Source organism: Strix uralensis, chromosome 3 (genome assembly GCF_047716275.1).
Source record: "Strix uralensis isolate ZFMK-TIS-50842 chromosome 3, bStrUra1, whole genome shotgun sequence".
Taxonomy (NCBI): domain Eukaryota; kingdom Metazoa; phylum Chordata; class Aves; order Strigiformes; family Strigidae; genus Strix; species Strix uralensis.
The window spans coordinates 70,976,592-71,089,364 of NC_133974.1; the positions used below are offsets into that span (position 1 = coordinate 70,976,592).

General features: G+C 41.2%; 1 protein-coding gene across 2 annotated transcripts; it reads left to right on the plus strand.

Annotated features, from left to right (window-relative positions):
* The first annotated feature begins 22,767 nt into the window (after positions 1-22,767).
* Positions 22,768-85,300, plus strand: CNKSR3 (CNKSR family member 3). 2 transcript variants are annotated; one of them, XM_074862801.1, is made up of 13 exons: positions 22,768-22,897; positions 55,278-55,441; positions 63,048-63,250; positions 66,127-66,214; positions 68,934-68,975; positions 70,861-70,980; positions 72,751-72,810; positions 75,607-75,675; positions 76,417-76,650; positions 78,317-78,441; positions 80,895-81,103; positions 81,571-81,660; positions 83,180-85,300. In XM_074862801.1, the coding sequence occupies exons 1-13, from the start codon at positions 22,846-22,848 to the stop codon at positions 83,476-83,478; spliced, it is 1,755 nt and encodes a 584-aa protein (XP_074718902.1). In that variant the 5' UTR covers positions 22,768-22,845; the 3' UTR covers positions 83,479-85,300. The 2 variants fall into 2 exon arrangements, with proteins under 2 accessions (XP_074718902.1, XP_074718903.1); XM_074862802.1 differs by having other exon boundaries at positions 76,417-76,563.
* Positions 85,301-112,773: the final 27,473 nt, after the last annotated feature.

The window sequence follows — 112,773 nt, forward strand, 5'->3', positions numbered from 1 at the left end:
ATATGGCATTATAATAAAGGGGACAAATACCCATGAATAGTGATGAAGGAGATTAGCTTCTAAGAAGATCTCCATTATGGTAAAAGGGTGTTAAACTCACAGCCTATGGACGTCTGCATGGAGTTCACAGAGCCCATTAATCCAGTTTGACAATATAAATTGGAAAGTATCAAACCCCTGCTCAGGAAAAGGTTCCCTTCAAGGGTAGTATGAAGGCTTTAAGTTTAAGTCAGTGGGATTTAAGCACATGTTTGTTTCCTGAAGTAGGACTTCACTAAGTTTCATTCTTTCTGGCTCAGCTGCAGCATTGCTGTCTATTCTTCAGAAAGAAAATGCAACCAGAAAGTGAGTTTTCACTTAGATTAGCTCTTGCACCCAGAGCCACTGGGTTTCCAAGCAGACTGCAATTGCATTTGGAAATGGCCAAAAGTAGGGGGGAAAGGTCCTGTTTCCAGGGTGACTGCTGGAATAAATGCTGAGTGGGGTCACCAATGGATGAAGAGGACTTGCTGTCATCCTGTGATGTTTTGACAAACACATATTTCAACATAAGAGCAGAGATACTGTATAGTAAAGAATAGAAGAATAATTAATATGTTCCTATAATAAAGACTGGACTAGTGGTAGGCAGGGCACGATATGCAAAGGAAAGTCTCATTCAGTGTCAGTAAAGATCATACAGTTGGGCCTTAAAAGCAGTACCTGAAAGACAGGAAATGCCATCTGTATTACACACTCTGTGTGTGTTATTTATCCTGTTGTGACATTGCCTGAAATTGCTCCAGTGCTTGCAAGCTTATGACACTCCAGGAGACCAGGGTGCATACAGAAGCACTTTTGGGATCCAGCATTGCCCAGAATGTGATGTGACACTTGTCTGGGATACGAAAGGCTGCAACTGATGTTCATTAAAATGCCATCAATGCTTTTATCAGGGCCACAAATAAGTAGTTAGCCACTTCTATGTACATTTTTAGGACAACTCTTTCTTGTGTAAAGTTGATTACTAGAAAAACTTGCAAGGGACAAGCTTCAACCCAGCCTTGAAAGGGCAGACTTATGTGAGCACTACTGTCTATGTGACAGCCTGGGTTTGAATCGCAGAAACTCTACGTAGCTTTTTTTCTGAGTGTTGCAGATGCTCTGATCATAATCCCTGTAATACTTCAGCCCATAAACGCTCAGTACAGTACATAACCAACACTGTCTGGTACAGCTGAACTTTGTGTTTGCCTCATGGTAGTCAATATTCATTCCATTTTAAGGGCCAAGCTTTCTGGTTGAGTTATACCTCTCATTACAAACTCTGCTCAGGTGAATACCTTGATGCACCATGTCATACAGTCAGGTGATGGCTGTTTTGCATCACTGGAGATGATGTAAAACCACAATGCCCAGCCCAGACCTAAGACAGCAAGGTGTTTGGTCTAGAGCTCCTATGAGGCAATTGGCCATAGGAAGGAAAAACAATTTATCTAACTGACTTAAAATGAAACATCTCAAGTCAATTCAGTAACTCAAAATACTGTTTTTCCCAGAAAATGAAATTTAAATATCATTGTCCTCTGGAAAGCAACAGATTTATGGGAACTGTACTTTCTGTTGGAAAGGCATCACAGTGAGAGATCCTTGATCACCTCTAATAATTTAAGCACTGTAGCTTTATGGGGTATTATTATTGACTCTGGCAAATAAACAAATGTGTCCTTTGCTCCTTTTTTTTACCTGCAGTGCCCTCCTCTCTCTTTCTCTGCTTCCACTTCATTGGCCCTAAAATGCTGGCTAGACAAACAGATCATCTAACCTCACCCATCTAGTCATTTCTCAGCTAATTACTCTGTGCTCCCAACCCCCAAGCAATTTTCATGTAAACATGTTTCAGGAAATATCTTTCATTGTGGATAATTCCCTTGCCACCCTCAAGTTCAGGCAGGTGTTTTGTTTGGTTTTGTACAGGTTCTTATTCTCTGTCATTAGTCTTTGTAAGTCATAATTTTTGTTTTAACTGCTTTGATCTATTCACTAACTTCAAACTAGCCCAAGTAAAAGTTGACTCCTGTATGTTTTCATTCATTGATTTTCATGTTATATTAATGTTCCTAAATACAGCTTAACTTCATTCAGCTTTTCATCTGTGCTCAAATAAATGAGATTTCTGCCACAAATCAGACCCACAGACCTTTATTTCCCACAAGAAGAAATACACATCATCGTATGGCAAGAGCTGTCAGGTAAAACCCCAGCCTACATCTCAGTGGGGAAGCATGTACTGCGTGGTGATACACAGGAGATCTCCTGTGGCTCTGCAGGATGCTCAGCTGTGGCACGTCATGCTGCGGAGGTCCAGGTTTTCAGAACACCAAAGATGTCCAGAGCAACAGCTCCACTCCAAATGCCAACCTTCAGCTTGAACAAGGTGAAGCAAATTTATGCCCTGAAATCTTCTTTCGTACCTCCAGCTTTTACCTTTTCCATCTCTTATCTCCAGCTCTGACTAAGATTGGCTTACCTTTAAATAGGTGATGTTGCTTGATGATTATACTGATGTATGTAATTATCATTCAGTATTCTCCAGCAGATGAAGGTTTTTTTCTCCTCTTTTCTCATAAGTAGTTCAAAAAATTGCACAATCCTAGAGGAGAGGCAGGGCTTCTTGGTATACACATCTTATGAAAAAGAGCAGGTGAATATGCTGCCTAAAAATGTGAGTTTTCAGAGATCAAATCACATGACAAAATAGACTACAAGGCAGTAGTTGTTGAGGTAGCAAGTGAACATCAAGTCTCTCTCTTGACATGCTGAAAGCTCAGATAACATGTCAGACCACTTCTAAATTAATTGGAATTTTGTGTTTGATTTACCAAAGTCCCTTTAAAAACAAAACAAAAAAACCTTTGTTTCTTTAAAACAAAAAAATCTTTAAAACTGCTGAAGAGAAGGTGTCAAGCTAAAATATTGCCAAGTTTTATTCTATTTAGTGAAGAACATAAAGAAAGGATGCAAAATCACTGAGGGAAATAATAGTATCTATCCAAAGCTTTTCATCTCTACACCTGGTATGGTCAGGTATAAACAAACCTGTATCAATGTCATTATGCTCTTCCTGAAATGAGCTGGGTGTTTTTTTTCTGTTTGTAAAAGAGAAACAATGAAGAATGCTTAGCATAAGAATTCTCCATCATAACTGACATTAGTAACATCTTTGTTGGTCCCCAGAGGGAAATCCATTGAATCTTTTGTAGAAATCCTATTGGCTTCAGCTGGGAGAGCAGCAGAGACACTACAAGTTTCCAAGACCCAGCTGTCAAATACAGCGTGTAGAAAGCTATGATTTAGAATTTCCTCTCTAGGGTTTCCCGGTAGAGAGTCTAAATGCGGAGTGTGGCTTAGGGAACCCAGAGTCTCCCCAGGGAGATAAAACAAACACACCCAAGAGTCAGAAAAGAATCTGTTCTCATAATATTTCCAGCTTGCTTTCAAACCAGCTGGGATTTCCACACTGTGAAACTTGGATCCATATGGGAGCGACTGTATACTACTCTGACCCTAATTTTGCTTTCAAATTTAGAGTTTTGCCCATGTCAGGGAATAATGATAAATGAGATCAGAATGGACCTGGAGGAATAAACATATTTGTGCAACACATTTGGTTTCACAGTTAGGCATTCTTGCTGCTAAACTCAGTAATCAAGTCATTCATGGCTTCCACGGGAAATTTTGGCTGTTAGTGCAAAGATAAATAAATGCAAATATTTATTCCTTCCCAGAAACAGAAGTTATGTGGGTATGATTTGACTTGACAGTAAAAACAGTGCTGACCTGGCTGTACCACCAGGGTCTAATGGGCTAAAGTTTTAATTCACTAAGCTACCACATCAGATTGCCTTTCCCTTTCTGGCTGTTTTGAAGAGAGAGCTCATCTCCTAATTCCTTATGCCAACCTGGTCAATGTGCCCTTCGTATGAACATAGCAAACCCCAGGGTAGATCAGTACATATTTTGTTGTCGTTGTCATTTGGATGAGGGAAAGGCTGTGGATGTTGTCTACCTTGACTTCAGTAAGGCCTTTGACACCGTTTCCCACAGCATTCTCCTGGTGAAACTGACTGCTCATGGCTTGGATGGGCACAGGCTTTGCTGGGTAAAAAACTGGCTGGATGGCCGGGCCCAAAGAGTTGTGGTGAACAGAGTTAAATCCGGTTGGCGGCCGGTCACGAGTGGTGTCCCCCAGGGCTTGATTCTGGGGCCACTCCTGTTTAACATCTTTATTGATGATCTAGACAAGGGGATCGAGTGCACCCTCAGTAAGTTTGCAGACGACACCAAGTTGGGTGGGAGTGTTGATCTGCTCGAGGGTAGGGAGGCTCTGCAGAGAGATCTGGACAGGCTGGAGCGATGGGCTAAGGCCAACTGTAGGAGTTTCAATAAGGCCAAATGCTGGGTGCTGCACTTGGGCCACAACAACCCCCAGCAGCGCTACAGGCTTGGGGAGGAGTGGCTGGAGAGCTGCCAGTCAGAGAGGGACCTGGGGGTGTTGATTGACAGCTGGCTGAACATGAGCCAGCAGTGTGCCCAGGTGGCCAAGAAGGCCAATGGCATCCTGGCTTGTATCAGAAATAGCGTGCCCAGCAGGGACAGGGAAGTGATCTTACCCCTGTACTCGGCACTGGTGAAGCCGCACCTCAATTCCTGTGTTCAGTTTTGGGCCCCTCACTACAAAAAGGACATTGAATTACTCGAGCGTGTCCAGAGAAGGGCAACGAAGCTGGTGAAGGGTCTGGAGCACATGTCGTACGAGGAGCGGCTGAGGGAACTGGGGTTGTTTAGTCTGAAGAAGAGGAGGCTGAGGGGAGACCTCATCGCCCTCTACAGCTACCTGAAAGGAGGTTGCAGAGAGCTGGGGATGTGTCTCTTTAACCAAGTAACAAGCGATAGGACAAGAGGTAATGGCCTCAAGTTGTGACAGGGAAGGTTTAGAAACTGGATATTAGGAAGCATTTCTTTACAGAACGGGTTGTTAGGCGTTGGAATGGGCTGTCCAGGGAGGTGGTGGAGTCCCCATCCCTGGAGGTGTTTAAGAGTTGGGTTGACATAGCGCTGAGGGATATGGTGTAGTTGAGAACAGTCAGTGTTAGGTTAATGGTTGGACTGGATGATCTTCAAGGTCTTTTCCAACCTAGATGATTCTGTGATTCTGTGATTCTGTCTTCAGGTTAGTTCAAAGATGCATTTACCTTGTCTTCTATTCCTGTGTCTTGATGCTTTATACAGTATATTGGGGTATGTTCTGACTTTCTTGCTATAGGGTGCAGGCGAGTCTTTTCCGGGTAAGCATAATAACTGCCTTTTCAAGGCATAACAGAATGTATTGCCAACACTGTTTGTTAGTACAGGAGTAGTAGAGATAACATTACTATAGCTATGATGATTGCAGATATGAGAGGGTACTTTCCTCAGCACTTGGAAGCTTTCCTGTGTCTTCTACCTACATCACATAAATGAATAACTTCCTGCAATGCTTGCTTCTGTTTGTTAGTAACTTTAGAGACAGGTCCACATAAATTCGTCCATAGCTAGGATTTTAGTTTACTCACTTCCCTAGGCTTCTGAAACTAATTAGGACTTAACTAATAATTAAATAAAGGATCCCTTTACTTTCCTCTCAACTTGCAGATCTGGAAGTAGAGTGGAAACAGACCTGGCTCAGTGTAATCTGTAATGTTACTTACCTCAATTGTCTTTTTTTCTGCCCTTGAAATCTAGTTCCCTAGGGTTTACAAATCTGGGGTAAATTGGCTGATGATATTTTTCAATTATTTGTTGATGGAAAAGGGTGCAAACTGATCCATGTAATCAAAGAAGTTTTAAAATAAGTCTCCTATGATATGCAAAGCCCTGCTTTGTCTTCACAAAATTAGCTTGTTCTTGTAAATAGGCAGTGCTTAACAGAACACATAGAAATTTTTTTTTGAAGTGTGTTTTATTAGTACTATAGTGTAGTGTTGTAAGGTCATAGTAGCAGGCAGTTTGAATTTACTCCAGATGTTGCTTAAAAAAAAAAACAAACTGGCTTTTGGCAGGTGTTTGAAAATAGAATATAGACCAATACAACTAAGAACTTTTCACAATGCAACTCTATGTTATGAACTTCTTGTCAAGGTGCAATGGCTCATGGAAGTTATTTGGTGCAGTAGAGGAAAATTTGTGCCCCTGTTGAGGGCAGTTTCTATAAATGATCTCAAGTGTAATACCAGCCACTAGAAAATGCCACATGGGAGACAGATGATGGTAATTAGGAAACGCTCTGATCAGACACGGTACTTTGTTACAGAAGGAAATAAGTCACATGTCATACAGAGACATAAGAAACTGGTCTTCACAGCTCCTACTGCCAACTAGTCTCTTTGATTTAAATGAACTGTGTTGCATACATCACTGTTGAAATATTATTTTGATAAAAACAGAACAAAAGTAGAAGGTTTAGACTGAAGTTTAAAACCAGACAGTTGTACAGGATGCTAGAACTCCAAAACACTATTTATTCTCTATTCCATCAATTTTTTTTAATTGTATGAAAACCATGGGGCACATTGTGCTGGGCACTTCTGGGTTTGACACTATCACTGGTTTCCAAGCTTCCTATCTTCACTTAAGGCTCTGACAGAAACCTTGCACTGAATCCATCTGTTTCCTCCCTGTGTTCCCCCACAAGCTGTCCACTGCACCTTTCTACTGGAGCTTATCTTCTCTGCTGCTGAGTTGCCATGCAGCCTGAGTGATTGTGCCTGGGCTGTTCCAGTGCACACAAACAAAAAAGGTTTGAGCTTGGGCTGAGTAAATCATCTTACCTATACTGATCAGTGGATGGTAGCCACTCCTGTGAAATAAAGATGATTTCTCTTTTTCAGTCTCTTGCAGTGATGGCTGTGTTTGGATAAGGCAAGCTGGAACCTGAAGCTTTTTTGTTTGCTGACTGAATGGACACAGAAGTCAGATGCAGTGCAAGCTTCACCAAGCTCCCTAGCAAACAAAGTTAGACCATGATTCAGAAATGTGCTTAGGTACGTTCTCTGCTTTGAGCACCTGAGTAGTGCTCAGATGCTCAAAATGAACTTGTATGCTTAAGCCAGGCAAGATCTTAAGTGTGCTACTGAATCAGTAGCATGCATGGTGCTGCAGCCAGAAGATGTGAGCTCTGGGCCTTTTTTTGCTATTGATTTTTGAATTACTGTGTGCAAAGAAGTCAATGTTTATCACTTTCTCTGCTCTCTGAGATTCACTTAGCTATTTGTGAACTTTCTTGAGCTCCTTGGATGAAAGTCTATACAAGGACAAGTCAAAATACAGTATCATGATGTAATTCAGTGGAAGGAAAATATTCCTTCTGCTTAGCTTTGCCTGATAAGGTCAACATTATATTTTTTCCTTTCCTTCTGAAACCAGACTTTCATTAATGTCAGTGAGACCTCAGAGTGCATTTTGCAATAATGTTTTTGAAATATCTTTTAGTAACAAAAATAAAGTTGCTGTTCCGCTAAAAGGATTGGTTTCAGCAGATGCTCCTCACGTTTGTTACATCATGATAAAACAGATGAACAAGAATCCTCTTTCTTCTCCATTAATATACATGTGATACAGATATTAATCTCCACTTGTTGCATGAGAATTTGGCTGCTCAGTTTCCTTCACTAGCATGAGGAATTCCATCTATTTATTTGGCAGCACAGATTCTGATCTATGACAACACTGCTGAAGCATTTTGGGAGAAAAAAATGGATAAAAGCCATTATCTTTCTATCTAAACTTGGACCACATTCTGTCTCACATCAAATGACAGAGTTAATTATATTTCACAGGATTGCTAAGCCCAATATGACAAAATGACCTTTGAGAAAGAACTGAATATGGACAAATGGTCAAAGATCATGACAAATATCTAATTTGTATTATCTGCTTTATCAAAAAGCAAATTCTCCTTTTGATTCTTCTCCTTTCTTTTTCTGTAGAATGATTTTTTCCACACATTTCCAGAAATATGGCATGTAATCCAAATGGCTCTCTTGCTCACTTCTTCTATACATGAGTCTTAAATACATGAGTGGGGTCTTTCTGGGGACTAACTTTTACATTATCTCATTCCTTGGGATTTGGGGAACAAAGGCTGGCTATTGGGAGACACGGAAGTTTAAGCTGCCAAAAATTAGGCATTGCAGGCTAACTGCCTGTGTACGCTGTTATGTATTATTGCTTTCCTCCACAGTATCTCTGGTTTTATTTATGCTCTTTGCTTTCTACTCTTTGATGCGTTGGGCCTGCCAGCTCTTTTCCCTAGAGTTTCTCCATTCCTCTATCACACTGGCCCTGACAGCCAGAATACCCTCCTGCAATGAGTGCTGCTCCCTCAGGCCTTCAGTTCCTTCTCTAAAACAGACAAATGTTGCAAGGCCAGTACCAGCTCTAGTGTACTGCTAACTAAAACTAGACAATCCTGCCTTCTTCTTTGGATGCCTCCGCCCTCAGGAAAATGTGATTTCTCCACCGCAATGCTAGGCAGGTGCTTGCAGTTTGGTGGTTATCTCAGTCTGGTTAGAAGAAGAGCTCCTTGAGGCCCAGGTTAACCTTAGGCTATTGTATCTTTCAGCCCAAGTACACCACTGGCACATAGCTCCAAGTAATAAAAGTAACACCAGCCCACAAAAATCAGGAACTGTTATGCTGTTAAAATCTTTCCAAGCTGCAGGTTTCAAAAGTAAAGTAAAGGAATTATGAGTCATATTGAAGGAAAAGAATAAGCCAAGTTTAAAGGGTTATTAACATGTATGGAGAAAATATTTAAAAAATTGAAATAAGTTCATCCAGCTCCTCAAAGCTGAGTACAGATTGAATGTATATTGCTGCCCTGATTTACTCCTTGGAATACTTTGGCTGCCTCAAGTTCTTTCTTTTCCCTTCCCACAAGTGGGTAAATAGCCAGATATTTGGACAAAAAAACCCCAGACTCCTGGATAAGCTGAACATATCAGGACTGCACAAGAACTGTCTGGTTAGAGATGCTGTCACTTATATAAACCTCCCAAAAAAGATCTGCCAAGTCACTGCTGAAGCCACCAAGAAGACTGAGCTAATTATTGCCACCTTCCGTGTTAAGCAAACTCTGTAGCAGTTAAAACCACAAAAGCAATACACCACTTGCAAAATGAAACCAAAATCTCAATAAATTTGGACGCTTTTAATATCAGCTATTGGCCAGTTATCAGAAGACTAAGAGTTAAGTGGGGAAGATAAATATGTGGGAAATCCATAAAGAAAATTAAACAATGATAACTAAAGAAGAATGTTTTCCAAAAGATTCAGAGTCTCCATTTAGTTCAAATCATAAACTCTTAATAACTTGGTTATTTATCTATAACGACCTTTTGAAGTGCAGAATGCTGAATCTAATTTTATTTGTATTGAAGTCAGTGAGTGATCATTCACTGATTTCCTGTACAAGACATTCTTCTGTGTCAACAGAGACTACTATGAAATATCCTTACTTCAGCATTTGAAAAATGGAGGTGTACACAATGTCACAAATTGTGACAGCAAATGTCACAGTACTTACAACTTTGACTAAGTTTCAGAATACTTTGGCAAAGAAGAACATGGGATATCTGACATTAGCACCAAATGTGGCTTAGTTCACTTAAAAAGATCCAAGTAAGAGCACTGCTCTTTACAAACGGCAGTTGCTTAGTATTTTAACAAGGTTCTGTATACCCAGGAGATTCTTGACAGGGGTCTGTATAACCTTAAGAGTCTACACAGAAGTATCATGCATGTGATATCTCAAAACTGTCCGTATAAGCACAAGAACACTGCACATTTTAAGAGACTGTGAGAGAATTGAGTGTAGTGATATGTATCCAGGGGAAGATTCATCTGAGGCCTGATCTTATTTCTATTGGTTTGAACAGTTAAATATGTCAACAAGAAGTCATTCAAAGGTTCCAGATATCCTAAAGACCTCATTCCTTCACTCATAACCAAATCTTCTGAAGCATGATTTTAAAAGGTAAAAAGGTAAAGAACTCATGATGGCAAAAAAAAAAAAAAAATTTTATCATTATGCTGCCATAAAAAAATGGGTAAATGAAATGCAAAATCTCACAAGCTCCATGAATGCATTTCTGTACGTTTTTTTTAGAGACATCTGTGAAAAATAGCCCCAAACTGCAGCCATTGGAGACTTTGGTTTACTTCGCAGAGGAAGACAGTATTACTTAAACACGGAACTTTTGTTTTGTTTTGTTGGCTTTTTTGTTTGTTTGTTTTTGTTTTTGTTGTTGCTGTTGTTCCTTTGCACTTTTTGTTCCTGAAGCTACAATGTTTGGAAGAGCTACCTGTTGTAAATGGCATTCATGAAAAAAACACATGGAAGCAGAAAGAGCTGAGAATGCACCACCTGTTTTTGTTTCTGACATATTTTGTGTAGAAAAATAAATACTAAAAGTAAAACACCCACATGAGCCTTACCAATTTTGTAAACATTCTCAAATGCAGTGCTAAGAATTGTTTACCCAAAATGTGCCAGCTGCCTAATGGTTAAAGACTTTACCTTTCTTCACATTGAAGCAGCAGGGAAGGAGACACATCGAGGAGGAGCTTGCAATTAGGAGCAACATAATTGATCATCCAGAGACCATCTGGAAAATTTGCCTGCTGATGGACAAACTGCTGATGAAGGTTTCAAGATGTTTAACACTTAACACCCAACACTACACTACACTCACAGAATTTATGGACTTAGGGCAAACTATCTGGCACCAGTACTTTCTGGTTGGCCTTCTGCATTTCTTAAAACCATGAACCTACATCTTCAGAATTGTTTTTTCACTTCAGTTAGCTAAATGCATTGATCATCTATATTTTGCATTAGAGAGGTTTTCCTTAAGAAGCTAACAAAGTATCTCTTACTTATATTGACTATTTTTTGTTGCTGCTTATGGGGTTAAATCCTCTTAAATCACATATTAATGATACTACTGAAGTTTGTGCTTCCTGACTTACAATGGTATAGTCAACTAGAGAAGCTCATCTTTGGAATTTTAATAAAAGCAGCTATTTGATGACTTATCAGGAAGTGGGAATATTTTTTCACATATATGATTTTTTCCCTTAAATGAGTCATCTCAGCTTAGCCCACAGCATTAATGTTTGATTCCACAAAGTACGTAAACACAAGTATAACTTTAAACATATGACTAGTGGTACTGTTTCAAAAATAGCCCCATTGGTCATGCCCCTAAATTTACAATGCTGAAGGACCTTGTTGAATCAGCAGCTTCAGCAAAACTGGCAAACTTTCATTGCTCTGGATCACATTTAGTTGCTTTTTTTTTTTTAAAGTATTTTTTTTTTAAAGCATCTCCAAAACAAGAAAACCAGTGGGGAAAATCCAACTGACAGTAAGCAGAGGATTTAGTGATAACAGCCAAATATACGACACTGTGAAACTGTGCCTATTAGTAGATAATTACACACAAAGATGGAAAAAGACTCAAGCTTCACCAGGCAATTTCTAGTCCATTTCTAAACCTAATTTGTTCAAACATATACCAGCAGCCTTAACTACAGATTGTTACCAAACGTGTAGTAGTGCAATAAAATCCCAGCAATTGATCACAATAGAGCTAGAATTTTGTCAAAAGATAGTAAAATATTGCTATATAAAATAATTTTCCAGTACGGTAACACTGAATGAAAAGGGAGTCAGTCGTGAAGCCTTTGGGATATATATTTTATTTTTCCATTGAATTTGGCCCCTTTCAGAACATAAACAAAGAGTGCACAGTGCTGCCTGGCTCTTCCCTACTTTTTCAGGAGAAAAGATTTCTGGTGATCACTCATGTGCAGTATATGTGTTCATCTTTTTCATTAAGAAGAGGTTTGTGTTTTGACACAAACACTGCAGAAAACATTGTCAGGAATCCAGAGGAGGCAGGCTTCGTATACACATGCTGTGGGCTGTAAATGAAGAATCTCGTTCATGTTAGTGTCGATTAGGCCTTTATAGGGAAAATCCTGACCACGCTAAGAGTCAGTGAGTGGAGAAGCTGCTCCCGGCCTCCAGAGCCAGAATTCACGACAGAAATCTGCTGGGAGTCCTGCATGGAAGCATGTCCTTTCCACTTACAGTGTTAAAATCTTGTAGCATCTTTTTCGCTCATGGTTAAAATTACCTCCAATTTGGTCCCATGGGGTCTGAAGGTGTTCACCTTTGAGATATCTGCCCACTTTTTCCATCTGCCCACTTTTTCCATCTGCAGCTATGGCAGGCAAAATAAACAACATGAGAGCTTAGAAGAACCCATTTCTCTTCCTTCTCAAACAAATTTGAGCACAACCTCCTTAGTCCTCCCTTGAAATCATCAGAAAATGTCCCAAAACAAGCTGTAAATTAAAGAGAAGTATTTCAAGATCGCTGGAAGAACTTAAGTGATCAAATCTTACTAATGGTTGACAGGAACTTTGCATATAATTCAGTGGAGGAGGGATTCATCCCACCCCCTTCCCAACCGAACACATTTGCCGTCTAGTGATCTCTCCCTGTGACTACTGAAAGGGAAGGGAGTCACTAAGCAAGGCTGACTGCAGGTGTGATCAGTCTTTCTCTTGGACTTTGTTTGAATACCGACAGTCATGCTCACACAGGACTTGGTATTAAAATGAGCATCTCTCAGTGTCTGGGCCAATAAGTTGCAAATACAGCTCTGTCTGTGTGGGAGGGACAGATAATTGAGGGCCGAATGAGGATTCTGAACTCAAGCCGGATCCTTGCGGTGCTGTTTCTCTTTCAAGGAGCATGTGAGACATGCCAGCCTTCCAACGAAACACTAAATATTTAAAAACAACAACCTCACTCATCTGGTGGCTGGGTTTGAAAGAACAAACATCAGTCCATTGTCTGGCTTCTGCTGTCATCCTGTACACACAGAAAGCCAAAGACTCCAAATAATTTTGTGGCCTCAGGCATCAACAATAAACAATGTATATTTGATGTGTTGGTCTAATTTCTATCCAGTGAATCTGCTGTTTTAAAACTGTTTCCATGCCTTTTTTTTTTTTTTTTTTTTGTTATGTTCAAGTCTTTATATGCCCTGCAATCTTTTTTTGTACCTTTCTCGAGTCTTCCAGTTTCATGTTTAGGATGCTACTACTGAGGAAGAGGTGACCAAAGTGCTCTTTTACACTAAAAGACCACCGTAGACATGTTTCTTGCAGAAACTTGCAATTCCAGTCTGGTGAACTCCTTGCCTGTTGCTACATTTTCTAATTAAATTATCAAATTTTGGGGAAGAAGTCCCGAAAGCAGGGGAAAGGAAACATAATTATCCTTCAGTGAGACAAAGAATACTTACTGCATGTGGTTTCCAAAGTTTTTGTGCCAGACTTCTGCTATGAAAATTATTGTCCAGAAGGGAGGCTGTAAACCTATTGTTGAAGATCAGTATGTTTCAAGGACTATTGTACTTCAGATAATTGCTTTAACCTTTCTCATATGATTTATAAGGTCTTCCAACACTTGTGGTACCAACATTTGTTTGTGACTTTTATTGCTCTCAGAGCAGTCACTGATTCAAATGACAGACCTACTCTTTGGTCTCTGCAAAGCTGTATTTTCAAAGGATTAAATGGCCTCTTTTCCCTCTCCATTCCTCCGAGCTTCTCTCCCCCAGGCTTCACTTTGCATCCCAGGCTCAACACAACCAAAGAGTCAACTCTTTGCAGAAGCAAGTGTAATATACAGTTTAAGGAAGCGTTATACATAATGTAGTAGTTTATTACAGGAAAAAGCTTGTGATGAACGTACAGGAAATATTTCAATGCTGCTCCTCGAAAGAATGACAGGTATAAACTTCTCAGCAATGATAATAAAAAAGCTGTAATGTACAAAGCAACTGTTGAGTGTGATTTACCATTTAATTTTCAAGCAGTGTTTTATAACAGCGGTACTTTGTCAGTAGCAACAGCACTTGCCGCAAGGGCAAGCGCCACAGAGCCAAGGCATTTGCTTTCTCCTCAGATTATACAGGCAACACGTGAGGAGAGCTGGCCACATAAAGGGTATAAAGCCATGAAATCTAAAAAGCTTTGAAAGAAGTAGCTAAGCCAGTCCACTAAGAAATACTGCTAGGGCTAGACTGGGGAGGTGTAATGTATAGCTAGAAATGGCCCCAGGAAGCAAACCAAAATCCTGTGGGGCAGAGGTGGGGGGGGTGCTGAGCTGAGATGCCCCACAGCCTGGGTGAGGCTGCGTCTCGCCCAGCTGTGGATGGAGCCCCAGCGTTTTCACCCAACTGGTTTGATCAGACCTACTCTGAACATGCCTATTAATTCAGGATCCCCACGTGCCATGGGGGTTAGCACCTGAACCCAGAAAAGGCCTCGATAAAAGATAGTCATTGCTCTGTAGAGCTTGGCCAAGCCTGGACCGAGGGCTTGGACAGATGTGTGCCAAGACAGCTGCAGCAGTAGTTAAATGATTGTGTTTCAAGATATTATTGCTCTCCTTCTTACTCCTGCTCTGCTCTTTCCAGCAGACCCTTTGCCACAGATCCTCCCTCTACAGGGGAGTATGTGAAATTATTTTTGGAAGCTTCTCAGGTGCTCCAACGGACAGTTGGAGGTGAGGCTGTTAACAGCTGCAGGAGGGTTGTTTGGACTTTGAACCCAAAGGTACCCTTAAATCCCCGTAGTATGAATTTTTTTAAGCACGATCTTCCCACTGAATTTAACAGAATTACTCTCATGCCTAAATTTAAAGCACTTCAGGATCAAGAGTCTTTCTCAGTCTTGCATGAGCTGGCTGTGACCAAGCAAGGCTTTGAAACTCTTTCTTTTGAAATTGAGTTGGGCTGTCTTAACCACAAGACCACAGGTATTTTGTGAGACTGCTCATTAATGTTTGCAGCATGTTTTAAGATCTGAAGATTTGAGGATGCTATAGAAGATATACAACAGTAGCTTGCTTTCCAGCTTTCTAGAGAAACTGTTGCTAAAGTTAATGGGGTCTTTGATTCCTGATTAGGTTGATTTTCTTGCCTGCAGTAACCAGTTGTGATACTGCTGCCAATTCTACTTAAAACATTTAAATACATGACAACTAGTGCAATAAAAAAAAAAATCAAACCTTCTGCTCAGATTTTAGGTATTACTTTTAAAGCTAAGCAAATATTCAAACAATTTATTTCCTATTACTCTTTTCCCCTTCCAAAAAATAACTTCTATTTGCAAGTAAAGCTCTAACAGCTAGAGTTAACGCACTTTTCTTTCATTTCAGAGTCTGCATATGAATTCAGGCTATTAAGAAAAACATCTGAATTAAAATACTTGCATACCTAACATCCTTTAAATAGAAGAAGCAAGAGGAATGCTGCAAAAGAGAGCAAGAAATTCTGTCTTCTTTTTAAGGCCATATAGCTTTTCAAAAAGCCTGTTCCTAGCTCACAGTTCCACTGCTGCATGCGCACATTCAGCCAGTCTGGCTTTAAATCACTTTGGCTGTTGTTTCCTGATGTCTGAAGACTTAAGAGAGGGAGGAGGAGTGGAGTGATTTAGGCAGAACACAGGCTTCTTGAATCAGAGTCTTTAAATACAATATACAAAGGACTATCAGCATGCTCCATGCAGGAATAGCTCTGGTTTTCCATCAGTAATCTCTTAGAACTTGAAACCTGAGCAAGTTTCCAGACGAACATGGGACAGGGTGTGCTGGTGCCATCTCTGATATACAAGAGACGGTCTTCCCTGCTTTGGCACGTATGTCCCCCTTCAGTAGGAGGAGGATGTTTCCGTCATCTGTGTGTGGTTTCAGGGGTGGTGGGGACATCCTGTCTGCTCCGGCGACCCTTCTCCTGCCGTCGCAATCTTGCTCCCCACACTTCCTGAGCCCGGAGCAGCGTGGTGCTTGAAGGGAGCTGAACAGTACTTCTGCCTCCTCCTCTGCTCTTGCACAGGGGGCTCAGCCGTGCTGTGTCTGCTTCACATGCCAGTGGTTCAGCACTGTGCCACTTCTCACCCTCTCTGCCCTCCAGGCGTCAGGCAGAATTGGGTCCCAGTGTACCTCTGTGTGCCTTGGGTAAATGACTACTGGACAAACGTCCACAGCAGGTGGGGCAGACGCTGCTCCAGCTAATTTTGCAAAGTGCTTTCCCTGCTCTACCAGCATATGCTTTTCCTTGCCAGTTTTAAACTCCCAGCAGTTGTTTTCCATTTGGGAACATAATTCTTCTGTATCTGATCAAACTGACTGACAGGATGCATACAAGACAAATCTTTCTTATTGAGTGCCATCTGGGCAAGGAAATGAGGACCAGGTAAAATCATCTCCCTATTTCTGTGTACAAAAAATGCTGCCATTTGACTTTAAGTTTCTCTTTAAACATTGATATCGGTGAGTTTTGTAATTTTACACAAATCACTTCTGTGCTCTACTTTCCTGGGAGTCAGGCGGTTTCATAGCCAGGTAAAGGGACCTGAGGTAGGCCAAAATAAATTTATAATCCAATTTCTATTAACTATAAAATATATATAATAAATTTATATTTTTCAAAACAGGTTTGTGATCTTCTTCTAAAACTTGCTACCTCAGCAAAAAGTGCAGTGGAGGAAATGATGTCTGTGCAGTGATTTGAGACTCACTGAATAAAATCACCTAGTGGACTGAAAATGTCAATATATGGCAATTCAGGTCCTATTTCCGCACTCTTGAAGGGAAAAAAAAAAAACCTGAATAAAATTTAGAGGATTTTGCTTTGAGTAAAAACTTCAGGGGAAGACCTTTCTTCTTACTGCTTAGCCCAGTTTAGCACGGTGTCATCAGTGTGCATATATACACACATATATTTATATGTAGACATATATATACACCTGTATAGACATAAATATACACCTGTAGCAGCAGGCAGTGGCAACTTTCACCTAACTAGGAACTTTGTGTAGGTTGTTTTAAAGCTGAATGGAGGAAAACAGGGACAATCCAAGTACAGGATCAAATACAGCTCTATCCTTAGGAAATAAGTAGTGCAGGAACCTTATCATGGGAAAAAACCCAGTTAATCTATAAGAAGTCTGATAGAGTCAGATATATGTAGGTCTTCCTAACAACTTTGTTTACTCATAAACTAGCCATAACCATAGCCCTCTTTATTAAATATGTGTTATACTATGGCCAATTGTAAATACACAAAGTTAAATGAATTTAGCAAAACCATTAAAACCACTTTGCATCCATCTCTTATCTATTTATTTCTTACCCCTTTGTACCTAGAAACATTTCAGGTCTTAGAAATCTTTCTATTAACTGGAGTTAGCAACTTATTTTTATTTCTAAAGATATTTCAGGTATTTAGATATGAAGAAAAATAGGGTATTTCTCATCAATGTGAGATTATTAACCTTTGAGTGGTGACGAGATGGAAATACAGAGATTAAATTATTTGATCCAGGCCACCAAGGGAACTGGAGTGAATACTGGGGCCAGAATTCATACCTTTCTGATGTTTTGTTTTCTTGGCAATCTGTATTTCATTTAAGGCAAGACTTTTTATATACTCGGTCTGATCTGAAATGATTATTTTTGTTTTACTGAGGGAAAATTTAATTGATTTATCAAAACAATTCTGAATTTATGAGAGTATTGCATCAAATGACAGTACACCTCGATCAGTCTGTTCTCTCTAGGGCACAGGGAAGGCATGGCCAGGACACTGTTTTTTCAAAGTTCCTGCTGAAGCCAGGAAGACCCCCCCAGGCTATCCTCCTTACCCCATCCAGCTCAAAAAGATTCTCTTTGAATGCATTGTATTCAAAAAAGGACTAGGCAGACCTATTTTTCTCAACAGGCTACACCAAGATCTCCCACACTGTCATGTACAGAAGAGATCCATCACTAACAATTCCAGTATCAAGGTGAGAAGTAGGATGTTGATTCTTGTGCAACAACAGTTTCCCATTAGTGTGAATTTTTTTAATTACATGCTTATAGAACCAAACCCAGTTCTGAACCTGACTCACTCTGACTCAGTTAATTTACCTGTTGCAATTTCCAAATGAACTTTAAATACTCACTGACCTTACCAGGAAGCTCTCAATTGTAGTTAGGTAGAGTAAAATTCTCTTGCTATTGTGCAAAAAGTCTGCTGACTTCTGTGGACTGTGTGCATGATAAAGGTAATGCTTGGAAAATCATATGTAAATTGTAGTTTTTTTGTAGTGACAGTAGTAGTGATGGACACTGAAGTGTTATGAGTGACAAAGGTCAGGGAATGACTATTCCCTAATGATCATCTGTGGATTGTCAGTAGAGGCAAACAGTGGATTTTCTACCCCTATACTGGCTTTTGTTCCTGATATTTTAAGTTTTCAATTTTCACAGCTTTCAATTGTGAATATCAAATAAATAAATCTATAAGCCTTTCATGAATGATGCACTGAAATACAGTAAAACTTTCTTAGACAACGTTTTGCCAAACAGGATAAACATCCCTTCCACTCAAAGATACAGACTGCAATATGCTGACCCCTCTAAAAAATTTGAATCAACAAGAAAAATAACTTTTTGTGGCCCTGAACAGAAAACACACTTTTTAAATTTGGTATGTGACCTTTGGCTAAATACTTGTTTATTCATCCCTCTAGAGATGAGTACAGCAGTTACCTCTCTTAGAGAAAGGGGCTTAAGACTCAAACCTGTTTCCCCGCAGGCAGGGAGCCCTGCAGCTGTGCAGAGCTGCTGCTGCCTGTGCAAATCTGCACTGTGCCCAGGGACCTGCTGCGTAGCTCTGGTAGCTGGTAGTAAATCTGGGAACAGGCAGACTGCGATGCAGCTGTCAGGGGACACAAACAGCCACATGATGTAAAGTGATAATCTGGTCCAAACTCACTAAACTCTAAACTGTTCAAAGAATTTTGGTGTGTTCTCTCTGTACGAGCAGGTTTTTGGTTGCTAGATCAACCCTTGTCTGTCCCCCTGATGTCAGCTTGAAATCTGAATATAATCCTTACTGTTCACTTCGGCTACTTTGTCAGAATGTGATCATCTGCCTACCACACATGACTCAGATCCAGGCTGGTGACCTGAGAGCACACAGATTTGGTATTGAAAACTATGGCCTAAGAGTCAGGGTCAACCAGATTGTGTTTAGATAAAATGGTAAATCCAGTGTTAAGCCAGACTAGAGCCAATATGGCTGCTGAAATGATGTTAAGTCTTTCTAGTGATTCAAATATACATTTTTTAAAAAAAACCCAATGATTTATTCCAGCAGACTTTCTGTTATAAAGAATCACCTGACCTCCTTCTGCTGACCAGCTGCCAGGATAGAATCCTGAAGGTGACAAACACTCTATAGCTTTCTCTGCCAATTTGACAGGGGTGCAGCTGTGGGTTTATGACTATTTTGTAAGTCTTTGCTGTGGAGTGATAGGAGAGTGCACGGTGCTGCGTCCATGACTGTAGAACCATGATCCTGGTCCACATTGAGCTGTGTGTTGCTCGACTGCCTATGCAAACCAACATGATGTCCCTTTGAAAACCTGGTCTGCAAGGGGAAATAAAAAGAAAGAACAAACAAAGCAAGCAGGGAATCAGCAAACAATTGGTCTGAATCTCCTTCTCAGATCAAATCACTTTTATCACTGGGAAATTATAACAAATGAAAAAATGTGCACTTCTGGAGAGCTGGTAGTTTGGTCCTTGCCACAGCAATGAACTTTGTGCAAGGCTGCAAGACGGGAAAGGGAACTGACATCTTTCCTAATACTCCATACTGGCACAAAACTCATAAACTAACCCACAGAGGATTGGAAGACATGCAAAGGGGCAGTGTTATTTTTTAATTTGGCATTACTGGAAATCAGGCAGAATTGTTGTAAGCTTTTTTAAAATTTCTTTCGGCAATGAGTATTTTTTGAACACAAATACCTTACTCTACAATCAGAACTTCTAATTGCATCATGCCAATTGACTGCTAGTTAATCTCATCTCAAATAAAGACAAGATTGACATGATGCAATCATAAGAAAAATCAACTCAAAAGAACAGTTGTAATCTGAGTTTGGGAAAAGTAGCACAGGTAAGCAACATGGGTATGAATCCCTCTGAGAAACTGGAGACGTGCTGCCTTCCCCTGTCAGCCCCATTTCATTTGTCCAGAGCAGGCTGTAAAGCAGCTGGTGTTGAGGGCCATAATGTAATAAAAGAACAGACAGTCACTGCAATACCGTCCTGCTTAAAAAAAAAAAAAAAAAAAAAAAGATTTGTCATTTTGCAAATTACAAAAAACACCGTCAATGAATAGTGGATTTATCAGATTGGCAATCAGCTAGCAAGTGACCAGATCTGCATGCCTTGCTCACAAAATACAGCGCTCATCCAAACCAGACACAGCCCAAGATGTGTGACAGAGAAGGATGACAGCAGATGAATGCTCCAAACACCAACAGTGAGAGACATTTTCTTTCCTGCCTGCAACCTTGGGAAGCATCTGTGTAGTTAAGACAGAAGCACTGTTACATTAACCCTTGTGAAACCATTAGCAGGGCACATAGTAAGGTCCATCTGTTTACTCAGGCCTCTGCTGTTTTCTTGTTCTTTAAGCATCAGTGACGCATGATTCAATGGGGAATCAGGACACTTTTGGTTGTTGCACCAATATTAAAGCCGTGCTGAACTGTATTTTAACCTTTTAAATAGGCAGAGAGGTTAACTGACAGGGTTAATATTTCACAAACTACAAAGCAAATAAATAAATTAGTTAGAATGAGTTGACCTCATAATCAAGAACTAAAAATACACCTTCAACCACCATGTATCAAAAAGAATGAACAAATAACTAATTTTTAGGTACACATGCAAAAAGACCATTTTTTAAACTAATTCCCAAAACTAGAACTTGTGAAGTGTTGCTTCTTGTCTCTGTGGCAGGGGTGTGCAGCACTGCGTGCAAGAAGGCAGCTGTTTGTGCCTTGGTGGGAAAGCTGGGCATTGCACAGCTGGGTGCTGCACAGCCACGCACAGAACTGACAGCCCCTGTCCCAAGGAGCCTTCGTTTCAAGTCCATGACTAGGGATAACAGATGGATAGAGATGGGAGCTGATGAAAACAGCGGGATACCAGACAGTTTGAAATCCCAGCTGCTTACCCACTCTCTAATATTGCCAAGTTAAAATTTCACGGTCTTATTGTCATGGCAGAGTTCACTCTGCTCTTCCTCACTGAGGAAGAGGAGCAGCAAGACCTTCGTGCATGTTACAAAAGGGCTTTGGGCTGGAATTTGCTGCTGAACCAGCAAATGTGATACACACAATAAAAATACCTGATTTCTCCACGTCTCCTTGCTGCTTCATTAATGGAAAAGTGGTTGTAGGCTAAGTCATGTGTTCGGTAGTAAGGAACGGTGGGGGTCTGTATGCTGGGCACACAGTTTTGGAGGTCAGCACTTAAACATCTGAGTAGAGGCTGACACTCACTAGGGGCTTACATGGGCTTCAGGAGGTGGCCAGGACACAAGTGACACATTTCCTCCTAGAAAAGTGAGCCTGAGGTACAGCACATAGCTTAATGTAGCTCCCAAATGATGGTGGCAAAACAGAAGTAATCTATTATGGTGAAATGGCCTCCACACCCAAGGACTCTTTTAAATTCAGGATTCAGAAACAAAAAACCCAAATGCCAATACTGGGACAAGCGCAGCTGAAGGCGGTCTGTAGCTGCTGCTAAGATTGCCACGGGGCCGTGACTCACACAGAGTTGCCACTGAAGTGGGGTGAAAAGCCCGGCCACCGCTCCACCCTGTGGGCAAGTTGCCACTCCCGGGGCAGGATGCCAGTCGGCTCCCGAATTGCCACCTTTCTGCCTGCCAGGCCTCCCCCGTGCAACCTGCGGCCAGGGGAAATGTCCCGTACGTCCACCGCTCCCCCCCTTTCCTCACTGTGGCATCACTAGACACAGCCACCGCAGCGGTGGGCCTTCCTTCCCTTGCGTACATGGAAATCCTGAGCCTCCAAAATATGCTCATTTAAAAAGAAAAAATTGCATTAATCACCGAGTACAAATTAAGCAATGCTAATATGACAGGAGTGCATGTGAGCGGTCGCGATTGCTGTTTCTAGTAATAATTATTGTTTCTGTTCACTAGCTCTCTGCCTGGATTCTCTAAATTTTCCAGGCTGGTCTTCACACCTAGGAGAGCTAAAACTGCACCTTGGCTTTAAAGAAGTGTGAGATTTGTGTCACCACATGTTCCCAAGAGCGGTGCCTTTCAGACATGACACACTTGAGGAGTCTGGTGGCATGGTCTCAGCCACCACGCTGCTTCAGAGTGTCCTTTCTGCACAGATTTATACCCAACAAAGTCAAAGCTGGATGTGACTTACGGACAGTAATGAAATTAAAATGTTAGGCGAAGTGTCTGGTTAATTCATGTTTTTGGGACTTTACAGGCTACCAGTGTCGGGCAGGGGGAGCAGGCAGAGTCTGAACGGTGACAGGCGTTTAAAAGCATTGTCCCCACATGCCCACGCCTCCCCTTTCCCCTTCCCGGGAGAAACCGAAGGGAACCACCAAGTTTCTCCTCAGCACTTTTCGTTACGGCCGTAACGGCGCCGCCCGGCCCGGCCCGGCCCAGGCCAGCACCTGAGGGCGGAGCGGCAGCGGGGCGGGCCAGGCCGCGGCCGGCGGGAGGAGCCAGGCCGCGGGGAGGGGGCGGCCCGGAGCGGCGCTGCCGGGATGGGAGTTTGAGAGGAGACGAGTCCGCGTCCGGAGGAGCCCGGTTGCGGTCTCCTGGGGGGCTTGAGCCCGCCATGGAGCCGGTGACCAGGTGGAGCCCGAAGCAAGTGGTGGATTGGACCAAGGGTAAGAAGGCGCCGGGCCCGGCCGGGTTTGCGCCGCGGGAACTTCCCGGTGCCGGGTTTACAGGGGGGGGGAACGACACCCGCCCACCGCCCCTGCGGCTTCTCTTTCCCCGGAGCCGGGCTCTTTCGGCGGGGCGGCCGCGTGGCCGGCGTGGCGAGCGGGGCCTTGGCCAGCCCCGGCGCCGTGGCCGCCCCGCCGGTTGAGCTCCGGGACTGCCCCGACGCGCTGTTGGGAGTTGGCGGTTTACCGCTCCCTCCCGACTTGTCTCCTTACCTGTTAGTGCACTTGTGCGTACTTGGCGTTGTGGGGTTTAGGGTTTTTTGGTTGGGTTTTTTTTTGGACGTGGGGAAGGGAGGAGGTGAGCTCTGCACCGGGCTGTGTGAGGGTGGCTGGCTCGGGGTACGTGTATCTGCAGTGGGGACTCCCCGGGGCACGGTCCCCTTCTGTGGTCGTGCTGGCCAGTCTGCTTGCACAGAGATAGTAATTGTTCTCATTCGGGCAGGTAGTTAATCCATGTAAATTAATTTCCAGCTTCTCAAGCAAAACCCACACACTAGTCGCAAAAACGTCAGTTTTGTAAGTTAAGCAAAAACTTAATAAACTAGCTCAAGTAAGCAAGAACTCTTAATCCTGTTTAATGGTGATGGGGATTAAAACGCTGGGCTCCCGCTCAGAGAGTTGAATAGCGGCCCTTCGTCCGTCTGTCCAGCCATCCATAGAATCGTAGAATAACCATTGGGTTGGAAGGGACCTTAAAGATCATCCCTCCCTGCCTCCCACCCCTCATCTCTCGTGTGTGTGCTTGTTTCTCTCCCTTATAAAAACTTCCTGCTCTGCTTCGAGGGTCGTTCACGACGTTGGCAGAGCTGTGGGAAATCTCAGCGGGATTGATGGATGAAGGAGGCCTTTGGGAAGCCTGTCCCTGCATCCAGCTCCGGGAAGCACTTTGGTGGGAGGGAGAAGGTGGGGAAAAAGTGGGTGCTGGGTCGTGGGCTGTGCCCGTGAGGTGCCCCCTTCCCGCCGTGGGGGACCTTTGCAGTGCTGGGTGTCTTTGGGTTTTTCTTTGGAGGCAGATTAAAGCTCAGTTTTGTCAACTCTGGTTGGACCCTGTGCCTGCTTTGTGAATACCGACTGGGATATTGCTCTCACAGTTCCCACTCTACGGGGAATAAATCAAAAGGGAAAAAAGCTATGAGTTAGGTGAGGGATTTATGACTCATGAAATGTACTTCTCTTTTCTTGTAGGACTGTGTTTTAGTGTGATTGTCTTTTGTTACATGAAGTATTTTCACAGGCTTTGCTGGAGTTGAAGTTGATGTGAAGTTAGGAATGTTTTCAGAGGTGAAAGTTTCCCTGGATTAGAAGGGGCATTTACTTACAGCAGCCATTACTCCTCTGTCTCAGGACCATAATGCTGATTAGACTGCGTGCCTGTGGTCAGCGCTTGGCAGGAGTTCGGCTCAAGACTGAGGCAAATTTGGAAAGCAGGCTGATGTTTTCATAGAGTGGGAGATGGATACTGCCGGCCCTCCTGAGCGTGAACATGTGCATGAGGGGGCCGGTGCCAGTGAGGGATGGTCCAAGCAGCCTTTGTGAGAAGAGGATTCCATACAAACGTGCTGTGAAGTTATGCGTTAACATATAAATAACTTCCACTGAAAGATGTCTTTTTTTTTTTTTTCCCCCCCCTGATTGGTATTGGTTTAAACAGCAGTGCATTGTTCCAATTGCAATAGGCTTTTTGCTTTGGCATGTGGAATATTTATGTAATGCTTTTCCCTCATCGTGTTTTTTCTCTTGGGCACTGAAAGTTTGTTACCTTGCCAGATTAAAGAGTAAACCTGCTAATCTTTTAAAAGGCTTTATTATACTTAAGCATGCTTGGCTTGCTTTCTTGCATAATTTATTTTACTCGCAGGTTCCTTGAACAGGTAACTCTTTAGCTGGACTCTCAATTAGTGTTATGCAGAGTAATTTGAGGGCTGGCTATAATTGGGAGGTGGATCTTCTGACTAATGCAAACACGTGTCCTTTGAAATGCAAAGGAATAAATTAAAGACTGCTGGTGACTTTTGTTTCTGCTGTTGTTTTTCAGTTTCTAGGTAAGCTTTTGACCTCTTTAGTGCACAGCGTCATTTTATGTCACTCCCTGCATGACAAGACTGTAATAAAGAAATGAGATGTGAAAAATTTTTCTTTATGGTTACGCTTTCATCTCTGCACGTTAAAATAGACATGGTAATAGCTAGCTAACTGCCTTGTTAGCACAATGTTTCATAGCTTATTTTTAATCTGAAATGGTTATGTACTGTGTAGTTCACAGCCACTGGATTTTATGTTTGACCGAAGACCAATATTCTGTATTTTACCTTATGGAATATTATATTTAATTCTCAACATTAGTTTTATAAAACAAGTGATTGGAGGGGAGTTTATGTCATTTCTTCTCTTACACATGCCATCCAGGAAGGGTGATACGTGATTGTCGCTGAACTGGTCAAGCTCTGGGAGAAAGTATTTGGCTGGTGATATCTGCTGCCTGTAGTTAGTGCTGTGGTGCCATAGAGATGTATTCTAGAAGAATGACATAAATAACTGTGGTGGGAGATGCCAACTCTCAGTGGGGAGATTGGTTTTGCAGATAATGATGCATGCTTATCATACAACAATAAAAACATCTTGGAAAAATGTAGAGAGAAGCAGAAATAAGTGGTCTGATTTAATCCATTTTAATGTTCAGTGTAAAACCGAGAATATTTCTCCAGGAACCTCTTTTTTTTTTTTTCTTCCAAATGTTTTTACAATCAAACACCCATAAATTGATTTTTTTTTTTTTTTAAATAACTTTTCCAAACCAAAAGAAGCATGGAAATTGCCCCCTGTTCCATGAAACAAACCTTAAAAAGCAAAGTCCAACAGTAAGCTGTATGACCACTGCTGGACAGTTAGCTTATTTGCTCTTGGTGAATTTGCCTTTGTTTTTTTAAAGTGGCTTTTGAACTAACTTTTTTTTTTAGCAAGGTAACTTTTTTCCTGAAGAATTTTGTTCTATGATTTTTATTTTTTTTTTTTTTCCACTCCTGGGTAAATACTATAAACAGTATGTATCTAGAATTTAAAATAGAACCTATTAAGAATTAGTAAGCCAAACATGATTTTTGTAGTCAGGTTTTAAATAAAGTGCTCTGTTCGTTGTTACCAACAACAGCTGATACAAAATGCAGTTGCTTGTCTTCTCTTGCTAATTCAGACTAGAATGCCACTATTTTTTGCAAACAAGGGTGTTTTTTCTGGCAGAGTGTGCTGTACTGTCGGTAGCAGGCTGTGTAGCTAATAAGAGTTGGTCTAGTTAAACCAAAGCTGCTGAGGAAGAGTTGCACTCTTACTTGCTAGCAGTTTTCTGGGTACACAAAGCATTTCTCTAGCTTTGACCAAGGATGTGATAACTTTTTAGTTAGGGCATTAATGTTTGAAAACTCTCTGATATTTTTATAAGCACCTCCTTGCTTTCTGTCTGGAAGGAAGTGATGGTGTAGTTACAGGTTTCTCTTACAGCATGACACAAATTCAAATAGGATTTAGGGGCCACTGCCATGAAAAGCTACTACGTTGGCTAGGGTGCTATGTTGATTTGACATCTGGCTGAGTGGATGTGGAGTTTATGCTCTTTGAGTGGTATACCTGTACTGTTTTCCTGGCTATACTGGGAAGACTACTTTGTTGTTTTTTGTGAGTTGATTCTTGTTGGGGTATAAACTAACATCTGGATGGTGTTGTGGTTGACCTGCGGTCTTGCTCCTGTGAAGGCTAAGATGCTTACGGGCTCAAAGTCCTCACCTGTATCTAACAGCAGTCCCTCATGTGACTGAATTCCCCCAGAGCTCCTCAAGAGGGATTCCTGGAGTTAGGTTATTGTAGGACAGGTTGTGGAAGTTGTAGCACATCTGCAGTACACTGCTGGTGTGATTGTGGGCTTGTAGTTTTCTGGGATATCCTGAGTGCAGAAGCCAGCAAGAACCTGTTTAGTTCCATAGGATTGTGCACATGGAGAAATATCCAGCATAAAAGTGACTTAATTTTGCTGACATAGCAACAGTTTGAAGGAAACGGAATCATCTGATGATGTGGAGAAGCTTTCTCTGGTCTCAGAAGCCCCTGGCCACTGAAGACCCTGTAGCTAAGGTCATTCATTAAAAGATGCGAGGGGGAGGACGGCTGTATATGGAATAGAGGTTCCTATGTGAGTAATGACACTGTCTTTTTAGAAAACATCTATGTGCCTCCTCTTTGTTTGCTGTAGCCTGATCTGTCTCTTCCCCCTGCCCTCAGGCCTCACATACTTAACGTGAGTTGTGACTTCAAGCCAAATTTTACACGGTAGGTAAAGACAGTTTGATGTGCTTGTGGTTAGAAGCCTTCGTTGTTGTGAGGCTCCATTACAATTTGGCCTTTGTCGTTGTAGGTGTAGACTCAGCTAGCTGGGGATCACATGTCTGCTTTGCTCTCTTTATTGCGCTCCAGGTTTGGTTATTCCCTTCCTCAGTAGTTCAGCGGTATCACTTATTCCTGTGCCTCTTATATCATGAAATACTCTGATTTCCATTCCTGGTAAAGCTTTTGGGCAACTATATTTATAGGTATGCCTGGGAGAAGAGGGAGAAATATACTAATTTATTAATAGTTAGCAATTAATTGTGAGGGCCTGGTGTTCTTTTTTTGGAGCTATCTTGCTTACCCAGGGCGATTTCAACAAGGTCACTTATGTTAACTGTGTGTGCTGGGAGCTGTAAACCATAGCTGGATTTTAGAAACAATTACGGGTGATGCATAGCACTGGAGTTATTTTTTTAGCCTTTCTTTTCTTTTTAGGTACTCTCAAGTGAATGCTGTTGTGTTCAAATTATTTGGGAAAATCTAACACGAAGAAACCCCTGGTTATTTTTTGAGACAGAGTATTTTGCTCTCAGTGGAGAAGAGAGCTGCCCACAACTGGGGCTGCAGAAGAATCTCTTTCCTCTGTTTACTTAGTTACTTTAAAAATACTTGTATTGAGTATTTGTTAAACAGATCAGAAAATGACATTGAATAACCACTCTTTGCATATTTCATCTGAAATTCTGAGTAGAGCTGGCCCATAATGTTTTACAAGCAAAAGATAAATATACTAAATAAATCTATTTGTATGTATTTGTGGGTTGAAACAAAGTAAAAAGTTGCATAATGAGTTAGTACTGCTGCAGTCTTAAAATTATTCATTCGTTGTTGCTAAGATCAGTCAATGTGTATGAAAAAAATAAACCAAAGTTGGCCTCTGTTCATGTGTTTAGATCCCGTTTTCCTGTGTTTTGCTGTGTTGCACTTTCTTGAGCTGCTTGTGGGTTCTGTGACTTTTATTTTTTTACTCCCCCTCCCCCCCATCTTTTCACCTTCACAGTCAGCTCTGTTTATTTGCCATTAAGTTGCTGTTCAAACTATTTTAACCAAACATCAGAAAGTCTAGAAGTTGAATGCTGTCAGTGTAATGTCTGGAAAAGCAACACTTTAAATGCTAAAATCACAATGGGCATTAGCGGAAAGTTGATTGTAACCTTTGTAGAGGCATGTAGTGAAACTGACAATGAATTTTAGGTCTACAAGGTGTATTTAGGTAGTACCTGAACATAGGTAGTAGCGTTAAGAGCGAAGATGCTTACTTAGTATTAACCAACTAGAGATGTAAGGTGGTATTAAGATAAATTTCTTCTAACTGCTCAGTAGAAGGTGCAGAGATTGGCCGGGGTCAGCTGCTTTTTTCCTTCTTTAAAGCTTTTCCTTGAGTGGCAGGAAGTAATTTGTATCTGTTGTTGGAGACTTCTGCAGGAAAAGCCTCATTTTGATGAGGCTGTGTGTCAGATTTTCGTTAACTCCTGTTATGTGTTCGTTCCTTGCACTTCTGCCTGGGACCCCAAGTTTTCAGCATGTAAATCCTCTTGGCCAAGGCTCATGCCTTTGTTTGTACACTGTCTAGCACTGCAAGAGCTAAGGGAAGACAAAATACAGGGCACTGGATAAAATGTGTGTTGAAATTTGTCATGATGTTTTACTTTAAGTAAAAGACCATGACAGAAGGCTGTTATCCAACACATGCTACTAGATGAATTGCAGTTATGAGTGATGCATGCGTACAGCCTGTCAGCAAGTATTCAAAAGTATGTGGGGTTTTTTGGGTGGTGTTTGTTCTTTCCTTTTGATTTCTTAAACGTAAACTTCTGGCTTGCCTTGTTTAAGTCATGGTCTAACAGATGAGCTCCTTCCAGGCACGTCATACAGACAATGACTAGTGACAGTTAGGGATTGCAGAAGAGGTGATGAGACTGCTCAGTTTTCAGTTTGCTGCCTTGTTTTAGGACAAGATTTTTACTTACAGGGAAGCTTCACAAAGAAGGTATGTTAATGAATAAGTCCAAACAGTGCCTCTGTGGATTAAATGGAAAAAGTTGATTACCATTGCATTTTTTCCATAAAAGTGATGATATTGGTCTTAATTTGTATCTCACATTTTCTTAACAATGTGGCACAGTCAGGTCTCACTTCCCAAGAGGGATGGTGTTTCTGCAGTGTCTCCTTGCTCAGTCCTGCACATACCTCAGTTATGTAAGTCCTGTCAAAAGGAGGAGGTAGTGATGTTTTCATTGGGGAGAGGAAAGGAAGAGTGGACAGGAGTTCATGGAGCTGGGGCCTGTATAGCAACTTCTCATGTATTTGTGGTAGTTCTTCAGGACCCAGCTTCTTGTGTTCATGGGAGTGCTCACAGATTTTAGTGTGTTTGTCCACAGGGCTGCAGTAAGAGATAGGAAATTCAAATAAAAATGTTTGACTGTGTATCTCCATCTGATGTTAGGTGGGGTATACAGTCTTTTTGTCGTTTGGGCTCTCGTTACTAGAGTGTGATGACTTTGGAGTCTGAGGCTATCATTCAGGTCCTGGAGCTGTGCTTCCTTTGCACGAGGAAATTGCCTGTGGATTTCCATATGCCTGCCCCATCTTTTCAGAGCACAAGCAGTAATGTTTCACAGCTTGGGGGATCTGTGGGATGTACACTGAGTCAGCCTGATCGGTTTCACTGGCTTTAAACATTCATTACCTATTAAAATAGATATTTATGCTATTATGAAATTTAGATAATTTTCATCAAACATTACACATGCTGGACAAAACCAAACATCTGTGTTTGATTTGGTGGGATCAAATCACTGACCTCTGTAACTTTGGTCTACTGACATGCATTCAGTATCTGGCTAAATTATGTTATAATATTGCATCAGTGCTGAGTTCATGTAGTTTCTTGTATGTGCTTCTCTGATACCCTTTCACATGAAGACAGTTCTTTGCCACTGTAATGACAGAATCTCTTTAGTTTTTTTGACTGTTTCTTATACTAGTAGTTAGGTGTAGGTAAGCAAAGTGCCTGGTGTGCTGTTGCAATCAAAGCTCTGTGGCATAAATGTGATCTTATCTTGCTCCTTGATCAAAGGAGAGAGCTCCATTTAAAACTTAATTGGTGCTCATCAAGGGCTAAGGCTTCTGCTAAAGCAAGTGTTGGTACACGCTTCTAGGCTAATGATCCTGATGTCTCTTGTGTGTGCAAAATGAATGTTGCTTAGGTTGCCATCCTTTTATCATTAATAATATCTTTCCTTATCTCAGAGTCTTGTATTACTGGAATGAAGTTTGCTGGGTGAATGCTTTATGAAAAGCTCTGCAATATGCCCATTTTGTCATTAAATAAAAGATACCTTGTCTGATACAGGTGCTTTCCTAGCCAGAACAGGAGGGAAGTGCTCAAGGTATTGCCTCCTTTGGATATACTACTACTCTAGTGGGCCAGTGAGACAGCCTGGTTAAGGGCTTCTGTTGGACTTTCTAGCTTTGTAGCTTGTAAAAGACCCTTATCTAATAAGAGGCTTTCTGCCTTCTCTTGTGATGTTACTGCTATTGCCAGTTCCAGAGATGCTTTGTTCTGAGCTGCAGGTCTTGGCAGTACTTCCTTCCTTCTCCTGAACTAGCATTGTGAAAGAGCTGTGTCCTTGCTGTGATGGCCAAAAGGCAACCTTTTGGTGACAGGTGGACATGTAAATAGAAGAATGAAAACCTACCAGTCTTTTTCATCAGGACAGCAATATCATAACTTCAGTGCCTTGAAAATTTAATTTTGAGTTGGCTGCTATCCCACTGCCGCAGGAGTCAGAAAGCTGTACCTGAGCAGGTATCTTGGCACCCTATCGCTGAGAAGACATGTGCTTGGCTATGGGGATTGGGAGGGAGAAGGGAACAATAGGGGATGAAGGCTCCCCTGCCCCCCCCCCCCCCCCCCCCTCCATGTAGGACTTCCCCCGAGGAAGGAGGGCTATCAGAACAAGTTCAGACATGCCTGAAGAATGTGGACTGAAAAACATCTGCAGGGACCAGGGGATGGAGCTGTGCCCAAAGAGTATTGTAGAGGAAAAATGGGAACCTAGTGAAATGCAGATGCCTACTCTGACATGAGTGTGTTATTTATTTTTTTTTTTTCCCCCTTTCTTTCCTCCCCTGAATACTTCTAGTGGTGATGTGTATTCACTGCTTCACTTGCCCATCCTTCGCAAGGTGCAGGATTCTTGCTGTTTGTATTCTGTTAGCTTCACCAAACAGAATTTTAAAAGGATTATGGCAAAACATAAAACTTAATAATTGTTGGCATTCCTAGTGCAAGCTGTAATGGAAACTTTGGAAGAAAGAGGAATGCAAAGATAAATATGCTATAAATTCTGTGTGCTTATATTTTTTTATCTTTAAAATTTGTAGTGTTCCGTGTAGTATTTGGATTTAGGCTGTACTCACCAGAGGATGTAATATTATACCTCTTGTGAAATATAATCCCTGTATAAACATAAAAGCATTGTAGTTATTTCCTTGTATTTAAAAACAGTCCTTTATCTTTTCTGTAACTATACATTCTTCACACTATTTCAGACAGTAACACCAGATAAATAAATCCATATGTGATCGAAACAAGAACTTGGAAATCAAACCTGCCAATAAAATTTTTATTTCTTGCTGGTTTTGGTTGTATCTCACAGTAACACACGTTAGATATCACTGCATTATAAAAAAAGTTAAGAACACCGTTTGGCCTCAGTTATTATTAGGATTTAATGATAATCTTGGAGGAACATGTAATATTGGCCTTTGAGAATAAGATGCGTTGCTGATTCCGGAGGGTAGGTGTGGGTTTAATGCAGCAGTGCCAAAGCTGGAGCATTAAAATGGACTGAGGTGGATGCTGTCCTTCCATAGCAGGTACTCGCTGGCAGTGGGGGCTCTCAGTAGTGGGGGATCTAGTTTTATGGTTGCTTTTATGATAGTTTCATGCTGCTTAAATGTTTTACAGCTTAGTACTTTATTAGAGTATGTGTACCAGACTGATGCTGACTGGTAGGATTTGGCTAGTTGTGGTACTTCTATTCAGACTTCAAAAGTTCGGAAGAAGATGACTGGAGGGGGCTGATGAAGTGTTCTTGGTACCTTATGCAATTCTTATCTTCATTTAACCTTAATGCATCATTATCACAGTGTTCCTGGTGTTTTGCAGTCTCTATTTTATTCTTTCAGCACCTTCCTCAGTATGAATTTACTGTTATTTTAATTTTAAAGATAGGGAGTTAATGTTGTGAGGAATTTGGGGTGTGACTACGTTACACAGTGCAGGTCTGACTAATCTGAATTAGGCATCTATGTATCTATGTAGTAGAAACAGCATTATCATGATTGTCTTAACTGTTTTCATCCCCTAATGCAGTTACATTGCTTATAAGCTCCTGAAATGTCTGTTTGAGCTACTTCAAATGTCCATTTAGGGTTGTGGAGCATATGGTGAAAGAAAGTGATTTGCCTCTGGTCATACAGTGGGTGGCATTCAAATCAGGGTTAAGACATGATTAATTTAGATGTCTATACTCCTGTTATAGTCACTGGAGCCTAGAGAGTAGCTCAGCAGATCTTGTGCTTGGTGTCTGTTTCAGAGTGAGCTGAATCATGCTCTGGGCTCCATCTAGTACTGAGTAGGTCTTCATTGAGTATCCTGGGAGTTCAAGCATGTCAGTCTCCAACAGGGTCCATCCTATGATGTCCACGGCAGAGGGAGGAAACTTGCAGGTCCCGGCTCAACATTGTAGATACCGGCCTTTCTTCATCGGTGACCTGAGAACTGCCAGGGTGCAGCAGATCCCAACCACAAATGAGAGGGCATGCTCATTTAGAAATGATGTGTATGCTTAAGAAAAGAGATCATTTAGGGTTGTTGGAATACTGCTAGTCACTAGACATCTGATGTACAAAAAAGTTGTTGAATGTAATCAGTGTGATTTGTATGTGGGAGAGCTGTAATTGTGCTATTCAGCACCTGATGAAAAACTTGGTATATTTTAACACAGAGTTCTTGAAGTGTTGCATGTGAGAGTAATAACAGGTGCAAGTAGGATAATAACTGACCTCTTCCTTCTGCTTTGTCTAGCTCCAGTGCAGTGTCTTTAATTGGTGGATTACCTTATAAAGCTACGGGGAAAGATGAGCAGCACCACATGTTACTTCACAAGAAGGCAGCATCTAACAGTTGTAATTGAATCAGGGGTAGCTGATACTTTTTAGATCTTTGTGGTATAATTAGAAACACTTGGAGGAGCCTTCTGGGGCTGCTCTGTATTCTTTCACAGCAGAAACCCTCCTATTTCATGGTGCTAGCTATGATGGGAAACCAGTTGGAAATTGATGTTTTCCATTGATGTTGCTGGAACCAAACCTTTGGTGAAGTAGCTAGTCTTGAGTATTTTGGGAAGCTGTTGAGTAATTTTTTTTCTTCTTAGACCACATCACAATGCCTGGGTTTCAAGCTAGTGGGCATCTTTGGTGTATAAAATTGTCTCTTGAAACAAGGCAATTGACAACTGTACACTGGGATGTGGCCCATAGTACCACTAGCAACACTGTATGTCAGCTTTTCATGTAGTAAGATTAGTACTGGCTTCTCAGAGCAGTGTATTTGGGGAGGAATTCCAGCTCCCAGCAGAGTCAGTCCCATGCTAGGCATGCCTGGAGACTTTTGTTGAGCTGTCATTCACAGAAGTAGTCATTTCCCAGATTGTCAGCTTGTATATATGCTTACAGGTTCTGCTCAAATTAACATGGCTTGGTTGCTGTGGAATACTGAATTGACTGTGTGGTTTCTAACCCATGTATAATTGAGCATAATGCATGTAATTTTATTGTCCGGTATCATCCTCAATTTTTCATGGGTTAAGAGTGTGTTGAAATGATAGTTGGAAACTTAGTTAATTATCTCTTGTGGCTTTACTGAAATATATTTTGCTCTTTAATATTTCCTTCTGTCATTGGGTGTTCTCAAAATTCTGTTAACTTTCGGAAACTAGTTTTCTATTAAGATTTAAACTATTTTCATTCTGCCTGCAGCATCCCCCTAGCAGCCTTTGTTAGCCATATGTATGAGGGCCCTCCCCAGAGATGCTTCTGGCACATAGGAATTATGCGCTCTCTGGAAGCTGCACCAATAAAGCTTTATTCTGTAATGGATCTTTGAAAAAATAAAAAACCCAAACCAAACAAAACCAAATTTAGCTGAAATGCTGTGAGTAAGAAGCAAGTAGCCATCAGTTGAATTGCCTGACTTCTGATGGTGCTTTGCTGTGCCTTAAAAGTATCAGGAAGTTTGGAGCTTCAGCAGTGAGTCAGAAATACCTTGTCACTACCCTGCTAAGAGGGTGAATATGCTCATGCTCTTGCCTCTTCATAATCACAAAGAATACTGTATGAGAATGTCAGATAGAGTGGCTGAGATGGATACAGGCTCTTTCCTGCCCTCTTCTGCTCTACTTTATATTTAGTAAGGAGGTAGGGCTCCTAGTCAGGTTGGTGGTATTTTGGACTTGTGTATGATTCAGACAAGATCCCTCAGCTTGCCACCACTGATCTTAGATGCCTTTGGTTTTCTTACAGTTGGGGTGGTTGGACTTGAACTCTGAGGTCTCTGCTATTTTAGGAAGTAGCATCATCACTGCACACCTAGCTAGGGCTGTAAGACAACGTGGAGTAATGAAAAAGTCAGCTAATTGTTTGAAGCAATGGTTTTAGATGTTTAAAGCAATTATGAAAATATGGGGAAGCTGAGAGATTTGGTGATTGACTGCTCAGCTGATAAACATTGGTTTCTGACACAGTCCTTTCAAAGGAAGCTGAGATGCCTCAGCAATATGCTTTAAAATGCCTATTGTATTGAGTGCCTCCAGGCAGGTTTCTCCTGTCACTGGGACAATATCATCAGTGTGTTTTGCTCCTGCAAAGTTTCTGGGATTTTTTTTTTGTCTAGCTAGATGTGCTGACTGTCTTTTCTTCCCCTCTCTCTACTGTCACTTTTATTGCTTCAAATGACACTGTCCTGCTTGACATCCCTGCCCCTAAGTTGGAGAGATATGGATTTGATGAATGGACCACTTGGTGGATAAGGAATTGGCTGGATGGTCGCACTCCTTTAAAGAGTTGTGGTCAATGGCTCAATGTCCAAGTGGAGAGCAGGGATGAGTGGTGTCGTTCAGGGGTCGGTGTTGGGACCAGTGTTATCTGAAAAGCGGATTCATGCCCGGCGTGCAATAAACCAATCTTAGCACGCTCAGGAGAGATATTGTATTTATTCAGGCCTGGGTGCTCCGTCGACTTTTTCCACAAATCAAGCACCAGTGCTATTCAACATCTTTGTGATATGGACAGTGGGACTGAGTGCACCCTCAGCAGGTTTGCTGATGACGAAGCTGTGTGGTGCAGTTGACACGCTGGAGGGAAGGGATGTGCCATCCAGAGGGACCTGGACAGGCTTGAGAGGTGGGACTGTGCAAACCTCAGGAAGTTCAACAAGGCCAAGTGTAAGGTCCTGCATGTGGGTCGAGGCAATCCCATGCACAAATACAAGCTGGGTGATGAGTGGATTGAGAGCAGCCCTGCAGAGAAGAACTTGGGGGTACTAGTGGATGACAAACTGAGCCAGCAATGTACTCTTGCGGTTCAGGATGCCAACTGTATCCTGGGCTGCATCAAGAGAAGTGTGGCCAGCAGGTCGAGGCAGGTGATTCTCCCCCTCTACTCCACTCTCGTGAGACCCCACTTGGAGTACTGTGTCCAGCTCTGGCGACCCCAACATAAGAAGGTCACGGACCTGCTCGAGCAGGTCCAGAGGAGGCCACGAAGATGATCAGGGGCCTGAAGCACCTCACTTATGAGGACAGGCTGAGTTGGGGTTGTTCAGCCTGAAGAAGAGAAGGCTCTGGGGAGACCTTATAGCAGCCTTCCAGTACTTAAAGTGGGCCTACAGGAAAGATGGGGAGGGACTCTTTATCAGGAAGGGTAGTGTTAGGATGAGGAGTAATGGTTTTAAACTGAAAAAGAGTAGATTTAGATTAGACATGAGGAAGAAATTCTTTCCCGTGAGGGTGGTGAGGCACTGGAACAGATTGCCCAGAGAAGCTGTGGCTGCCCCCTCCCTGGAAGTGTTCAAGGCCAGGTTGGACGGGGCTTTGAGCAACCTGGTCTAGTGGAAGGTGTCCCTGCCCATGGCAGGGGGGTTGGAACTAGATGATCTTTAAGGTCCCTTCCAACCTAAACCATTCTATGATTCTATGAAATGTATGCTGGCTGCTTTTGCTCTCAGATCTTTGTGGCTAGGCCTTCTCCTAGTGTTGTTCTGCACATCTTCCCTCACTCATTGTTGGGAACTCAATGGCTACTTTACCTGAACACCTTTAAGCTTTCTGATCCTTTTCACATTGCTATGAAGCCCTCTTCAGAGCTGTCAGCTGTGATGGCATCAACCTTCCCAGCCCTTTGTAGGTGAAGGGTGATAACAAGCTAAGTGTAATGGTTGGCTGTCCAGCTGGGTGTAGTGTCATTCCTCCTCTTATGTCCCTCTCTCTGTTTCAAGCTCCCTTTGGACATGGGTTAGGATTTTTGTTTTTTGGTCTTGAGGCTCCTTGTGTGTCCTGGCTCATGGAATGAACTCCAATGCGCTATATAAAATAAAGCAACCAGTTACTTTTAAGAAGCTAGAATTCCTGATGTAAAAATGTTGTGGGGATTTTTAATATGAAGTAATGTGTACATCCAAGTAATGACAGCATCTCCTAGGAGAATCCATCAGTGACTTCTGGGGATCTGTCCATGATGGAAAGAGGTATGCACTATCAGCATTTTTTTGTTAATGTCATTCAGCTTGCAATGAGGTATTAATGTGATTAGCAGGTGCTGATGGCTGGTGATTCTCATGTGCCTGTACTTATGCCTCCCTGGTGACTGTGAGATTGTAAGGTGCCAGTCATAAATGTTTTGTAACAGTGTAGGAGGTTGTCATCTAAAAGGCTGGCTATCTGGCAACTACATCAGCTGTTGCCTTACAGCAAACTGCTCCCTGACTAGCTCATGGGTGTAACAGTAATCACAGTGTTTGCAAGGGTGCATACACAAAGGAGAGGCAGATGTGAGTAATGGACCTTGCTGCAATCAGCCAAAGCAGTTCCACATGGTGGTGCGAGAAGGCAGCCAAACCAAATTAAAGGGATCACCCTGTTTCTTCTTGGGAGCCAAGAGTCAGGCAGTTTTGCAATGTTCCCTCTTGTTTCCACTGTGGGAACGGGCATCAGAGTGTTAATTACCAGAGTTCAAGAAAAGGAGCTCTTGTGACTAATGAGCTACTCCTTCAACCACAAAACCCTTGAAACTTTTAAAAGGCAAGCTCTTAATTGCGTGTTTGAGATGAAGGCCCTAGAGCAGGGGGGTTCTTAGGCCATATTAACCGTGTAAAGTTATCAGGCACACAGGCTTCATGTGCTAGAGACACAAACAGGTAATCTAGAGCATACCGTTACTGCTTTTAGAAAATGAAATGACTTTGTGCTTAACCTGTTGAAGCATAGTATTTATTTTTAGGGCTACCAAAGGCCTTTTTTACTTGATAAGGAATATAAAAATTGCTCTTAATGCAAAGATGTTGACCTATTTTCCTCATACCTATTAAAGTTGACAAGCTGTGGAGGCAGCCACCTTAGGAAGTATGCCTCAAAGGGGACAGTGCTTTTGTGTTGCCTGTAGTCACTGTGTAATTACTGCGATTAATATTAATATTGCATGTGATTGAATTCTGTTCTCATACTTGCCTCCATTTTATTCCTTTGGAAGAGTATTTATCCATGCTGTTGTGAAGATGTTAGCAACAGTAAACCAGATTGACAAAGGCTTGGTGATGGGATGTATGGGCTGATGGAAGTCCAGCTCTGGATAAAGTGAGCTGAAGTTTTGATTTTTATCTTTGAGTGGAATGGGTTTGTTGTTTTTTCTTAAGTTGGGTTGTTGCTTTGCCAGGGAGTTTTGCTATGCAGTTGCCTCTAAAGGCTTCCCTTGCTGGAAGTTTCGGCATGGAGATGGAGAGTGTGTGGCTGGGTGGGGGTTTGGCCTGGCCCCTCTGTCCCAAAGCTCCCCAGGCCTGGCCAGTTCCCCCTCTAGGAAGAGGGTGTGAGCTGCTGCTGTCAGCTCTGGTGTGCAGGTAAATGCATGCTTTTGGTTTCTGTGGCCCTCATTCCAGCATCTTTCAGCAGGATTAGTGTGTGTGTGTGTGTGTGTGTGAGGGGGAAACACCAGTTGAAGTCTGCAAATCAAGAGGTTGATGATAGTTTTAAATCTATTAGAATTGAAAACGCTGGGGGTAAAAGAAATGTTAGTCTTATTTCATGTGAGTGGGATGGGATGTCTAGAGAGAGTCACTTCGGCATAAGAAGACTTCTGTGTTACCCTGATTATTATATGCCAATAACGCTTTTCTGTGGATTGCTCGCTTTTGAGATACTGCTACTTCTGTCAGTTTAAAATAAATGCTAAGACAGGAAAATAATGCAAAAAAAATTTGTGTGCTTACTGTAGTTGAAGCAGTGTAACTGTTTAAAGGTTAGTTAAATTGTCTCTTGGTTGAATTTCTCAAATGGAAATTTTCAATAGTAATTTCTCATAATCTTTCTTCTTGTGGCTGTATGTCCCTTTATTCCCAGTATTTTCCTGTTATTTGGTCTTCTTTCCCAGGTGGTATTTTGTCACTTTGGTTTTACTTGGGTAGGAGCAGCCTCACTGTCTCTTGTCTGTTTTATAACAATTTTCAGAGGATTTTGGACTTCCTTCCTCAGTAAAGAAGATGCTTATAGAAGTGACCAAGAGCAGCAAATGTTTTGATGAATTGCATTAGTCCTTGGGTGGGGAGCCCTCATTCTTTTCCAGCTAATGATAAGCAGAAGACAGGAGTGCCTGGTAGCCTTTGCGGTGACAGTTTGGAAATAAGTTGGTACTTCACAGCTTTCTGCTTATGACTCTCCATTACTTGTGCAGAGAGCACTGCTGGAAGTTTTGGTAGAGAGAGCGCATGGGGATGGTGCCATGCTCTTGAGTAGCAATCTTGGTTTGGGGATGTGAAGCCAAGACTGCATGAGGAGAGGTATCTGTGTGAGACACTGTTTCTTTGCTGTTATTTTTGGTAACTTCTAAAAATCACTAATGCCTTTAATTTAGAACTGAAACCCTCCTTTGCCTTCCCCTCCCCACCCCTTACCTTCCCCCACCCCTTACCTTCCCCCACTGTTCCCTACCCTCTGTAAGACCTAATGATTAACTTGGGTGTACATAAGGTCACTACAGTGCCTGTAAGTGAAGAACAAAGATGAACATCGATCAAACAGGCTTCCATAAATCACTGTCTTAAGTCCATCACCACATAGTTAACAAATAGAAGTACTCTTCAGGATTGAAGAGGATCAATCTGATTGCATGTTCTGTCTCCCCTTATGAAGTAGCACACCGAGGCATTACTTCTGAATTTATGTTTCAAAATACATCCTTGAGCACAGTGAGCAACTTCTCATGATTTGGAAGTTTGAAGATTTGATCACTAGCTGGAGATCGCTACACAGTACTAACTATGCGGCAGATCAACTTGCGGAAGTCCAAGCTGTGGAAATAAGCTCCAGCTTGAAGAGGTTGTTTGATCTCCTTAGGTGGTTTGGAAATAAGGCTCTGTTGTACTTAAGATAAAGTATGCATCCAGGAGGGAGGCTGCTCAGGCAGCTTTAAGTTGTTCAAAGCAAATAACTGTATTTGAATAAAACTTATGATATTTCTGGATCAAATATAATATCTTTTTCTTAGTGGACAAACTGCCTCTTCTAAGTTTCCATGACTTTGTTTCATATATTCTTTATACCCATCAGATGGCACTTTTATGAAAATGATGCAACTCTTAAAGATGGGGAGGGGAGGGGGGGAGAGAAAAAAAAATTGTAATTTTTTTAAAACGAATTTTGTAACCTTTTACATGTTTTGAATTAATGTCTCTAGTAAGTCCATTAGGTGATTAAGGTGATTATAACTCCTTTGAAAGATCAGGAGAAGAGGAGGGCATATCATATTTCAGTTTTGCTCTGGAAGGTTATGTTGAAGGCAAGATAAGTTTTTGTTAGAATAAAGTGGCTAGGCTTCTTCCAAATCTGTATTTCAAGGACCAGAAAAGTTTTGAGAATTTTACAGTGCTCGTGAAATATAACTTAGTTCTTCTTTCTACCCCATTCTTCTCTTCAAGTGTAATTTTAGCCATGGAGCTACATAAGGCACTCAGTTTCACATGAAACCTTGCATTTACTGCTTCTCATTATTTCTACTCTTTGTACTGATTTGCAAAAAACACTGAAGTTTGTAACAGCTGGTAGTGGACAGCATAAAACCTCTGAGCACCAACAGGATACTTGATTTTTTTTTTTTTTTTTAAACTTAAAGATATTTGAAAGGTAAATAGGGGAGCAGTAAGTAGAAAAAAAAATAAGAAATGAATGTCTAGGTCACCCTAGAAATAGAAATTGGGGAGGGGAGCATACCGGATTAAAAAAAAAACAGGTTCAAAAATGTTTGCACCCACTGTTTTTAGGACAGTATTTGCATCCATTTGTTTCTAGCCTGTTTTTCGTCCGTTTTGTAGACTTCTGGGTTGAGTTCATGCTTTGTGATTATCTGCTGTGTTAAGAATAAGTGCAGTCATCCATCTCCTGCTCTTGCAGTTTCTCTTGCATGTCTTTGTAACCCAGGCTAGGGACATTACACTGAAGAGTTTTATCTGTATGATTTTATTGTTAATAGGTATCTCCTGTTGTTAGTGTCCAGCTGAATAGTCATATTCTTGTGATTGTGTACTTGTGGTAGTTAAAGCAGGGTCTACATTCAGGAAACTGTAATATGCTCTGAATCATCAACATAAGTGTACAAGAAGTATCTGTGGGGTTTGTTTATGTATTTATAAAAAGAGCAACCAAGGAGAGTGAGGAAGAACAACTGGATTTGCTGGGAAGCAGGAACACAAACCTGTCGTAGTGGTGCAAAAGTTAATAGGTGACATTTCGATCACTGCTTTTAATACAGCAGCAGAACTGTAGGTTATTTTTGGTGCTTAAAGTAATGTTACAGGTTCAGGATTAGGGCCTCATTGTAAAAGATTGCATGCAATCTGCCACATACACACACGTACACACGTAGTGCGCTCCCCAAGGACTAAATTGTGTCAGACACTAAGAATGCAAACCATTTATGGGATTTTCATCCTTTCGTGCATCTGTTTTGCAAATACAGAACTCAGAGCCTTAAGGTGAGATTGTCCACTTAATGCTCTCTTAGAAGTAAGGCTGTTAAATGGTTAGTTTATCACTTTCACAAATGTTAACTATTTAGTCTTATTTAAAATCCAATTTAGAGAATCCTCCCCCTTGGTTACTGTACAGCTGTAGACATGGCTGATGTGAAGCTTGATATAACTGAAATTCTGGAGTAGGAGTATTTGGGATGAGGGAGAATATTATGGTACTTACAAGGTGGATCAGCCACTGGGTTAACAGACATTTTCTCCATGGGTGACTTGTTAGTTTTTTGGAGGTATCTGCCTGGTTTTGCCTCTTGTAATTGTTGCTTTCTCTACCAGTTTCTGTCCATTCAGCTGTTGAATTTGTGCTTAACTGAGATGAGCATGGGAATGGTGTTTATTTTTTTAATTGATTATTGATTAATTTGTTTTGTATGAAAGCCAACCCTAATGGAAAAAGTTAACATAAAAAAAAAGATATTTTGCTAAAACAAGCTTTGAAAGTAACATTGTTCTTTTTAAAAGAAAAAGAACGGGTAGCGGCATAGAAAAAACTCAGTATGAGGAAAAATTGACTACACATAAGAAATCAGTGGTGCCATGCAGACAAAGAGAATTGTTAAATGCATGAGAATAATGAACGGAAGAAGCATTGCTTTGAAGTGTCAGTAGGCAAAAGATAATATAGGTGGAAATACAGGTAGCTGTATTTTACTGAGGTTAACTCTCTGTGAAGCAAAAATATTTCCTCCTTCAGACAGCTTTGAATTTTTGACACCTTGAAGTTTCATCTTGTGATGGTGCTGATGTAAACTGCATGTTACTGTGAATGCATTAACATTACAATTGAAATTACAAGACTTTGAGGGGAATGGCACATGGGAATGATCCCATGTCTGGTGCTGTTGTGAAAATTGTTTTTAAATTTGCTTGTGAATTACTTTAAAATCTAGTAATATAGAAAAGTACAGTGATAGGGATCTGCCCCTTGGTAAGCTTAACGTCTGCTTCTTGGAAAACTGTAGCAAGGAGATGTGAGGGGTGAGGTGAAACCTGCTAAAGGACATACCCCTCAGTAAGAAGTGAAATGTTGCTTCACTTTAAGCAATATTATACGAAGTGACTGATGGTAGTAACACCTGGGTGCCAGAAGACCAGTCTGACCAGCAACCTGGGACACTGGTATGACATAGCATGCACAGTTTTGAACTCTTAGGGAGTAAATGCACTTGGTGTGTCTTGAATATTTTGTATCTGGGGATATGGCGAGAGCAGTGTCATGCAGGAGGGACTTTATTGTTGTTACCTCAAGTACTGGCAGTGCAGAGACCTTCTCTGTACATATCCCATCTTCTTCCCTGCGCCCACCCCCACTGAGCAAACACATAAGTCAAATAGGATTGTCAGCTATACCTTGTAGGACCATGTATTAATGTGCTAGCTGTGCAGCCCTCCATCCCACACTGCACTGTGTTCCTCACTGTCCTCTATGTCTTGTGGCATTCAATGCCTCTTGTCCAACATCCCATCAGTGATTAAAGTGCCTTCTTATATTCATTAAGTCTATGGTGCCAAATACAGTTCTGCGATATCTTTCTGGTTCCTCCTATATGGAACCTACATAGTATGTTTCCCAAGACCTGTGCTTTGCGTGGTGTCATTTGTTTTCAGGCTGTGCATTAATGTCTCAGGGATTGTGTGTGTTGGTCCAGAACATAGAGCTTGTCTAGCCCACTATTTGCAGCGTTTCTCTGGTGGACTGCTGTGCCTCCTAGAAGATGCTCAGACACAGCCAGAACACCCGATGGGGGCCCCTCATCACCTCTAGTTTGGCTCTCTGTCACCACTTTTGCTATGGATAAGATCTGGAATGTTTTCTGGTGAGGTGGTGGTAGTATGGTGCAGGTGAGAAAGAAGGGGATCAGGGATGTTGAAGAGAGGAGTGGGATGGATGATGAGAAGGACACTAGAGATGCGGTCTTCAGCCATACAACATGACTTACAGACTGTGTCCTAATTCTGTAATTTCCACAGCCAGAGTTTTTGCCTCTGGGGACTGAAATGATTCCATATTCCTGCTATGGATTAAGCTACAATATGTATTTCACTAGAACAATAAAATGAAATTAAATTGTTTCCCTTTAAAAAAAAAAAAAAAAATCTGGTTCCCGTTATCTTGTGGATGACTCCATAGCTAGCATTGAGACTATTTTAGGTTCAGTGCTACTATATTTTTGTAAATGAAATGATAAAGTGTTTTAAAGGCTTGTTTTGAGTAAAAGTTCTCCTGCAAAAAGTGCATGTTAGAACAGTGGTATAAAAAAGAAACCACCCAACAAATTCAGCATGGTTATGTGAGTTAGGAAATTCTGGGAAATGTATTTCTCTGCGGTTGCGTTGGTTTAGTGAAAACATCTGTATCTGATAGTAGCAGAAACAAGATTTCTTTCGGCTTCTCTTTGGAGCTGTTAAAGGGTGTGAGGAAATACACCTCTCTGTAAGTGGGGTCCGCAGCTGGTCCAGTGAGGAGCAGCGTGGGGGGGCTCATGAGGTATAAGTCAGGGCTCTGACAGATGGGCATAGCTGTGCCACCTCTGCTGTTTGTCCCCCATCCCTCTGCAACTTTCTGCCCTTGTCCTCTGCAGATGGTTTTTTACTTCCACAATAAAGATGGCAGACCAGGTTGTGTCCTCCTACATCTTTTCCTAATTTACAGCCCACTGTACTAACTGAAGCTGCTGCTGATGTTGATCTTATAAAGGGCCTATTGCAGTGGTTGAGGCCTGGGACAAATACGTTTCTGGTGGTGCAGGGGAGCTTTACCTCAGTTTTGGATAAAAGTGAGTCAGCAGTAACGAACTGTGTGTCTGTTTGTGCCATCTGGTATTCAGTGAAGTGAATGTTCTGAGGTCATGTTGTCCTCCTGCATGCGGCCTCCTTACTGAGAGAGTGAGTCAGGGTGTTGGACCAGCCTGAAGATGAAATGGCAATTGGTCTCCTACCTCTGTCCTTGTTGCCACCTAGCTGCAGAAGACACAAATCCTGTGGTATGCCCATGGGTGGTTCGTTTCTGAGGTAGTCATCCTATCTGCTCTGCACGGGAGAGGACATGTGGTGAAGTGGATTGATTCCCTACAAAGACTAGCACTGTATGGAGGGAGATTCTTCTCAAATGCAGCTTTTAGTGGCCAGATACCAATCTGCTTTCATTCCTGCCAAAACCCTACTGTGCCTAAGCAAAACTGTTATTTGTATCAGTGGAATGAACAATTAACTTTTCAGTGAGAGAGAAAAACAGACCTACCTTGACTACAGAAGTTGCAAATTCCTGTTTAAGTATAATTTAAAACGTATTGGCCAGCATGTCTTAAAGTGTACTTAGTATGAAGAAAAAGCCTTAGTGGGGTAAGAAAGAAGAATATTGGAATCATCTGGTTTTCTCCACTTATGATTTTACCACTTTTGTTTCCTGCTGGAGAAAGACTTAGTAGTCCTTTGAGCCCATGTGCATTGGGAAACAACTTCTGAGCATCCAAGAGGAGTGAGATTTTAAGCGCAGGGTAGAAGAGAGTCCCTGCATTTAAACTTTGGTGAAAGTTTCATTGTCGAAGTTTTGACACAGTACATGAGGATGATGCTTTATGTCGCTAATAGCCTGTAGGACATGTTAATTTATCCTGATGTATGTGGAACAGTTCTCCACTCATTGCTTGAGTGGAATTAATGAAGCCACTCTACGCTGGTGTAATAAGGTAACTAACTTCTGTTGATGCTCAGTTTAAGCAACACCTTTTGATTAGTCATGGACATTGGTTGCAAGCAACAAAAAAAGCCACAAAATAATTCTCTAGGGTGTAGGAAGGATCTGGCAGTGTTTTTAGACCTTTTAAATCCTGTTGCATCTCTCTCTCACCATAGCCATTTAGTTGTTTTTCTTGCCTTCCCTAATGCATGCATGTAACTTTAAAGTCACATTGAGTGATTATTCTTTTACCGTGCTAAAAGCTTCATATTTGCTGACACTGTCAGTCATGTCTTCACCAGCAAAGTGATTTTATTAGGTTGTGACAAATACTAGGGTATGTTCACTGGATGCGATGGCTGTCAAGAGTTTGAATGAGTGCGTTCAAGAACAATCTTTTTTAGTAACAATTTAACGTGAATTTTTCTGCCATTGCAGTAGCCTACTACAGTATGCAGTGCCAAGCTCTGTGGGTTTAAAATATTTTTTCTGTGGAGATAAGTTGATTGCTAGATATAATGGTAAAAACTTAGGGTGAAAAAGAATAACAAGATTTGGGTCATACTTGCTGGAAGTGTTGCTGTGTCAGTGGAGAGCCATTCTAAACCCATTTAATTACAGCTGTTTTAAATGCAAGCAACAGACAAACAGGCACACCTTTGCACGTCTTAGTATATTGGGTAAAGAGATATTTTCTTGTTTCAGTTTGGAGTTTGTAGTAGTTCTTAGGTGCTACTTGAGCAATAAATAGAAAAATAAAAGTGCCTGCTGAAAGTGTGGCAATCATTACAGCTACAATATACTTCCATTTTATTTGGTTCACGTTGCCTTGCTCATGCTGCAGTATACCTAGGGCATGAATGAGAGTTGCATTTTGCCACAAGTAGGATATTGTTTTTACTGTGAAGTCGGGGAGGATGTTGTCAGCAGTGTCCCTGAAGACATCTTGTGGTATTGGCTAGGAAGCTATTTGGGCTTGTCTGCCCAGGGCAGGTGTGTTGTCTGTTTTAATGTGTTTTACATGCATTTGCTGAATGTTGGCTTTCTTCACATGTTCTGTTGAAGATTAGAGTGCCAGGTCTATCTGTAGAGAACATATGGATACGCTCTGCTTCCATCTCATTTATTTAGTTTGCCAAACAAAATCTGTTAAAGCATGGAAAGATTGCTTTTGCCAAGCATAGCTGGTCAGTGGGTGATGCAATTGATTCTCAAGAGAAAACCAAAGCATGAGTGTTGTATTGTGTTAAGCTACGTCATCACATGGAACTTAATCCTTGATGCAGATGGAGAATGTACACCGAAGTCGGCAGGAAAAAATGATGTGCATCAGTTTTCTTTTTTTCATCCTTCATCTTTCTCTGGCCAGCAGTACTGTTCTGGTGGTGGCAGGGATTAGCAAAGAGTTACAGCTGAAATACTGCCAGCAAGATATCATGCTGCCAGGTGTTTGAGGTCTTGAATATGAGCCCTTGTTTGTGGTTTCTATTCTTCCTTGTGGGAAACCCATTTTTTCCAAGATGAGTATTTGGGGTGGCAATGTGGAGTCTGGCTGACTGGGGCTGAGTGGTAAGTGCTGAACAAGGGCATCTCATCTCTTCCCTTTTCCTTCCAGGTGAGTTAAAATTTCAGCCACACAAGCCAGATACTACTTAATGGCCTAACACTCAGAGGTGGAGTCAATTGTGTGTTCTCAGGGAAGTGGGTGACGTTAGTGAGAGTCATGGCAGCAAAGCCCCGCTAGGTTATGGTCTAGTACGTGCCATGGGCCCACAGCTATGCACAGATGTCCAGTCCAGCTCTGCTGGTGAAAAACCTGACTACATGGGTATTCTGACCCATGTGCCTTCAAATCGGTGGGAATGTAATACAATAGATTTTTTTGTTTTGTTTTTGTTTCCTGCTGTACTCTGCTTTTTCATGTCTAGAGGGAATTCCCTGTCAAATTGGAAAAGGCTTTAATTTATGTCTCTCTGTGGTTGTGGCATAGTGATGTATTTTTTCAGTGTAGTTAAGTATGATTGGCCTATGTTTTCATGCTTGTATCTCTTTTGTAAAGAGATTTTTCTGGTTAAACCTGTATGTCATTATGCTGTGTCCTTTATTTTATTTTTCTTTTTTTTAGAAATGTCGAATGCCAGCACAATTTATTTTTCAATTTCTATAGCATTACATTTTAATTTTGCTTTCAATTGGAAGCCTTAAAGCTATGTCATAATAAGAAACCCCCTATGGTAAATAGTAGAAATAGATTTCTCTTCCCCCACCCCAATTTTTTCATGAGTTCTCTGAAAAAGAGCTATTAAAAAGAAAGAAAACTCAACTTTGAGTTTTAGCTGAAATACTTTTGGAGCTAAATACCATTAACTTTTCATTTATTATGGAATTGTTTTTATCTCAGTCTACTGTATGCTACCATTCACTCAGATATATGTTTGCAGTTCTGATGCAAGTTCACTCATTGTCAACTGAAGTTACAATTTCTAAATTAATTCCCTCTTGCAATTTCCCACTCCCTGTTAATATCTCAAGCTGGATTACAACCCACAAGAGCAGCTGTGTGATTCACTGTGATCTATTTCCTAGTATTACTAGGGTCTATTTTTGCTTTGGTTTTTTTTTTTGGTTGGTTGTTTTTTTTTTTAACCACTCTGTAAAAGCTTAGGGTATATCTTTGGCTTAAATTGATGTCACAATTCAATATTGTTTATCCTTTTCCTCTATCCCCCTTCCTCCTTCTATTCCTCTATATAGAGTTTTTGCATTTTGAAGAAAAACCTTGTGTCACTATTACAGTAAATACTAACACCAATAGTAGCTTTCATTAGCGAAGAGATAACAGTTTTCTTAAGTCTTAGGATAAAAGTAATTAGAAAAAAGCTGCCATCTATATTTTGGTGCTGTGTGTGGCACAGCTGTGAAAATCCTGTGTCCTGTGCTCAGTGTCTGATCCTGAATGTTTGCCACAAAGGGATATGTTAAGGAGGATCACAGGAAAGATGACATATTGTGTGTTTCCTTCTGTAGGCTTCCTGAAGCCTTCAACAATTTGTTTGAGTATTTCAGAGTCAGACATGACTTCTGTGGCACTTTCTTTCATGAACCTGTTCACCTTCCCCTGAACCCATATGGATGTTGAACATTCATTGCATACTGCTGTGTGAAGAATCACTCTTTTATTGCTTGTTTGGACCTGTTACATGCTAGCTTCATTGGCACTCCCTAGTTCCTGTGTTGGAAAAGAAGATGCGTAATCAGTGCTCTTCCTGTTTTTCTGTGCCACTTCTGCTTTACAGGGCTTTATCGTGTCCTTCTCCTCCCTACAATCTCTTTCTCTCTAAAGACTCCACTCTTACTCCATGTCTTCTTAGTTTCCTGAAAATATTTTGTGAGGGAATCTGGGTTTTTCTGGCTTCTGTAGAGAGGTGTCTTGCTTTGCAAACCTGCTGGAGTTCTTGTAAGGGTTCAGAAAAAGTGTGGACAAAAGCTATTGACAAAATATTTCTCATTATTTGACTCTCTGTGACAAAAGAGTCAAAAGAGACTCTTCCTTAACATACTTCATGATATACCCTGTGAAGTCGTGAAGCTTATAGTTGTCTTCAAATTTACAGTCTGGCGCATGATAATGGGTACTGCTGGAATGGTCTCAATCAGCGGCTTTGTAGGAAGGACTGCTAAAAAGTGTAGCACAGCAGAGGGCCTGTCAATCTGAGATTGCATCTGTATGGAGTGACTAAAGGTTAAGCACAGTTTCCATAGCTCTTCTGGTCAGGGTGGTTTACAACTCAATTTTACCCACCAGTTATTACAAGGCAGAGCTTTCAGTTTTTCATTCAAAAGAAGCTAAAAGGTTTATAGATGGATTTGAATGGAATGAGTGGATTTATTTTGAGGTAGTGTGAATGCATGTGTATGTAGTCTGTTTTTCCAGGCTAAATATGTTAGTTGGAAATACTAAAATAGGAGCATGTTGCAAAAGGCTTTCTGTGCAACTGTCAGTCAGAGGGGGACTGTAAAGCACTCATTATCAAAGTTGAAGGTTTTGCCCTTTCCTTCTGTCCTGCTGTGACCTTCATGAGAGAGCTGTCCTTTGCATCCCTGCTGGCAGACAGAGGCCAGCAATTTGTCTGGTTCCACCCCTGCATGAAGGTGGGGACAGACAAGAAACATCTGTACCATTCTGGCTGTTCTAGGCAATGCCTGTCCTCAGGAAAGCTAGACCTAATGCCTGGTGAGGCCACAGACTGTGCCTGCCTTGGTTAGGATGCAGATGATTAACAGAAATGTGGAAGAGTTGCTTAAAATTGACTACACAAGGAGAACTTCTTGTATAAACAAGCTGGTTTATGCAGGAGACAGTTTGTGATGCTAACTATAAGCAGCTCCTGCTGTTCAGTTCTATTTGGTGGGGGTTGTTTGTTTCAGAAGTAATTGATACTTCAGAAGGTGACAGTGTTATGAGTGATTGTGAAACTACTTAAATAAAAAATGGAACAAGGAAGTTTTTTTTACCTTTGTACACTGGACAGTAATTCAAAGATCTCTTGAAGGCTTTTATTTTTTCTTGGCAAACTAAGGCCTTTGAGATCTTTTCTGGCCCCTATAAGTGGCTCACACCAACTGATAAAACTAAGCTTGTGCTTTGAAAACTTATGCAAAGGCAAACAATCATGATAGCTAAGAAACCATCAGGCATGTGGGCCCTAGAAAGTCAGTTCTACCTAGGCTCAAATTATTACTGAATTAAGTTTCCACTGACTGCTCTAGATTTATTTTTTTATCCTTTTAAAGGACCTTGAACTTCTCCATTAAAGTAATCCCTGGCTCTGTCTGTAATACTGCAGAACGGCAACTGTGGTGTTACACTTGAACCCTCCCACTATATTCTATATTAAAGAAAACTGTGCATTTGTTTTCCTTCTCCTAGAACTTTTGAGTTTGTTCCTTTTCACCCTGTACCTGTCCTACTGTACTGCTTCAGCTTTTCACAGCTGTCTTGCAGACCATTTTTACTTGCTTTCATTTGCCTTTTCAGGTGCTGGTTCACCCACTTAGGAAATAACTCTCTTTTTCTAATGTTTGTTTGCTGCCTTGATTCCCTCCTGGCTTTTCTTTTATTAATTTCTTTCAGTCCTGGAAATAGATGGAGGAAATGGAGGCAGTTTTCACAATAACAGTTATAAAATGATGTGGAATATAAATGATAGTATAATGGCACATGGGGTATGTCAACAATTCTCCTAGAATTGATGATCTTTCAAAGCTTGGGAGGATGGACTGAAGTTGGTGTGTGCAGGGAATCTTTGGAAACTAAAAGTGGCAACTGAATAGATCCTGAAGGGGGAGACCAAAATAAGAGTGACTTTCTTAGGTGGGAAGGTCATATTCTTAGAACATTTGAATGTGTGTTTCTTAAGGTAATGAGACAAAAAAGATATTGGCGGTCCTGCCTAGCCAGCTATCCAAGGTCTAGGGGAGCCCCTCGATGGGGTGAGGGTTGTAGTTGAACTTGGTGCTACCCTGAGACACCAGACACTGTCAGTTTGTTAGTCACCCAGTAGAGAAGAGACGAGTACATGTTCATAATAACAAGGCTGTATTTCCTTGAGACAGTGAGCAATGATCCCCATGGCAGTGCTGTGTGAAGGAGAAGGTCTTGTACTTATGTGTTCTTCCTCTGTTCAAGTGTCTTGTGCTCCTCCCGCTTCCTCGTGGCAGCTTTATCATTTTATGAGCTATCCTGAGAATCTGTGCAAGTTCCTGAACTAATGGAAAATGATCCCCGTCACTTTCCAGTTCCCTATCCCTGTTCCTTCCTCAGTTGCTTGCCCTGTCTATCTTACCTGTCCCTTGTGGTCTCAGAAGAGAAGAGAGGGAGAAAGAGTGGGATGGTGCAAGGAAAGAAGAGGTGGTGAGTCAGCTGGTTTTGAACCCGTGGCCGTAATACATTAGTTAACTGTTTTTATTGCTTTATGGTAGGTAAATTATTTGGTAATGTCCAGCACAGAAGTTGAGCAGAAAACCATGAAACTACTTAACGACTCTACTTATAAAACACACATCTCTACGAGCTTGGGAGTCAGATATGTCATTACTGAATGGCTGACATCTATCAACAGTAGAAGTGTTAATTTTCTCTGAATAGTAAACTGATAGTTATCCAAGTCTTCCCCTTAACCCCCTCAAAGTTGTTTTTTTCCCCCCTCAATTCTTATTCAAAATAACGTTCTTAATCTTGGAAACAGACTCAGATTGAAATCAGTGCAAATCTGTAAGTGTAAGCCCTGTCCTAATGTTTTTGCATGAATGCAAGGTATCAAATGTCTTCTGGGGTGCTTTTTGTGGTGGTGGTAGGTTATTTTAGACAGAAAAGTCTAGACAGTTCTTAGGATCTATTGCACATCTCTACACCTGCCAAAATTTGGGAGGGAGTTTTGTTCAAGTTACACTGCAGTTCCTCAGAAGGGTTTTCACAATACAAATAATACTGACTAGACTAGTCTCCCCCCCCCCCCCCCCCCCCCCCAAATCACTGCTAGTATTGTTGTAAAACTTGGGTAACATTGTGCGATTTCTGTTTCTATTTCCATCTTCCCTTATTCTCGAACAATTATGTAAGTAGGAAGGATGTTATGTTTTGTGCATGGTTTTGTTGTATGTGCAAGGAATACTGTAAAGATTTCTCACATGCAATTGAGACATGCTATTTAAACAACTTTGAGCATAAAATGAATATATTCAGAAGGGTTCTTCAGTGAGTAAAGGAGATATCTATATTTATCTTTTCCAATGTCAGTCTTCATTGTATTTTTCAGAAATAAAGAAAACTATTTTCTTGCTTGAACCTGCTAATATTGCACTGTTGAAAATGACCTGGCATGTAAGAAAGGGTCTTTCTGAGTAATATAGACTGCTTTTTATAGTTTTTAATTAACCTCTCAAAAATATCCAGACTTTGATAATGGGTGATATCAAGTCTATGTGAGGCTCTGAAGTTCACGGGAAAATACACAGAAAGAGCTGAGATATTTAGAAGAATGAAAAAATGAGTAGTAGATTACCAGTGGCATTTGAATGCTGACTTTTTAAACTTCAATTGTTACTTAGTTTATCTTATTGAACTGATTTATGAGTCCTTTTTTCCTCCCTTTACCTTTCCCTCTCAGAAATAGGAATATTTTTGGTTTGCATATGATGTTTAAACATTTAATACAATGGAAAATTTAAACCACATTTATAGCCTATTGTTTAATCTCAATTAAAATGTTTAAGATTTTTTCATTTGTTTCTTATTAAAAATAATAATACTAATGTTAATAATCTAATTGTAAACCATTAGTAAATGCTTGCTGTGAGTGTGTGGGTCTGTCTTGCTTTGAATAGTTTTAGTCACTTAAATACATTTCTAGCTGAGTGACTGTGCCTCTGTGTTGACTGTTTTGAATCAATATTTGTGAGATTTTGTAATACTTTATAAAATTTAGTCTATGGTGTGATTGTAGAAGTATTGTTTTTAAGGACTTTTGTTAAAAGAATACTTTAGAGGTAGCTGTTCAAGTTGTAGAAGACCTTCAAGAACAGGCAAGCATGAATTAAAACAAAGCACAGACAAGCTGAAAGCCGTAGTTGTATTTCTTGGGGGTGATATATACATTTGTGAGTCTCATATTTTAGCATAGAATGAGAATCTAGACAGTTTAGCCAATACATAGAAAGGATAGTAGGGGAAAAGCAACACTGCATCCAAAAAACTTATAAAAACTTCATTGCATGCTGAGTAAAGTGTTTTATTTTAGGTGTTTGTGTAATTTGTAATGGAAACTATGGGCTTACAATGGCAAATGATGGGAAACAGTGGTCTGCAAGACAGCATTAAAAATTGGGAATGCCAAATATGTGCAGTGTATGTCAGCGTTGGTTGAGAATTTGTTTTGAAAAAATAAATTGTTAAACAATGAAGGCCAGATCTTTTTATTATTTTTCCTGGGAAAAGAGTTTGTATAGCCTAAGGGAGAATTTGGTGCCTGTGGGAAAGAGAACACTGGGCTCAATTTTCAAAATTTATGCAGCCCTGCCAAGACAGATGGGAAGAAACAAGAGTGCACCCCAAACAACTGTAGCCCTGGGAGACTCTGCTCATCTTGCATGTGGGTTTTCCCATTCGTAATTGTGCTTAAAAAGCAAGCTGCACACTAGTAGCTCTGCACGTGGAGGAGTCAAGCTTGTTCAGCCAGATTTTGATGTACTGCAATAATTAAGGTTGCCCGAGTCATGTAAAGGGGTGACTGTTAAGTGCCAGAGTGTCTGTCCTTATTAATTTCAGAGTGAGCATTATAAAGGCAAGTGATGTGTGTTAAGTAAGCCTGTGCATTTGAGAGTCCATAATCTACAGATCTGCTGTGACTAGACACTGCAAGGCATCAGTGATTGCTTGTGGTGCTGTTATGACATGAACGTGTTTCATGCGACTTCTAGAAACCCCCCTTGTGATTTGTCTTGAATGTTTTCTTTGCAGTAGAGTGTGCTGGGAGTGCTTGTTTTCCAGTCTGCTACTGCAGCTCCATGAGTGGAACTGAGTGCTGGTCTTCTGGCTCTCATTTCCTTGTAGTTCAGGATGCTGTTCGTGTTTCTCATCTGCAGCATTCAACATCCTGTCCATCTCAATGGCTTCCTTTTGAGCCAGCATAGTGGATAAACATCCTTTATACAGTTTAAGGTACAATTTTTTTAAAACTGAGTGGTCAAACAATGTAGCTATTGTGGATGCTACAAAGTACATGTTGAATGTGTATTCTGTATTTTTGCTAGTGTCAACTATTTTCAGTGAATGTGGCATATTTCTACAAAACTGTTCTAATTGGATCTGTTCCTTTTGCTCTAGCGAATATGTTGAAGTGGAACAGGGCATCAGGAGCACTGCATCATCTTTAAAATAATACATCCATCCAAATTTTTTCCCCAGATTGTGACTGCTCACGGGATCTTTAAGAACAGAGCAAGTGAGCAGAATACACAAGGAAACAGGATTAACACATGAAGTTTAGTTAAGTAATGCAAAATGAAAACCAGAAATCCTTTCCGTAATCCCAGGGGAAAAGATACTGTAGAGAACAGGATCATAGAATCACAATTTAAAATGAGGATTTTGGGACAAAATACTCTAAACTGTTTTAAAAATACTTCATAGATGCAAAAGTGAATTAGATTTCTTATTGGTGTGTGCCATTAATCCTTAGCAAGGGAGAGGAATGGCTGATTCTGGAAGCTGCCGGGTCTCATAAATCAAGGGAATAATGAGACTTGAGCCAAACATCATTTTGATTGCTTTGCCTTTGATTGTTCCACTTTCCTCTCATCATTCATTCAGCCTTTTATATATAAGTGGATAGGGAACTGGGGGGTTTTGTGCTTTTGTTTGTTTGCTTGTTTAACTAGGCTTTGGGCAAGATCTTTGTTCTTGCCTTGTCTTGTTGTGTTTATTTTTTTTGGTCAGTTGTTATTTTTTGTTGTTGCTTTGGTTGTCGTTCAGGGTTTTGTGTTACACTGAGAGCTGACTCTGTGCATGCTCCCTGATAGCTTTGCCTGTGCAGACACCAAAGGGACATTCTTACCTGCTGCACTTGTTCCACAAGGAGCAGGTGGGTCGTGCATTGACTTAGGTGACCCAAAGACCAACATAACCTGCATGCTCTGTTTCTACTCCCCTGTGGTACAACTTAAGTCACACTGCAAGTATCTTTCATAATTTGGCATCGCATATTGTATGAACTGGCAATTTGCAGGGTTTGGTTTTGTTGTGTGGGGTTGTTTTTTTCTGTGTTTTGTTTTGTTTTTAATTGGGGGAAGGGGAAGAAAAGACAGAAATTTTTAATTGCACCCCCTTCTCTTTCTTTTGCATTTGGTAGGCCTGGACGATTGCCTGCAGCAGTATGTCCATAAATTTGAACGGGAGAAGATAAATGGTGAACAGCTGTTACAGATTTCTCACCAGGACCTTGAAGACTTGGGTATCTCACGGATCGGACACCAGGAACTGGTTCTAGAGGCTGTGGATCTCCTGTGTGCACTGGTTAGTTAAGTAGTAAACAGACACACAAAGAATTTCCTAAAGTGCTCTTTTGAGTGAATAACTAAGGCGAGTCTGAATACCTGTGTCTCTTGCTTTCTGTTACACATCATGGTAAAAGAAAACAGTAGGTATTTGTTTAAGTCTCGCAAACTTTGTATTTATAGCTCTTTAACTTTTTCCTAAGAGTCAATGCTAATTCATTTGGTGGAATTTCTTAAGAAAGAAGTTTTCTGAGTATCATTGGTAGATCTTGTGGCTCCTGTTAGTGAACAGAATGATTAAAATTGCTGTTGAGTAGAGTGAATTTGCCATAGAAGATGTAAGATATACTGTTGAAATGACAGCTGCAATGGTCTGTCACATCAGTTGAAATGGGTTTAGGGCAATTCTCTAGTCTACATACAAAGTGAATAATATTTTTGAAATGAGGGATGTTTTGTTAACTCGAGTTCAACTCTCATTGGATTCGGAACTCAAGCTGTTCCTCTGTCTTACTACTGATATATAACTGCACAGATACTTTTAAAACAAACACACTCTGAAAAGAATAAATGTATTTCAGATTGTTTTGCTAGTGCAGGCTTTATTTAAAAGCTGTAGTTTGGACACAGTCTTGAAGATGTGTTTGATGTAACGCAGTGAATGAGTGCCAGAGGTATATATGATTACATCAGGGAGAAGAGTGGGAAAGGCTGCTCCATAATTCCTTGGCCAGCACTGGCCTGCCTTCCCTTCATATGCAAGACTTGCAGCACTGAGCATACTGTTCTTAAAATGGAGAGTCTTTATTGCCTGTGTGATGTATGCGTTATTTACTGCAGAGAGGTCTTGCAGGGATCATTCATACTCCACAACCAGAACAAATTGGATAGTCTGTACCAAAAGAAGTGTATTTAATGAAATCACTTCATACAATGTGAAATGTTTCCCAAAGAGTTGCTCTTATATTTGGAAAATGTTTTATTTCCTCTTCTGTATTTGATCTATCAAAATTTTTTAACTTTTAACTTGAAAATCTAATAGAAGAATGTAGTTAGCCTGGAATACAGTTCATGTTGTGGGAAGGGATCATCTGTTGGGCAAGTGAAGGGGTCTGGTAAGTTAGTAAATGTACTGTATACACTCCTGACTGAAGTAATGGATGTGGCAGCCCCTAAAGGCACTTCTTTTCTTCTTACTTTTTAAAATATTAGAACAAAATGAACAAAGCTGGATGACCGCCAGAACCTAAAGCTGTGTTTTATCTCCTACAATTTCCTTCTAATTTCCTTTGTAGACAAAAGTTTTGACCTCAGACTCGTTTCTGGAAATCCTTTGTGAAATGCAGCTCAAGTTAATGCATTAGACAGAGTTCACATATTGCAGCTGAAATGTCCTTGATCCCTTTTAAAAGGTGGAGGAAGAATTCCTGTGTTTTAGGTATGCCCTTTGTCACCTTGATGCTCCTTCCCTTGAGTTTTTGGGATAGTCGTATAAAATCACTGGTTTTGTTCCTGAGGGCATGGCATGTTTTAAGTTCTAGTGACAGCCAATTTTTTTACTTTGTGTGTCTCTTTTGTGAGAGAGAATAAAGGTTTCCCTATTCCACCTGTATTAGTTCTTTGAAAGTGGGTCTGTGTATTGATATCATTTAGTGGATGTTTTTTGCATGTAGGTATGGTGACTTTTCCCTAACTTTTGGGGCCTTGAATTAAAAAGCAAAGGAACTATTTTTGGGATTTCTGGGGGATTTTTTTTCTCTTTACCCCTCCCCACTATGCTTTCAACTCACACTGTGGAAATGTGGTATTGGCTGGGCCAGCCTGAGGTCAGGCTTTGAAAGTTGGCCATGTTGGCAGGGGGAAGGGCTTAGAGGGGGTTTTGGTCCCAGTCTTGGAATTCTCATGAAGAATTTCCCTTCTTATCCCTTGGCAGAACATCTTTCTCCTGCAGTAACTCTTTTCAAACATTGACCATACAGACCTTTTTTCCAGCCTCAGTAGATCAATGGTAAAAATACAGTGTGAAGGTAGTCCTTTCCTTGAGAAAGGACACCAAATACCCTTTTTTAATTAAGATTTTATAGGGATAGAGCCCTCTTTGGCAGCTACACTGCCAAGCTGAAAATATGACTGCAAGTTATGGCGTTTGTTGCTGCAGTAAGCGAACTCTAGAACCGTTATAGCTGCAAGAGAAATAAATGCATCTTTCTCTGCTGCTTTGGTGATGAGGCAGTGTTACCTCATCTCCTCATAGCAGTGGCCACGTCTGTGACAATGCTGTAGCTGAAGAGGCAGCAGGAGAGAGGGTGAACAGGGATAACAAGTGAAGGTTTCCCATGAGCACACTTCTGTTGCTCTCGAGCTGGTCTAATAGAATTTTCTGAACAGATGTTGAAGACTTATTTAAGGAATTTAGAGGACTTATCAAAGTAACTGAATTCCCCAGAAGGGAAAAAACATCACCTTGAGTGCCTCTATCTTTTTGTTAAGGATAGTATTTGCTTGGGGGAGAAAAGGGATGGGAAGAAGACATTTCTTAGTTGACTGAGGTATTTGGGGGGGAGGGGGATGATGATGACACACACGAACATACATAAATATGCTTTTAAACTCATGGAAAACCACAAAAACAGGGGCAGGGATCCAGAAAACAAGCTTTCTCAGCCAAATAATTGGGACAAAAAGCATCTAGCATGGTGGTGAAGACTGAATACTTACACATCGTTCCCTGATGAGTAGACTTGCCTGTTTGGGCTTAAATATAAAACAGTGCAAACATTAACAGGAAACTGTATGCAAATATTTTCACTTTTATTGTGTCCTTTGGATTAGATTTCTGAATCTTTACTTACACAAGTGTGATGGGAGAGTTTGGAAGCAAAAAAGCAGCTGATTTTTCTTGAGGTTAGAATGAAGAGATACTAGTTCTAAGCAATCTAAAAAAACAAACCCAAACCACAAAACAAAAAGAATGTAGTTTTTAGTGTTGTGCGTTTGATAATTTCAATGGTAGTAATGTTCTGCCAGCGTTTTGCAGGGCGACAAAATATAACATCATAACATAAAATAGAAGATGCATGCATGAAGACTTACCATTTCTGGCTGATCTTTGTCAAAAGCACCACTTCTATGCACCACTTCCTAAGATTTCAGCTTTCTAGAGGCCTCAACTTAAATCTAGTGCTGTTTACTAGGAAATTTGGGACTCCAAAGGATTCTTTAGGATGCATTTTTGTTAAAAGGTAGAGAGCAAGAATGGGTGACTGTGACAGTACCTTGTGTTAACTCTATATAGGCATGCAGTGAGTTGGATCAGCTTTTGAGCAGGTGTTCAGTCTGTTTTTTATTAATTTTTTTTTCCCAGAGCTGGTTTTCAGTTGGATTAGCCAGCAGATCCAGATCATCACACTGCAGGACATGGACATGGTTCTGAAGGGGAAGGCAATGCTGCCCCTGGACAGCAGCAGAGCTCTTGATCAGCCCAAGTCAGCTCTGACAGAACTGCTGTGCTCTTTTGACTTCAGTTAGTCAAGCCTTTTTTATTTATTTATTTTTTTTATGTTGACTGCCTGATCATGAGCAATTATTTGGCCAGTGTACTTTTTCTTGTTAAATGTAAGGGAGTTTGAAAAGAGCCCGCTCTTGTACGCATGTGTTCTCTTGTGCACGTGTGCATGTTGTCTCTTGCTCCAGCCCTCCACGTGGCTCCCCAGGTTAATGAGTAATAACCTGGGAGTGTTTGACTTAGGGTGGTCTTGACCTCTGGCTTCAGCCTGTGTTTTGATGAAAGCAACTTTGATGTGTTTCAAATTGGAAGTAATAAGAAAATATAATGTGTTCTTTGGTTCATGAGCAACATCTGCAACCTTTTGGTTGCTTAAATAATAATCTGTTAAATATTGTAGTCTCAATCCTGTAGAAATATTTCAAAAAAGCCGGCTACGTTTTGCAGTTTAACTGTGTGTCGCTGTGAAGGCTGTTTGGTGTGCTGCCATGCTATCAGCATTCCTATCTGTCCTGAATTGGGGCTACAGCTCCATGACAAGTTAGATTAATCCAAGTCAGCTGCTGCCTCCACCCCCTCATGTCCTCGGATTAGTGATTTTTTTTTTTGTGCTTGCACTCACCTGACCCTGAGGTGAGCTACTTCAGGGAGCTAAAGGAGCTGAGAGCATGCTACAGTAAAAAAGGGAAGAGATTTTTTTGAACTGTGTAGTTCCCCAAACCAGCCATCCCAACAGACTGGACGCTGCAAGTGAAGGAGCAGAAAAATAGCAGAAATAGGTGGTTATGTGTGAGGTGGTCAAGATAGAGTCAGTTTGGATAGAAACATTGCTGTATCTGGTGAAGGGACATAATGTGTATTAGAGCAAACAGATGAGGAGACTGGCTTGCCCCTGGAGCAGAAGTGTTTGGGTTGTGACAACCCTTTGTTCTGGGGAGGTTCATCCCTTGGGTCTGATTCGTAGCTGGAGAATTTGGTTGCCTGTGTTGAAGAGCTGCATGTTCCCTGTTGTGCTGGATAAGCATAGTGCTTAGCCAGAACTTTTCCTAGAGCACAAACTGCTGGTTTAGATAACTCAGGTGCACTCCATAGAGTCTGTGGGGGAGGTTGTAGGAAAGCTTAGTGTAGTGACTGGAGAACTCGGCTGTGATGTGCTCTTGACAGGCTGTTGGGGAGACTAGTTGCAGTCATAAACTGGAGCCCCTGTGTCTCCAGAGGCAACACCTGTGTTGCTGAAGTCCACCTCAAAACTGAGAACTACTTGAGAGAATTATTTAAAAACTAGCTGAACTGGAAAAGTCACACCAGATAGACTCACTGTATAAATAAGGTGAAAGAGGTGTGATAAGGAGTATGTGAATGTTTTGGGGCCAAAGCCAAAATCTGACCTGGTATATCAATGGGTGTCTTCTTGAATGCTGGGGTCATCTCTAATCACAGACACCCATGGGTGGTGGGCACAGTTTCTATACCTGAATGACAGAAATAAAGACCTGGAGATACTTAAATATATCAAGACTCTCTCAAGTTCTGACCAGAGTGATTAGGTGGTTATACCACTGTACAGGAAAAAAAAAAAAAAAAAAAAATTGTATTTTTCCATCGCTTTATGGAAGGAGGTGGGGGTCAGCATCCTCTAATTCCCCTGTTAAAGGGGGAGATTTCTGGCACATGGATACTTTCAAATTCTTGTGTTCACAAGAATTTACCCCACATCTAGATCTGTTGGTGACAAAGTATTCCTCCAAAAATAGACTAATATGCAGTGTCTTATGAGGAGAAGAAAACTAACTGCAAGAAATGCATCTGCATGATGCTCTTGGTTTGTGGGTTTTTTTGTGTTAAAAGGTGATAAGTTCACACATGACAGTGTGCAAGTACTTTAACATTGTTTAGTAATCCAAATCTTTTCCTCTCTGTGATCGTGGAAAATTTAAGGATATCCTTTGCTGTTGCAACAGTGGCATTTTTTTTTTTAATTGGATATATCCTTTTAACCTCTACTTTTGGCTGCACTTTCATGGTACTTCCTTGCCAAGAGCCAGCGGGGAGGGGGGAGGCACTTGTGTGATTTACACCCACTGGGATCTTACCCATAGGAGGTGGTCGGTATTTTAAAGGTAGCTGAGTGGCTGAAACCTCTCCATACACTGGTGGGTTTCTCTGGGGCATAGGTTCTGTTTCATCTTTTGTAAATGACTTTATCTAAGATTTTCCAGCCTGTTTTATGGACGCTTGACTGTGGAGGGAATGGAGCCACAAGCCAGCCAGCGGTGTGCCTTGGCAGCAAAGAAGTCATCAGTATCCTGGGCTGCATTAATGGGAGCATGGCCAGAAGAGGGAGGGAAGTGATTGTCACCTTTTACTTGGCACTCATTAATCTACATATGTCCCCCTCCCCCAAGTACAGGAAAGATGTGGACAAACCAGAGCAAGCTCAGTGGAGGGCTACCAGGTTGGTCAGGGCTGGAGTACTCACCTGTGAGGAGAGACTGGGACTTCTTCAGCCTGGGGAAGAGATGGCTTCAGGGAGGCTTAACAACAGATCCCCAGCACCTACTGTGGGGTGGGAACATGGTTGACAGGATGACAGAGCTGGGCTGTTCACGGTGGTGTATGGCAGGAGAATGAGAGACTTGGGTAGAAGTTGAAACAGGATGTTCAGGCTGGGCATAAGGAAACACTTTCTCACCCTGAGCACAGTCAGTCAGTGGATCAAGTTGCCCAGAAAGGTTGTGCAGTCTCTGCCCTTTTCAAGACCTGACTGGATAAAGCCCTGAACAATCTGGCCTGAGCTCATAGCTGAGCCTGCTGTGAACAGGAGGTTGGACTGAGACCTCCTGACCTCTTCTCCAGCCTGGGTGATGCCGTGATCCTGAGCGGAGGCGTGGGGAATCCCCAGAAACTTGGAACTGAATGGAATTAAGTTTTGCTTTAGTTACTCTAGTTTTTTGAGGGGGAAAGGAGAAAGAGTAGATAGTATAGCTGACTAAACTATGGAACTTTGAGGTTGATAGGAAGAATCTGCAGCAGCAAAAGAATAAAGAAAGGCAGGCTTTTTTGTATCGGGGGTGCGAATGCATGGGTTTGATTTTGTGTGGGTTTTTTTGGTTGTTTTTGTTGTTGTTGGGTTTTTTTAAAGAAAAGTAGGAATTTTCACTCTAAAAGAGCTAAGCATTGCCTGGAACTTAACTTCCAGAAGATGTCCACAGGGGTTTTGCAAGATGGGATAACTCAAAAGCAAAGATACTCAGCAACATGTTACTACATAATTCACATATTTGCACACTGACATCAAGAAGATGATGATCTTGATTACAAAATTGAGTTACCTTCAGAACATATATAGCATTTCTGATATGTTTGGAATGAGATGGTCAATATGTTGCTTAAAACAATTGGGTTTCAATCTTACAAAGTGTGGTTTGGTTGTATTTGAATTTATAAAGTTGAAGTTACAGGCACGACTTAGAGATTTTTTTAGATTTCAAAAATTTTTATAAAGATGCTGTTGAATGAAAAACATGACATCTAAGAATGGTTTTAATTACTATGTGTAGTGTTAATGCAGTCCTCAAACTTGCAAATAATTGCACTGCTGTAACCAAGGAGCACAGTAACTGAAAACTTGTGATCCAAATATTTATTCCATCTTTTGAGTGTGAAATTACATTTGCTTCCTGTGGATGTTTTTATCTCTTGCCAGATTAAACTTATCTTTAATTGTGAATGGAATGTTACTTTGGTGTTTATGTACCATAGTATAGAAAACATTTTAAGAAAAAACATCATTTGCTTTCCTTTAACAAAAAGAAAAACAACACAGTCCTGTTAGTCTAGCTATATTTTAATGGTGAATGACATCTGATAGGACGTTGGGACTTGATTCTGATTGAAATGTGTCCTCAAATCTCGTTAATGTCTAACTGAGGGGGTTTGGCACACACAAATGTATTCTTTAGTGGCTGTAGTGTAGAACAAATCTTAGAAGTCATTTTTGCCAAAAACCAGAATAAAATTGGGCAAATCCTCAGACCTTTCATCCCACATGAGTTTGTAACTTGTGGTATAATAGGAGGACTCAATAGGGAGATTTATCAAGCTTAATAATTCTTTGCAGAACTATGGCCTTGAAACAGACAATATGAAGAACCTGGTTCTCAAGCTGCGAGCATCATCCAACAATCTGCAAAATTACATCAGCAGCCGTAGAAAAAGTTCAAATTATGATGGAAACACTTCTTACAAGCCCCCCAATGAATTCCTTACTTCTGTGGTAGAGCTTATTGGTGCTGCTAAAGCCTTGCTTGCATGGTTGGACAGGTAAGAATAAAATCTTTATATTTTACTTCACTGCTATAATGAATTGCTTCTCCTTGTAGGGCAATTTCTGAAGGCTTGGGTGTCGTCTTGATCTTGCTCACCCCGTTTTTGGTGTTGCCAAAAGGCCTCTAGTGGACAAATTTAATCTAGGGTATATACTCTTGTGCTTCCACTCTTCACAGAATCACAGAATCATCTAGGTTGGAAAAGACCTTGAAGATCATCCAGTCCAACCATTAACCTAACACTGCTAGTTCCCAGCTACACCATATCCCTCAGCGCTATGTCAACCCAACTCTTAAACACCTCCAGGAATGGGGACTCCACCACCTCCCTGGGCAGCCCATTCCAACGCCTAACTACCCGTTTTGTAAAGAAATACTTCCCAATATCCAGACTAAACCTTCCCTGTCACAACTTGAGGCCATTACCTCTTGTCCTATCGCTTGTTATTTGGTTAAAGAGACTCATCCCCAGCTCTCTGCAACCTCCTTTCAGGTAGTTGTAGAGGGCAATGAGGTCTCCTCTCAGCCTCCTCTTCTCCAGACTAAACAACCCCAGTTCCCTCAGCCGCTCCTTGTACGACATGTGCTCCAGACCCTTCACCAGCTTCGTTGCCCTTCTTTGGACACGCTTGAGTAATTCAATGGCCTTTTTGTGGTGAGGGGCCCAAAACTGAACACAGGAATCGAGGTGCGGCCTCACCAGTGCCGAGTACAGGGGCAAGATCACTTCCCTGTCCCTGCTGACCACGCTATTTCTGATACAAGCCAGGATACTATTGGCCTTCTTGGCCACCTGGGCACACTGCTGGCTCATGTTCAGCCGGCTGTCAATCAAGACCCCCAGGTCCCTCTCTGACTGGCAGCTCTCCAGCCACTCCTCCCCAAGCCTGTAGCGCTGCTGGGGGTTGTTGTGGCCCAAATGCAGCACCCGGCATTTGGCCTTATTGAAACTCCTACAGTTGGCCTTAGCCCATCGCTCCAGCCTGTCCAGATCTCTCTGCAGAGCCTCCCTACCCTCGAGCAGATCAACACTCCCACCCAACTTGGTGTCATCTGCAAACTTACTGAGGGTGCACTCGATCCCCTCATCTAGATCATCAGTAAAGATGTTAAACAGGAGTGGCCCCAGAATCGAGCCCTGGGGGACACCACTCGTGACCGGCCATCAACCGGATTTAACTCCATTCACCACAAGTCTTTGGGCCCGGCCATCCAGCCAGTTTTTTACCCAGCAAAGCGTGCGATCATCCAAGCCTCGAGCAGTCAGTTTCACCAGGAGAATGCTGTGGGAAATGGTGTCAAAGGCCTTGCTAAAGTCAAGGTAAACAACATCCACAGCCTTTCTCTCATCCAATAAGCAGGTTGCCCTGTCATATAAGGAGATCAGGTTTGTCAAGCAGGACCTGCCTTTCATAAACCCATGCTGACTGGGCCTGATCATCTGGTTGTCCCGCATGTGTTGTATGATGGTACTCAGTATGAGCTGCTCCATCAACTTCCCAGGCACCGAAGTCAAGCTGACAGGCCTGTAATTTCCCGGATCATCCTTCTGACTCTTCTTATAGACGGGTGTCACATTGGCCAATTTCCAATATGTCGGGACCTCCCTGGTCAGCCAGGACTTCTGGTAAATGATAGAAAGCAGCTTGCTGAAACTCTTGTTAAAACCAGTGAAATAATTAACATTGCATCCAAACTGGTATTTACAAGAGTAGGAGTCTTCCAGTTCAGGTCAGTTTCTCATACATGTGACTTTCTCCTCTCCCCTTCCCACCTTCTAAAATACTTGTCATTGGCAGGTTGATTTCTAAAAGAATTTTTAATGTTCTGTGGAAATTGTGGCCTTAGCTCTGCAATTTGAAAACTGAGCAGTGGGAGAGACTCTTCCCTCTACCTGTTTTTGGTTGTGTGGGGTTTTTTTGTTTTTTTTTTTTTTCCCCTTGAATTCTTTTTTCCCTGGCTAGAGCCAGAGTTGTTTTGTGACAGCTGCAGCGGAAGCAAACAGGCAACAGAGCCAGTCAGGTGTTGGCAGGGATGCTGTTCGTGATAGCAGGTGAACATAAACTCTCAAGCCCCTTGCCAGCTTTCCTCAGAAGGAAGTTTAGGAGGAAAGCTGCACGGAGACCGGCAAGAAGGAGCACTTTTATCCTTCAGTATCCCTGCGCTCCAGCAAGGAGTTGGTTATGTGTCCAGGCAGTGATGTTAACAGCTTGTGCCTCTTACCTGGTCCTCTCCTTTCACCCTGTTGCTGACAGCTTGCCCTGAATTTCTTCTGTAACTCACTGTCAGCCAGATGGCTGGCTTACCTGTTTCCAAACCTGCTGGGGTTAATTCTCAACCCCGCTTCTAGCTCTTTCAGTTGTCTGGAGAGCCTGAGGTATGACTGTACAGGGTCTAAAGCTGCCTTATCTATAATGATCCTTCTCTAAGACTGAGCCTCACTGCACCTCTGTGTGTAAAATGTGAAAATCCATTTTTGTTCTTTTAGAGAAATTTCTTCTCTCTCCAGTCTGAGTTTAGTAATCAAGGACCTGGAAGTTAGGAATATACTCACTGGCAAACCTGAGGGTGTGATTTTTACAACTCAGTCAGTGTGATCTGACTTGAGCCTGCAGCTGAGAGAACTGTAGTTTGGAAAACTGACTGTTTCTTCTGGTTTTGCTCTCTGAAGTTGCTTTCCACATTCACAAATTTTGGTGCAAGGATGGAGCAGGACTATGCAGTCAGGAATACTTACATTGTAAAACTGTATCCTCATGGTTGTGTGGATGTCAGTTACAGCTCTTGCTTTCACATGCTATTCTTTGCTGATAAGGTAGGATGGGAGAAGACTGGCCCCTCTGATCTAAGGGGAATTTTCTCTTGTTGCAGGACCCCATTTACAGGTATCGCTGATTTTTCATCAATGAAGAACAGAATCATTCAGCTCTGCTTGGATCTCACTACTACTGTTCAGAAGGTCAGCTGATTTTTTTTTTTCTCTTTGCTTTCCAAAAGGGAAGGAAGGGGGGGTGTTTGAGGAAGTAATGTGCTCGCTGTGTGCAGAGTGCTAATTGGAAGGCAGGTCTGGAAATGAGAGCTTACTTGAAACTTTAAAGGTCCATGAAGGTCAGTTTCAGTTGTCCATTTTTCTGAGGTGTTTTCTGTGGGGTTTTTTTTGGTTTGTTCCCCCCCCCCCCCCCCCCGCGCCCCCGCACTTCCAATTTTGCAGTTGTTATCTGCATCTTAAGTGACTGGTTTAAAGGCTACTCATATTTTCTTTAGCTTTAATGGAAAGAGGGATAGTTTTTGAAATAGTTGGTCCACATTTGAAGATTTTCAAGTTTCAAACAACATGCTGAAAAGCAGTTATTCTAAACAGAATGACTCCACTGGTTGTTACACCCATGCTTGCAGACTCCTTAGGTCTTGTACCATACAGAGTGTTTTAGCTATCAGATGGGAAATGCTGCATGTAATGGAAGGAGCTGCCACCTTTATGATACAAATCCTGCTAGCCAGGCTTCTTCTGCCAGTAGTGTGAGACCACGATGTTTTGTTTCAAAACTTTCAGCTGTGTGATGAGTGCTCTTATTGTTAATAACTAAAAGGAAATGTGGCAACCATGGCAGTCTTGGCAAATGATGTCATTTTGCTCTCTGAATAATACTGCCTGTCTCTGAAACTGTTCTGACAGTATGCCACTGTTTTGACTCTGAAACACCGTGTGCACGCTTCAGTTCCTGCCAGACTTGCTCGTAGTTGTTAATTTGTGGCCGTATATTGTTTGAACTCTGAAGCACCATGTCCTGTGACGTGGGTGATTCTCTCCCTGTTCTGAGTGTATGATGTCAAAGGACAGAAACATCCTGTGAGTTGTTAAGCTATGATGACATCCAATTATATCACTTGGATCATTGTGAAAGGATCGTGGCTGGATATTGTAAGTTCCAAGGTGCACAAGTTTGGCTTGTTGCTGAATGCCCTTCTTGTTTGGGCGCTGTGTGTGCAATTGCAGAAAGTCAGTGATTTACAGCTACAGATTTGCAGATTGCAAGTAGAACAGAACCCAAGTAAGCATTTCTAGCAGCAGATGGTGTTCACCTAAGAGTGCTATAGGAACTGAGATATGAGATTGCTGAACTGTATTAATAAAACTACTAAAAACAGTGTCTAATCTGTCAGCTAAATATGCCTCTGATGGCAGGGGAATGGAAGTTGGCGAATACAACCCTAGCCTTTTAAAAAACATCAGCATATTTCTCTGCCAAATTGATAGGAGCTATAGTAAAGAATGGGATTGGTGCATATGAGAAGAAGCATTAATGGGGGAAGGATCAACCTGTTTTGTACTGGGGCATTGCAGATAGGTTAGAATGATCTGAAGGAGTCCGCTGATGTGGAAAAGAGAGATACAATTCAAAAATCTTTAGGTGAGTTTTTAGACTTCTTATTGGGGGAGTGTAGGAATAAATGGTCAGTTCTCACAGTGGAGAAGAGACCAGTGTGGTTCTTATGGAACCAGTGCTGCTCTGCATAATCATAAATGATGTGTGAAAGTGGGTGAATAATAAAGCAAGCGAGAGATGCAGTCACTATTGATTCATGCAGATATATTTAGCAGAGAAAAATTACACTGATGCACAACAACAGAGTCTAAACTTTGTAGTGTCTTTTTACACTCTGTCAAAAGCTTCAAGTGTGGCCTGAGTACTTGGTGGTCATTACAGCAGTGAACAGGGTGTTAAGACTTACTATGAAAACATAAAACAGAACATAGCTGAGCTGTTTTTATACATCCATTGTGTGTCCATATCTGGAGGACTATGTTTTTTTGGATTTCTGTATTTAAAAGCACAGAATAGAGGTAGGAAGGAACAGAAGAAGTGCTGAGGATGATCAGAAGTACAGAACAGCTTCAATTCACAGCTCCTGGATGCATCTCTTGGGCCTTATGTGGTAGTTACGGAGGTTGAGGTGTCAGGGGCAAATATCTTGGTATTTAAGCTTGTTTAAGTGCTTGGGGTTTGGGGTTTTTCTCCTTATAGATATTGTAAATCTTGTTTCACTATTTACTTGCTGTTTTAACTTTTTAACCTGACAATCTAATACCATTCTCCAGTTCAGCTCTTCTTGCAGAAAACAATGGTGACTTCTGTTGTTTGTCACATGAACTTGTTTTAGTTCAAAGACTTTTGTACCTGGGCTGTGTAAATAATGCTTTGTGTGCAGTCCTCTGCCCCTCAGGAATGTCATTGATAGCATATTTAAAAAAAACCCCAACAACTCACTTTTCATTCTATCTTTAACAATATGTTTTAGATCCATTTTGATGCCTGGGACAGAGGAGCACTTGAGTCAGGGTTTATCAGTTTAGGGCAGACTCATGTGCCTGGCCTTCTGAGAGTCTAGTTCTATTGTGCAGGGTTCTGCTTTTCTGGACAAGTCTGCTGCTATAACTGAATCCCATGTTCTCGTAGTTTTCAAGGTTTATTAGTGCTTTCTACCAGGGCCAGAAAATAGTTGTTTAACAGTACATTTGAACCCTACTGGTTGAAAATAATCTGATTAATCCCTGCAAGCATGAATAACTCTATTTCAGTTCGAGGTTAAAGTGACAGCTTTGCAGAGTTTTCAGAGATTATGTGTTTATATGTTTATTGGTTAATGTAGGGCTTTTGTTCTTGTTTTGTTTTTAGGATTCCACTGTGGCTGATATGGAAGATAAAGTTCAGACAGTAGTAAGTACAACTTTTTGTTGAAACTCAGATGCATGCATTCACATTTATTTCAGTGGCTTCTATGCTGACTGTACTGACAACAGCTTTCCAATCCCACACATACAAGCATATCATGCAAGTAAATATTGTTGTGAGCCATTTTGTGAATATTCTTTACTGTAGAGGAAATCAGTGAAATCTGAACAGATGGGTAGTGTGTGTGATAGCACAGAGTCAAGTATTCCTTAAAGTTTCATTGCACAACTATTTTTTTCAAGAGAATTTAGAGCTCAGATTTTCAAGGGAAAGGTAGTGCTGTGGAATGATCGTAGGCTAAATAAAACAGTTATGCCTGTGAAGTGCAGTGAGTGCCTCAATAAGCAGACACTATGCCTTATTAAGCTTCTTCATGTAAAAGAACTGCCCTGCCACAGAGCTGAAGTTCTGTCTCGGTACTTGAGCTTGAGTTTTCAGGGTTGTTCGAAGCAGCCTTGTGACCAAATGAGGAGCGTAATGGAATGCTTTTTATATTTTGTAACAGTTAATCATCCCTTCCTGCTTTTGACATGAACCAGGCTGTGCTCTTTGATAAGGCCTTCCGCTAGCTCATAGATGCTTAGGCATTTAGTAGCACAATAACTAAAAATAATTTTGTCCATAAATAATGAGACCACGTAAAAGGGAGTTTTTTGCATCTTTCTTTTTCCATTTGTGCACACCCACTCTGGAAGTAGGTATTGTTGTTTGGGGTTCCCTTGTTTGAGCAGTTCCTCACATTCACACTTAAGCATTGTTTTGATTTATTGTATTGCTGCTCTATAAATCTGATGTAAAACAAAACAAAAAACGTTGGAACTATTGTTTCCAGGGACCATTGTAATCCAAACCAATGTCTTCCTATGACACAGCTCCCTCCATCCTATAATTACATATGTCTGCTTTGACTGAAGGAATCAAACCCCTTGTGAAAGGTGGCTTACCTTGCTGGCTCCCAAATTGTGTATAACTAACTACTGTACTGTGTACTAATCCTCACTACCCTCTCCTTTAAGCTTTTGTAACCTATTTTGAGTTTCAGCATTGCTTCAGTTAATGTCAAGACCCAAAACACACTGTGGGGCATTAATGAAATTTGAGTGTAGGGAGGCCACAGATATTTGGATTATGATTTTTTTTTTTTCCCCAATTAATTAGCCATTCTGCTAGTTAAAAGTTTTACAAGACAAAGCCGTTCTGCCTCTGACTTTACTGACACACACTCAAGGTCAGAATTCGCCTTTAGTTATAATGTTGGCTTAGGATCAGTTATGTTTTGGTCAAAAGGAAATATGAACCTTGCCTGCGTAAGCGTTCCAGAAGAGTTCAGTTCAGAGGCACGGTGGAGAGAAGTAATGCTGAAAGGCTTAAGTGCTGGATGTCCTAACTTATACTGTAAAGCTTTGTGCAGATAAGTCAGTGACCAGCACCGCACTTCTGACACATGGCCAATTTTATTCTCATAGCAGAAATAAAGAACAATATGAAAACCTGTCAGTTGTTCCCACAAGGAATCATCAAAATGTTTCAGTATTGTAATGGATCATATTTTGGTTAAAGCAAACAAACCCCACACCCAATTTTTTGCTCTATTTTGTGTGTTTATTTTTTTAAACAGAGGATGTTTTGGCATCTGTTAGCGATGATGAGGTGTCACTAATAGAAACAGGTTGTTTGTACTAGGTTACAGTAAGAAGATAAACACTCTGTAGAATAGATCTATACAAATGAATCTTCTATTTTGGTGATTCTTAACTAAGCTTTATTAGTGAACCCAGTTTTGAAACTCGTTTCCTTTCCGTTTTTGGAAACTGAAAGAGGAAGAAGTCAGGAGAGAAACTTTGTAACTGTTTGTATGTTCTTACTGTAGGCCAAGACTTTAAATGGCATTTGCGATAAAGCCATCCGATCAACTACAGATCCATTGATGAGCCAGTGTGCGTGTCTGGAGGAGGTTCATTTAACCAACATTAAACCTGGAGAAGGCCTGGTAAGAACCGATTCTGGAGTGTCCTGATATCCCCGGTGTTTAATAGGTAGTCTTGCGAGCCACTACATGTGTGTGTATAGCAAGATATTTCAAAACCAGTAACAATCTGTGGGGAACAGAAAGAAGCATGGGGAGGAACTCTGAAGGTTAATTGTCAGGCAGTGTGCTGGAATGGCTGCCAAAGGCAGCACGTTAATAGGTTTGATCCCAAATATAATTTTTTGATGTTAAATTTTTTCAGATTTGTGTCTTAACCAGGATATTGGGGAATTTACACGTGCTTGCAAAATCAGTTGTTTTATTTTTGCAGGTTACTTTAACAAGCTGTTTTTCTAAGGGGGGCCTGGGGGAGGGAGAAGGTGATGAGAAATGATGATTGTGTTTTGAAAGACACGTTTTTATGTGTGTTTATAGCAAGATTGAGAAGAATATGAGGATTTTTGAGGTTTGCTGTTAGAAGGAATATGAGAAATCCTTTTAAATGTTCAGTGGCCATGTAATGTTACTGAATCTAGTTTGTTCAGTGGATGGTGCTTAGCTGAGTGCTGGTTATGAGAAACTGAGTTTGACATCTTGGTGGATTTTCTAGCTGGGGAACAGGCATGTTAGAATGTGTTGGAGGGAATTTAACTTCTTAAGTGCATTTGTATTCTCCTGCCTCCCGCCTCCTGGCCCCGAAGGCAGAAGAGATGAACGCTTTCAGAGGAAGTTTTACAGTCTTACTGTGCTATATAGTTTTACGTAGGTCACTGGATTTGACTGAATCAGTCATGCATTCTTGAAATTATGGGGACCTCTTTGTTAATGCACAAGCTACAGTGAAGCAAAGTCAGCCTAGTTTGGACTAAGTAAGAAACGAGGAGGTAGGTGCACACAATTGGATACCAACAGACAAACGGGGAAGGGAATTGGCTGGGGAGGAAGGGGCAAAAAAATCTTGTGTTTTTCCTTGTACTTCAAAGCAAATGTGGTAACTTCAGACAAATAAACTGCCTACGACTCCTGAATAACATCCACTTTTGTATAGCTCACTGTGAGTGCTTCTAACAACAGACATAGGTAGGAAAAGTAGAGATGTATTTGTTCATAAATGATGAAACCAATGTACTGGTCACCTCTTGTGGGGAAATCTATGTAATTATTAGTTAATAGTCTGCTGGTGATTTTTAATATGGTCAACACCCACTTCATCTGAGTTTGTCCTTGCATTCATGCTTAGTATTAACATACACAGCCACAAATACTCAGTTCTGCCAGAGCTTTTATTGCTTACATAAGCACTGTGGTTACAAGGCGGTCTGTATATTGACTTGCCTAGAGAAGTTGTAAAAGAATGTGTAGACAATATTTGTAGTGCACTGTGTAAGTGTGCTTTGTATGGAGAGAGCTAATGGCCATCTAGTAAAACCTGCAATTCTCCAGTGCACACCAGGAAGTAAGGAAATAAAGTTTTGTTCAAGTCCAAAGCCTGACAAGGCAGCAAAACCGGCAGTGTTTGATATTACCAACCAGACAGTGTTTCTAAATTGCATTCTGTATATTAGGTGTTTTAAGTCATTATAAATATTATAATGAATTACCGTAGAAGTGATCTGTAAAGAGGTTTAGGATGTTGTAATATTAGACCACACACTTTTCTAGGGAAAATATGTGCATTGTTAAGTGTTTTTAATAATGTTTTGAGTTTGTTGCCAACAGTTGTTTAATCAGATAAGTTATGTGGGTTTTTTTACCTTTAAACTTGTTTTTCTTTTTCTACTTACATTTTAGGGAATGTACATCAAATCAACTTATGATGGATTGCATGTAATTACTGGAACTACAGAAAATGTAAGTGAAGTAAATGTAGATTAACTCAGACTATCTGACAGTTTCTTTGATTGACTTAGTTTGACTTTTTTACTACTTTTTCCTGTTTTGCATATGACTTTCATGATATTACTGCTTTAAATACTGTGTGATGCATCATTTGTTTATCCAAAATTTGTAAATATTTTGTGTCTGCATGCTTCACTGTTAGTCTAATTAAACCAGTTCCTGCAAGTGTATGAGTTCAAATACTTGGTCTTAAAATAGTTGCTTTAATAAGTTACTCTATCTGCTGTTCTGAGTGCTTATGGTATCTTGCTTAACAAAGTCTTGAATGTATTTGCTCTCTGCTGGCAATCACCCCTAATGGGAACATATAGGTGGTAGCGTGCTAAATTCAGTAATGAGTAATGAAATCAATGAGCTGTCCAGTGACAAAATTACCTTGCAGGGTAAAAAAACTATGAAAAAGAAAGACTTTTAGTAGCGGTTTGCTGGAAGGAAGTGGTTGGCATGATAGGCAACTGTATCTTTTGCTGCAGATGGTTGCATGTTGTATTCTTACACTGAGTTTTCTGTAGCTGAGACTTTATTAAAGATTTCTGAGCAGTCACTGCAGTGGACCTCTGGCCAGCAGCTGGCCGCTGAGGCTGGTGGATGCTGCTGTGGTGTTGTCAGACATGCTGCTCTGCAGGAGCAGTGGCTGAAAAGAGAGAGCAGAGGAACTCGGCTTTCCCTTTTCTTTTTTTTTTTTTTTTGAATAGGAAAGAACCAGTGGTTTTAGTTGTATCCCTGCCAAGTCCAGGGGCCAGCGAGGAGTGGGTGGAAAACTGTGCTTGCAGTTCAGAGTGAAAACTGAAAGCTTCCTATAGCTTTTATGTTATTGCCCTGGTATAACTCTGAGTAGGATCTGCAACAGAGACCAAGTCCACTTTGACAGCCATTTCAACATCTGATAAATGTGAAAGAATGTGATGTTGACTGTTGACAAGCTACCTGTATATATACGTCTCATTTTGGGGCCAGGAGTGGGGCTGTATTGTTTCTATAGCTGTGAGTGTTGACCTAAATGTCTGTTTTTTTTATGAACATTGGTTCTTCCTCTGGTGAAGCTCTTTCCTTTGGAGCAAAAAGTTTGAGAAGTGACTGAGAGGTCTGCAAACAACTGTTGTCTTTCTGGTGGCGTGGGGTTGTTTAGATGACCCAGGCTGGGCTTTAGCTGGATTTTCTTGCTAGGTTTGGAATGGTATTTTAGTAGCTATCCCCAGAAGCCGGTGTGTTGGAATGCAGTGAAATTGCACCCCAAAATCAACAGTACTGTACATTGGAAGGACTGGGGATGTCCATGCATTTGATACGAGTCAGTGAAGAGAACTCTTGCGTTGTGCCATCCTACTTGTGACTTTCTGTGTCATGTTGGCCTAGATCTAAACTTTGCTCTTTTCTCTGTTCTCACAATGTGATTGCAGACTCTGCTGTGCTCTAGCTGGCACTTGTAGGAGTCCTCTGTGCAAGGGTCTTCCACCCTCCCCCAGATGAGCTGTTGATAGCCCAAAGGACAGCTTGAAATGAGCTTTGTTTTTCACAAACTTGACTTTTGCCCAGCATTTTTTCATGATCTTGGTTGACTCATATATACACAGCCTTCCACAGAGGCATTTCCTCTCAGAGGAAGCAAGAAGACAATGAAGAAATGGGGTTACTCATGACAGCTAGAGCCTCCCACAAGTTCCTCCATGTTTTTTTCTCTTGTTGCACTGTTTATTCCTACAGATCCTTTTATTAAAAGAAGTTACTTGAGGTCTGAAGTTGTGATGATCAAGAGAAGAAAGTCCTTAATCCAAGTGCTTAGTTCTGGAGTCAGTAGGAAGACCTGGCCTTGTGCCAGGTGGTTACTCATGGGGTGGGGGTTATGGGAGGAAAAGTTGTCTTGTGACTGGGGTGTAGTATGCCACAGTAGTATGCCTGTGCACTTTGGGTGTTGTCAAGACTGGTCAGGGTTGATGTGTTATAGCAGTGAGACTGTTTTTAATAACTGCAGCGATAGCTGGTGCATGGCACTGGTTGTAGATAAATCTAAATAAATATTAACACATTTAGCTGTTCCCTGCTAGTGGTTCCCCAGAGCTTGGTTTTTGTTCCAAGAAAATTATATTTTAAGGTGTATTATTATTAGATAGGTATTTTTCAAATACCGGTCTATGCACACTTGATGTGTGTGAGAATATATTTTTATGTGTTGATCTTGATGATACAGGCAGGTAATTTCATATTAAAGTTGGTAGCTCTTATTTACATTATGAAACAAAAAGAGAAAGTGCAATGGATCTATTTTGTGGGTTGGAGGGTTTTTGGTCCTTTGTTCTGTACATTTAAAATCTTAGTGTATTTTTTTAAAAATCAATATATGTTTATTTGAAAGCTAAGTGTAAGACAGTTACTATGTTAGGAGTCTCCTCTTCAGTCCTCTCCCACTGCTGTGTGAAACTACAGTACAAACTGGAGGCAAAAGGACAGTGGAGACTGTCCCATGATTTAAGTATGATTTGGCTTGTGACATATGTAGGCTACGCTTCTGCCTTTCCCTGTAGTTCCCCCAGCACAAAAAAATAAATCATAAGTTGAATTTGTTTGCATTTCTCAACTCATGAACAGATATAATGTGTGATCTAGCTGTGGGACAGTTTTCAGCAATGCTCTGCTTGACAAACCTGATCTCTTCATTATAGATACAACCTTTGACTTAGCTTGGTGGGGATTTTTATGGGAGGGAAGAAAACCTGCTGAAGCACATGTCTCTTGTTTTCCTCTTTGTAGTCCCCTGCTGATCGATCTCAGAAGATTCATGCTGGTGATGAAGTGATTCAGGTTAATCGGCAAACTGTGGTTAGTAACAAAGAGCCTTACCAACCTTTCCTTATGCTTGCTCTGCAAAGCTCACTTCCCACAGGTCAGGAGGTGGTTCTGGTGTTCTCCTGTTGTAATACTTGAGGCTTTTTAACATTTTGTTTTCAAGACAGATTTTATTCTTTGCAATATTTTGATAAATATGCAATATTTCATGTTTAAATGCTGTGTGCCTCATATTAAAATACTTCATGTTGTATTTTAGGCCTGCTTTAAAATTCATTGTTACAATCTACTGAAATGCAGATAAAACCAGCTTTAAACAAACCCCCAAGTAATTGTCAAATCATTTGCATCTGAGAACTTAGATAAAATTATTACATTTTTGCTTAGCACAGGTAAGCAACGCCTTTCGGTGTGAGGAAAAAAACATGACAAAAGTAGTTCATTGTGAATCCCTGTGTTACACAATTTGAAGACATCCATACATCCTTCTAGGACCAGAGCTGAGGTACAAATATATAGCTGCGGTATAAAGCTTGATATCTCAGTGTTTAATTTACAGCTTAAGTAGAGATGTCTCTCTGAAACAAAACAAAGTACAACCTTCCAAAGAAAAGCTTTCCACTTCTTTCCTTCATTCTGGCTTTTTTTTTAATCTCTTTTCTCTCTTTAGGTTCATGTTAAAACAGACAGGTTGACTTGGGGGATTGTGTTTTTCTTGTTTGTTCACTTTCAGAAAAGCAGTACTAAATAAAAGATGTCTTTATTCTCTTCCAGGTTGGATGGCAACTAAAAAATCTGGTGGCAAAGTTGCGAGAGAATCCTGCTGGAGTTAGGCTGCTGCTTAAGAAACGTCCTACTGGCTCTTTCCATTTCACTCCCGCTCCACTAAAGAACCTGCGCTGGAAACCACCCTTGGTGCAGGTGAGAGGCTGCCGGCTCAACTCTGACACCAGGATGGGAATGCCTTGGTTGCAACTTGAAAAAGAGAAATACCAGAAATGCTTCCAGGTACTCATGTTTAAGTATAGATCAAGGAAGGTTAGATGAAATGGCTGTCCTCTTCTGGTTCCCAGATAAAAGGGAAAATGTTCCCCTCTGTTCTGCTCTTGATACACAAAGGGACTAGGTGTGTTGAACATTTTAAGTTCTCCCAGTGGCACACAGACTGATTATCTGAGGCAAAACTGCTGAAACCACTGATATGTTTGGAATTCATCAGCATGGAATAATTAATGCTTCCTCTGTTTAGCAGAGTAATACATTTTTGCTGAAATAACTCAGATTATTCCATATATTCCATCTTTTTAGTCTGGTGAAAGGTGGGAAAGAGTGTTTTTCAAGAAGTTATTTAAACTACTTGTTTAAATAAGATTTGATTGTTGGGCAATTCACAGATTGGGTAATGAGCAGACATAGAAAGTGACATTAATAACTCTTAAATAGGTGTGGTGAGGAATGGCTTGTTGTATTAGGAAGCTTAGTGCTTAGTGCTCATAGGAGAAAATAACTGAATTGAATCTGAACTGGTGTCCTGAAATAAAGAAAACCAGGGAGAGTTCCTATTCCTGTTCTGATGTGGGTCTCCCTACAACTGTGAGGATAATTTATCAACCTGTAAAATGCCCGTGGCTATTACAAGTATTGATGCAGGCAGGTTTCTCTCAAACTGGGTAGAAGATGTGCACTTGACTCCTTTCTCATCCTTCCTTTCACCAATGCCTGTGTCTTGTTTTTGTGGCATTGTGCCTGTCATTTAATCAGAGCCAAAGGAAAAAAACCTGAGTTTTCCAGGGTTACCCAAAGCAAGGACTGTGTTACCGGTGTGAAGAACTGAGGTGGGCTGGGATATAGGCCGTGCCAAGGAGCATTTCCTTGAGGGAATGAGTGATTGGAGAAGCCTATTGACAGTTCCGGGCTCCAGTGTACTGACTGGTAAAAGGCAGGTGCTTGTGCAGGGGTGCCATTAACTGAATGGCCAGAGTGAAAGCCTGGGCAGACGCTTGACAAAAAGGGGAGAGTGCTGTCCTCTTGCTCTACAAAGGTGAAAGGGTCCTTCAAGCCTTTTTTCTCCTGGAATCAGACAGGAGACTGGCAAGATGCTGGGGACATAGAAGTAAGCCACAAAAAGCAAAGTGGCAAACTTGCTCAGATGAGCAATACCAAATATATTTTTCCTTTGCTTCCCTTACTCTAGTTATATCCCTTGATGCAATTTGTGGTGAACTTTACCATATTCCTGCCCATGCCCCACGCACTGGACTGTATGGAATAAGGGTAGTGTGAGCTGGCTTTGTATGTGTTGCAGATCATATCTGTATTTAACAAATTGCATTCTTTTAATGAATCTAAAAATAGAAGAAGGGGTTTTGTCTCTGTTGCTTTTTCTGTCTCTGGAATTTGCAGGAAAAATAGAACTGGAAAGAGCAAAATATTCTTGAGCAATGCATTACCCGTGATAGGATTTCTGTAGGAGGGACTGCAAAGATAGCCAAAACTGGGGGTGGAGGAAAATGTAAATGCTGAGAGTTTTTAATGTGTGTATTAAACATAGAAATATTTGTTCACAAGGAGATGATGCTAGGAAATGGTGTTATTGATTATTGAATTTTCATTTTGTGAATAAGTCAGATGTTTGTGAATGACTCAGATGTTTGATAGCTGTCTAACATTTCAGACCAGTCCTCCGCCAACTTCAACCCAGTCACCAGAAAGCACCATGGATACCTCACTGAAAAAAGAGAAGCCAGCCATTTTGGATCTGTACATACCACCTCCACCAGCTGTTCCATATTCTCCTCGGTATGCAAATAAACATATACTACTGAACAGAACAACTCCTTTATTACGCTTGTTTCTGAGCTGCCTTGCTCGTAGAGCTCTGTGCAGGATAGCTTGAGGAAATTGCAGATCTCACAGATTTCGTTCTAGTTGCTTAAATGCATAGGATTGCTTAAGCTTATGCTTAAATGCATAAAGTATCATAATAGATTTTATTATTAGAAGATTGTGTGCCACATAGATCAGAGTTATTCCCAAAACATGAATGGATGTCATCCCTGGTTTTATTGTGGGGTTATGTTTTTGATTTTGTTTAAATCAAGTTGTTTTTGTCTGTAACTTTTTCCACCTTTTTCTTTTCAGCAAGTTAAGTAACTGTTGTGGGAGTCAGGATAGAAAATAACTTGTTTTAAATTGTTAAACTTGCAGGTTGTATAAAACAGGAATGTTCCCACTGAAGGGAAGGGAGAGTCAATTCATTCAATTTTTATTTTTTTTATCCTGCGCTATAATCTATAAAAATGCAGACCTGTGTACACAAAAAGGCAGGGGGCGGTGTGTGTGTGTGTGTATGCTATGACTAGCTTTTGTTTGTTTTCAAGTCCATGTTGACTCGGATCAGAACCCTGCCAGGTGACCTGGGAAGGTGATGGACAAAAGAGTTTTCAGGCAAGGCATGCTTCCTGCCCTGCCCTGACACTTTAGGTTACACGTAGATAGCCCAGCACATAAACTCTGACCTTTTGCTGCAGGACTCATGGGAGCTTGCCTCCTGTCATGTAAGGCCTGGTACAGAGACTGAGGTTGTACTACTGCAGTCTTTGGGGCAGTACTGGGGCCAGGGGAGAGGCTATCTTCAAGGTAGGGAGGGTCTCTACTGAAGTTGGACCCACCTTGACCTGCGCTGTCCCTGTTTTTCATGTTTATGTGTGCTCAGTTCTTAAGAACTTTGAGAAATGTAAGAACTTTATTTCTTAAGAACTTTAAGAAATACAATAAAATCAAATCTCTTGGCATAAAACCAAGCATATAGATTTAGCAGCTCAGTTTAGAATGCCTTGGTCTTTTCTTTAAATTGTTACATTTGAAGCACATTGATGAATTATGTGCATGTGCTTAGTCTGTTCATCTTTCCTAAAGAGTCACAAAATTAGATCTAGCTTCAGATCCTTTAGATCTGAATCCCTGTTGACACGGAAGAAAGTAACAGTGCGAGCTGTAAAACTTGTCCTGGATGATGTGTGGAAAGGGGAAGGCTTCCTGACTTTAAAATTCAAAGAAAGCAAATGTGGGAAGCTGTGGCAGCCAGGAAGAGGAGAAAGGGCATTTCTTTTGCCTTCTGTTTTGCTCTTCTCTTGAAAGTGTGGTGCAATTTTTTGGTTGTTTCTTTTTTTCCCCTCATCATCCTGTTCCCTTCCTGGCATGGATCTTCTCTGGTCCACACTGTGGAGGCGGAGAGCAGTGGCTGGTTTCCCTCCCCACAGCAGAGTCTCCACATGGTGGTGTTGTAGGAGAGCTCTCCACACATAGTTGTAGTGTAACACTTATGGTTGTGGTGTAACACTTCTGTGCAATTTTCAGTCCCTGAATCTCCATAAATAGCTTTGTCCCATTCACTGAGCTCTAGCATTGTTCTTGATGAAGAGCTGGAAAAAATGGTATGTGCTGGCCAGGGGCCCCATTGTGAATACGGGGGTATGTGTGTGCTTAGACAGTCAGCTGTGTATTTTTATGGCTGACTTGGCTGATGGTTGCTTCAAGCCATAAGATTGTAGCATGTACAGGGAAGGGGGAAAAAACCCCAGGCAAATCTTAACTTGGAGGGTAGCTTTTCTTCCAAAAATACTCACAGGGACTGGTTCTAAAAATGGCTGTTCCTGGCCTTTGGAATGAGGGATTGCTCTGGGAAGGGAGTTCATGCAGAAATTGCTCAAAATCATATGTATATACACTATGAATTTATTACTGAAACTCTCAAGGGAGACTCACTTTTAGATGGAAAGAGATGATGATGAATATTCAGTGGCAGTTATTGGTCTTTCATAATGACTGAAAAGCACAGTTCCTCAGATGGAGGCAATAGGTGTTGCCACTAGACAGAGATGGATAAATCTATGTATGCATTCCTCTGTCACAACTGTGTACTGGCAGTGAATCAGAAGCTTTGATACCCTCAGGGCAGAAAGGTCTCATTTCTCAAAAGCTTTTTCAGGGGTGGTACCTCTAAATTTATGTATTACTGGCTTATTAAAAGTTAATTAGCATGAAGGGGGATAGCTTTCTTTTCTCCTTGGTAAATATGTTTATAATGAAATCTTCCATCACCTGACTTCTTTTTTTTTTTTCAGCTTGTTTTCAGCACAATGCCAGTTGTCGGGAGCATGACTGGGTGCTAGAAGTGTCTTTCAAACCTACTCATGTCTGTAGCATGAAACTCTTTTTAAGCTTCTAACTGAAGTGAAATGTTCTTTCAGAGATGAAAAGGGAAGTTTTGTATATGGAGGAGGCAACAAACCCAATCAGCTACTACCTGGGTCCAAAGGTGCTGAGTCTCCGAATTCTTTTCTGGATCAGGAAAGTCGAAGGCGAAGGTTTACTATTGCTGACTCTGATCGGTTGCCTGGGTATCCCGTGGAAGTAAATATCCTACCAGCCAAGATGAGGGAAAAAACACAGTCCTATGGTGAGTTCATTCCTCTTTTCATTATTGCTGTTTGGTCAGTTTGGAATACTTTGTGTTAAAAAAACTGCTCATTAGACTTGATGGTTATTAAGGGTAGTCTGTGCAAATTGTGAATGTGAATGAAATTCCACATCTGAAATAATTTCACTTAAATGCTGCTATTTCTTTAATGACTATCGTTCAGCTGGGCTCTGCTGCTACTACGGTTGACCATTTCCATGTGTGTTTTGGTTATAACTTTTGGTCATTATGTGCACTGCTGCTGTAAATAAGCAAGAGTGTGGCTGTTCAATCTCAGCACATTGCTTTCTTATTTCACCAGTGGAAGTATCTTGAAATCTTTTATTCTTCAATTTTAACTCCTTATTGCTGTATCTCTTCCTTTGCTTAATTGTGAAAAGTATCAATTTAAATACTGGTTTTGTAAACTTCATGTAATTCCTCATAACCTTCTATGTTGCCTTTAGGAAAACCTCGTCCTTTGTCAATGCCTGCTGACGGGAGCTGGATAGGAGCTGCAGAACCCTTCTCTAGGCCACGAGCACCAGGGAGAAAAGGCAAGGTTTTACATCTTGTCCCTCTTTCTCTTCTCCTCCTCTCCAAAATTTCCTCGGGGTGAACTGGATAGAAGTGTTTAAATTAGGAGTGGAGGATTGGTGTTTGCATATTACTGAACTGATCCAAGATGACAGTTGTTGGTTTTAGCAGGAATGTCAGATGGTAGTTGTGAAATTTGGAGGCTATTCAGTGCTGGGGCTCAAACTTTGTTGTCCTGTCTTAGAATTCTTGTAAGTGTTAAAAGTAGACTAGAATGACTAGGGCAGATCTGTACTTGTCTCTTTATGGCACAGGTTTACCATTTTGCTCTTACACACACCGCTGTCCCTTTCTTCTCCATTAAATATTGATCATAAAACTTCTTTTGTGATAAGTCTTTCTGTTTGTTTAGCGCTCTCTGGAGACTGTTGTAGAAGCAAGCTTGTTCTCAAAAGTAAAATGTAGGGCCTTTTCACAGTTTCTTTCTGCTATGACTGCTGTTAGAAAACAACATACCCTGCAAATGTCACAGAACGGGAGAGACACAGAAACTCATAAGGCTGGGTGGCGCTTTTGTTTTTCTTCCCCCACTGCCCTTCCCTCCCTCCCCCCCTTTAGCATCTGAAAGGCCATAAGTCCTGTTAGAGTGGGAAATAAGAAAGGATGACTATTTAGTTTATTAATGAAATCAGCTATGAAAGCTGATGTGCGATTCTGTGGAAAATAGAAACTGAATTCTATTATTTTAATGCAAAAATAGACGCTGATAACAAGAAGCATCAACCTGGAGGGATATTAGAAACAATCTTAAGTAACAAGTCTAACAGAATGATCACCAGGTGGCAGGGCTGGTTTTTGTCTGTATGGCTGTTCGGTTTTGCTTTTGGTTTTGTGTTGGCTTTTTTTAACGCTTGAAATGTATTTCAGTGCTGCAGGCTTGTATGTAAGCTGTATTGGATCTGAACAAAGGCCTGTCTAGCCCAGTAGGATGTCTCTAGCAGCAGCTGCCATGGTCAGTTGTCTAGGAAGGAGTAAAAACAGAGAAAGCATTGCAAATCAATGGTCAAAACCAGGGAAGTGCTTATATCTTTATCTGCAAAATTCATTTCTGTTGTCCAGAGTAATATTTGTAGCTTTGTAGTTAGTCATGAGTTATATTCGGGTAAACATGGATTCAACTCTGCTCTATCAGCATCTTGAATGACACGTTGCGAGAAGGTTTGTTAGGTCTCGCTCATCATAATGATTTGCATGAAGGCAGCCTGCACTAGCAGTTCTGGTGCATGTGAATCTGGAATTTAAGTCAAATTGTAACTTCTCTGTGTGTGAATTTATTTTGTTGTTCTTTGCTTAAAAAAAAATTAAAGACACCAAAAGCCATAAATCGATTGACAGCTGCTTATGTCCAGGTGTGTTACGAAAGGGAACCAAAATCTAGGTAATTTGAAATGTAACCAGAATCTTTTTATAAAAATAGAGAACGTTAATACAGGGTTTTAACGTCAACAATAATTGGTTATCCTCCTCCTCTTTGCACAGGTGAAGATGTCCTCTGCAGGTACTTCAGTAATGAAAGGATACCCCCAATCATTGAAGAAAGCCCCTCTACACAACACCCCCTCTCAAGGCCAGTGTCTGACAAGCAGTTAGTGAGGGGAACGGATTATATTCGAGGCAGCAGGTGTTTTATGAATACAGACCTCCACAACAGTGCAACAATTCCTTTTCAAGAGGAAGGTGCTAAAAAATCCTCTGTTACATCGTCCACAAAGTCGTCTTCTGCAGAGCCCTCGCTGCTGGTCAGTTGGATCACAAGACTGAAATTGTTGACTCATTGACTGTTGTTCACAGGACTGTTACCAAGTGCCTTTGCTCATCGGTCAGACTTCTCTACTTTTCAGCTTAACTGATGCATAGTGACTAATGCGGTGTTCTTTCCTGGAGAATCTTACATTTTTGCCTTTTTGTTTGTGATTATTGATGGATCAGAGGGTTTCATAGTGCAACGAGGGGAGAAAGATAAAGATCATGTTCCTCTTCCTGGCCAAAAGCCTAAGGGCTTTTCTCCTGGAAATGAGTAAAATTTCACTGATATAGAGGCCATGCATGACCTGAAAATATGCATAATGACTCAGAGGAAACATTGCATTACCATGAAGTCCAGTGGCACTTCAGTTGTCTGAATGCTTGGAGACTGGTGCAACTGGCTGGGTGTCAGAGTATGTAGAGCTCAGCAAAAGTTGTGTTACTCTCCTGACCAGGGAAGATAAGCAGGGAAACAGCAGTTTCATGCAACTTAGTGATGCTGTTGCAAGTACAGTATGAGATCAACCTTGTGAGGAAGAAGTAATAGTATTGCCATTCTTTCTCTGATATCCAGAGATCTTAGGAAGAGTTCTCTTATTCAGAGATCTTAGGAAGTTGGACTAATTTAATTATATGTCAATCCAACCTGATATATAATCCATTTTATTGAAATCACAGTGCAAATAAAGAGCGCTGAACAACTGCAGTGCTCATCCATAAAGATACATGGATTGCTACAACATGCCAAGGAAACGCATCTGTAGAGGTGGTGAAAGAATGTATGTTTTTTCCTTAATTGTTTAAGAATGATTTGCTGTTAACCAAAGTAAGCTTTTACAAACAGTCCTGTTGGACTTATAAAACTTTTACAGTGGTTCAGTTTTTGAATGATGTGTTGTTTTTATGAAAAATATGTGCTATTGATACATTACAATTGTAAGACATCTTGCTATTTTCTATATAGCTCAAATTTTTCCCCCTCCAGAGTTTTAAAGTAGCATTGGGTATTTTGGGAGGAAAATAAAACTTGTTTAACAAAAGAAGAGGATATTAAAGAGGTATTGTTTAAAAAAATGTATATAAGATTGTTAGTATGCAACCGTTGTGTTTAAAGTAATTTAAATACTAAATATAGTTGGATATATTTTTTACACTTAAACAGATACAGTTTGTAACTTCCTCTCTGGTACTGGGCACAGATTAGTCAAATGAAAAGAAAGAGTCTTTTGTATTCCCTGCTAATTATAAGACTATTTTCGTAGATCATACATTGCCAACAGCCTTTACTCCTTTGGTCTTGCTGAAAAGAAGAATAATTTATATTTAATAATTAGTGGGGGAAAAGGGAGGTTAAATACTAGCCTGTACTTTGGACTGGGGCAGGAATTGTATGTGATAACATAAGTGTTAAAAGCATATCGTAATTCTGGATGTGAAGATGTGACCATTCTGCTGCAACAAGCTTATGAAGTTGTGCAACAGCCCCTCAGAGACAGGGGGTTAAATTCAGTTCTCAATTAATTATGTTTGGTTGTGACTCACTGGTGATTTAAGTGGGGGCTGGTTTGGACCTTTCTGATCAAAGCAGATTATAATATGTTTGTCTTGTGCCAGTCTTCTCCGCTCCCCGAGATGGCAGTCTGTACTAGAGACATGGCCAAACACAGCTGCTGTGCAGTTGAACCCTAGACCAGTTTGGTCCTGCCTCTGAGAAGAGGGCTGAAACTGCTATGCTGTAGGCACTGTGGTGTAGTACAGTCCAGCCTCAAATTGACTGAACTGTTTTAAACTAAATCACAGTTATTGAACTAGAATAAAGTCAGAGATGTTGTCTAAACCAGACTTCAAAATGGAGCTTTTGCTCATCTTTAATGTTGTGTTTTCCATGGTTTAAAAATGAATGGGGAAGCATCATGCATATTGATGGGGAAAAACCTATGGATGTACTTGGGGTTTCTTAGGGTTGCACCTGGGCACACTTTTAAGACACTGAAAAGTTTGCTTTCTTTGTTTGCTTAGGTTCTTAAGTTACATTTAAGAGTAGTGAAATAAGCTTGCCCTAATATAACAGGTAGCTTTAAATCACTGCAGCTGTGAGGAAAAAAAGAATTTGTAAGCATTTAGGCAGAATGAAACTTTCAAAATTTCCTTGTTGCCTAAATACAAGCTAATTTCCCCCCACCAAAAAACCCTCAACTAACCAATGTCTTCTCCATGTTCATCCTCTCCAAGCTCCAACATCCTAATCATGCTGAGTTAAGGTTCTGAATTTGACCTTTTGTCAGTCAGTCATAAGAATCCAGAAGTTGATTGTCCAGGGAAAGAGTTACCTGACTCTTATGAACAGAGGAAAGAGAGGTACTTTCCTGGAAATTACCAGGAGTGGTACTGCAGTTTCTTAGAATCACAGAACAGTTGAGCTTGGAAGGGACCTCTGAAGGTCGTCTGGTCCAACCCCGCTGCTCAAGGCAGGGCCAGTTGCCCAGGACCATGTCTAGACAGTTTATTAGTATCTCCAAGGATGGAAACTACACAACCTCTCTGGGCAACCTGTGCCAGTGCTTGATCACCCTCACAGTCAAAAAGTGTTTCCTGATGCTCAGAGGTAACCTCCTGTGTTTCAGTTTGTGCCCACTGCCTCTGGTCCTGTCACTGAACACCACTGAGATGAGCCTGGCTCTGTCCTCTTTGCACCCTCCCTTCAGGTATTTATACGCATTTTCCTGAGCCTTCTCTTCTCCAGGCTGAACAGTCCCAGCTCTCTCAGCCTTTCCTCATAAGAGAGGTACTCCACTCTCTTAATCATCTTGGTGTCCCTTTGTTGGACTCTCTCCAAGTGTGTCCATGTCTCTTGTACTGGGGAACCCAGAACTGGACACAGTACCCCAGGTGTGTCCCCACAAGTGCTGAGGAGAGGGAAAGGATCACTTCTCTCAACCTACTGGTAATACTTTGTCTAATTCAGCTGAGTTTCCACTGTAAATTAGTCAAGATCATTGAAAACACATTCATGCATGGTTTCTCAATCAGAAAGGCAAATAATGCTGGGGGTTTTTTTGCCCCTCCTGAGTTTTATCCATCATTTGCAGATGACAGTAAATTGGGCAGAAGTGTTGATCATCTTGAGGGTAAGAAGGCTCTACAGAGGGATCTGGACAGGCTGGATCGATGGCCCGAGGCCGATTATGTGAGGTTCAACATGGCGAAGTGCTGGGTCCTGCACTTGGGTCACAACAACCCTGTGCAATGCTACAGGTTTGGGGAAAAGTGGCTGGAAAGCTGCCAGGTGAGAAAGGACCTGAGGCTATTGTTCAATAGCTGCCTGAACATGAGCCAGCAGCGTGCCTAGGTGGCCAAGAAGGCCAGCAGCATCCTGGCTTGTATCAGAAATAGTGTGGCCATCAGGACTAGGGAAGTGATCTTACCCCTGTACTTGGCACTGGTGAGGCTGAACCTCAAATACCATGTTCAGTTTTGGGTCCCTCACTCACTACAAGAAAGACATTGAGGTGCTGGAGCATGACCAAAGAAGGGCAACAAAGCAGGTGAAGCATCTGAGCACAGGTCTTGTGAGGAGTGGCTGAGGGAACTGGGGCTGTTTAGTCTGGAGAAAAGGAGGCTGAGGGGAGACCTTATCAGTCTGTACAACTACGTGAAAGGAGGTTGTAGCAAGGTGGGTGTCAGTCTTTTTTCCCAAGTAACAAGTGATAGGACAAGAGGAAATGGACTTAAGTTGCACTAGGAGATGTTTAGATTGGATATTAGAAAAAATTTCTTCACTGAAAGTGTTATCAAGCATTGAAACAGGCTGCCCAGGGAAGTCGTTGAGTCACCATCCCTGGAGGTATTTAAAAGACCTGTAGATGTGGTGCTTGGGGACATGGTTTAGTGATGGACTTGGCAGTGTTAGGTTTGCGGTTGGACTCGATGATCTTAAAGGTCTTTTCCAGCCTAAATGATTCTAGGATTCCATGATTATTGATGGACTTTTGGCTATTGGAGTATATGTATGCAGAATATAGCAGAACACAATATACCTGGTTTTGTTGCAAAAGCCACATCCTTACTACTGTCAACTTACCGTGAGCTCAAGTAAGCTACCTTGACTTCTTGATACTCTTGTGTGCAAGTACTACTTACTGCACACTATGTTGCAAACCTTTTTATGTAATATATGGTGTGTAGGAAACTTTCTTTGGGAAGCTGGCATCATATTGGTCTCGGTAGAGGGTGGTGGTTTTTTTTGTTCCTCTTTGATTATTAGATGGAATAGCTCCAGTAGCTGTTCTCAGTCATAGGCTGTTTTGGTTTGCAGTATGAACTGTACACACTGGATGCATGTGCTTTTCCCCTGCCCCTCTACCTCTCATGACTTTAATGCAATGACTTCACTTATGGTAACAAGCAGTTTAACACAGTGACCTAAAATGTGGCCGTATCTCTGGTTTTTGAAACATGAGGAGATAAGTGCAGTTGAAAGACTTATGGGAGGAGACTATATTCTTTCTATTATCTATAAACTAGAGCTTTTTGCTTCCTATGGTGGTGACATTGATTACTGAAAAGCAAAGGCATCAAGAAAACTTCATAATAGATAGCTGTAACTTAAAGCATTGAGAAGGTGAATTAAACACCAGATCCCTTTCTCCTTTGCTTGGATAGCTCTTGACATATGTAACTTGACCTTCTTCCAAATGTCTGCATCTTTTGAAAGACCTGATCTGATCTTACGACACGGGTAGCTGTTAAGGTACTGGCTGGAGGAATCTCCTCTAATATAAATTTTTATTAACTGTTGTTGGGCTTTATGGTTATGCACTCATCAGTCACTCTGGAAATCTTGATTCAAACTGAAAATGAGTTTTACTTGACACATATTGTCCCTTTTCTCTCAGGAAATGTGTCAATTGTCTTTTATGGGAGAGACGTGTTGATAAATTATGCCAAGTTCAACAGGAAGTAACAGTCCCCTCTTCTTGCATGGAGCAGGGATGAGGTCTGAAGAACTGGGGGAAGGCTGTAGGTCCATAGCCACCTGCAGCCCAGGTATTTTGCAGGAGGACCCTGGCTCCATAGACCTCTTCTGATCAAGATTATTCTTAACCAGTATGGCCAACCCTAGCAGAAGGACCCTCACTTACATCTTCAAGGACTTTACAGCAGCTGCTTTGCCTACGTGTATGTCACACCAAAGCTTCTCTCCTCCATCCTGTGGAGCCCCTTGCTATGTGGAGTGATTGTATGTGGCTCTGAGAGATGACCACTAAGCAAGGGTATTTCTTGGCTCAGGTATGCACAAATAATGTCAAAATGATTTCTTTACCAAAGAAGGAAGCATGTAGCTCTTACTTCCTTTTCTTTATATTTGTTACAAAATGTTAATAATACTAGAAAGGTCTTTCCAAGAGAACTGATGGAGTAGATGGGGGAGTCAGGCTCTGATCTGGAGAGAGGCTTGTTGTTCTTTAGAGAACAAGTGTGCTGTTGCCAGTGGATGATGATGCAATCCATTGAATAAGCTGCTGCAGATGTGTAGTGGCAGCTAATAAAGTCCTATGCTTTGTTTCAAAGAAACATTGAAGTCCCTCACTGTATGAACATCAAATGAGAGGGAGAATACAAGTACCACCACAGTAAGAGAAATAAAGTGAAGTTGCAAGGAACAGGTAGAAAGAAGATCTTTAAGAGCGGCTTTTACATTGTTCTATGAAAAGCACTTGGACTTTAGATGGTTTGCTTCCCTACATGACCTCTCTTCCCTAGCAAAGGATAGAGATTAAAAACCCCAGCCTTTCTCTGTCTGTGCACAACATGCAATATTAACTAGCTGATATTTAGCAAATAGCAACATGGCACAGGTCATTTACCGCTATCATTACCGTTTGGGAGAAATACTGCTGTTGGTTTGGGAGAATGGTTTAAAATGCAGGAAAGACCCATAGCACTGCATGTCACAATATTCCCAAGTGTGGTTATTTTTCTTCTTTACAGTAAAAGTTCCTGTTAGAAGCTCTAGTGTATGTAGAAGTGTTAAAAATTCAACCTTTTCATATTGTTCCTTTTACATTTTAATTTCCTTCAGAGAGGGTGAAATCTGGTGTTTGTGGAATAATTTGTCCTACCTGTCTATTCTGCTGTTCCTCTTTGTACCATATTAATTGAAAGGTGAGGGGAAACATCTGAAAAGTCCGAACTCCCAAAGGCTGGTGCACTTTCTTTGTCCAAGAGGTTAAATTTGAAAGATGTTGATTGTTTAACTACTTACTCTGTATAGTGAATATAGAGGGTGCTCTATAGTTTGAGGGTAAAAAAAAAAAAAAGACCCATAGATCTAGGAATAAATCACAAGCAATATCTTTCTGGCTTGATCTGAGAAAAATGTAGGTAACAAGATAGAAACTGCTGTTACGCAGAAACTTGGCTCGTCTCTTGGTATTGAAGGTACATGTATCTGTTGTAACAAAAACTACGCCTAGGTTGACTTCCCTAATGAGTACATCATGCGTATCCAGATATCCTGCCATGGTACGGTACTCCACAGTACTCTGAATACTTTGTCGTGGTGGCAAAACAAGAAAGCTTAATTGGAAAAGATTGTAAAACCCACAGAAATATAAAAGAATATTTGGTACTCTTGCATATATGTATAGTAAGGTTTCAGGAACGTGCAGTTCAGAAATACTGAGCAGGCTTCTATTTTAGTTGTAGAGTATTTGCAAGCCAATTCCTTGGATGTTCTCTTACATAACCATTATGAGAAAATACTATTCTAGATGGTAATGTGCAAGAGGAAATAAGATATAAAAATGAATACTAATGGCTTGTAGAGACAGAGTTCAGGGCAATTCTTAAAGCAATGTGTTTCCTCTAATATTATGGAGAATTAAATTAATTAGTGTTTTAATTCTGGATAACCAACAAAGGCAAACAGAGTACTGTATTACACTAATTTTATACTAATCAGTGAACTTTTTCCTCCTAAGCAGAGCTAGTTTTAAAAACAACATACTCCATAAGCTGGGTGCTCATCGAACAGAAAGAGTGGGGAAAAAAATATAAATCTAAACCAACCAAACCAGGAAACAGATGGTGATGACTAGCTTTATAGTTGGAGAGGATAAAGAATTTTCGTTTTACAAAAATGTTTTTTTATCCAAATCTTATGTCCTGTTTTATTACATTACTAACAGGCAGTCTTCACACACTACTCTGTACCTGCAGCCACATCCTGAATAGACCAAGTTAAATCCCTCATCAGGCTTTAACTTGGACCTTGATGATAAATTCAGCTCAAACCTTTTTTACAGGTTTTACTTCCTCAGGAGCTTTTCTGCATTCATCAGTCAATTTTTGGAGTCTCTTATGTATGATCTGAGCAGCAAGACTCTTGTGTGCATGCCTTTGCCAGCAGGACTGGTATCTTGGAGGAGGGTGTGTGCTGGCTTGTGCTTGTGGTTTCTGCACTTAGATAAGTACTTCTTCCCCCAACTTCCACCATACATCCTAGTGCACTATCTCAGAGTGTGAGTTAGAAATGCTTGTGCTCAATTGGAAAGAAGTGTTGGGTCCTTTGAAGTAAACTGGCTTTGTCGTGCTGTGAAACTGTGGCTTCTTTAGTCTGAGTTTTCCTTTGCACGTGCTGTGGTTATGCAGCACACGCTCTTTGTGGCCATCACACAGAAATGCTTTTGTCGTGTTGCAGGCTGTAAGGTTTTATAATGGACAAGAGCTCTCGAGAAAGCCATCGACTTAAACTAAAACATAGAAAGAGCACTCCAAAAAGACTCAGTTTGGAGAATGAAGGAAGAGGGGCCGGGCTAAGCTGAATGTATGGGTCTGTGTTGTGTCGAACACCATTTCAGCTGTGTAGCAGTAACTCTGCAGAGAAAACAACCCACACAAGTGCTACATGCCCTTTTGTTTCTTCTACTACATTTGTGTGGTGCTGGAATATGAAACAAGGGCAGTCACTCAAAGTAGTTATATATAGTTCCACGCATGGCACTTGAGCTGCAAGATGCATGACAAAAGCAGTCGAGTTGCTGTCAATATATAATTTCACCAAATTTTACTGCCTACGCTGCTGCTGCATCAGTTCAAAATAGTAACCCCTCTTTATCCTGTAGCCTGCACAACGCAAACCCAGCTCTCTGGCAAGTGCATAACCATCAGTTTTGCCTTCTTTTGTGATAGTCTGTAACTGCTGGTGAGATTGTGTCATTCCCACAGGGCCTTGCACAGTGGTCCAAAAGCTTAGTTAGTTTGGGTTACTCTGGACTCAGTCCAGAAGTGGAAAGTCAAATTTTCAAACAATATTGCTGGGCCAATATCACTTAGTTGTTTTTTTTTAATACGTATTAAATATGAAACAGGCAGGAGTTGTCTGTTGCACATATTTTGTCAGTAGGAAGAAAAATGAGGGTTACATATTTGGTGGAGGAAAAAAACCCAGACCTTTGGGTGTCCTCCAGTTCCTGCCAGTGGGAGAAATGTGTTTGTTTTAGCATGACATAGAATAAATGTAAACTTTTTTTTTTTAAATCTCCCTGTGTGGCCACCTCAGTTGTTCAGGATGATGTAAGCCACTGACTTTCCCCCTTAAGTGGCTTAATACATTTTTTTTTTTGAGGGAGAGGGCAAAGATCTTTCCTTAGGTGATTACATGATTTGTTAACTGGGTATGGAGACAGAAGAATTGACTATAAAACAGCGCTGGACAGCGCTGATTTACAGGGACAATCCTCGGGGTCAGTTTGTGATAGCAATTTCTGTTCCCTGGGCTTTGGTGAGGGTGAATGCTCACCACACAAGATGGCAGTTTGGCAGATGGGTAGCAGCCAAAAAATCAGAGGACAACCAAGTCCAATTTACAGTGCCACTTTCAGCAAAGTGGGTTAGTTGCTTGTTGGTGGTGTTGGGTTTTTTATTTGTTTTTTTCCTTTAAGTGTAGCCCTCTTTCAGTACAGATGGGCTAGAGTAGGAACTGTTGAAATGTACCTGTGGAGCAAACCCAGTGAAATCCTGACAAAGCAGTGGGCTGTGCTTGCTGCTGGCGTTCAGCCGCCATGTGTTTTGATGTACTCTGGGAGTGCCTTTGCAGGTAGTGAGCCTCAGACCCTCGTGATCTTTACTCAGAGGCTTTTTTGTTTGGGAAGTATTTACTGAGAGCCATAGAAAATGCCACAGTCTAAACTGATGTATGCATTTAATAGTTTTTCCAAGTAATTGCGTGCTTCTCAGTGCTACTTATTAATGTGTTTTCCTCTTCCATTCCCCATTAGCTGTTTCCAGTACAAAGGCTTCTAATGTAATCCTTACATATTTCCAGTGAAAACGTTAATAATGCCAGGTAGTCACAAATGGACCACAAAGTTTTATCTGTAAACTGTAAAAAAAAAACCAAACAAAAAAAGCAAAACATAAGAAGAAACCCTTCTTCTACTTTATGAATATTAACTTCATGAATTATAGTGAATAATAACGCAACTAAGGATTTTCACCCAGGTGAACTGATCAGCCAAATGTCAGTGGCTGCATCTTGGGTGATTTATTTCATTTTTATTACATGATAGTAGGAAGTGAGGGGTGTAGTTCAGGTATTGTAGATTCTTGCAGATCAACTCTGGTGTTGTAAATTTCTCTCCACAGAACTTGACCAAAGACTTTCTTTAAGCATAACGCAGCTCTAGCTGAGATTCTCTTCCCCAAGCCCACTGAATGTCCCATCGAACACGCAGAAGTCTTAATATGTTCTGGCACAGCTCTTGACTGTTTGTTTCTAGTGGGAAGTTGGTATAAGTTGCTATAAGTGAGTAGGATGAGAAGAAAAGAAAATACCTCCAAAATGAATTACTTCCCTTTCCCTACTTCTTCCTTTCTGACCTTCTCCTCCCTACATTAAGGCCAAGGGACTTTCCAGGAATTTATTGCAGAAAACAAACAGCTATAAAGCTTTTAATATTTATAGCATAATCTAGTTTGCTTTGTTGTTCAAGATAGTTTTGGCCAGAGTTTTCCAGTAAAAATATCGCTGCCGGCGTTTCCAAGCTCTGGATTCACATAAGAATTCTTCTTGGTTTAGTAAGCTGTTGGCTTAACCTCTACTTTGAAGCTGCTTAGACCACCCCAAGCAGTCCTTGGCCCTTTATCTCCAATTGGCTTCTTATCACCGGAGAGGAAGAAAGCTCTGCTTTTTCTCCTTGCTCTGAGGTTTGTAACTCTGGATTCGCAGGTCCTGTTGGAGAGATGGGTGTGGATCTACCACACAGGCTTCCTGCCCCTCTCCTGCTGTCTGTGCATTCACTTGGCTGGATGGGGGGATGTGAAGGCAAGGAGGAGCCCAGCAGCTAAACCAGTGGTTCCTCTCTTCTTCTCCTCCTGCTCAGGAGCTGAGTGATGGGCCTCTGGTTCAGCTCTCAAAATACACATCTAGAAAGTTTTTGGTTGTAGAAGAGATGAGTGATTGTTCAGGTGGTTTTTTAGAAGTAATAAACTCAAAGACAGAAGGTGCAAACATTTAGGATGGAGTGCACCTAATTGTTTCCCTGTCAGAAGGCTTGTCTGGGATGCTGCTGATGTGGCTGGGCAGTAACCCTTGAAGAAGCAGGCCACTGGTGAGCTCCATGGCCACCTCTCATGCTGTCACGCAGGGACTGCTCTGTGGCTTTTTTGGGGGGATGGATTGGATTTTTACTAACAGCACCTGCCCTGACAACTTCCTGCTGCCCTGTGGTCAAGTTAGGGGTTTTCCTTCTTGCCCCAGTGTGGCTTTTTCTCTGAGCTGGGAGCCAGGTGAGACTCACTCCTCCTTAGCAGGCAGAGTGTGGGTGAGGCTGATGTGGCATGCTGCGTCACACACCTGGTGCACATAGGCTCTGTGGTGTCCTGTGGTGAATAACCTGCACTTGATTGCTCTGACTGTGGTCCCAATGAGTTGTAGGTCAGAACTAATTTACAAATATACTTGAATAGCAAATGAATCTGGGACTAGAAAACTAAAAAACAGAATAAAAGGCTAATGTGATAAGACACACGAGTTGTTCTTTAATTTGCAAAGATTGTTTTCCTGTGGAAGTGTGGGAACAGTTTGGAGGGATGATATTAATGGTGTTAACACGGATGTAATGCAAGAGAGCCATTATTTAAAAAACAAAAACGTTTTAGCAGTGTATGAGCTCCTTGTATAGCATGGGCATGATTCACCTAGTGCTGCGCAGAAAGGCCTTTAATAAAACAAAATGGGTAAGTAAGCTGGGGTTGTCTGTTTGGGAGTAGGAGGGAAGCAAGGCAGTGAGACAGACATCTGGGGGTGCTCATGCATGGGTGAGCCTGGCCACAAGAAATGCACTTGACTTGCTACTGACTGGAGTTTGCTGTTGTGCTTGGGATGGATAGGGTCAGTGTGTGGGGAATAAGGCCTCTAGCAGGATGTGGAAGAGGCTCAGGTTTCAGTATCAGGACTAATTTTCCCAGTGGTTTACCAAAGAGGGAGAGTGTGATGGGAAGCCATGATGATAAGTACTCCTGTTGCTATCAAGAAATGACAGGGAATGAAAAAACCATCACTAGAAATTTGAAGTTTAGAAGACCTGAACCACCCCTGGTAATCGAAGCACGTGATATCTCCCACGGCTCACTCCTGCAAATGTGGTTTTTTCATCTAGTTTCCAATTAAGTATTTGACATGTTTTCAAAATGCAGAAGCTTTCAGGCACCCTCTGGTCTCACACAGTGCTTGCTGCTCATGTAGATGTGATCAGAGACATCTTGGCGAGGGTGGGTGAGTCTGACAGTGTTGACTCAGGGCAGGAGCTGCAAGGTGAGATTTGCACCAGTCTGACTAGTTTGGGTTGGACATATATAACATTTCTATATCCTAAAATGAAGTGAAAGCCAGTTATAAAAACACAAAAACAAACAAAAGCCATTAGTGGAAGAACAGATGCTGCCAAAGCCTGGTTCTCTGGTTGCTTTCCTGTCCTCTTACATACCTTTAACCCCTAAGACAAAATCCCAGGTGGTGTCCTCATGGAAAGGGGCACACTATGTGACCCCAAAGGCTTCCTTCTGTTGATCAAAGCACAAGGCCAAGTAATGTTTCTGTTGTTTTTCTCTAAGTCTTGAGCGACTTCCTGGGATGACCAGTCCATTCAATCTGTTGCTTCTTTCTGCCTTTGCTTAAGCGAGGTGGCCTGTGGTGACATGGGTGCTGCATGTGCACTTGGGCATCAATTGTGTGTTCCTCTAGATAGCTCCAGTTTTGCTGCCCTTGCTGAGAACCTTCGGCAGTTCCTGCATTGTCACACTTGTGCACCTGCAGAAGGCAGTGTTGTGTTCGACATGCTTGTGCTGCTTTTATACTCTTTTTTTTATACTTCATACTTTGATACTTTATTTACCTCTAGTAAACAGGACTTGTCTGGCAAGAGGTTTTGTCCAAGGCAGCACTAGGTCTGATTCTTTTTACTTTTTGTCAACTCTGTTTGATTTATTAATTTCTGATTTATGGCTACAGGGTTGAAATGAAAGTAGGATCTTGATGAAGAGGATTCAAGTGAACATTTAAACAAATGAGAAAAGGCCAAGGAAAATAGAGAAGTAGAAACAGGCATTATTTCTTCATCTTTGAGTAGTGCTAAACCAAAAATACACCAAGTAAACATGTATGTTTTGCATTTGTGTGTTTTTCTTCTCTCTGCATACTGTCTGGAAACTTTAAATGCTATTCTCCTACAAGTTTCTAGACAATGAGAATATCTTGAACTTTCAAAATATCGCTGCAGGTAACTTTGTGGAACATTTACGCTCAAGCTGCTGCTTATTGGGCTGTTGTATCTGGGAGAGCAGACTGCTTGCAACATCTGGCTTTTCTGTTCCTTTGCAGCTCTCCCACTCTAAAACCAATGCACATCACATCAGGTGGCTTTCAAAATGATGAGCTTGTCACTAGATCCTCTTTTTCACTGCCCTGTTTGGTGCAACTTTTGAGAACAGTATAAAACGGATTCTTAAAGGCTGGAGATACTGCAGTATATAAGCACAGGTAGATGTCATTAGGTTTGAGAAGTGGAGCTGTTGTAAGGTAATGGACACACTGCTGCATTTCAGATTAAAAGTTGTTCTTCAACTAGGAATTGTGTTGATATGTACTTGGACTATTAATTACACGTTTGATTCAGAAATGTACAAAGCACTATTTGTGTGCAACTTCAGTAAAGTTTATGTGGAAAAGCTGAATCATCCAAGCCATCTGAATGATGCACACTATTTGATGGCTGTTTTCTTCATCTGGCAGCTGGTGATCTCTCTTCCTGTATTCAGGGTGGGGGTGTGGGGGGGAAGAAAAGGAAGATGGGAAGGAGTCTCTGTTGCGGGGGGGGAGCCCTCTTGTTTCATATGTGCAAACTATGATTTTCCTGAGAGATCTCTAGATTTGTGGTAAGTTAAAACTATATTCAGAGGATTGAAGAGGCAATATATATCACAACTAGGTTATAAAGTGGTTTTATTTTAAAGTAATAATGCTTTGTACACTTTTTAGTCATGATTTGCTTAGTATAAGTTATATGTCAAGCAGCCCTTTGTAGGGAGTACATGGGAGTTGTGCTAGGGCTGGAGATCCTTCAGACTGGGTGGCTTCTGTGTCTCCTGCTCCTTTCTCAAAATCAGGAGGTGAACTATGAGATTTGGTGCCTCTCATCTACCAGCCAGAAAATAATTTATCTCTCGTGCTGCTTACGTTGTAAACTTAATACTTAATTTACATGTTTACGTACCTAAGCTCAGTGGTACTGAAGGGCTGTTAAATGCTGGAAAAACTCACAGCTAAGGGGTGGGGGACACAGGTGATAGGGTTTGGAGGGAACAGTAGTTTTGCAGGCAACCCCTAACACGCTCCCTGTAGTTACAACATCTTTAGTTTTCCATGTATAGGATGTATCTAGTTTTCTGTGGGATATTTTGTTTACATTGACATTGGCAAACAAGTTAACTGTTTTTTGTGCTCTATCCTTTATTACAGTCTGTCTTATCTACTTAGATCATAAGGGGTTTTTTTGTAGCAAGCCATATCTTACAGTTGTAACTCCCTGAGTGTGCTGGGTCAGTGATTTAATTGACTTCTAAATAGTAATAATACAGTTCAAAAGGCCTAAAGAGCAGCAGAGTAGAAAAAAACAATGCAAAGAAGCTTTGCTCAGAGATCATCTTGTTGGCTCGATTTTTCTTTTTTTTTTTTTTTTTTCCCCAGAGCTGAAGAGGGACAACCAGTAGGCATTCATATCTTCTTTTGAGTCTATACCAAAGTTTGTGACTGTGTCAGCATGAATAATAATCTGCCTGGGAAACAATGATAAATTACTTGTATTTCTAATCAACACAGAAAAAAGGGTTGGGGCTCTTGTTCTCAGCAGGCTCTTCAAGAGAGTCTCTCATTGACTGTGCTAGGGTGGTGCTTCCATTCCTTTTGGTGACTGTCATTTTAGGGCTGGAAGTGCCTGTCACATAACCTGAAGTAGTCACCACAGCAGGTAGTTTTAATGAGGGGGCAACAGCCCCCTTACAAGGCTCTTTGCTTAGAAAACATTTGCCTTAGAGGAAATATTAAATAAAATGATGTTGCATAGTCTTAAGAGGTGACTGAATTAGTGTCATAAGAACAAAAATGATAAAAGTTTATGTAAGAAATTTATAGGACAAGAGACAATTGTCTTAAATTACAGCATGGAGCTTGAAGTTGGTAGAAAAAACTAACATCAAGGAGAGTTAAGCACTGGTTTAGACTGCTGAAGGAAGCTGTGGAACCTCCTTTATTTGATGTCTTTGAGAACAGGTTAGGCAGCCTCTGTCAGGAATAGCTCAAGTATAATGGATCCTACTGGGAGGGACAGACTTAATGATCTCTTGATGTCTCTTTCCAGCCTTATGAATCTGCAGAGATGTTGCATCCTAGTAGAGTTCATCAAGTGCCTTCAGGTTGTTCTGGATAAAAGCCACCATATGCACTTCAATTCACTATAACTGTAGTGAAGTTTTTGAGGTTTAAAGGAACTTGATTCAGTTTGGTGGCACCATACAGGAAAAAAGGACAGGGAGCAATAACATATAAAATCAATACTTTTGAAGTTTTGTAGTTATCTAGAATAAAATCATCATCTTCTGCAATTACCGTTGTCATTTCTTCAGTCGAGGCACTTGCATAACATTGGAAAAACATAGCTATTTACTTTGAAGAATTACACAGTTTTTTTCCCCTTAACAAAAGGAAAGTATGAGGGATGGCGCTACACTTCTGACTCGTCAAGGGAAAGCATATTGATAGTTCTAAAAGATATTTTAGTCTCTGAAAACCAAAACAAGAGATCTATAAAATCTAGTCTTATATTGCTTCCTTTAATATGATAGAGTGGAAAGGCGACCCCCCCAACTCCCCCATTCCTATTGTAAGCCTTAACATTTAAAAAAGGAAAATCACTTGAGAACAGGCAGGGTAGCTCAGTGTGTATGGAAGTAGCTTGTTTCTCTATGTAAGTTCCTTGTTAAAACAAGCTGTGAGGCAAAAACTAGCTACCCTCATCTTCTTTCAACCAATGGGTGGCCCATGGATAAGAGCTTTGTGGGGAGACACAGTGATGGCATTATACTGAGAAATTAATTTCCCACACAGGGCAAGTCATCACTGGCCAGAGTCTCCAGAAAGCAGCACCAGGTGCCCTGAATATTTGGCATGCAAGTCTGTAGAAAACTCCAAAGAGGAGGAAGTGAAAGAACGATGGCCAGTCTCTTGCAAGCAATTTTAGAGATGTGGGACTTCATTTGCACATGAGTATGACGGCTTTCTTCAGCAAAAAAGCATGGCGGGAAGTGGGATAGGGGATAGGCATCTGCTGAGAGACATCTGCTTTTCCATGTCGTCACTGAACACTATCTGGTCTGCTGTCTTTATCTATTCTATGGACTATTCATTCTTTCCATTAGTAACACATGCACTTCTTCAGGCCTATCGCTATTACCCTCACTGCGATTCAATGCACATGTAAAGGCAGTAGTTATTTTAGGAAGCAATAGCTGAGTCTGTGCATCAGATTCTAAGATATGTTCTTGGGCAAGTTTTCAGATAATCCATTTATATGCAATTGAAGTGCTTTGAAGATATAAAGTGCTATGTTACTGATAAAGACTGATTAGTCATGCAAATAAATGGAAATATTTTAATTAGGGCAATTTCAACATGACTTGTACTGTGGAAAAGAGCCTATATAAACATATTAAATAGGTAATTTTTTAGTGGGAACAACCTGTGATTAAGGGCGTTGTGTTTTAATTTTTTTGGGGGGAGGGGAATAATATACACAGCAAAGTAGCCATGCAAGAAAATAACCTGATAAGCTTAAAACCCAATAACTAATAACATCTAATTTTCAAAGTATGCAGAAAGGTACATATGAGACTTGTGTCTCTTTATCTCTGCTTGAGCCACATTACAACTCTGAGTAGGTTGGGGGTGGTCAGATATATACTGCCTGAAATGTGGCAGCTTTGCCAGCTGGTCGCTGCTTGAGTCTACCTACCTGTCCTATGGTGCTATAGTAGTTTTGTTCTAGGATTTACCATCATTTTTCTGCCAGAACCCTTCTTTCTTGCAAAGAGGGTTTTTTTGGGTGATCCGCCAGCATCCTGTCTGGGAGTAACAACAAGTGGCTGGAGCATTTGCCACGAGGCCTTTGTGTGTTATGTAGGAGATGTATGTCAAACGTTGCTAGGTCATTTTATACCTATTTCATAGTTACTTTTGCATTTGTGTACAATTACATGTAAGATGAATAGAAACAGAAGGCCAGGATCAAGGTATTGTGTTATGCTAGACATGTTCAGGAAGGCTTTGAAGAATTAGAGCCAGATCTTTCATGTTCTTGAATGTGGTTGCACCCTACGCTTTTGCTTCCCTTGGAAAGTAGAATCAGGTACCTCTGTGATGGGGAATGGAGCAGAATATCAGACTATTGTTATTGATATGTGTCTGTTTATCACCTTTGACAGTATATCTGGGCAATGTAAGTGGTGAATGGTTGATGGACTATGGAAATACATTCATGAAATTATTCCTTGTCTTTTCGTTTTTAGTGCCAGGACTTGTTTATAGCGGAGTGCACCACAGTTCAATTAACCTCCAATTAAAAATCAGGAGAAGCAACAGTTTACTTCATGGTAAACACCATGTAGTGCCTCAATTTACTCTCTGTCAGTTAGTCACAAACACCCACAGTCTATTGAATGTATGAATAAAATGCAAAGTTTTAATGTAAAGTGACTCTTTCAGTCCAGCTTCCTGGTATCAGTGAAATTTGCCTGAGCTTTGTATGAGTGCATTTACACAGAATCATAAGATGGTTTGGATTGGAAGGAACCTTAAAGATCATCTAGTTCCAACCCCCCTGCCATGGGCAGGGACACCTTCCACTAGACCAGGTTGCTCAAAGCCCCGTCCAGCCTGGCCTTGAACACTTCCAGGGAGGGGGCAGCCACAACTTCTCTGGGCAACCTGTTCCAGTGTCTCACCACCCTTGCAGTAAAGAATTTCTTCCTTATATCTAAACTAAATCTACCCTCTTTCAGTTTAAAACCGTTACCCCTTGTGCTATCCCTACCCTCTCTGATAGAGAGTCCCTCCCTATCTTTCCTTTAAGTACTGGAAGGCCGCTATAAGGTCTCCTTGAAGTCTTCTCTTCTCCAGGCTCACATGTGTATGTCTGCGGGTATACATACATATATACCCATGTATTTTTGAATCCTGCCTGATTTTAAACCTAAATATTTATCAGAGATGGAATGACAGGATTTTTCAGCTCTGTCTTTCAGAGTCACTTTCACCTTTGCTGCAACCCTTCCCAAAGAATTTAGACTTATAAACTTTAGTCAAGGCACACGAGTCTGCCAGTTGCCACATTTCCCTGTCCCCACAGCAAGTTCCCTTACCTAGAAAGGGGATAAACCCAGGCTCAAGTGAAAGCTCTTGTGTAACTTGTAACTTTATGCCTGTACAAGGGTATATTTCTCCTGGTTTTGTTTGTTGTTTTTTCTTCAAACTGAGAATATACAGCAATAAATTTTCACAATCATAGAGGTTGTGATGCTTACTGAGTAGGTATTTAATTTTTTTTTTTATGGCTGTCTACACAAAGTTCAGTGCAAAATATCTTGTTAATCATTGCTATTCTCTTTCTTACCATAAGGTTTACACTCTAAGTGCAGCTGTGTCTGTCTCTGCCTTTAAAAAGAGGTCAAATTGACATTTAGAGTTGTGCTTTGAAAAAACTGCTGTGACTTCATGACCTTTCTAAAACTGGTATTCTCTGCCTTTTAAATAGGGACCTTCACTTGAAGGAATTTACAACAGATTTTCTTCTCAATCCTTCACACTTAGATCCTGGCTTCGTTCCAGATTGTAGAAACTAGATTTGTAATTGCCTTATTTACAAGGTGTGGTTTCCCCTCCTCCTTGTTTGCTTAACTTAACAGATTGTAGACTATCAGGCGCCACTTAACCTTTTTAAAAAAAATGTTTTATTTCAATTCCTTCTGCCTTAAAGATCCATTTATTCTCTTGAGAAACCGCCATCAGAATGAATAGAAAAAGTGGATTATTCTGGATTAAATTTGTAATACCAGAGACTGTGTCAAATTGCGGGTTTAACAGAATGGGAGAAACTAGATTAAAGTTGTGCTCAGTTTGACTTAAAATTCCTGGTTTATTTTTCCCATGAATTTGCAGATTTGGTTAAAATTTGAGTAGAACTGTGGTCTGAATTTCTATTCCAAGATTAAAACAAGTCTTGAACATGGTAAATATTTCAGGGAACAAAACCCTTAATCCAAATGGTTTCTGGCTTGATACTGTGGGTTATTTATTTTTACCTTCAGTCACTTCCTCTTTGATATCTGACTGGCATTAGGAGTCTGTAGCACAGCTGGGAGGGACCCACAGCCAGCACAGGGACACTTGTTGGGAAGACTTGCGCATTCAGGACATGCTCAAGCCTTTCTCTCCCAAACATGCCATCATGTGCCCTTCTGCCTACTCGCTGCCCTAAACTGCTCCTCGTCAGTACCTTCCTTTTCACAATGACCCTTCTAGTATGTCCTGGGCCCAGCATTTTCTTTAGGAAGAGATAGTTGATGGGTAAGAGAGGGTGTAGTTCAGAGTTTGTTTTGGGACCAATGGGCTATAAGTAAGCTCCTGAGTGAGCTGGTTGTCCTCCTGGTGTCTGTGGTTCTCCACTGGACTCCTCCCACTGTGGGAAAGGGCTGCAGCAGGTCCAGGTCCTACACACAAGGGTGGAGGTGGGGGAGGAATTGTAACTCGTCTTTGTTGTGGTAGGACCTGGACCATGGCTGGAGGAGTTGGGGTGTTTGATTATTCCTTTGTGCCAGAAGCACCGGGTGTTGCTGAAGATCCCTGAGGAGGATTGTAGATTACAGCAAAGAGGAAGATACCCTGCACGAAAGCGTGTTTGATGTCTGCAGAGTCCATCCACACAGCACCATTGTCGTGTGAGGTGAAAGCAGGTACAGTGGTACCACCACTGAACCTCGCTCCTCTGAGACTGGCAACAAGTGACTTCCTAGCATTGGTGCCCTGAGGCATTTGTGCCTGTGGCGCTGGTCGGAAGGTCTGTATAAGAAAAGTCTTTGGAACACAATACTCCTTGGTGCTTGCCTGCTGGAGCCTCCTCATCCTGCCCCCTTCACAGAGCATACAAGGACATTAGAGGTACAGCTGGAGAGATCTGGCGCTTTTCTGCGAACTGAAGCGTCTTGTGTTGGTAATGCTGACAGACCCTATATCAGTCTCTGCTGGTTTTGGCCAAGATGAGAACTTCTGTGTGTGTGACTACCAAAATGCGTGTTATTTATACAGCATGTGCTCATACTGCTTTCTCTAGACTTATTTCAAATGGATCCATGCAATAGACTAGGCCTCATCTGGAATTTCTGACAATGTTTTGTTGCTGTATTATTTAACATCTTTTCTCAAATATCACTGTGTGAGCAGATGGCACTTGCGGTCTGACTGATTGGCCAGTTAGGCTTTTATCTCTATGACTCTGCTGTAGGAGAGCACAACAACTAGCTGGGCTCTACTGAAATGTTGTCAGTGGTGACTGGCGCTGGTTGGATTTTCTGGTCTGCTCAGCCCTCTCTTTTATTTTATGTCAAATAGACTGTGAAAAGATTCTGAATTGTACAAATGGACTTGTTTGTAACAATGTGACAGGCAGCTCGTGTATAACAGTCTCATGTACAAGTCCTTCAGAAACTCTTTGCTTCCGTGGCTTCCTATTTGTTATTTGTGGCATTTGACTGCCCAGCTGAGATGTGTGGGTGTCTCTCTGTTCCCTGACAAACTTTTACAGTGGGAGAAAGATGATTTATTGTCCTCTGTGGCTGAATACGGGTATTCATGCAAAGCACAGACTGTCCAGTCATGCACATAAATAAAAATCCATTCAAGATAATGATGATGAAAAAGGAACATACATAAGTTGAATAGATCATCTTCTGTAAATCCAGATAATAGTGAGGTCTGTAGAATTTACTTAATTTAGGCCCTGGTCCTGCAAGCACTTATCAGCATGTGAATACATTTATGTAGCACCGTTGACTTTTAGAGGACTGGTCAAGTTTATAAGATTAGTTCAAAGGCTATGGAATACCCAGAGTCATTCTGTTAAATATCACCTATTTTAATGTGTTACCATCTTTAGGTTGTGGTCATATGTATTTTGTATTTCATAGGCAGGGGAAGGCTATTCAAGAGGCGAATAGCTGTTCACCGGGAACTTGCAAGTTTTGACCGCAGGTCCCACAGCTGCTGCAGCCTGCCTGCTATCTTGCATCTCGGCAGTAGGAAAAAGAATGTCATGGTACAGGAAGTAATGTTTAATTCTCATATTACAAAGTCTTATAAGAGTGAATACTTTTGAAACTGTGAAGCAAACAAGAACTAGCCATGGCTCTTTATATTTCCTATTTGGGGTCAATGGGGCAACTGATATTTGATAGTACATGTATCTTATTGCAAGGTTGGGTTGTGAAACTTGTTATAAATGCCTTCAGGTTTGCCATCAGGAATAAAACTTAGAATGACTTGTTTGGCCTCATCCACAAGCTAAAACAACCAATGAAAAAGGGCTTTGGAGCTAAATGACGTTTAGAACCACTCTGGTAGACGAGACTGAACTTATTAGAATTTTTTTGAGGAAATGAGATTTAAAGCATGTATATGTTAAATACAACAGCAACGAACATTGACAGTCATTTATAACTGTAGTCCTTTTTGATACATTGAAGACTTGTAAGCTGTGGTGTCTCAGTAGATGCTGAGCAGATTGATGCTCATTCCTGCACCATCACTGTTGAACTGACTGAAATGTGAAAGTCCAGATGTCTCTTTAGGGGATAGTCTCATGCTTTATCATATATGTGTGTATTACCAGAATTCACATTTGAATTGATTCCATAACAGTGAAAAATAATCTATAGCTGAGTGGTAATGGAAACCTGGATACAAGGAATAACAAGAGAACTTGGAGGGAAAGAATGAGAACAGGAAGTCTAATCTTGAGCTTGTCTATATATAGAAAGCACCTCAAGGGTAAGCACATACTGTTTTGTATAAATATGTTTAAAATGTGTTTTGTAGGCACATATTTTCAACGTGTTGTCATGATTGAAAACACATGTAGACTGAAAAATTATGTGAAGCATGCAGAACCCTTGCTCATACATATAAGTAAAAGCTATGCACAGTGTATACGTGTGTAAATATTTAGCTGGAGGAATAGCCACATGAGAAGTACTTCAAAACCATCCCCAAGTCAGGAAGCCACAAATTATAGGTCTGAAATTTACCACACTGGCATGTCTATGTAAATAAAACCAACTGGAAAGATAGGAGGGAGAAAAAAATGCATTTACAAATAGGATTAGATTAGAGAAGAGAAAAAATGCTAAACCCTTTTCTTGGTTCTAATCAGAAGGCAGGAAGGTTGTTATAGGCAGGAGCCTGCAGACTTCAGCTAAACAACTTCCTGGATCTGAGTTTGAGTCTTGATTTTTATTTATGTGTATGCATACCATCAGGTCTTTACACATCATTATTTTGATAGAGGCTAACAGGGGGCATGGTTGGATTTGGTTTTTCCTTTTCCAGGAACACTGCCATCATCTTATTCCCTCTTTATCTTTGCCAAATCTTCGGGATGGAATGATGTCATCTTCTTTATCTACCTACTATCTACCATGCTGAGGCCTTGATCCTAACAAAGGGTGTTGGCTGTTTCATGAATGTTGAATTGGGAAGCAGCCACAGGAAACCTGAATTTCTATTGCAGACAGCAATACTTCAGCTAGAGTAAATACAACTGATACTTGTAAAACCACCAAGACAACTTCTGGTTGTCACAAGGCCTTACAGAGGCATTGGTACGTCAGTCCTCTTCCAGTCCTCCCATCCTTTGCCTACGCCAGAGCAAGCTCCCAGAGCTTCTCTCCCCACACAGTTGTCACATTTGCAACTTGAACTTGGCTGCAGACAGGCTGCTGAAGGCTTGGAAAAAGTAGCTGCCTGGAACGACTGGATGCTTCTCAGATCCAGGTATTCCTGGAGCTGGATCAAGAGCAGCAGGTAAAATATAATCCTTTGAACTGAAGAGTAGGAAAAGGGGATGTCATAAGGTCTGAAGAGAGAAAGCAAAACAATCATGTATGTTTGTCTGGAGTTGTCTTTTTCTTCTGTGTCTCTGAAGAGAATCTGAGCAGAGTTGTAATCATCTCTGATGTGGAGCATCCCCACACGGTACAGAAAGTCCGGCACTCACTTCATCTCCTGGTTGGGTCTGGGAGGTCTGTAGCACGACTGGCAAGAATGTAGCAAGGACCGCTCCTCTTCCTCATGCAGACTTCTTGGGGCTTTGTCCACGTCCTCTACTTCATCGGCTGGAAGGATGCAAGGGAAGAGGAGGAGAAGGGAAAGCATTATGTAAGTTGGGGAGGCTTCCTTATTATCTAGCAATGTCTGAAACTTTTAAATAAGGGGGGTAGAAGCAAGTGTTTTCTTGAGACCACATGTTGTGAAACTAGAATTGAACGGTTCAGCTTTGTCACCTGGCTTCTCCAGAAAGGAAATATGAGGAGTTTATTCTGTAAGTGCCCCAAAACTGGAGGCTTGGTGTGGGGAACTCTTGCTACAGAAGAAGGATCAGTAGGTTTAGAAAGTTTAGTTCTACCCTTAGGCTTTGATGTTAGAGATCATAAGCGGACGTTGCATATCACCCTAAGGAAAATGACTGTCAAGAATGTGTTGGTATTAATGGCCTTATGTGGCAGCTCCTGGGAACTGAAGCACTGGTAGCACCTGGAGCAGAGGTGTTTATGTGAGAGGATACCTCCTGTTCTCTCACCGAGAGCTGACTTCTGTGTCATTGTAGCTATGGCATTGTCATCAGCTTTAGTAACTTAAAATCATGACAGTTTGGTCAGCAATTAGTAGTCTTTGCATCTTTTTAGTTCCTCTGGTTGAAAAGCTGACTGCTACTATTAATGAAGTAGATTGATCTCGATTGGCATCTAATAATAAATACTTGTTTTGGGTGGTACCGGGGGACTGCAGGCCCCACAGCTGTGGAGCCGAAGTTCCCTATAACGTTTAGTGGATTTACATCTGCTCTTCACAATACTTCCATCTGCAGAAGAGAACAGCTGTCGCTTTCCTTGGGCGATCTGGGGAACTGAGATGGAGGTAAGCCAAGTTTGTTCAGCACTGCAAAGCAAATGGGGAAATGGAAAGCCCTTGAATCGTAAACTAGTGCTCTTCTACAGCTGGACTATCTTCCCTGCTGTCATTCTCTTAACTATTCAGTGGCTGTGGATCATTCAGTAGTATGTGGTGGTCACTACCAGTTTTTCAGTCCTTGAAATGACCTCTGTTTGATGGGGTTCCTGTGCCTGCAGAGAATTTGTCTGAACTGTATTTAATGAAGAACCTGAAAAATTTAAGTCTGCAAGGTAGCACTGAGGAAAAACATCTAGCTGGATATTTCTCTATCCAGAATGAGTTTTAATATGTTAAGATTTTCAGTCATCACTTTGATCTATTTGGAGTGATTCCACTTTCTTTTTGTGGTAACAGAAGTGGTCAGGGTCTAAATTTTTTTTTCTGTTTAATTCTCCTGGGTTGGAATATGCACAGTTCCCCTTACTAGAGAAGGGGAAGGAAATGGTTTGAGCTGCGGTATGGTAACGTTGTGTAAAGAGAGGCTCAAGGTTTTTGTGATGTCTCCACTGCCCAGTCCACTGTGCATGTATAGACCATGATCTCTTTGGGGACAAGATACATGTACTGTTGTGACCTTCTGCAGCAGAAGGCTGAGTAGACAGCTGCAGGAGGGAACGTCTCTGCTGGGTTGTAATAAACGGAACAAAGTTGTTATCTTTTACAGATTTTGGTAGAGTTGGATTTATACGTGGCACTTCTTTCAAAATATCTTCCTATGTATTTCCCAAAAACTTTTAAAATATATGTGATGTTCCTTTTGGACTTCCCGATATGTGATAGGGTAGGATTGGGAAAGGATGCTTAAATATTTAATCTGACTATTATTCATGGGATTAAAAATTGGTTATAACTAGTGCTTTCTTGAATACCTTGTATAACTGTAATATCTAGAATTTTACACAACTGAATGCTGTTCCAGGATAACCAGCTTCTACCATGCTTTGGTTAGATAGAGCTGATGGAGTCATGCACAGAAACTATATGTCTTACTAGACTCTCCTTATTTCATCTTGGAGCTCAGGAGATCCAAGGGAGACTCCCACTGAAACCTGAGCTCTCCACAGGGTGAGCCCTGCACGCAAGCGTAGGTCCCTCCTTACGTCTCTGCTGGAGGAGGTCACTCCACCAGCTGTCACGTTCTCCCCTTTAAACCAGAGCTTCATCCAGCTGTGACACAGTGACTGGACCAGGAAGTGTGCTGCTGGTATAAATCCTCCATGGTCCAATACGTTATTAATAGTTAAACACTCTGTGGCTGGTGGAGGTTGGGTCATATGCTGGTTCACATTTTTTATGTGGGGTTAGGCTATAGGGAAATCTTGAACTGCTGCAGTTGAGTGTTTCTGGCAGACAGTCCAAGGGACGGGATAGAAAGGCTTTTGTAAATACACTGCTGTATAAACATATGCTTGATGTGTGCATGCATAGAAAGTATTTATTAAACACGTAGCTTTGCATAGCAGGAGAGGCAAGCAGCCGTTCTGCATATAGCTGGGGCATGGTGCTGCTTTCCTGCAGAGCCCAGCCCAGTCCTCTCCTACCAGGTGTTCCAGGCCCCAGAGCGGGGCGGCAGCAGCACCCTGATGCCCACTGCAGCCCCTCTGGCTCCCCACGGCTGTGCTGGCACTGCAGGGGGGCCAGTGCCCCAAGCCCTGGATTTGGGGTGAAATTGTCATCATTGTTTTCATTATTATTGTTAATCTTCCAACTCAGGATTTCTGAGAAAAGCGAACATTGCCACTTAATCTATAGGGATTTTCCTTCTGAGGATGTACAAAGCTCTCATTTATAAAGATTGTTCAGTTGGAAGTCTTGTCAACAAGAAAGAAAACATCCTAGATAAAATTTTAATTCCAGATGTCAGCGGTTAGGGGAAGTGCCAAAGAAAGTAACACGCCTCTCACCTTTGTTAGGCTAAACAAGTGTAGAAACCGCAATGACTTCAAATTCAGCATCAGTCTGGTAGTTAAGAAACCAAATAAAGTAACATTAAAAAGGGGATCTAAATGATATGAGAAGGTGTGTTGAGACAAAAATAAGAGGAGCATTTAAAAGGATAAGCAGTCTGAAATGGCATCATGTTTAAACGTGCCATTATTAGAAACTAAGAGTAAATGTTTATCACCCATCAAGGAAGATTTAAAACGTACCAGTAATAAAATATAAAAGATAGTATGTGTAAACAGCAAATTACAAGGTCAATTAGAAATAAAAAAACATTTTTCAAAAAATGAAAGCCATATCCAATAGAATAAAATGGAAAAGACCATAAGTTCTGGTAAATAAAGTTGTTAGTCCTTTTGGTTTGATTGTTAAAGTCCTAAAAAATGGACTGGGGAGGGAGACACACCGAAATCCTTTCAGATCATCAGAAACAGAAACCAGAGAACTGTTTTTTGATACTGTTTCAGTTGTAAAGAGTGGGAAAAGATGACAAGACCATAAGAAACAGTGTTAAATGAGCCCTTGTACTAAATGTTTCTAGAGGAGAGCCTTTTTGTGTGGAAGAAATCTAAGGAACTGTTTCAAATTGAACTACTGCAATAATATGTTTTAAAACAAATAAGTAATAAAGGCTCACAGATCGTCAGGACTTGGCAGTGTTCATGGAGAATTCTAAAGCAACTGGGAAAAGGAAATGCTAAATTATATACTTTGGCATGTAATTTATTAGCTGAATTAGTTGCAGGATAACAAAGGAAAAGAAAGTGGCAAATTAATAACCATGCGGATTCACAGGTGTCAAGGGAGAGTAATACTAACTTTGTTTTTTTGGAGTAAAGATGATGTTCTTCACAAACCGAGAGTTCTTTGGATTTGTAAGCCAACCTGAACTGCGGATGTGTCCAGTTGATAAAGGATGTGGTGCCATAGGTGGATTAATTCAGATTCAGAGTGTACTTCTGAAACAAATCTCCTGATTATCGCCACTTACCTTGCTGTGGTTCACATGGTACACGGATCTCACATTATACAAAATGAGTATCCTTTGAATAGAATTAATCCAGATGTGCTTCAGGAGTGCACTGCTAATAAGTCCATGGGACTAGACTACCAACACTCATTTGCAATACTTATGTGCATGTCAGATCCTTGGCACTGCCTATTTTGCTCTACAGATTTGTTGTTGTTGGCCTGCTGCACCGCTTGCCCGTGTGCGTATCAGGGCAGTGGACTTGGATTTCCAGAAATCTTTTGTCGGGGCTATTACCAAAGGCTTGTGGCAGCTAGGCAGCTACAGGTCTTTTGTGGGTTAACAGCTAATTAAAAGATGGGAACTGAAGGTCAGAAACACAGTATGGAAAAGGGGAACTAGAATTTCAGTACATTTGGGCTCCTCAGCTTGAAAACGTAGATTGGGAGGTAATGTGTTAAAGGTCTGCTAGTTATGACTGGCACAGAAATGGTTACAGGGCAGCACTGAATACTTACTTTTTCACAGAAAACTAATATGCACCATTTATTAAAACAAAAACCACCCCCCCCCCCCCCCCCAACAAACAAAAATCCCAACCATCAAAAAACCCCAACAAACCTGACAGTCAATTTAAATGAAAAGAAAGTACTTTTTCCACACACCACACAATTAAATTGTGTGAGTTGGTCTGGATTTTGTTTTGCTGAATGTATAAATGGGTTCAAAAAGCAAGGAGAAAAGTTTATGGAAGGAGAGGCTATTGAGAGCTATTGTATACAATGAAGCTGTGCAAATCTTCCTTCAGAATGTGCCCAGACTGTGGAATGGAAGTCCCCATGGAGGCCTCGTTTGACATTGTTCCTGTGTTCTCTATTTCGGTATCTGCTGTTGGCCACTGTCAGAGGTAGGGTTTGGGATTACCTTTATTTCCACCCAGTTCAGACCATTGACTAAAAATACCACTTTTATTTCCTCTCAAAATCTGACATTCAGAAAACTAATTACCCAAGAGATCAATTTTTCTTCAGCTTGTTGAAGAGCTCAGTATCACTGAAGATACAGGTGCTTTACCTCTGCATCCCCTTGGAATACCCAGATTATCCATACTTTTTTTTTACATAGCAGCCTTGGGTCAAGCTCTCTAGAAAGTGTTGGGTTGAAATCTGCACATGGATGTTCTTCTCAAACAGCATTGCATTGCCTTGTAATGAATGGCCAAGGAAGCTTGCTTGAATTCTGGAGATCCTGCTAGTGCTGTGAAGACTTGCACAGTGCACCACCACCTGTAAACTCACTTGCAGAGTCTTGCTGTAGTATCCAGCTGTGGGAAGTGCCTTGCTCGTACTATTTCTGTGTCAGCCTCAGGATTGACATTGCCCTGGGCACTTGGGCCAAAGCTCAGTGGTAGCAGGGAGGTGGCTGGTGGGGCACTGGGCAGATGGAGCGGTGCTTTGTCAAGGACTAAGACAATTAAGAATGCTCATAGTGTACCTTGGTAGTTTCTGACTGTGGGGAGCACCAGGGATATTACAGCTGCGGTTATAGCTGTTGTAGCAGGCTGTACCACAGGAAGGGAGCTACCTTGAAGTGGTGACACTGGGGAAAACACGTAGAACTCCTTACAGAGCTAAAATTGGAAGACCAGGTGGGTGGGTGTCCTGGCAAGCAGAAACTGCCCAGGGGGCTATGGAGAGCGCCTCAAAAGATATGGGGGTCTTCTAAGTTTCAAAGGTCCTTTGAACTCTTCAACAAAGAATTAGTGCAGGCTCTTGAAGGTGTAGGTGCAAAGCAGGAATCTGTACCATTGGCTTGTCTAATTGCATCTTCTCTCTTGCCTTCCCACTTCCCCTTTTTCACTCTTTCCATAACCATTGATCTTTATTGCCCTTTGCTCTTTTTTGGATAGACAAAGAATTCCTATATAACAGGAACTGGTGGAACTAGAAATATAATTTGTGAGCTCGGAGTGTTTATTGAAGTTCTGCTATGCCCAAAGCCTTGCATGATGAGTTGTTTGGATCTCAGAAACTGTTTATAGCAGTGGAACAACTCTATAAGAAGTAGTGGTGGGTTGGAGGAGCAATGAGCCCTGCTTGAATTGTTGAAGGACAGTATGAGGTAATGCCACTGAGTCATGCTGGCCTCAGGGGTGGAAAGCAGTGAAAGGGCTCTTCATCTGCTTTGTTTCCAATGACTGAACTTTGCTGCTTTCAGGGGAGCTGGCCCAAAGACTGGTCAGTTCCCATATAAAAGGAAAATAAATTTCTGCTCCTGGTGATGAGTTTGAAAATTAGAGTTGATGATACCATAGATAACACTGTCTTTTCAGTCAAGAGATATTTGGAAGGCTTTTCTGAGAGCTGGTTAAGCAATTGCTCCCTTACAACAAAGCAGAAACTGCTGTGATATCCTCAGTGGGCCTCCATGGGAAGCTTCAGTACCTTTTCAGAGAATTACTGTCATTAACAATGTAAAAGTGTTGGTAGAGGTGTCACACAAGTTCTTAGGGTTTTGTTTGGTTTTGTTTAATCAAGGTACCATCTAGCTCTAACATTTTCACATTCCTCATCTATACAA

Coding starts and splice junctions, on each gene's coding strand:
- CNKSR3 (XM_074862801.1), top strand. CDS start 22,846: ATGGAGCCGGTGACCAGGTGGAGCCCGAAGCAAGTGGTGGATTGGACC. Junction 70,981..72,750: donor TTAAACCTGGAGAAGGCCTG/GTAAGAACCGAT, acceptor CTTACATTTTAG/GGAATGTACATCAAATCAAC. Junction 75,676..76,416: donor AGGTTAATCGGCAAACTGTG/GTTAGTAACAAA, acceptor ATTCTCTTCCAG/GTTGGATGGCAACTAAAAAA.